At 42.1% G+C, this 144,179-nt stretch overlaps 5 protein-coding genes across 18 annotated transcripts; 2 read left to right on the top strand and 3 right to left on the bottom strand.

Annotated features, from left to right (window-relative positions):
* Positions 1-55,415: 55,415 nt before the first annotated feature.
* On the bottom strand, positions 55,416-62,014 carry LOC309531536 (uncharacterized protein C3orf38 homolog). The gene is made up of 3 exons (XM_082221127.1): positions 61,794-62,014; positions 57,212-57,432; positions 55,416-56,086 (listed from the first exon to the last, which is right to left on the bottom strand). Exons 1-3 carry the CDS (start codon positions 61,930-61,932, stop codon positions 55,493-55,495), a joined length of 954 nt encoding a protein of 317 aa, XP_082077253.1. The 5' UTR covers positions 61,933-62,014; the 3' UTR covers positions 55,416-55,492.
* Positions 62,015-68,238: 6,224 nt separating this feature from the next.
* ZNF654 (zinc finger protein 654) lies at positions 68,239-86,986 on the bottom strand. Of its 3 annotated transcripts, none has more exons than XM_082219711.1 (9): positions 86,790-86,986; positions 79,216-79,361; positions 76,927-77,008; positions 75,922-76,057; positions 74,713-74,915; positions 73,031-73,170; positions 72,552-72,693; positions 69,174-71,470; positions 68,239-68,839 (listed from the first exon to the last, which is right to left on the bottom strand). In XM_082219711.1, the coding sequence occupies exons 1-8, from the start codon at positions 86,919-86,921 to the stop codon at positions 69,182-69,184; spliced, it is 3,270 nt and encodes a 1,089-aa protein (XP_082075837.1). In that variant the 5' UTR covers positions 86,922-86,986; the 3' UTR covers positions 68,239-68,839; positions 69,174-69,181. The 3 variants fall into 3 exon arrangements, with proteins under 3 accessions (XP_082075837.1, XP_082075838.1, XP_082075839.1); XM_082219712.1 differs by having other exon boundaries at positions 68,239-68,861; positions 69,193-71,470; XM_082219713.1 differs by lacking the exon at positions 86,790-86,986 and having other exon boundaries at positions 76,927-77,005; positions 79,212-79,254.
* Positions 86,987-87,562: 576 nt separating this feature from the next.
* Positions 87,563-100,108, top strand: CGGBP1 (CGG triplet repeat binding protein 1). 9 transcript variants are annotated; one of them, XR_014218865.1, is made up of 5 exons: positions 87,569-87,726; positions 93,384-93,443; positions 94,451-94,591; positions 95,365-97,613; positions 97,675-100,108. XR_014218865.1 is itself a non-coding variant. In XM_082219789.1 (4 exons), the coding sequence occupies exons 3-4, from the start codon at positions 94,586-94,588 to the stop codon at positions 95,881-95,883; spliced, it is 525 nt and encodes a 174-aa protein (XP_082075915.1). In that variant the 5' UTR covers positions 87,569-87,726; positions 93,384-93,443; positions 94,451-94,585; the 3' UTR covers positions 95,884-100,108. The 9 variants fall into 9 exon arrangements, 8 of the variants coding, with proteins under 8 accessions (XP_082075922.1, XP_082075919.1, XP_082075920.1 ...); XM_082219789.1 differs by having other exon boundaries at positions 95,365-100,108; XM_082219790.1 differs by having other exon boundaries at positions 87,602-87,653; positions 95,365-100,108.
* Positions 100,109-103,066: 2,958 nt separating this feature from the next.
* On the top strand, positions 103,067-116,126 carry BTLA (B and T lymphocyte associated). Of its 3 annotated transcripts, none has more exons than XM_082219779.1 (5): positions 103,067-103,363; positions 107,261-107,554; positions 111,877-111,999; positions 112,605-112,651; positions 114,154-116,126. In XM_082219779.1, the coding sequence occupies exons 1-5, from the start codon at positions 103,294-103,296 to the stop codon at positions 114,469-114,471; spliced, it is 852 nt and encodes a 283-aa protein (XP_082075905.1). In that variant the 5' UTR covers positions 103,067-103,293; the 3' UTR covers positions 114,472-116,126. The 3 variants fall into 3 exon arrangements, with proteins under 3 accessions (XP_082075905.1, XP_082075904.1, XP_082075903.1); XM_082219778.1 differs by having other exon boundaries at positions 111,856-111,999; XM_082219777.1 differs by having other exon boundaries at positions 111,838-111,999.
* Positions 116,127-128,004: 11,878 nt separating this feature from the next.
* CD200 (CD200 molecule) lies at positions 128,005-143,972 on the bottom strand. 2 transcript variants are annotated; one of them, XM_082219780.1, is made up of 6 exons: positions 143,828-143,972; positions 137,821-137,902; positions 136,487-136,813; positions 134,386-134,649; positions 133,448-133,549; positions 128,005-129,413 (listed from the first exon to the last, which is right to left on the bottom strand). In XM_082219780.1, the coding sequence occupies exons 1-5, from the start codon at positions 143,933-143,935 to the stop codon at positions 133,455-133,457; spliced, it is 876 nt and encodes a 291-aa protein (XP_082075906.1). In that variant the 5' UTR covers positions 143,936-143,972; the 3' UTR covers positions 128,005-129,413; positions 133,448-133,454. The 2 variants fall into 2 exon arrangements, with proteins under 2 accessions (XP_082075906.1, XP_082075907.1); XM_082219781.1 differs by having other exon boundaries at positions 128,005-129,256.
* Between the last annotated feature and the right edge of the window lie 207 nt (positions 143,973-144,179).

Genomic DNA, 144,179 nt, shown 5'->3' with positions numbered 1-144,179 from the left:
ACTACAGGTCCCAGCATTCTTTGGAGGGTGTTGTGTCCTTTAAATGTGCATTGGATATGCTTTTAATATATAGTGCGGATCTGCCTTTGATCTCATAGGGTGCATTAGAATCTTAAATTTTTCCATAAAAGCAGGCTCGCTCCTTTTAAAGAGGCTTCTCTTGTAGAAGGTTCATCTCCTCTGAACTGGAGGGCTGCAGCTCAGTGGTAGAGAATCTGCTGTGCATGCAGAAGAAGTCAGGTTCAATCACCTGTACAGGTATGACTGAACCAGTGGTCTGATTCCATATGGAACAGCTTCCTGTTTTCCTATTGAGAATATGGCCTTAAAAGCACAATGACACCAGCTGGCTGCATATCAAGATGTACTGTCTTTGTATGCCTTTTCTTTTCAAAAATGGAACGCAATTTTATATTGAAACCAGCTATATTTCATCACATAAACTTCAGTTGCATTTAAGAAAGCAATGTTCCATGCTCGGTATTCCAGGGCATGATGGAAACTTTACATGGATCAATGTAGGGTTATTTTATTAGCATGTACTTTAAAGAGCAATGGCCTAGAGAGATGTCTGTCTCAGAATCTGAGTGAGCTGCTGATATCGTATATCACTGAATAACATCATGATAAGTGTATTAACTTAAAATAGCAGAGCTGTTGGGTGGCAGTCCAAGGCAAACTGGAATTATTACAGACAGTTTGTACCAATTAGAAAAGTTCAAGCAGTTACCTAAATACCTGAGGCTGTTTTCTTGCCTTCAAAGCTGGAGGAAAGGTCTACTTCATCTCTGAAGAGTAATTGCCTTCAGTTTGGTGACTGGCAGTTAAGTTGACAAAAAGGTTATAAAAGCCCTATGGGTCAGCCTAGCCAAATATTGAGGTTACAGCGCTGAGATTCCTTAACAATAAAACAGCACATGAGAAAGAAAATGCCAGCCAGTAAACATTCTCCTCAGTGCTTCCAAATAGGAAAGGAGAACATTTGAAGCTGGTTGACCAACAGCTATGGCCAATTCCTATTACAAATGAGACAGAGATTAGATATAGATTATCTCTCATTTCTTGACAAAATAAAGTTTAGATTACACTTCAGTCTATGACAGGAAGCACCACTCGGACTCCATTCAACTTTATTTGAGATATTTAGCTAACACTGTGGTGTCTTCTGCAGCATTTCAGCATTTAAATTCTCAATAAGCATCTTTTCCTTCGGTTCAAGAAAATGTTTTCTTTGTTGAGTCTTTTTACCATATTAAACCTATATTACTGGAAAGTCAGAGGAGACAGTGGGTTGTATCCAACTAAGCTACACTCAGAGTAGTACTACTGAAATCTAATCTAATTTAATTGCATTTATTTCAATGGGTCTGATCTGAGCATGACTTAGGCTACATTTACACCATATATTTAAAGCACTCTGATACTACATTAAACAGACATGGCTTCCCTCAAGTAATCCTGGGAGCTGTAGCTTGTGAAGGGCACTGCAAGTTGTTAGGAGACACTTATCCCACTCTCAGAGTTACAGTTCCTAGAACTCTGGGAATAGATCCAATCCAGTAGTTGTATCCAAACTGCTGTGGTTGTATACACACTCCCATTTAGTCTGCATCCAGTGGTGGAAAGTGGTGCACATATGGTGTTAGCCACAATTCATATCTATCCTGTAATTTCTTCTGAAATATTTTGACGCATTTCCCACAAAACCAACTTCAATCCAAATTGAGAAGGAGAATACCCTAGCTGCATTTTAAGATGGCAATGTGTATTCAGAGAGTGTAATCAGACGGAGGATTTGGGTGATGCCTTCCTAGAGTAGATTACCAAAGATTCAACAAGGAAGATATAGTACTTATGGAGGACATTAACTACCCTGATATCTTTTGGAACTCAAACTCTGCCAAGAAAGTAAGGTCCAAGAAATTCCTATTCAGTCTGGAACTTCTGGCCCACAAGCCTAATTCCAGGCTCCTGCATTTTCACAACCTCTGCCCATGTGTCAATCAGAGGAGATCGTTTTGTGTAATCTGTCAATCTTTTCAACTTACCAAATGGAATCCCCTGAGGATTGGTACTGACACCTGTGCTGTTTAACTTCATCATAAACCCTTTACAGTTAGGGGTGAGCAGTGATATGGCCAAGTTTACTAACGACACCAAATTAATTGTTCAGGGTTGTTAAAACAAAAAGAGATGGTGAAAACTTCCAAAGGGAGAGCTCCATTTCCCCCTCTTTAAACCTCTGAAACTGTGCACCCAGCCACCTACAGCCTGAGCAACGAGTATATACATACATTGAATTAGCAAAAGGTCCACTTGCAGGTGAAGGAGCTTGATGACATTCCATTGCTCCCAGTGGGAATTGTACAGAAGAGCAGGATGGCTGCGCCCATGAAAGACATGCCCAGGTTCCACACATTTCTTGCCATGTTTCCTTGGCCAGCAATGTTACATTTCACTGCTGTGATAGCAGCAAAAATCCACCACATCACTAGCAACTGGTGGTGGATCACCATTAATATCCTTCAAGCAATAACCTGGCCTCACATGTGATTGTCATTGCCAAGAGGATAAAATGTGGATCTTTCCCCCTCCGTCTGGCCACACAAAGAAGAGACACTATTAAGGTGCATCTCCACTTTGTTGTAGAGACAAGATCACCGCTGACAGGAATGCTGATAATACTTGAAAATACCACATCCCTAAACATTTTGAAATCAGGAGATCACATTTTCTCAGCACTCTCAAGGTGAGGAAGAAATTGTGTTGACTCGCCTGCCAGCATTTACCATCAAAACATGATGCATAGATCAGGATAGGTAAATGTCAGGGAACTGACATCGGAGCTAGAGGCGGAGGGAAGGCTCTCAAATGATGCTGGAGAAGGGCCCAGCAGGGAGAGAGGCAGCTCCGCAGATGGGGAAACAAATCAGCGCAACACCAGGGATAAAGGGGGGCAGATGGGGGAATCGGTGAGAGGGCTCCAGGACTCTTCACCGGACACCAGCGGGGAGAGCAGGGGTCCTCCGCTACCCACGCCCTCCCTGCGCAGAAGACGTCCGCGCAGGGAGAGTAGGAGGAGACTTGGCATCAAACAACTTTTATGTTGGAAAAGGTTTAAGAAACGCCCACTGGCGGATTCTGCTAGCGACTGAGGCAGCCACAAAGTGAAGGGCTGTCCAGACAGAAAGGTTTAACCAGGCAACATAGCCAGGAGAGGCGGCCACTTACGGACGAGCAACCCATACTCATTACAGTAAAGGACTAGAATTAATACACTTCTTATGTATGCATGTTTGTGTGCATTTGACCTAATATACAATTTTGTAAGCAATTTCCCCTAATATAAAGCATGTTTATGCATTGTTTTCAGTAATAAACACATCTTATGCTCACTCTTCTCTAATATATGTACGTAACATAATTTATTTTTTCTAATATAATTATTTTTCTATGGAACCTTTGACTGGCAACCACATTGCACAAGTCAAAATAAGTGTGCCTTTTGGAGAAAAGTTGCATTTTTGGTTCATATATTGGTCCAAGAAGCAAAAATGAGGTAGGTTTGCATTAAAATGAAAACTAAACAATTTCCCCCCTAGGAAAATGCATAACCATCATGACTAGTAGATGTGGAGCGACTTATCTTCCATCAATTCAATGGGTCTGTCTAATCTTTTCAAAACATCTAAGCTGGTGATCGTGTCTATTGGTAGCAAATTCCATATGTTCAGAATGCACTGTATCTCCTGTCCAAAAACTCCTCTCTATTCAGGTTCATTAGATGCTGCTGCTATTTCTTGCATTATAGGAGAGGAAGAAATGCTTCTATTTGCTCTCTCTACACTATGTTTAATGTAATGACCTTCATCATGCCCCCAACTCATTTTTTTCATAAACTAGGAAGCCCCCCCCCCATGAACTGTTCTTGTTGTTCTTGTTTTGTATTTGGTTGCTGTATACTTAGTCCCTTATATAGGTAAAGTAAAGGGACCCCTGACCATTAGGTCTAGTCGTGACTGACTTTGGGGTTGCAGCGCTCATCTCGCTTTATTGGCCGAGGGAGCTGGCGTACAGCTTCCGAGTCATGTGGCCAGCATGACTAAGCCACTTCTGGTGAACCAGAGCAGCGCACGAAAACACCGTTTACCTTCCCGCCGGAGCGGTACCTATTTATCTACTTGCACTTTGATGTGCTTTCAAACTGCTAGGTTGGCAGGAGCAGGGACCGAGCAACAGGAGCTCACCCCGTCACGGGGATTCGAACCGCCAACCTTCCGATCGGCAAGTCCTAGGCTCTGTGGTTTAACCCACAATGCCACCCGCGTCCCTTCTAGTCCCTTATATACAATATGGTAATTCAGTTTTATGACACACATAGCAAAGGTTAAATCTTTGCAAATGCTGCATTTATCACTCCCAGAGGTCAATCCTATGCATGTCCTATGCTACTTAAATGTATTCATATGGACCACGATCCAAAGGATTCTGTTCTGAGCTATTGTGCATGTGCATTCAGACTACTGTACATTTTTTGGTTCACCAAATCTAAGGGAAAAGGTTTACTATAGAGCTGGGAAAGGTGCAGAAAGAGGCAGTCAAAGTGATTATGAGGCTAGAATACCTTCCTTGTGGGGAGGAGCTAAAAAGTTTAGGGTTGAATCCAAAGTTAGTCAATCTTAGAGAAGATCTGCCAAATTCAATGAGAGTCAAGTTAATCATGGCTCATTTCTGTGAGTCTCCTCTAAGCATAACTAAGAATGGATCTGAACCATTGGAGCTTTTTAGTTCAAGAAAATCACTGAGAAGAAACATAAGGGTGATTTGTAAAACAATGCATGATGTAGAGAAAGAGAACAAATAGCAGTTTTTCTCCTATCCCATAACACTAGAACTCAGAGTCAACCAATGATATTGATGGTAGGTTCAAGACAGACAAACGGAAACACTACTTTATGGAATGCCTAATTGCCTTATGTAGCTCACTAGCACAAGATATTGTGATGGTCATGGCTCAGTTGGCTTTAAAGGATGATTAGATGGAGCAAGTCAACTATCATGGGCTATTAGTCATGATCACTAAATGGAATCTCCTTGTTCAAGGACAGTTGAGCACGTTGCTTATCCAGTTTGCTTGCATGCTCTGCTTGCTGATATTCTGGAAGTTTTGAGCTGGGACACAGGATGCCAGACTATTATTATTGGTTGGCATCCATCTGTCTTGGGAGATAATGGAAGAGTGTGCCTTCGGGGGTGAAGTCAAGCAGCTGAATTATATTTCTTTATATCTCTAACAGGGACTCAAGGTGGCTTACAGCTAAAGTAAAGAGATAGAGAGAACCTCCTTAAACTGGTCTTTTGTGCATTCCACAATATGTCAAATAATGTACTGTCCCTCTCTTCCATGTGCATATTCACCTTAACTGACCAGTTCTGGGACACGATGGGCTTGAAAGAAGCTTCCTTAAGTTCAGCTGTGGTGTGGTGTGGTAGTGTCAGTGTGTGCATCTACAAGGCAAGCAAATTCTACTTTATGCTTTTCTTACAACAATGTCTTCCAGGGATTCCCAAACTATGTGTTTCATTAGCATTTTTTTACCCCTCAATTTGGGAGCACAAGAGGAACAAGAATGATCACAGAAATAGATGTGCCCCCCCAACTCACTGCTGGATCTGCATTCACTTTTACACATCTACTGCTGGAAATAGCTGTCATTTTTCTGAAGAAGCCCCAGTACATAGATCAGTCTTCATCAACCTGGTGCCCTCTTAGAAACATAGAATCATAGAGTTGGAAGAGACCACAAGGGCCATTGAGTCCAACCCCCTGCCAAGCAGGAAACACCATCAGAGCACTCCTGACATATGGTTGTCAAGCCTCTGCTTAAAGACCTCCAAAGAAGGAGACTCCACCACACTCCTTGGCAGCAAATTCCACTGTCGAACAGCTCTTACTGTCAGGAAGTTCTTCCTAATGTTTAGGTGGAATCTTCTTTCTTGTAGTTTGAATCCATTGCTCCGTGTCCGCTTCTCTGGAGCAGCAGAAAACAACCTTTCTCCCTCCCCTATGTGACATCCTTTTATACAGTGGTGCCCCGCAAAACGAATGCCTCGCAAGACGGAAAACCCACTAGACGAAAGGGTTTTCCGTTTTTGAGCTGCTTCGCAAAGACGAATTTCCCTATGGTCATGCTTCGCAAGACGAAAACGTCTTGCGAGTGTTCCAATTTTTTTTCGCTCCCCCCTTTTTCTAAGCCGCTAAGCCGCTAATAGCCTTTTAGCTGCTAAGCCGCTAAGCCTTTAATAGCCGCTAATCCGCTAATAGCGCTAATCCGCTAAGCCGCTAATAGGGTTGCTTCACAAGACGAAAAAACCGCTAGATGAAGAGACTCGCGGAACGGATTATTTTCGTCTTGTGAGGCACCACTGTATATTTGAACATGGCTATCATATCACCCTTTAACCTCCTCTTCTCCATGCTAAACATGCCCAGCTCCCTTAGCCGTTCCTCATAAGGCATCGTTTCCAGGCCTTTGACCATTTTGGTTGCCCTCCTCTGGACACGTTCCAGGTTGTCAGTGTCCTTCTTGAACTGTGGTGCCCAGAACTGGACACAGTATTCCAGGTGAGGTCTGACCAGAGCAGAATACAGTGGCACTATTACTTCCCTTGATCTAGATGCTATACTCCTATTCATGCAGCCCAGAATTGCATTGGCTTTTTTAGCTGCCACGTCACACTGTTGGCTCATGTCAAGTTTGTGGTCAACCAAGACTCCTAGATCCTTTTCACATGTACTGCTCTCAAGCCAGGTGTCACCCATCTTGTATTTGTGCCTCTCAATTTTTTTGCCCAAGTGCAATACTTTACATTTCTCCCTGTTAAAATTCATCTTGTTTGTTGATGTTATGAATATCAACTGGCTGGGCCTAATGGGAGCTATAGTCCTAAACATCTGGATGGCACCAATTTGGTGAAGGCTGATTTAGATTATTCTTGTTTTTTAATCATTACCATAATTTTAGGGGTTATTTTTTAAGGAAATAAAGCTATTGTATGTGTGTATTTTATCATTCTGCAACAACCTAATCCAGGTGGAAAATATAAGCATTTGGGACTTATAAAAATTAGCCTCCTTTGGTTCTGGAAGCTTAAAGATGAAATCTCTCTTTATAGTATTGTTCATTCAGATGGAAGTTATTAAGTTCACTCTTTGTTTCTTTGCTACAAGTACCCTCAGGGCGTGCAGAAAAAGGGAGGAGTAATTTTTCCTAAACGAAAGATTCTGAAATATTATTAAACCAAACACACGTTTATTCAAAATACAGAATTTTGACAGCCGTATCCAACGCACAAGATTTTGCACAAACTTTATTTTTTGCCATTGCCATTCAAAGTTTTGATAAAGTAACAGTTGCTGCCTTACTCAGCCCAAGACTTGGATTTGCAAATGCTAGCAATTTTTTACCAATTGATTTTTTTTGACTCTGATGCTTTGAAGAGATTTTCTGGTGGGGTGTGTGTTTATGTATTCTTATCAAAAAAATCCACTGACTTTGTGCCTTCACTGAGCAATTTAGTTTACAGCACGCTTGTGAGTTATTTTATGAGCTAAAAGTGTGGGAAATTTGCTGTCAAACCTAACAATACTAGTTAGTATGTAAAGGGGTTAAGGACCACAGAGTTCTAAATTGCTAGTATAGGCTCAATGATGTCACATTACCTCTTGTCCTGGGAGGAAGTAAACCTTGTTTCTCTCTCTTTCTCTCTTTTCACACTGAACACAATGGAGGAAGACATGCCTCAACATATATCTCTATCTCAGACATGTGTCCGAGGCTGCCCTTGCTGTATTTTTCAGCTAAGAACATTTGCCTGCATTTTGTCATTGCTGCTTAGGGCAATGCATGACTGTAAGTAAAGTATATTTTAAACTTACTTCAGTGTGTAGTCTCTTTCTCTGCAGAAGCGCCAACGGAGGCCAGCTGCCTAAAGTAGCTGGAATGTATTAAAAGAAGGTTTATTCCTGTGCTTGACTAAATCTGCCTATGCTCCACTAAATCTGCCTATACTATTGGGGCTTGCCATGTGAAAGCCCTGATTTTTTTTAAAAAAAAAAAACAGGCGCTAGCAATTGTTCTTTTCTTTGCTAACCCCCACACATGGGTCTGTAGAGGATTAAGTATGACTAATATATCCTCTTACCAATACCCACCCAAAAGCCTGTGTAATAAGCTAGTGTGATATACAGTAGTACCTCGGGTTAAGTACTTAATTCGTTCTGGAGGTCCTTTCTTAACCTGAAACTGTTCTTAACCTGAGGTACCACTTTAGCTAATGGGGCCTCCTGCTGCCGCCGTGCCACTGGAGCACGATTTCTGTTCTCATCCTGGAGCAAAGTTCTTAACCTGAAGTGCTATTTCTGGGTTAGCGGAGTCTGTAACCTGAAGCGTATGTAACCCGAGGTACCACTGTAGTGGTTAGGAGTATGTGACCAGGATCTGGGGAACACAGGTTCAAATCCCTACTCGGTCATTAAGCTCATGGAGTGACCCTGGGTAGCTGGGAGGAGAAAATGGGGTACAGGAAAACTATCTGCACCACTTTGAGATCTCAGGAAGAAAGGTGATATATAAATGTGATAACAAATACATAAAGACCAGAATCCATCAAGCTACATTTGTCCAAAGGGGTTTGGGGCTTCTGTTTGTTTACTGATCACTAATTTTCCATAGCATCTGGCAAATCACCATTGTTACTGGGAGGTGTTTCATGAGAAGTTTGAGAAGTGGCACGGTAAGCTTGGAGGTCTGTAGAATTAAACAAACTACTGACCATATGAAACCTGGCTGGAGGTCTGAGCTAGGGCTACAGGTCTGATCAAATCAGAATATGACTAATCTAGCATATCCCAAATCTCAGAGACTATTTTTATTATACTTCATCATGCTGACTGTAAGAATGGGATAATAATGTTCATCACTGATAATAAGGGCAATGATAATTAGGAAATCCAGATAATCGTGCCATAAGTAGCTAAGGACCACAAACATGAGCACCTACAAATGCACAAGTAATTCAATTGCATTCAGCTGGTTTATGCTGCTGAGTAAAATTGCCCACATATATTTGTGTTCTCTAATCGCTTTAGGTTAAGAAAGCTTACAAATGGTTCAAGTAATCAGATACAAAAGAGCTTGAAATAATAATTGAAAGGCTGCAAAGCTGTTGCAAGGAGTACTCCTCGACTTCTGTTGTAATTAAAATGTCATTTTCAATCTGTTGACAGATTTTCAAGTAACTGTTTGCGTGTTGAGTCCCACAAAGCCACCCTCACCAAATAATTCACACTTCACACGTTATTTTTGTTTAAGGTTTTTGGCATGATTTTGGCCACAACTTTATTAAAATACAAATACGTGAGTGGTTGCTTAGGCATTGGTTATGACTATCTGCCCTCGCCCAGGGACAGGGCTGGCCTTCCGGATTCCAGCGGAAGCCAGCGTGGGAAACAAGTATTGGGTGAGAAGGTGAGGCTGGGTAACAGTCCCACACCTCTCACCCTCATGTTCCTGTGGGGCTTGCACGGCCCAAGTCCGACTCCGGGGACAAGGACGAAAGAATGGCAAGCCCCTGGATTCCTTTAACGGAATTCCCTTTTTTGCACCACCATTGGAGGGGTAGGCACTTACCCCTCGACCAACCAATTTTAACCAATGCCTAACCGCCAACCTTACAAGTTGTGACTTATTTGCTACGCAGTAGGCGAAACCCAAATGGCACCAGCCAATCAGCCAAATGGTAAATTCCTACCAGGCCCCCGCACCAAGGCGGACGACCCCATGACAGGCATAGCAAGGTCAAATAACCAGAAAACCCCCCCTTTAAAAGGGAGGGTGGGCGGGTGATCCGATGCAGAGGCCAAGAGGACTCCCAGACGTAAGTGACCTGTATTTATAGCCTCTGCCCTCCTCCAGAAATTGGCAACATGCTAAACTCCCCAGAAACTCAATTAACCCTTTAAGGGTTCTGCCTTTATCCAAAACTGCCTAGTAACAGCAGGGTGGCTTGTATTCTCCCAACCGCAACACGTGCTCTCATTTTGAAGGAGAACACGCTTTATGGAATCAGATTATTTTAGGGGGAAATAGAAGATTTTTCTGTGGAGGTTCCCCCCACTCGCCGAATGCTCTTGCTGATGCTAAGCTGATAACTTGTAAAAAGATAGAATACACACCATATGCTGTATGATGTTATTAACACAAGTTTTGTTTAAAATGGGGGCAGGGTGTAATTAAGAAGCACTGGTCTCAATTCGTCAGAACACTCAGTACTAGCAAATAAATCTAAACTGATAAATGTTTACTATTCCCTGCCCTTTTTCTGAAACTATACAGCAAAAGCTCTAGCCATCCAGATGTAATTTCTCTGCATGATGAGGATGGAGCTGTCAAACCACACACCATTCCCAAGAATGAGGTTGTATAATAGGATTTTAAATACCCTGCTGAAACACGCACGGAAGCTGTACACTGAAAGGCAGGCAAATTCAGTCATACTATAGAGAAGCCAAATAAGTCTTGACAGGTCAAAGTGGATTTTATTCTTTGGGTTGTCGTATCCAAGAATGCAAGTCCCTAATAATAGTCAAAGAATGGTGTTCATTGTCAAATGTTTATAAGTGCTTTAGCAGGATGTTGTGGGCTGCTTCTTTGTCAGCCTGGCTGCAGTGGCATAAATGGGCCCATAGCAAGAGTCGACAAGCTTTATCTCACTATGCAAAGGCCAAGATTATGGGTTTTAACTTAGAAAGCAGAATTTACATGGAATGCCTTCTATTTAAATATTTGAAATCTAGGTACCAGTGCAGAGTGAACCCAAGAGCTTAAAAAGAAAGGCTTACATGTAGTTCAAAAGCATGCAATACTTGTCTGAATATGTATATGTGTGTGTTTAGATCTAGATATACACACATAGCCTGTGTAAACACTCACCTGTTTGTAGTGCAAAAATGTAAACTGGAGATAAGAAAACGATGGCCCTCCAAATGTTATTGCACTCCAACTCCCATCAGTCCCAGCCAGCTTGACCAATGGTCAGGGATGATAAGAGTTGGCATTCAGTGACATCTGGAGGGCTATAGATTTCCCTGTCCTGCTATGGCTGCATGCACTCTAATTCATTTTTAGCTAATAATAATAATACAGTCGTACCTTGGAAGTTGAACGGAATCCGTTCCAGAAGTCCATTCGACTTCCAAAATGTTCACAAACCAAAGAGCAGCTTCTGATTGGCTGCAGGAACCTCCTGTAGCCAATGGGAAGCCACAGAAGCCCCGTCAGACGATCAGCTTCCAAAAGAACGTTCGAAAACCGGAACAGTCACTTCCGGGTTCTAGTCGCTCAGGAGCCAAAACATTTGAGAACTAGGCTGTTTGACTTCCAAGGTACGACTGTAGTAGTAATAATAATAATAATAATAATAATAAACAAATAAATAAATAGTTATTTGGTACTCATTTGAAATCCCTCTTCTTGATTAGGTTGTCTATGCCTTTTCTTCCATGTTCCTTACAAAACATATACTTATGTCACTTAAACAGTGATTGGGAAAGGATCAGGCCCCCGACTTAGCTACTTAAAGCATTTTCTTGCTTTAGAAAATGCCTCTGACAAGCTCAACTTACTTCAGCAAAAAGTACAGATGGATTCCGAAGTGGTACTTTTATCCAGTTAATCTAAACAAGAGGCCCACTGCATCCCATCCTATCTCCAGCGACAATTTTTTTAAATGCAGGTGCTCAGATTCAAGAGATGCTCGCTGCAAAAGCACAGAGGAAATGACACTACTTAAAGCCTCCTTTCTGTATGCCACCCTGGGTTTTCTGATAGGAACTTTGCAATTTTGTGACATTTTGGAATAGCAAATGTGTTTTGAAGATAATGTGGTCTGGTCTGAAGATTTATGTATAGTTATTTAGAAAGGCTTTTATGCCTTAAGACAGAAAAAGCTCAACATATCACACACAAGAGAGGTATGTTATCTGTTCTTAAGCTTGGTGCTGCTATTTCTCTCTCTCTCTCCTCTTTGGACTAGAAACGCTTTTTAAAGCACAGCATTGAAAAGGCCCCATTTTCCCTACTATGAGCCTAATACCATGAAGAACTCTTTTCAGGCTTAGCTGCCTTTAGATTGGGGTGACCCCAGGTAAAAAGTTAGGTAAGGACCCCTGGATGGTTAAGTCTAGTCAAAGGGGGACCCATATGGTACTCTCAATATATAGTTGGATTGTAGCCTCCATTGGATTCATCCAACATGGCCAATGGTAAGGAATCAAGGAAGCTGTAGGACAACAATGTTTGGAAGACATCACATTGGCCACCTGCGCTCTAGGTCATATGGTGCAGCAAATAGGAGGCAGAAAAGCAGCTGAAGGTACATTGAGCCTATTCACAAGGTTGAATTCCACATAGATTTCTATTCAAGAAGACATTGCTGGTGTCCTATAGGCATCTGGTTGGCCACTGTGGGAACAGGATGATGGCTTGATCCAACAGGCTCTTCTTGTGTTCTTCTTGGCTTATCTGTACATTTGGAGGAGGAGAGGAGGAAAAGAGTAGCCAATGAGGCAACCTCCAGATATTGCTGACTACTACTCCCATCATCCCTGACCATGCTGGCTGGGGCTGGTGGGATGCTGAGTCCAACAATATTTTGAGGGATCATATTGGTTACCTCTGATCTATTCTAAGGAACAGGAGCTTCCCCTTATCCCAGTTGATAATCCCGGAGAAAAGCCAGTAGGAAAGGAAGTGGTTCGGGTAGCGATAGTTACCTTTTCTCTCGGTGCTCAGCCTGGGAAGTCACCATAGAAATTCTACTGTACAGTAGAAAAGAAGAACCCAGCAAAGCAGAAGGCTCTGAAACATCTCATGACCCTGGAAATGAGGGCTGAAATCCACCATAGCAAACATATAGACTTTTGTAGAAGGTACCAAGGACTGAATAATAGAATTGTAGAATTGGAAGGGACTCTGAGGGCTGTAAGTGGAATGGACTCCCTTGGAAGGTGGGGGACTCCCCTTCCTTGGAAATTTTAAAGTAGATGTTGGATGGCCTTCTGTCACCGATGCTTTAGTTGAGATTCTTTCATTGCAGGGGGTTGGACTAGATTGGTCTCAGGGTCCCTTCCAACTCTACAATTCTATGATTTTATGAACTCTGATTATGCTACTTGCTCAACTGGATGGAGGATAGAGAGGAGAGTGTGAGAGAATGTGTATAGAAAGTAGTCTACTGTGCAAAGCTACAATTCACATTTGTTGCTCTTCTCACTTTTGCCTCTGGTCCTGCCCAGCAATGGTCCATGGGCCCTGGAGGGTCTCAGCAAAGAGAATGGGCTAAAAAAGGATTCCCTGTCTAACTCTAAAAGTTCTAGTTTTGCTTTCAGAATGAACAGATAGAAGCAATTAGTTGAGGTTTACCTTCCAACACAATTTTACTGACCACAATAAAGTAGATTTAGTACCTGCCTCCAAGCCCATGGTCATTAGTCACGAATGTGTATGCATTAAAGGCCCCCGTCTACATTGCGGACTTTACCTGCTAGTCCTGGGGGAGCTGAAATATATTGCATCTCTCAGGGAGCTCGTAAAGAAAATATTTATTAAAGGTGCAACCAAGCCCCTTAATATTTTAAATATTAATAATCATTTTGAATGGGTGCATGTAGCTGGTGCAGAGCCAACAAACAAATTGCAAACCATTTGTTAAAACCAAACCGCCATTCATTTTCCGCTGGAGCATTCAACAGTGTGAGAGGAAAAGAGCTCAGTTAGAGTGCTCACCATTACTGTTAAGCTTAGATTTATTCTTCTGTTTACAGCACTCTAATCTCATGCTATGAAATGCTAATTAGTTTTCTAACATTAAAAGATAGCAAGGGTAACATTAATTTAAAAACTTTTATGAACCATTTCCTTATGCTCCAACTAAATAACGCGTAAGCAGATCTCGCCAATATTTTCTGCAGTCTTTTTCTTGAAAATCCCCTCTGTCTAAAGCTCTCCGATTGAGCAAGGCCTACCCTCGCAAGGCTGTGTGAACAATATCTAGGGAACTGACCTCTCTCCCCAGTGGAATTGCCACTCTCTTTGCTTTGATGGGCAGAGGATGAGCAATTTCAGGCCAAGCTTTCTCAAACAAAAAGGGATGGTCAGCACGAGAACATCTAGATCAACCCCATGAGGACCATATTACTTTAGAAACATGCATACGAGTTGGCTGGCATGTAATAATCATGGAACACATGGTTATTCATATGTTCCTTTTTACCAGCTGGGATTGGAACCAGGGCCATCTTACCCATAGGCGCTAGGGGTGTGGGGCACCGGGCACTGGGCTCTCAGGGGCGCCAGGCCGAGAGTCCGAGGCCCAAGATTTGAGTGCAGGCAGCTCTGCACTGCGAGTTTGGGGGCAACTGAGCCAGCGAGACGCTGAGGCGGCCGTCCAGCTCCGCCCTCCTGCGCACCTGGGACTGGGCAACCGGGGGGTGCACCGGATGGATCTTTGCACCTGATTGGAACAAATCTGCAGTGTTTGAATGCCTTCCCTTTAAAAATGGTGCAGGTAACAGGATAATACATCAATCTTGCTGTCTTGTGTGTCTCTGTTTGTGCATGCACACATGACAGAGAGAGAGAGAGAGAGAGAGAGAGAGAGAGAGAGAGAGAGAGAGAGACTTTCAGACATTCTTTTGACTGAGTAAACATTGGGCAATGACTATAAGAGAAATTTATGGAATGATGTCATGGGACAAAATAAAGGGATAACTAAATGTGATCAAGAAGACTTAATGAAAGATTCTGATGTTAACTTTTACATGACAGAAAAGTCATCTCAGTTTTTATTTACATTTTTAAAGTATTCACTAAAGCAGATGTTTGTGTTTTGCAAAATACACTAAGAGGTCTAATCTCGGATCTTGCAAGTAATAGTTTGGCAGTGTACGATAGATCTTTCAGAAATTCATATAATGGAAATGTGCCCTGCTAATTTAATAAAAAATGCCTTCTTCAGGTAAGAAAATTCTTAGTCAGATATCTTCAACCTTTTCAGATCCAGGCCCACTTTAAATGCAAACATGCATTTGAGGACCCATTTCTTGGGTGGTAATAATAATAATAATAATAATAATAATAATAATAATAAGGCTGCAACCTACTGGGTACCAACCCACCAATTGAAGACCAGTGCTCTAGGTCACAGGAACAATTAAAAAGTTTCTAGTACACATGGATACAGAATCTCACCTTTTTGAAAAAATCGGAAGTGTTCCTTAAAATATTTAAAAACTAAGGCTGAAACAATAACCAGTTTCCAGAACGATAATTATTCAGCTGTCAATCTCCTCAGTACCCCCCCTTTTCTAGAAAAAAAATCATAAGCATATTACAATGCATTACAATGCATTAAATACAGTGGTACCTTGGTTTAAGAACATCCCTGTTTACGAACAATTTGGTTTACGAACTCCGCAAAACCGGAAGAAGTGTCTTGGTTTGTGAACTTTACCTCAGTCTAAGAACGGAAGCCAAACAGTGGAAGGGCACCAGCAGCAGGAGGCCTCATTAGGGAAAGTGCGCCTTGGTTTAAGAACGGTTTCGGTTTAAGAACGGACTTCTGGAACGAATTAAGTTTGTAAACTGAGGTACCACTGTAATTGAATATTAGATTTAACATACATTGGATATTAAGAAATTTAGGATGGATTACATAAAATAAAATAATAATAATAATAATAATAATAATAATAATAATAATAATAATAATAATAATTATTTATTATTTGTACCCCGCCCATCTGGCTGGGTTTCCCCAGCCACTCTGGGCGGCTTCCACAGAAACCAAAAAACACTAAAATATCATACATTAAAAGCTTCCCTGAATAGGGCCGCCTTAAGATGTCTTCTGAATGTCAGGTAGTTGTCCATCACCTTGACATCCAATGGGAGGGCATTCCACAGGGCGGGCGCCACCACCGAAAAGGCCCTCTGCCTGGTTCCCTGTAGCTTCGCTTCTCGTAATGAGGGAACCGCCAGAAGGCCCTCGGCGCTGGACCTCAGTGTCCGGGCAGAACGATGGGGGTGGAGACGCTCCTTCAGGTATACTGGGCCGAAGCCGTTTAGGGCTTTAAAGGTCAACACCAGCACTTTGAATTGTGCTCGGAAACGTACTGGGAGCCAATGTAGGTCTTTCAAGACCGGTGTTATGTGGTCTCGGCGGCCGCCCCCAGTCACCAGTCTAGCTGCCGCATTCTGGATTAGCTGTAGTTTCCGAGTCACCTTCAAAGGTAGCCCCACGTAGAGCGCATTGCAGTAGTCCAAGCGGGAGATAACTAGAGCATGCACCACTCTGGCCAGACAGTCCGCGGGCAGGTAGGGTCTCAGCCTGCGTACCAGGTGGAGTTGGTAGACAGCTGCCCTGGATACAGAATTGACCTGCGCCTCCATGGACAGCTGTGAGTCCAAAATGACTCCCAGGCTACGCACCTGGTCCTTCAGGGGCACAGTTACCCTATTCAGGACCAGGGAGTCCTCCACACCAGCCCGCCTCCTGTCCCCCAAAAACAGTACTTCTGTCTTGTCAGGATTCAACTTCAATCCATTAGCCGCCATCCATCCTCCAACCGCCTCCAGGCACTCACACAGGACCTTCACCGCCTTCACTGGTTCTGATTTGAAAGAAAGGTAGAGCTGGGTATCATCTGCATATTGATGGACACCCAGTCCAAACCCCCTGATGATCTCTCCCAGCGGCTTCATATAGATGTTAAAAAGCATGGGGGAGAGGACGGAACCCTGAGGCACCCCACAAGTGAGGGCCCAAGGGTCTGAACACTCATCCCCCACCACCACTTTCTGAACACGGCCCAGGAGGAAGGAGCGAAACCACTGTATAACAGTGCCCCCAGCTCCCAACCCCTCTAGACGGTCCAGAAGGATGTTATGGTCGATTGTATCAAAGGCCGCTGAGAGATCCAGCAGAACTAGGAAACAACTCTCACCTTTGTCCCTAGCTCGCCGGAGATCATCAACCAGTGTGACCAAGGCAGTTTCAGTCCCATGATGAGGCCTGAACCCTGATTGGAAGGGATCCAAATGGTCCGCATCCTCCAGGCGTGCCTGGAGTTGTTCAGCAACCACACGCTCAATCACCTTGCCCAAGAATGGAAGATTTGAGACTGGGCGATAGTTGGCCATACTGGCCGGGTCTAAAGATGGTTTTTTAAGAAGCGGTTTAATGACCGCCTCTTTCAGCGGATCTGGGAATGTTCCCTCACAGAGGGAAGCATTCACCACCCCGCAGAGCCCATCGCCCAGCCCTTCCCGGCTTGCTTTTATTAGCCAGGATGGGCAAGGATCAAGGAGACAGGTGGTTGTTTCACGCGTCCAAGCAGCCTGTCCACATCCTCGGGGGTAACGGATTGAAATTGATTCCATGCAACTTGACCAGACAGGGCTCTAGCACTCTCCCGCCCCGGCCCTGCTCCCACGGTGGTGTCTAGCTCCTTCCGAATATGAGTGATTTTATCTGCAAAAAACTTTGCAAAATCGTTGCAGGAGATCTTGGGGTCTTTACAAGGCCCCGGTGGTAAAGGTGGTTCCGTTAAATTGCGGACCACCTGAAAGAGTCTCCTGCTACTATTTTCTGCAGATGCAATAGAGGCGGTGAAGAAAGTCTTCTTCGCCGTCGCTATCGCCACTTGGTAGGCTCGACGTTGAGCTCTAACCTGTGTCCGGTCAGATTCGGAGTGAGTTTTCTGCCACCGACGCTCTAGCCGTCTCAGCGATTGTTTCATCGCCCTCAGCTCCGAAGAAAACCACGGGGCTGTCCGGGCTCCATGCAATCGGAGAGGGCGCTTCGGAGCCAGACAGTCGATAGCCCTGGTTAACTCCGCATTCCAGCGGGCCACCAGGGAATCAGCTGAAAGGCCATCAACATGGGATAAAGCATCCCCTACCACTCTCTGGAAACCATTTGGATCCATTAAGTGGCGGGGGCGGACCATCCGAATTGGTCCCACCTCCCTGCAGAGGGGAAGGGTCGCGGAGAAGTCCAGTTGCACCAGGAAGTGATCTGACCATGGCACTTCTTTGGTTTCACTTTTACTTAGTGTCAGATCACCCACGTCACTAGAGGTGAATACCAGGTCTAAGGCATGTCCATGACTATGAGTTGGGCCCAACTTATTCAGGGACAGCCCCATGGAGGCCATGCTTTCCACGAAGTCCCGAGTGGCCCCTTGTAAGGTCGTGTCGGCGTGGATGTTAAAATCCCCTAGGACAACCAAACTAGGTGTCTCCAGGAGAACATCCGCCACGACCTGAAGCAGCTCGGACAGGGAATAACAAAGGAGATAAGGTTATTAGCCGTCATTTTTCATTTAAGCCCACCTTGATGTATGATTATCTAAAATACAGTCAGTTTATAGATACATACATTTTCTATACCTTTCTCTGAGATTCCTAGTTCATCTCTCTTTACTTATCTCCTCTTTCTGTGGTTTAATCCCAGGCTAGTTATAGCTGAAACAGACATGTTGAAATGTTCCAAAATGACTTTGGGTGGATGTTGTGGTCCATTCGCTTGGGCTTTTTAGTGCGCAGCAAAGAGATTATTTTTCTACATTAAAGTGTTAGGAGGTTGTACGCGTGTTAATGAAAAACATTATCTTACCAAAGAGGGCTTAGTATCCTCATTTCCATTTATATAGAAGATTGATTAATACTTAGCTAATTGGCACATGCAAATAGGGATTAAATGAATTTGCTTTTTCTTCACAACTCAACAAGTATAATTTAGATCCTTACTAAGATTTAAGTCTTATTATTTTTGAAGGTAATCGTCTTCTTGTCGTTAGAAGTAAAATATCAAAGTATCACGCTAATTGTATCTTATTTATTTCTGACAAATTAACTAATTAACAGGACCATAAAGAAAATGGACCACAAGTGCATCTTAAATCTCGGAGGTCATCTTTCTACTTTTGGGAGTCCAATGTGGTCAAATGTAATTAGGAATGTGCAAGCATGACCCCGCAACAAAATGTTGCAGATAGGAGAGCTTCTGTTCAGGGTTCCTGCTTCATTTCATTCCATTCCCTTTACCTTCTCTCTCTCTCTCTCTCTCTCTCTCTCTCTCTCTCCCCCCACCCCCAGTCAATAAGCATTCCATGCCCACTGAGCATGCTCAGTTCCCACTGTGCTGTTTCTGAGGTTATTCCCCCCCCCCCAAATCTGGTGTTTTCAATCCATTTTAAGTTTTAGTATGACTTTGTTTTATGCTCTGTATTGTTTATTTTTATCTACACCATAAATGCTAATGATCAAACTGTAAATAAATGCACATATGCTAGATATAGATACACACACGGTATATAAATAAAAATAAATAAACGCTCAGGTTTGGAGACAAGTGAGGTACATAGAGAATCATAGAACTGTAGAGTTGGAAGCGACCCCAAGGATCATCTAGTCCAGGCATAGGCAAACTTGGCCCTCCAGATGTTTTGGAACTACAACTCCCATCATCCCTGACCACTGGTCCAGTTTGCTAAGGATGATGGGAGTTGTAGTTCCAAAATCTGGAGGGCCGAGTTTGCCTATGCCTGATCTAGTCCAACCCTATACAACGTAGGAATGTCCACTAAAGCACATACTTTTGCCCAGTTCCAGGTACATTGGAATCTCAGGTGTCTCCTTTGATAGCTATAGGCAGGAAATTTTTGGAAGACTGTGTGAGCTAGGAAATGATCTATTCAAGCAATGAAATGTCTTGGTCTAAGTATTTGTATCTATGTTTGTGTTTCTCCCTTCTCCCTTTCAATCCACTAAATTTCACTTCTCCTCATTTTATTCCAGAATCAATTGTTTCTCTTCATAGTCTGCACACAATCTAGATGCATTTCACATCCCCACCCCCACCCCCGGACAGCACTACTTGAGAAACTGATTTCATTGCAGATTGATTCTACATTGCTCCACAGTGTATCCAGTTGAAACAGATAAAAACGGAAGCAGACAATCCTGGCAACGGGGTATATCCACACCTGCGCAACAATGTTCTGAATGGGCATCTATCAAGATAACAATCAACACTTCCTTCTTTCCAGGGCATGAGGAGGGAGGAAAATGCATAGAAAGCCTACTCAAACATAAGGTTTCCAAATGCATTTTGCTGCACACCACCCCCCAGTCTCAGCAATGTGAGATTCCAGAGGTTCCAGGCGATTACCCAGGGATCATGTTCCCTTTCGAATGAGGTACAGAGGAGACTGTGTTTTTTTTAGGATATATGGTTTATTTACACACATATGCAACCAGATCCTATGATGGAGGGTTGCACAAATTAACATGCCAAGAGGGTCTTGCTTCTCCCTTTGCCATAGCCTTGGATTCCGACAGAAATCAGGCATAGCTCTGTCTCCCAGCTGCCCAGCTTGCAACCTGCCAACTTCTACCTTCTAGCTCATGTAACTCAACTCTCCACTCTGGCCTCAACTTTCTAACTAACCAGTGAGATGAGGAAAAGGTGCCCACCCGTTTGCTATCTGGCACAGAGACACTTCCTTTGTTACCTTAATGGCCCCTATTTCGAGGGCAATTACCTCACCAGGAAGCTAGCCTGACTATTCCAGGAATTGAATCCCTTCTGGATCCAAGAATTAGAAGGGGCCCCAGGCATACAACCTACCTCCTCCCCCAAAAAACTCATAACGCTATCAAGTAACCACACCCACCCTTGTGGAAGGCAGGATCTAGAATCTTCACTGAAAGGAGCATGTTGAGGATGAGCACGAACGATTCCTGATTTAGAATAACTGTGTTACAAACAGGTCAGTGTGTTGTTGTTGTTTAGTCGTTTAGTCGTGTCCGACTCTTCGTGACCCCATGGACCAGAGCATGCCAGGCACTTCTGTCTTCTACTGCCTCCTGCAGTTTGGCCAAACTCATGCTGGTAGCTTCGCAAACACTGTCCAACCATCTCGTCCTCTGTCGTCCCCTTCTCCTTGTGCCCTCCATCTTTCCCAACATCAGGCTCTTTTCCAGGGAGTCTTCTCTTCTCATGAGGTGGCCAAAGTATTGGAGCCTCAGCTTCAGGATCTGTCCTTCCAGTGAGCACTCAGGGCTGATTTCCTTCAGAATGGAGAGGTTTGATCTTCTTGCAGTCCATGGGACTCTCAACAGTCCTCTAGCACCATAATTCAAAAGCATCAATTCTTTGGCGATCAGCCACCTTTATGGTCCAGCTTTCACTTCCATACATCACTACTGGGAAAACCATAGCTTTAACTATACGGGCCTTTGTTGGCAAGGTGATGTCTCTGCTTTTTAAGATGCTGTCTAGGTTTGTCATTGCTTTTCTCCCAAGAAGCAGGAGTCTTTTAATTTTGTGGCTGCTGTCACCATCTGCAGTGATCATGGAGCCCAAGAAAGTAAAATCTCTCACTGGTCAGTGTGTAAAGGTAAAGGTAAAGGTACCCCTGCCCGAACGGGCCAGTCTTGACAGACTCTGGGGTTTGTGCGCCCATCTCACATCTATTGGCCGGGGGCCAGCGCTGTCCGCAGACACTTCCGGGTCACGTGGCCAGCGTGACAACGCTGCTCTGGCGAGCCAGAGCCGCACACGGAACGCCGTTTACCTTCCCGCTGGTAAGCGGTACCTATTTATCTACTTGCACCCGGGGGTGCTTTCGAACTGCTAGGTGGGCAGGCGCTGGGACCGAGCAGCGGGAGCGCACCCCGCCGCGGGGATTCGAACCGCCGACCTTTCGATCGGCAAGCCCTAGGCGCTGAGGCTTTAGCCCACAGCGCCACCCTCAGCCTCAAATCAGTATTATGCTTCCCTTAGCATCTGGCTGGCTTCTGTGGTTTGATTCGGCAAGGATCTCCAGATGTTCTTAAAAGATTTTCATGATTGTCCTGACAAGAATCAGGAACTCCAGTTTGGTAAGTATTTAGCTGCTACTGAGTGGTGCCACCAGATAGTCTTCCTTGCTGCAAGCCGTAAGAGCTGGAAAGCGAGGAGCTTTTGAAGTAGCCTCCAACCAGGGACAAGTGGCGGAACGCTGTGTCACAAGCACCATTCATAAATGTGTGGGCCAGACACCAATTCCCCAGAGAAAACTGAGAAGATTGTCCGATAAGTCATGCCCCTTTAAACCTGCCCACAATTTATGTCTATTTTTTTCTAGGACTGTGAATCCCATGGCTGTGTTTTAGCTCTCATTAATTGCACAATAAATTAGAATGAATAAATGGTTAGTTAAATAACTTGCTAGGAACCATTGAGGTCATTAACCAGATGGCAAGGTTCATAACCTTTTCCCCCTGCCGCCGAGATCACATTAAATATAATATTTTTATTATCTTGCACTAAAGAGATGTTTAAAACCTGAAGATTCTGACAAGCAAGCTAAAGGGTGGACATTTTACACATTTCCATGCAAGCATGCTATTATAACCAGCCTTGATTTAAATATATCATAAATTCAATTGACTTTTCCATTTTAAGCTTCCAAGGTCTACCTTCTAATGAGCAATTTAATGCTTATTTATTAACAGAAAATGTGGTACAAATGAGCCTACTGTCAAGGGAAAGACGTTGCCCATTTTGTTTTCCTGCTATAAAGCAAAGACAATAAAAGTTGACATTTTATATCCAGTTCAAGAAAAGACATTACCTTTAACACATATGCCCTGTGCACATGATTCAACTGAAGTCACATTCAATGAGCTCCTTTTACTTCAGTGGAAGAGAGTTAAGCAGAAAGACTGTCCTTTGTACTCCAGATGGACAAAATTAAAAAGAACAGCACATTTAAAATCAGGGAATAAACCCATCGCTGAACCAGACTCTATTTAGTTATTTTCAGATGTTGTAACCTGTCCTTTATCACTGTGAGTGTAAGGAAGAAAAATCATTCTGGGGGTTCAGTATGGAGGCTCCAACCAGATTCGCAATTAGTCAGACTTTCATTTAGTAATGCATTGCAGGTCCAAAGAGTCTGCGAGAGCCTTCCTTTAAGATACATGCTTTATAGGAAAAAATGCTTCATCTGGGCTGTTTCGCCTTCTCTCCAACCAACTTCTGCCCCTGATTGCCCCACCATCTCTCATCCAACCACAGTCCTTCGCACAGTCACCCAGCTCAAATTTTTCTCCATACTTGCAGAGCATCTTTTCTGGAGCTGTTTTTCACTCTAGCAGTCTGCTAGGCTCTTCCGCAACAGGCTCCTCCTAGTTTTGTGGCCAGGCTGTCCCCATGTGTACGTAAAGTTGGCCTTACCGGTAATGGATTTCTACCTCAAGCAATACAAGGGTGGGCTACATTAATGTGCTGTAAATTAACAGCTGTCCTTGCTCGCCAACCTGGCCTACAGGTAGCAATTTTGGCTAAAAGGACTTGCCATGTCCATGATATGAAATATTCACAATGACGGCACAAAGAAGGTCAACAGGGCCTCATAAACTTGCCACATGTCTTGAAGATACAGTGGTACCTCGGGTTAAGTACTTAATTCGTTCCAGAGGTCCGTGCTTAACCTGAAACTGTTCTTAACCTGAAGCACCACTTTAACTAATGGGGCCTCCTGCTGCTGCCGCGCCACCGGAACACGATTTCTGTTCTCATCCTGAAGCAAAGTTCTTAACCTGAAGCACTATTTCTGGGTTAGCGGAGTCTGTAACCTGAAGCGTATGTAACCTAAAGCGTATGTAACCCAAAGTACCACTGTATGTCCAGGGCTTTCCACCATGGATTTGGACATTTGTCTATGAATGGAACCGCTTCCCTGTGCATGGTCATAAACCACAGGGTTGGATACATGTCTGTAAGCTTACTTGATTCTGAATAAATGGATGGGAAATCAGTTTTTAATATGCTACAGAATTTCTCATTTCAAGAAAGTATATGTTGTTAAAGCACATTCCCTACATTATGAAGACATGGCAACAGCATGAGGCCAGCTTAACTTCTTGTTCCATCTGGTTAGTAGATGGAACATGCACTTTATCTCAACATTTTTGTCTGATTAAAGTCTCAAACATTTTTTTGGATAATAAGGATTTATTCTTTCACACTTCAATCGCCTGTGAAAGAGGTAGCCTGAAGCTAAGAGAGTTGTCATCGCACAGAAGAGCAAATGATCCAGAACCGTCTTAGACAAACATCTTGTTAATATTAATGGTGAACAAAAAATGTTTTCGTTGAGCTCTTTTCTTGTTAAAACTGTCCACCCCCTTTTTTAAAAAGCTGTTCGCAATTGTTGAGGATTTCCCTTTTAAATCTTGAATAATTGTTTGAGAAGTACATCAGTTGGTGGAGCATTTGCCATTGCGTCTCCAGATAGGGCAGAAAAAGACTTTTGTCTAAAACCCTGGAAAACCATTGATTTCAATGGGTCTACCCTAAGCCAGGTTCCAGTCCAGTGTGTGAGTAATGTCATATCTAGTTTGGCCCTTTTTGCTAGAGCTGTGAGTGGCAAATATGGATTTGCCACTAGACACTGCCTCACCGACAAAAAGAGAACCAGGGTATTGGCTTTTTAATAAGGAAGAAGCACATTTATGTACATATGGATTTTTCCCCTTTTGTGTGCTCTAGAATATGAATTGGCTTGCACAAGTCTACCAATTCTTTGTTTTTAAATTAATGTGCAATTCCTATCTAGCATCCTTTTTGCTTACCCATAAAATGAATTATATATGCTTATATATTCATGTTTAATAAATCAACGTCAGCTTAAAATATACTGCACGAAACATCTACTTAAAATAAATAATCTGCATTCAAATTTATTTAAACTTGTCTTCTTAACTGCTCTTTTCCTTCCCCATATTCTAGGCTAAGCATCCCCCACCCCTTGGCTAATGCTTTTAGCATATTTTACATAAGCACAGTGGAGATCATGTAAAATATATGGAAGATAAACTGTGGTCACAACTTCCTGCCACTGAAATCTACTAAACTGTGAAATAGTCTCTCAAGGGAAGCAGTGTTCCTTCCTCTGAGGCAGTTCCTAAAACATCCAGAAACACAGAAGTATCAGTGTGGTCAATTCCTTGAAACTTCTGTTTTCCTTATAGTTACTCCAAAAGTAAGGATAACTTAACAAAAACCAGTCAAACTAAACCACAAAAAGCACATGAGTTTATTTTCATGGTTTCCATGGTCCTTAATGGGTTTTTGTAACCCATGAAACAGATGTCCTTGTTTTCTGGAACGGTGGTTTTCAACATTGTTGGTGAGGGAAAGCGCATTGGTGCTGCTTGGAGCCCAAATCTGTGCTTAGCTGTGTAGATTTTCTGGACTTTGTGGACCAGAGAGCTCTCTTGCTCTCGCTCTGTGTGTGGCATGGCGGCAGATCTTCCAATGCAAAGATGGAGGGACACCTTGGGAAGTATCTGTGTCTGTCTGTGCTGCTGCCCCCAGCCTGATCTTTGTGCTTGGTGTGGATATGCTGAGAGGTTTATTGCTTGGTTGCTGATCCCTTGGCATGGCCATGGATCATGTGGGCTACAAATGCCTGAAGGGATTGCCCACTCTCTGGAAAGGTGGTTTTTCATAGAATCATAGAATTGTAGAGTTGGAAGGGACCCCAAGGGTAATCTAGTCCAACCTCCTGAAATGCAGGAATATGCAGCTGTCACATGCAGGGATTGAACCTGCAACTTTGGTGTTATCAGGGCCACACTCTAACCAACTGAGCTATCCAATCTGATAATTGAAACCATAATAATAATAATAATAATAATAATAATAATAATAATAATAATAATATATTTATACCCCGCCCATCTGGCTGGGTTTCCCCAGCCAGTCTGGGTGGCTTCCAACAAAATATTAAAAATATAATAAAGCATCAGTCATTAAAAACTTCCCTAAACAGGGCTGCCTTCAGATGTCTTCTAAAAGTCAGATAGTTTAGTTTATTTCCTTGACATCTGATGGGAGGGCATTCCACAGGGCAGGCGCCACTATCGAGAAGGCCCTCTCTCTGGTTCCCTGTAACTTCACTTCACCTGCCTCATTGTACTTGTGTAATGGGAGCCAGCTAGGTCTTGCAAACACACAAGAGGATCCTGTTCACAAACCTGGGGGAGGGGGTTCAGGTGACCTTCCCATGCTTTCACAGCGGTTCTCAACCTGTGGGTCCCCAGATGTTGTTGGACTACAATTCCCATCATCCCTGAGCTCTGGCCTTGCTAGCTAGAGGTGATGGGAGTTGTAGTTCAACAACATCTGGGGACCCACAGGTTGAGAAAGGCTGCTTTAAGAGCACATAAAGGTCAGTCACCACAGCTGTACTTGCCTACCAATGCATTACCTTCCAACTGGACAATTCTATGACTGTGAAACTTTGAGAAGGCTTCTTACTTGTGTACCAATGTACATGTACATGCAAAGGGGAACTCTTGATTGGCCGAGCCCCCCCCCCTTTTATGTGGTTTGCACATTCCTTGCTGAATAGGTAGCTGGCAGTGAGATTGGCTGCCATGCACAGAGGTGGCAGAGAGATAGGGCTACGCCGCATGACACTTCAGACATATTAACCCCCTCACACACACACTGCTACCCCTCCCTCACCAAGAAGAAGAAGAAGAAGAAGAAGAAGAAGAAGAAGAAGAAGAAGAAGCCACATATCTGCCTCAGTCCCATTCTGATACAGTTAGCAGAGCTGAAGGAGTACTTCTGTATTCTCATAGCTATGTGGCCTAAATTTATTGCGCTCACATGATATGGGGACACTGATATAATAATAATAATAAATTTTATTTATATCGCGCCCTCCCCAGCCGAAGTCGGGCACCAATGGAGCACTGAGGCACATTCCTAGCAATTTTGTGATAGCATGGTTATGGGGAAATGTCTTGAAAAAGAAACAGAGTGCAGCTCAGCACTAGGTTTTTTAAATGCATGACTTACCACAAGGAGCAGAGAACCACTTAATTTTCTTCTTCTTTTTTTCCCTCGGTCCAGATGCCAAAAAGTCATTGGCTGTGGCACCATTGAAATAAATAGTGTGTTTCATAGTGGTTAGAGTCTTTGGGCCCCTTCACAGAGTAGCCTTCTATTGTGAATGTATTCTGCAACATGTCCTTGACCCAATCTTAATGACTTAGTGGTGGGTTTATTCTGTTTTAGTTTGTTCCGCAATGCTTCACCAGTGTTAACAGAGGGACTATAATGCAGCAAAAGCTGGACAAAACAAAACCAGAACGTTTGTGGTATAAAGAGTTGTCAGATCTCCACAGGAAGTTACGAGATATGCACTGATTGGAAAGGAAGCAGTGCGACCACCCCAAAAACCTTTGCGGGTCCAAACAGTATTGAAAGTGAGATCACATTTGACTGCCCCGATAGCATCATGAGCACAAATTGTGAATGTGCAATGAAAAGCATGTCTGGAGGGGTTCTTAGACTAGGACCTGGGAGACCAGATTTCAAATCCTTACTCATCCTTGATGCTCATAGGGTGGTCTTGGGACAGTCACTGTCTCTCAGGCTAACCTACCACGTGGAGATGTTGTGGGGATAAAATGGGAAGGAGAGCCATGCAAAGATGGAACATGAATGTGAATTCATGCAGGACCATCTTCAGATCTGAGGGGACCCCTCAGCCTATGACCTTCTAGAGGCAACCTCCAACAGGAAGCTCCAGTGAGCCTTTGGGACCAGTGGAACCTGACATACGAGGTAGGAAGTTAAAATGTTGGCCAGCTGAAAGAAGAAGAAGAAGAAGAAGAAGAAGAAGAAGAAGAAGAAGAAGAGGAGGAGGAGGAGGAGGAGGAGGAGGAGTTTGGATTTGAAATCCCGCTTTATCACTACCTGAAGAAGTCTCAAAGCAGCTAACATTCTCCTTTCCCTTCCTCCCCCACAACAAACACTCTGTGAGGTGAGTGGGGCTGAGAGACTTCAGAGAAGCGAACCCAGTTCACCAGATTACGAGTCCACCGCTCTTAACCACTACACCAAATTTAAATGGAGGCCAAGGGAGAGCATCTGCAGTGGACCCTGCTTGGGGTATTTGATCCCCAGCAGCAGGCTGTGGAAACTGCCTGGTAGTACTGGGCCAGCTGCCCAGCAGCAGACATTTCAGAAGAAGGTCCACACAGAAGGAAATCTTGTTGGGCCAGGCTGCTTGTTGACGAAGAAGAAAAAACTGACCACGGAACCAAGCTAGGAACCGCTGATGTAGGGCACAATTTACTTCCCATTAATCAGATCAAATGCATCAATATTGACTTAGGTTTGCTACTTTTATTACTCTAAAATGCCCTGGAGGCGAAAGGTATTGCATGAGTATAACCCACTGGTCTTCCAATATCCATCCACATATTAAAGAGCACAATAAACTTAAACAAAAGCCTGATTCCTCGTCACCATTCCAAATCAATTCTATGTAAAGCCAATAAACCTTATCAAGAAAAGCTAATCATTAAATACTTTATAGGGGCTTTCCAGCTAGCTCCCATAGATCATAAAATACTGGAAGCTTTTAATCCAAGTGCTTCATTATCATATTACCATGTATCACTTTTTTTTCCTCGAGAATGACATTTATATAGCTGTAACCTTAAACTTTTCAGTCACATATCTTACAGTGTTAAAATAATATTACAGCAACAGATATTGCAGGGGGGTAAGTTAGCCTTTCAGGAAAGGTACCTAAGCATCTTAAATCATAATAATGGCTGGCAGGGGGACTTTACTTGGGTACTCCCAGAAATTTTGAGCAGGGTTAATTATTTTAACCTTCCCTTTTCCTTTCTTTTTGTCATTTTACTTGAGTAACTCAGTTGCTCCCTCAGTAAAACCACATGCTGCTGTCTATTGGAGGCTTTCTATGGTATGTTTACAATATCATATTCTTTTATTACATACTGCAAATTTTGGGATTTTCTGGATATATATATTTATTTATTTATTACATTTATACCTCACCTTTCCTCCAGGAAGCTCAAAGTTGCATACATGGTTCTCCCCTTCCCAATTTTATCCTCACAACAATCCTGTGAGGTCAGTCAGGTGGAGACACCTAGTGACCTTCATGGCTACATGAGGATGTAAAAAGGTAAAGGATCCCTGGTTGCGACACTCATCTCGCTTTCAGGCCGAGGGAGCCAGCATTTGTCCACAGACAGCTTTCTGGGTCATGGGGCCAGCATGACTAAACCGCTTCTGGTGCAATGGAACACCGTGATGGACACCAGAGCACACAAAAACATTGTTTACCATCCTGCTGCAGTGGTACCTATTTATCTACTTGCACTGGTGTGCTTTCGGACTGCTAGGTTGGCAGGAGCTGGGACAGAGCAACAGGAGCTCACCCTATCATGGGGATTCGAACCGCCAACCTTCTGATCTGCAAGCCCAAGAGGCTCAGTGGTTTAGACCACAGCGCCACCCACGTCCTGCTGCCCTGTCCCAGCCTCCCTGCCTGCTGTCTTCCTTACCTACATTTCTAACACCCAAAGAAGACTTGTGTATAGGTATCAACTGTGGATATAATTTAATTTAAAATTCAAATATAAAAATGCAAAAAAGTGAGAAGAATTGCTAGTAGCATGTAATATTGCTCAATCAAGGATGTATGTATATGTATATGTATACACAGACACAAACACATCTCTAACATAGATGTATGTGGCTGCTATCTGCCTGTTGAGCAGCAGCTAAATAGTTAACAGGCAATAATTTCTTCCCGATAGCCTTAATCAGCCCATTTATTGTAAGAGCTTCTTAATATTGTGCTGCCAAAATGGATCTCTGGGAACCTCCCTGAATTCAGAAGACATTTATTAACAAATTTGGATTATTTGGAGCTGTAATTATCTGAATATTGTACTGTACTCAAATTCATCACCAGGAGAGTTAGCACCACAGACCTGAAATATTAGATGAAAGGTCAGCTTGCCAATTACACCGTGCCTTTATTTTGCACTTAACGTTGCTTTACATTTCCATTATTCATATCTGCTCAGGCTTCTTTCCCCCTTTCTCATTGGCAAGCATGTAACTATTAATAGCTCCACACAGGATACTCCCAATTATCAAATCACGGAAAGGTTTGATTGTGCAATGCAGGTCAGCAGACATTTCACTAAAAATGCATTTATCCTATTTAGCTAGCTAATTGAAGCATCTTCCTTTCTGCTGTGTTCTCTCCTGGCAATTACAGATTAAGGGCTCAATTTAGGTGGAGGATGAGGAAACATCATACATTTAAGTTCATCCCAGAGCTTTAGCACCCTTTCCCAACCATTTTGAACAGCAGGCCTCCATACACCATACTTCCAGACACTCCGTTTCAGTAGGAGTTTGTAATCTGGTGGGGTTAAGACACATAAACTCAAGGTTTCCTTTGCTGCATGGAAATAGCTCAGTTGATAGAACATGAGACTCTTGATCTCACAATCAGGGTTCCAGCCCCATGTTGGGCAAAAGATCCCTGCATTGCAGGGGGCTGGACTAGATGACTCTCATGGTTCCTCCCAATTCTACCATTCTGTGATTCTGTGTGTCTTAAAATTACCTCTACTCTGCTTTGGATCTAAGTCTTTCTTTCTACCCAGACTGTTGCAGTTAGCATTTTTGACCCAAAGTCCCTAGACTTACAATGGCGTCATTGCAAAGGCTGCTGTGAATTACAGTGGTATCTTGGGTTACAGACGCTTCAGGTTACAGACGCTTCAGGTTACAGACTCCGCTAACCCAGAAATATTACCTCGGGTTAATAACTTTGCTTCAGGATGAGAACAGAAATCGTGCTCCGGCGGTGCAGTGGCAGCAGGAGATCCCATTAGCTAAAGTGGTGCTTCAGGTTAAGAACAGTTTCAGGTTAAGAACGGACCTCCAGAACGAATTAAGTTCTTGACCCGAGGTACCACTGTACAGGAAATGAGCTGTTTTCAGCTTACCTGCGTATTGTTACATCCCTGTGCGTCTTCCAGATACAGTTCCTATAGTGTTTATGCTCCGGTTTCCTGACTTAGTCATTCTTGGGATTCATCACTCCATCACTATGGTGCAAAACGTTTCCATACTGCTTAGTTTTGACTGCATCAGGCTTTTGCAGGGAAGTTGAATACTCTACTTCCCAGCAATCCTGATGTTCAAAAGATTGCCGTCCCCCATGTGGATATTAGCGGCACAGAGAGGGCTCTCTCGATTTCATCAGGTTCATTAGCAAGTAGAGGTTTTAATCTGACTCCTCTCAGCAATCTTGATGCAGTCCAAATCACTGTTCCTGTACTGGGGATTGTGTTTCAGGGGGGAAGAGGGAGTGTTGAATATGTGTGTGTGTTCACATTGTGCATTCACAGCTTTGCACAGCACGAGCCGCTGGCATACAACCCCAGGGCGCCCATGCACCACTATCTATGACCCCCCAATGACAAAATAGGTTGCTTATCATAGAATTGTAGTGCTGTAAGGGACTCCAAGGGCCATCTAGCCCTACCTGCTGCAACACAGGAATCCTGCCCACATACATCCCTGCATGGGCTTGAACCACCGACCTTCTGGTTAACAGCCAGATGCACTGAGCCATTGTGCCATCTGAGACCAGTTTGCTATTTACGGATCAACAACTGAAAATTGAAAGAAGTTCTGCAAAACTCTTGGACATGCAAAAGCCAGCCTTCTTCACATCGCCTCACAGCTCAGTAGTAGAGCACATGCTCTGATGGCAGAAAGCTTCAACCCCTGGCATTCAATCCTCGTGTCTCCACCAAAGACTGTCCGAAAGGCTGGGAAACCGCTGCCAATCGCTGTAGCCAATGCAGAGCTAGAAAGGCAAGCAGCTTCCCAAGCTCCTATGCTATTTACAGCGTTTCCAGGCTCCCCATCTCAAAAAAGGTTATCAAGGAATCAGGCCAGTGGCTCATCCAATCCACCATTCTCTTTTGCAGTAGCTAACCAGTTGCCTATGGAAAGCCCACAAGCAGGATCTGAGTGCAACAACACTCTCTTTTCCTGTAGTTTCCAGCAACTGTTATTCAAAAAAGATTCCACCAAGGGGAACAACAAAGCAATCAAGTCATTGATACATCTTCCCTATGAAGAAACACTCAAGTAGCCAACATCCTATTCCCTTTTAAAATGTGTGGTTTTGTGGGGGGGGGGGTGTTATTGCGTTGTTGTTTTTATTTTTATTATGTATTTTGTGGTTTTAAATCTTGATTTTATTGTATGAACTGCCCTGAAACCCCCAGGTATAGGGTGGTAAGGTACCTCAGGTTAGGAACTTAATTCGTTCTGGAGGTCTGTTCTTAACCTGAAACTGTTCTTAACCTGAAGCACCACTTTAGCTAATGGGGCCTACCACTGCCGCCGCACAATTTCTGTTCTCATCCTGAAGCAAAGTTCTTAACCTGAGGTACTATTTCTGGGTTAGTGGAGTCTGTAACTTGAAGCGTCTGTAACCTGAGGTACCACTGTATATAAATTCAATAAACAACAACAAAACAACAACAACAACAACATGGTGACTCCCAGATGGTTTGGTCTCCGACTCCCCACAGCATGCTCAATGGTCCAGGATAATGGGAGTTTCCTTGGATTGAAACATTTGGGACTTTTGTTTTGCTTTAAAGCACAGACGATTGGGGGGAGCATTATAGGAGTTAGCAAAGTTATGAATGTCATGGAAACAATGGTCAGGGACAGCAGTTAACACACCTCCCTACAATACCAGCCTCCATGGTCACTCAGTGAAACTGACAGTAAAATTAGAGGTCACAGGGCTGCCAGAGGATGATAACGGTGGCCTTTTAGATGGCTTTAAAGAAGGTTTGCAAATGGATGGATCATGGATTCATCAACAGCTATTAGACATTAGAGGTTACTAGAACCTCCATGAATAAGGGTAGCGTATCTCTGACTGCTGTATGCAGAAGGAACAGAAGGCATGTTGTTTCCATGCCCTGTTGTGAGCATCTATAGGCATCGAACTCACTGCTTGAAACAGTGGCCTTAGCCTGGCCCAGCAAGGCAGATACACTTTTAAATAAAATAAGCTTGAAGTTTATTATTTTTTCAGTTTCCCCCATGATCACAGAACCACTTTGTAGCAGTAGTGGGTGGATTTTCAACACACGATGCCAATAAAAAAGCAGCACACCATTCTGCAATAAACTGTTGTTGCTTTAGATGGCTATTTAATACGGAAGCCATAAACTAAGCTGCACAAGGGGGAAATGACCCTCTTTGTTAAAGTGATATATTTTTCAAGCACATTGGCTTTCTTTTGAAGGAAGAAAACGGCATTGGAGACCAAAAGGCTGTCTATTGTTATTTTTAAAGTGATGTGAAATGTGACATGCTTTACAATCAGAAGAAATGAGTGCAAACTTCCCTCGTTCATAGATGCTGCTCCCCAGGAAGGTTAATATAGTTATACCAAGCCCATTACTTTTGAGGATAGTAATGGGAAATGTCCTATTTAATAAAGTGGGCATCAACAACCTGAAGAGGTTCCACAGCTATCTGTCTTCTATCTTTAATTTTAATTAACAAAACAAATGGACAGTAAACTCAAAGCAAAGAATCAACATTAATCTCTAAATCAAAAGGATTTACATTGAGATTACAATTAATCACATGCATGAAATATCTTATTTAATAGGGTGATGCCCTCGGTTACTTTGTTTAATCACTAAAACAATTCAATTTCCAAAATTAGAATTTGGATCCTTTCCAAACATATCCCATTAAGATGATCAATTCAGCAAGAACAGTGACAGAAACCCTTTGAAAAGAAAACTGCAAAACTTTTTTCTCCTCCGCTGGTGGCATTCATGGAAGTACGTATCCACAGCCACTCACCGTGGTGAACTGAAGGTGGATCTCAGAGGTTACATGCTAGCTACATACAAAGGGTTGTTGTTTTTTTAAGCTACTGAAGAAAATAATATTGCTGCTTAAATCAGGGATGGAAATCTGGACTCCAACTCCCATAATCCCTAACCACTGGCAAGGCTAGCTGTAGCTGATGGAGTCCAAAAGCATCTGAAAAGCCATAGGTTCCTCACCCCTGACTTAAATCTATTTTCTCTAAGCACTTTCCATCTATAGACTACGTACACACAACATTTTATTCCAGTATCGCTGGAGACTGAGTCCTTCTCCACCCCACCCCCTACAAAATCCACCCACAATCCATATTGGAAGATGTGGATGATCTGAATCCATTACAGTCTGTTTTTGGCACAGAACCTGCCTTGTACACCCTAACGAATGCTCTATGCTAGGAGCAAACCCTGCTGATTGACCATAGTATCCTAAAATGATAGGCTATCAATATCATTTTTACACTGGTCTGTAAAAAGCATTCAGAAATGTATTACATTGATGAAAATTGTTTGCAAAAATGTGTGTTATAGGCAAAATGCATACAAAAACGTGTGTCTCAGGATACATTTATATTAAAATGCAAACCAATATTCATGAGTACTTTTTCCATTTTTCTTCACAAAACAAATTGCAAACTAATGCAGAAATGTGGACAAGTGAACTTAAGACTGGGGAAGGGGAGAGAAACAGAGAGAAGCCATTATTGACAGATTTATCCAGCTCTACTCAAAACACAGGCAAGAGTAGGGAAGTTTTACACGATGTGAAGTTAAAGTTGTCATGTTTAAATTGCTGTGCGACACAAGATATGCATGCTATATTAGCTAAAATATACACTTAACACTTCTGTGCATTTATTTATTTTTTTACATTAACATTACACAATATGGCACAAATAGAGACTCAAATGTACTATTTGGTGGTGCCATGTGGAAGAACAGCCTCAGAGCAAAGGAAGCTTGTGGCTTAATCTTTTGAGGCCTCAAACGGCCTCAGCAATTGTCTTTCTCTTTTAATGGCTGCCTACCCAATTCAGCAGTGAGCAGCGATTGCAGCCTGCCATGGCGCCCTCGGAGCCTAGCCCTGTTTTTGTGGCCGTGGCCACTCATCTGCAGCTGCCACAGAGCATTGTGCGCACTGCCAGGCCCTCAGTTCAAATTCAGCTAATCCGCGGCGGCCTGGGGATGGTGCTTGGGGAGCGAATCTGGTGTTGCAATCTTCACTCAGGTCCGCTCCCCAGGCATAAACAGCAGGCTGGCACCATTTGCATAAACCTGTGTTTTGCGATGGTCCCTTCTTCCACAATTAGACCCTCTCATGCCAGGGGACTGAGAGGGATACACGCCCAATGCCTATGCCAAAGTTTACCTACACCTGAAATCAGTAAAGCTGTGGCCTTTTAAATCCCAGCCACTTGTCGTGTCCATTCATTCATCTCTCTAGTTAGCCAGACTCCCAGGGGGCGGGGAATCTGCGGCTGGGCATGCAATTCCTTTTCACCTGGCTAGCTAAGGAAAACAATCCAGTAACTTAGAAGGGACAGTTCATCTCTTTCCCACAGCAACATCCTGGTGCTGAAAGATAGTTGAAAAATATACCAAGTGTGGGTGCTAAAATTCAAGCACTTCCTCAGCAAACCAAGCAAGGGGGATGATCTGTCCCTCACAAAGGGCTGACGCATGGTGCTGATAGCTGTCAACTGATTCTGTCAACGTTTATTAGTTAAAGTTAAAAATCACAACTCTTCTTTAAAGATGGGGGACCCCAGGTGCTTGCAATTAATATTTCTCTTCCCCACTAGAGAAATGTAACTTAATTCTAATGTCTATACATTAAAGACTTCTTTAAAAATAAAAATAAATAAATCAGAAATTGTGCCATTAGAAACAGCACTGCGAAGGAGAGGCTCAGGATAATGTATTTTTGTTAGGTAAAGGTAAAGGTAAAGGTACCCCTGCCCAAACGGGCCAGTCTTGCCAGACTCTGGGGTTTGTGCGCCCATCTCACATCTATTGGCCGGGGGCCAGCGCTGTCCGGAGACACTTCCGGGTCACGTGGCCAGCGTGACAAAGCTGCATCTGGCGAGCCAGCGCAGCACACGGAACGCCGTTTACCTTCCCGCTGGTAAGCGGTACCTATTTATCTACTTGCCCCGGGGGTGCTTTCGAACTGCTAGGTTGGCAGGCGCTGGGACCGAGCAGCGGGAGCGCACCCCGCCGCGGGGATTCGAACCGCCGACCTTTCGATCGGCAAGCCCTAGGCGCTGAGGCTTTAGCCCACAGCGCCACCCGCGTCCCGTATTTTTGTTAGCTGAGGCTAATTGGAGCCAAATGAGTAAAAACAATGCAGCGAGGGCAAACAGGAAAATCCCAGGCCTTTAAGGAACTGAAATAAATTAGGCCAATCAGTGGTGTATGGAGAATACAGTGCATTCAATTAATATAAATAGGATAGCAGTCAACGGCAAAACTCCACTGAGGCACAGATGAGAACTTGGGGGGGTGGCTGGTGGCAGATGTCTTTTTGAGTTGCATAAACGCAAACAGCCTGGTAGAGTAAACCAGGTCAACTAAGAAAGGGTGGGAGAGATGACAGAATTTAGCAGTCCAAGCCATGAGGTATCATGGGAAGTTGACCAGTCACTCCCATGGTGGGATATGGGACGCTTCAGAACTTAGGAGCCATCCACACTTTCATTTGGCCTGCCACTTTCCCCCAAACAACAATTGAGTTTTCCAGGGAAAAGAGACAAAACAATTGAGTTTTCCAAGGCAAAACCACTTGAACAAGTGGAAGTGAAGGTGAGCCCTTACCTACCAGTGTTCACATCCTTCATCTGGAAAGACTTTGGCGGATGATATTTGTCAACTGCATTTTGCAGCAGTTTACAGAAATAATTTATGTTGGCACATCTTTCAGCATTTGGCATTGTTCACTTCACCTGAACACCAATTTCTGAATAACTTAACCAGCAGCATGCTCTGAATTTCTGGGCCCCACAAGGGTCCTGGCCTGAACTGCCCTGGACATTCAGCAGCAGCTGGTGAGTTGGGGGTTGTGAGGATGGTGATCCTCAAATCCACCTGTAGGAGTGTCCTCTGATCAGACACAAACTGCACTAGAGACATGAAGCACAACTTGTCAGTAGGGAAGCCATAACTGCACGTAGAGAAACCCAGGTTCAATCTCTGGCATCTCCAGGTAGGGCTGAGGGAGACTTGGATCTGAAATTCTGAACAGTCTCTGTGTCATGAACTGGCAGGACAGCTGGGAAGAGGAAGGGGATCCTGGTGAGGGATGTAGCCAGGACTGGGGCAAGCTGGGGATGGGGAAGGAGAGGTTGGTGTGGGAAGTACTCTCAGGGTGACAGAGGATGACCAGGAGATAGCAGTCAGTGCACAGGAACCAGAGCAGCAGGGCCCCCTGTTTCCATGAACACAGCAGGCTTTGAGGCATAGGGAGCAGTGGGAGTGGTGCTCCAGGAGGCTGAGGAAGGCAAAGGCCCACAGCCCAGCTCACTAGCTGGCCAGCTGAGGCTTGCTAGCTCTGGGAGGAGGTGTGTGATTCCTCAGCTGGAGCAGGTGAAGGTCACATGCCTCCTCAGGCTCAGATGCAAGCCAATCAGCATGCAACATATAAAAGGTCAACAGAGCTGAGGGGCTGCCTCTGCTCAACTTCCCACATTGCCCGGACCATGGCTTGGATGTTCCAGGGAGCTCTTTGGGTCTGAGCTTGTGCTGGACTGACCTCTAGGTGCCCTGACCCTTGGATCGGCTGCAGAGGCTTTGGTCCACTGCACTTTGGAGCTGTGAGTCTGCCAGACTATGTGCTAGCACAGGCATCCCTAACCTTCGGCCCTCCAGATGTTTTGGACTACAATTCTCATCATCCCTGACCACTGGTCCTGTTAGCTAGGGATCATGGGGGTTGTAGGCCAAAACATCTGGAGGGCTGCAGGTTGGGGATGCCTGTGCTAGCATCTGCAGTGGAATCGTGTACACCAGTGGGACTTGCCTCCAGGTACCCTCTCTGCTAGTCACTGTAAACTATACTGAGACCCATGGTCCAATGGCCTCAGTAAGTATAAGGCAGCTATGAATGTAGGACTGTACCAGCTACATCTTCTGCATCACTGCTTCCAGCACCTATCATGGCTTTGGCTTCCACGATCCATTGTCTCCCATTTCCTATTTGACCTGGTTTAGTCAGCTAATCTGTTTGTGTTTCCTTAACTTTAGAAAAAGACATCTGCCTCCCCACCCAAACTCCTCTGTGTCTCACTGGAGCTTTGTAGCTGAGCTCCATTATCTTCTGCTGGCAGGAGGGATGGCTCAAAACTGCCACCTGCCCATGCAGACATTCTGTGGGGGTGGGTGATCTGTCCCACCCTCTCTGCTCCCTCTTTTCATCATGTCAGCTTAATTGTTACACTAACTGCTGCACTGAGTTGATTCCCCCATTTAAGCTTTCATGCCTTTTCTAAAGTATGCAGAAACATCCTTGTCTCTCCACTTCAATCCTTCCCTCATTATATGATCAAGGCTGCTATGATGAGCCTGTTCCACAAGCACTGCCTCCCCTTTGGAAAAGGTACACATGAGGAGGAATGCCTTGCCCATCCATCTGATAAAGAGCATCACTTCCGTATTTCTCCAAAGCAAAATCATACATAGTGTTAGATGCTGGGAAGCATAAACTGAGGAAATTTTTGGTTGCACTGCTTTGTGCAAGAACACACATTTTAGGGTGTCTGCAGACCAACTATTTTGTGTAAGGGATTCAAGCACATAGTTGAAATTAATGTTTGTGCAATTTTAGTGAATTAAAGAACCCTGTTGCCATCGTGCAACAAATCCACATTTAAAACACACACACACACACACACACACAAATGTTTGCAATTGGGAAATTGATGGGGATATGAAAAGTGTGGGGTGAATGATTAATGAGGAGACATGTCGACACCCCACAGAGCAAAGAGGATGAATGCTCATTGTCATATAACCACCCCATAAACAAATAAAAACAAATACTTAATAAAGACATTAGATAGTCTATCTACACAAGAAGCTTTTTGCAAGCAAATCAAGATGAATGCTGATAAACAGAACATTGAAGCTCAAGGAATCCTTACTTTCCTTTTCCATGATTAAGGCCTTGGGTGGACAATTTAAAATAGTTTTTCAGTAAGAATTTGGGCATACCTACATTTTTCTCTGACTGGTACCTCTAGAATTCTGCAGTAAAAAGATCTGAGCTTCCTTTTACAGTCATCTGACCTGTGCAGTTTACAGTTTCAGACATCTGTGAACCCGTGTATGTGTCTGGCAGCGTGATGCTTTGACATTTGCAATTAGGAGATTTTCACAAACACCTTTTAATCTGAAATGGATCAGTTGTGAATATGTTTGATGTAGAATAGAAAATGGCAGCAAGCCCATTTTAAGCCAAATATACATTTTAGAGGTACAAATGAATGCTGGGAAATACAAAACAAACCCAAGTTATTTATCCTGCACTCCTGGCACATTTACTTGGAAATAAGCCATTTGAACTCACTAGAACTTACTTCTGTGTAAAGAGGCTCTATTAACAATCGTTTGAGAAAATGGCTGCCAAATGAGCTGTGCCCCAGTGGGATGGAAAGCTTGAAAATGTGAGACACTGTGTTGTGTGCCACATTGGCTCTCAACTATCCAAGCTGACATATTAAAATGCATGTGAATGACGCTGTGTTGCCTATAAATTGTCTCCTAACCCAGTTAGTGAGGTTAGTGAGGATTTTTAAAAATCTGGTCTGTTTCTTGTACAATTGTGGTGGTGGCCCCAGAGCGTTTGGGAGGGCTCCCTGAGCCTTCAAGAAGGCTTTATGGTGGGGCACAGGTGATTGTCCCTGTAAACAAGCGAATGAAAAACACACATTAAAAACAGAAGTAGGGAAGAATCAGGTAACATGAGGTAAAACCTTGACACAAACCTGTGAATTAAAACTGCACAGAAAAGAATCAGAATGCCTTTCGCACGGCCAAAGTCTATATATGGCTCTCTGAAATGGAAATTAAGAATTCCATTTCCTGCTCATTTTCTTTTGAGTGCAAAGCTGAAAAATCTACCTGCCCATTTTTTGTCCCTGCTCATCTTCCCTCCCCACTAGATAGAGAAGGAAAGAGTGGAATTTAGTCAGTGGGGCAATAGATATCCCTGCTGTTAAGGCCTTTAAGCGGATGCTAGACAAAATCTATTAACTGTTTAACAATCCCCATATTGCATCTGCTCTGTTTCTGTGGTGCATAATTTCTGCTGTCTTTCAATCATAATCCAAAGATCTACTTCTGTTTTTAAATGGCCTCATAGCTATGCATTGTAAGAGGTACTAATAAATAAAATTATTCACCTATCTGGGGCTTCATTGGCACCACTAAGAAAATTCAGAGGGGCAGCAATATTAGTCTGTTACAGCAACAACAAGAAGGAGCCTTGTGGCTCCTTAAAGACAAATACATTTGTTATGGCCTAAGTTTATATGGGACTGCAGTCCACTTCATCAGATGCATGAAGCTTTATCATGAATTGCAGTCATATACATATGGTGGTATATGTGTGCATTTTCAAACTGTGAGGCCAGAGGGAAATACTTGTGATATTGCATCTGACCTCATTTTATTACAATTCTGCTTACCCCTAAACCTCTACGTGTAGGCTAAGTGAGGTGGCCACCTCAGACAAGCAGGAGGACTGGAGAAGTGGTAAGTGGTTGGACAACAGTTATGTTCCCCACATGGCCTGTTATACATTCCCGAAGCTAGTCTGATGCTCCCTAATGTGGTAGAGCATACTGTCTCATCTCCTATGTTGAAGTAAGATTCAACTACCTGTCCAGTCAGCTTCTGGGCATTGGATGGGGACCATCTTGCCCTTTCCAACAGGCATCACATTGTTTAGGGCCTGCTGTGATGTGTGTAAAGGTAAAGGTGATGTGTGTGTATATACCTGTAGCTCAGAATAACACTTCATGCAACTGATGAGGCAGACTTTAGTTCACAGAAGCTTATGCCATGATATATGTGTCCTTAAGGTGCCACAAGACTCCATATTGTTTTTCCTAAAAATAGTGCTATCCCTTTTTTGAGCCAATACAATGCCTATCTCTGCCACTGGGGTTACTCCCCAATGCTAGACACAAAGACTCATATGCCACCCCTCACAAGAGCCATGGGGCAAAGTGGGTTGAGTGATTCCTCCCCAACTGTATGACTTTCCCACCTACCAGAGGGACTTTCCCCATATAGGAGCCCCATCTGGCCCTCCTCCGTTGTTTTGAAACTGGACAGACATAATGGCAATGGCAGACCTACATTTTGGGGGCCCTAAAGCTTGAATTGTTAAGGGGGGCCCTTCAGAACCAGCAAAGAGGTCTGGGTAGCTACTGTTACGTTCTTCAGTGGAGTTGTTCCACAACAGACCAGCACACCTTTACAACATCTGTGCTACTGACTCTCAAAACCTTGTGATTGTTGAACTATATACAACCAAAAATTAATCAATCTGAGTTGTGCGACTCCATTTGGGTCTACCAGACCCCAAAAATTTTAAGTGGACTCAAGTCTTTTATGGGAATCCTCTGGGATTAGGAGCCCTGAAGCTTAAACTTCATTAGTTTCATAGTATATCTGCCCCTGCATGATGGGCCTTGTAGCCTGTGGTGAGTGTAGCCAGGCTCAAAGTTTGTGGTGGTAATCCTATGCACTTTACCAGTGAGTAGGCCCCACTGAACTCAGTGGGGTTTGTTTCTGAAGGCATATGCATAGGTTTATACTGTGACACAGTCACTGCAGCCTTAACTAATCTTAGATGACTTGAGAGGATCTAATGAATCAAAAGCATGGCCATTTCATTTTTATTTATAGAAAAATGCAGCCTGTCCCTTTTAGATAAAATATATTGGTGTGTGAACTCATTTTATTTATGCTAAGTGGTAGCTTGGCATAGCTGTCTCCTTAAAAAAAGAAACCATCATGGCTGCAATGACTGCCCAGGCCATTTTAGATAGGTATCCAACCTTCCCATTTCTGGGGAGTCAATGGAATGCTTGCTAGCAGAGCAATTTAAACCATTTGCGGATGGGACATCTTTCTTGTGATGCTTTTAAGTTCAGCTCAGTTATTAGACGGAGGCGGTGTTAAATAATCGACAACTGAAAGTTGAGAAGGGGAAACACCTTGCTGCTGGTTCTATTAGAGCAATATGACACGGTCCAGATGTTGTGGTCAAAAACTCCCCAAATCCCTGAACATTGGCCATGTTGGCTGTGGCTGGTGGGAGTTGTAGTCCAATAACACCTGGAGAGGGTCATGTAGGCTTCTCCTGTATTAGAGTTCTTCGTTACTTTTTGGTGCTGTAAATTGTATCTTTTCTTTTAGCCTTGCTTGGAAATCTTAGCAGATCAGCAGTGGTTTAACTGCAATTGCTACTTTCTAATCTTTCCAGCATCACTCTTATTGCTAACAGCACACGAGCAATTAAAGCTTTAATTCTCATGCTGCAAGACCTCTTTGTTTGGGGTTCCTTTTGGTGACAAAAGGGACGCGGGTGGCGCTGTGGGTTAAACCACAGAGCCTAGGACTTGCCGATCAGATGGTCGGCGGTTCGAATCCCTGCGACGGGGTGAGCTCCCGTTGCTTGGTCCCTGCTCCTACCAACCTAGCACTTCGAAAGCACGTCAAAGTGCAAGTAGATAAATAGGTACCGCTCCAGCGGAAAGGTAAACGGTGTTTCCGTGCGCTGCTCTGGTTCGCCAGAGGTATAACACCAAACATACTATGTTGGATACAACCCAGGACCATCTCCTTCTCTTTCCATCTAAATCCAAGGGAGCTGTTCAAGTTCTGAATTAAGCTCCAGCTATGGAGTTATGTGGCGCTGTGGGTTAAACCACAGAGCCTAGGGTTTGCCGATCAGAAGGTCGGCAGTTCAAATCCCCGCGACGGGGTGAGCTCCCGTTGCTCGGTCCCTGCTCCTGCCAACCTAGCAGTTTGAAAGCACATCAAAGTGCAAGTAGATAAATAGGTATCACTCCGGCAGGAAGGTAAACGGCGTTTCCGTGCGCTGCTCTGGTTCGCCAGAAGTGGCTTAGTCATGCTGGCCACATGACCCGGAAGCTGTATGCCGGCTCCCTTGGCCAATAAAGCGAGATGAGCGCCGCAACCCCAGAGTCGGTCACAACTGGACCTAATGGTCAGGGGTCCCTTTACATTTTTTGGAGACAAAGGTGGGTGGTGTTGTTGTTGTTCTTGCTTTCTTCTTTTTCGGCTTCTGAAATCCCTGTTTTCTTGCATTTTAATTACAGCAATTGCCACAAAAATTCTTTCAGCAAAGATTATTGTTACATCTTAAAAGATGAGCAAATCTTTTACTGTGTATCCTTTTGTGGACTACAGTCCACTTCAGAGAGTACAAGGAAAGGCTGCCCTTTATCTGTTGAGTGGTGCCTAGTAATGATGGAGGAAATGCGTTTATAATTAGAATAGTAACAATATTTTAAATTAACCTCTATATAGATGGCATTGCTAATTTTATGACCCATCCAACAAGATCAAGAAATGGTTGGTTGGTGTTGTTTTTAATCATTTTAGAAAGCATTTGGTGGGATTTCAGCAGGATACATAATTAATTACAAGAAATCGGGATGGCTTGTCGGAACTTGAATATACAAGAGAACAATAAACTAACAGAAATAATGAGAAACCTACAGATTGTAATGGGGTGGGGAGTGGGGGTTTTGCGGGAGAAAAAAAGGGGGGGGGAGTTCTGTTGCATAAGCAGAAGTCCACTCGCACAACCTCAGGTGCCATCCTGTATATACAGGAAAAGGTTTGTTTAGATAGATGTACGTAAATTGGAAGGCTATAATCATCTTTGGTTTCAGTGCTATCAGATACAACACAATACTGTACTAATATTGCCATTAATATTAGCTAGGTGCTTTCACTGTATTGTTTGTGGCTCCTAAGAACTTTTGTGCAGACAAGTCTCCCCCGACATGGAATTTTAAGATGGAATTTTATGTTATGTATGTGTGTTTTAAAATGGCTGATTTCATTTATTCATTGTTAATAATAGCACTTGATTTTACTGATATTGTCTATATTCTATTTTATTGGTATATGTTCTGTTGTTTTATGCAAGCCATTTAGAGGTTTGGGTTGATTAAGTGATATCTATGTCTATGTCTATGTCTATGTCTGTCTTAGCATATTTATTTATGGACAAGTATATGGCACTTGCTGTCCCATGGACTGCAAGAAGATCAAACCTATCCATACTTAAGGAAATCAGTCCTGAGTGTTCACTGGAAGGACAGATCTTGAAGCTGAGGCTCCGGTGCTTTGGCCACCTCATGAGAAGAGAAGACTCCCTGGAAAAGACCCTGATGTTGGGAAAGATGGAGGGCACAAGGAGAAGGGGATGACAGGGGACAAGATGGTTGGACAGTGTTCTTGAAGCTCCCAACATGAGTTTGACCAAACTGCGGGAGGCAGTGGAAAACAGGAATGCCTGGCGTACTCTGGTCCATAGGGTCACGAAGAGTCAGACATGACTAAATGACGAAACAACAACAACAATAGCTGGGACCAGCAGCACCCTCTTCTTTCTGGCTGAAAAGCCAGGATGCTTCTATTGCCTATCTGAGTCCTATGTGCCTCAACCCCAACACTTGGAGGCGAGCCCCCCAAGTTCCCATATCCCTGAAGAAGTATGAGGGCTTGCCAAAGTCCAGGAAAACTACTGAGTGGAACTAGCAGCAGTGGCAAGGAAACAATACAGTCATATCTTGGTAGTCAAAAGCCTTAGTTGTCAAACAAATTGGCTTCCGAACATTGCAAACTTGGAAGTGAGTGTTCTGGTTTGTGAACATTTTTTGGAAGCCGAACGTCCTGCAGCCAATTGAAAGCCACACCTTGGTTTTCAAACTGTTTCGGGAGTCAAATGGACTCCCAGAACGGATTAAATTCAAGAACCAAGGTACGACTGTAATAAATAAATAAATAATGCCTTTTTTGCAGAGCAGGACTCATGGCAACTTACACAAATTAAAAATCACACAGCTAAAATACAGAGTATGTTTCATAAAAACCTATGAAAGATAACAGTTAAGAAGTAATAAAACTATAATAGAATGAACACAATATAAAAAAATCTGTTAATATATAGCATAATTCAAAAGCCTTTTCCTAAAAAACAACAACAGCCAGTTCATAAAATCCTGTCAAAATAAAACTATCTTCAGCTGCTGGTGGAAGGACAGCCAGGAGGAGACCAGTCTAGCTTCTCTAGGGAGGGATTTCCAAAGAGCTGGCTGAGGAAGAGGGGAGGAAAGCAGAGGGTTTACCCCTGCTCTTTGCCACCCTCTGTATATCAGTATCCCAATAATATTTGTGAAGGGTCTGCTTGTTCTCACCTTTGTTACATTTTGTTTTATTTGTTGTTGTGTCATGACCGTAATGCTGCTTTCTTCCTGGATAGATAGTAAGATCTATCACTTGAACCGCTGCTCTGGATTCTGAACGCAACCTCCACTTACTTGTGCCAGGGAAAAAGCAAAGCAAATAACACTTTGCCTTGATTATAATCAAGAAGGTAAATCCACAACTGATACAGATATCTGAGTGTCCACTTGATAGAAAAACAGGGTTGAAATGCATATATGGTAATACTTGCAATCTACCATCACACTTTATAAAAATAAAAATGATCAATTCCTCTAGGGGTGTGTGAAAAATATGACACCCCATTTACAAAACTGATAAATACAGACAGCACCTCAACTTGCAAATCGCTATAAATGTAATCCTATGCATGTTTACATGGAGGCAAGTTCCCCTGGGTTCAGTGCTTACTCCCAGGTAAATGCACCTAACATTGCAGGCCACACACTGTTTGTAAGAAATTCTGTATCACCAGATATATTGGTTCAATAGGAAGATGCAGGCAGAGCTTTTCAGAATATGATACGATGGAATTGGCAGGAAAAGCACTTTGGACAATGACAATTCAACTGAGCCTTGAGCCGTCTGCAATATTCACAGTCTGGATGGGATTATGACACAACATCTCCACACAGTGGCAACTGTGGGAATACCACGAAAATCCCCAGGACCGGGAAATGTTTCCGTCTCAAGGAAGAGGCAATGATTTTGTATTTAAGTTCACAGGAGTGGCTGGTCAGAAAAGGTTCTGAATGTAACAGGGTAGACAGACAAATAATATGACCACCGGGCATTAGGCAGTTTCTACATTTGCAACGTAGTTTCATTTTTTACACTTTCACATGAACCATTCATATATACTTGTGGATAATCAAGTGTGTGTGTGTGTGTGTGTGTGTGTGTGTGTGTGTGTGTGTGTGTGTATGTAAGGGGCTGACCTGTTTGTATGCTTTTAATAAAGGTCTGATATACAGAAATCAGCAAGTGACTCTTTTCATGACAGAAACAAACATTTATCACCTCCAAACTGCTGATTTAACAGCTGGAGATGGACCATAAGGTTCCCAAGTGGTCTTCCATCCAGGCAGCTTAAAGGACCATAGCTGCTTAGCTTAGGACTGCCTAATCAAGTGCCCACAGCCCATTTACTCAATATAGGTAGCCAAAGGTGCTTTTAGCCCAGAACTGAGGCCAGTGCTAATATTAGAGATGCAATTTAATATCAGCTAACCTAGCCGAGTCACTAACAAGCAATCTAACGTACTGAAATGCAGTGGGCAAGTCTCCCACCATGGTGGCGGGGAAACGGTAACCATTTTTGAGCATGTGACATAGAACTATGACTGCATATCTATCAGCTTCTGTACTGACCGTCCACACATCCGATACAAGCCTCAAGGCTGGGGAAAATCTCAGTAGCTGCAGAACTCTCTTCTCCTTCACTCTCCAATCCTGCAGCTCCTCCTGCCTCCGACTCTTGTCTTCCAGCTGTTACAGGCTCCCCCAGTTCACTTGTCCCTTATTCCAATTCAGTCTCCAACCCCACCTTCTCCCGGTGCCCCCTCCTCAGTATCCAGCCAGTCCCTGTCAGTAGACAATACTGGCTAGAGGGACCACTGATCTCAGTGCAAGACAATTTCCTACCCACGTGAAGCCTGTGCACTACCCCACTATGCAGTTTTCAGTCCCATGGATGGGGAAGCATGTTCTTTCTCTCAGTGGTGTCAATGGAATTTCAACATGATTAGCTTTAATGGGTTTGTGTGTTTGACTTTCACCTGAATTAATTTGCCATCTCCCTGTGTAGCATTTCCTTCTTTCCTATCCTGTGGTTGCTCCCCTTCTTCCCCAGCTCCTATTGATTGTCTGGCATCAACAACTGTTAAGATGCGATGAGCAACTGGGTGCCCTGCTGCCCTGTCTCTCTTTTGCCCTCTGCTTTAGAGAACGCCTTCCTTCATCTTCATTTCCACCCGAGATGGTAAGGCTGCAGAGGAAATGTTACTAGGGCAGCTAGCATTCATTTAAATAAATACATTTAAAATTATTACTGCATAAAAAACCCATAAGATACAGAGCCATTGTTTGTATTCATAGCGCATATTGATGGTTGCATTTGTTTTCCCTTAATGCAAATCACTTTTTACACTGTTTTAATTAGCTTTAAATGGAAATTCACCATTGTGATCTAATTGTTTTATTGCTATTGAACTGTTTAATTGCCAGACTGCATTGAGTGTGTGGTTAACCTGGGGTGGTTGTTGTTGTTGTTTTTCTTCACCAGCTATAAACAAATAGTGCATTCAGCTGAAATAATTGCCCTCTCATTAGCAGCTTTCCTGTATCTTCCCTTGAAAGAGTGGGAACAAACAGATCATCGGGTGATTATATTTGGAGTTTTAGATGACAGCGACCAACCTCTTTGCATACATCTAAATGGATTCACTATCCTGAACTCAGGGTGAGGGTACATGCCTTCAGCCTTTGCCAACCTGGTGCCCTTCAACTATTTTGGACAACAACTATCAGCCCCAGTCAGCATGGCCATATTGTCTATACCAGTGTAGCTGCGCTTGCTGGGATTAATGGGAGCTGTAGTCAAAGCAGCCGGAGAGCACCAGGTTACATTAACTGAAAGCATGGATGCTTAAGCAGGCTGAGGGTTGTGTTATAATCAATAGCACACATTACCCCACCATGTGGGAATCCCTTGCAGAGACAATCAGGCCAGGTATCCACAGCAGCAACTAGAGGAGGAATGACTGCTATGAGGAGCGCAGAGAGAAATGCCATGGTGCAACCACATCAGAACAACTGCACTCCTTCACCTGCCCAGCTGCAACAAAACATAGACTCACAGAATTGTAGAGTTGGAAGGGACCTCAAGGCTCATCTAGTCCGACCCCCTGAAATGCAGGAATCTCAACTAAAGCATCCATGACAGGTGGCCATCCAACCTCTGCTTTAAACTTCCAAGAAAGGAGAGTCCACAACCTCCCGAGGAGGACTGTTCCACTGTCAAGCAGCTCTTACTGTCAGAAAGTTCTTCCTGGTGTTTCATCAGAATTTGCTTTCTTGTAACTTGAATCGTGTCTCTCCCATACTGGAGCTCACGGCCTAAGCAGGTGCTGTAACTCTCCAGTAGTTTGACTTCAGCCCTGAAGGTGCACCCTTCCATGGTCTCCCGAGACAAACAGATGCCAACCAACACACTGCCTGATGCAAACTATTCCCTAGCTGAATCCCCAGCACACTACAGTGGTACTTCTGGTTAAGAATTTACGTAATTCGTTCTGGAGGTACGTTCTTAACCTGAAACTGTTCTTAACCTGAGGTACTTTAGCTAATGGGGCCTCCTGTTGCCACCGCCACACAATTTCTGTTCTCATCCTGAAGCAAAGTTCTTAACCTGAGGTACTATTTCTGGGTTAGCGGAGTCTGTAACCTGAAGTGTCTATAACCCGAGGTACTACTGTACTAGATTTGGAAAAGGCCTTTTATTTGAATATTTTTTATTAAGTTTTCAGTTTAAACTGTAAACTGAAACTGGAAAAGGCCTTGTCCCCTAGAGGTCACTGGGGTTCTCATTTTCTCTCAGGTTCTCATTTTCTGATCTTCAGTTCTCTACATTTTCACATCAGCTTGTGATTAAAAATAAATTCTCATAAAAATATATCAGCATTTCAGTGTGAACTTCCAATATGTACATTTGTAAGCAATCTTCCTTAAGGTTTGCATTTTGCAGTTTCCCATAATCTAAAGCATATTTATATGCCATGTTCACTAATATGTGCATTATGATGCACATCTTATCTCAGTATATGCATTTTTGGACACAATACTTGGCTAGAGAACTACACTGAAAGATTTGGAGGAATCTGAATGTTGAAGGATGGCTGTGTTTCAGTTTTCTTATTGTTTGGACAGTGTGATTTTAGGCAGCTTCTCCTTTCAATGTGAACTGAATCAAATTTCTTCCCCACCCCTATTCAGGAACCCCTATCCAGGGGATCTCAGTTCAGTGATCAGAATCTCATATCAATGATGGCAGAACAGTGAATGCTGCTCACAAGATCAGACTTAAAGAGGCAGAATGGTTCTACTCATATCAGCTACAGACTCGTTATTGTTCTCTATATTTTAATTTAGCAACTATTGGAGAAACCTGATAGCAATTCACCTTTGGAATTACAGGACTACAGAGACACATGTCAGATAAGTGCCAGACATTATGCTATGACTTGAATATGACCTAAGTCCAAAAATCGCTTTCTGTGCTGAAGCATTATGAAAACATGAGGAAAAATCAAATGTATTAGAGATCTTAAAGTTCACAGCAATACATCAGTGTTAACCACCGGGACAGGATTTTGTCATCATTCATTTCCACGCGACATCTGAGGCATCACGTAGCTATTATGCCAGACCCCATAATTGCTACAAATGATGTCACGTAGGAGCAAGCCATTTCAATAAATAATGCAAATTGCTAAAAGAATGAATACTCTACTAGAAATCTGGACAAGTAATAAATAAGGTTGCTGAACTACAAGGAGAGAACAACTTAAAGAAGAAAGTGACACGTATGTTTCACCGTTGTGGTTGACAAGTATGTTGCTTAAAATGATATTATTGAGGAGAAGCACCATGGGGAAATGAAAAAGAAGGGAATGGGTTTGTTCTTCAAACAAACGAAGGGCTCTGGTCTTTCCAGGAGCCACTTTCTGGCTGTTGGCCTTCACACTACCAGGCAGGTGAGGCAGAGGGCTCAACCATTTGCCCTCTGGCACAAAGCTTCTTTCTTTCTTACACTATTTAGGGACCATTATGGGCCTTGCCTGGTTAATTCAACAGTGGGATTCCCCATTAGATGTTAGCCCTTGCTGTATCCAGGAATTAGGAGCTCAGGCATCATGCAGCCTAAACCCTCACCAAACTTGCAATAACCCCTTTGTTCATGGCTCTGGCTCCATCTACCACAAGCATGTGGCCCCTCAACAGAAAAAATATTGCCTCTAAAGCAGTGTTTTTCAACCACTGATCCGCGGCACACTAGTGTGCTGCGAGATGTTGCCTGGTGTGCCGTGGGGGAAATTGAAAAATGCGAATTTTTTTTTTGAAAAAAATATATTCACATTTTCGCCCACTAGGCGGGTGCCGGACTGTGTCCTGGGTATGGGGGGGGGTTTGACCCCACCCTCGGCCAGCAGGGGCGCCGATTGGCGCTCCTCAGGGGGACACCTCCACTTTCCTGATACCCAGGCTGTGATTGGTCCAGACTCCAGCCTGGACCTATCACAGTAGGACATCATCTTCCGACTTCCTTCCCGCCCGAGCACAGTGTGCGCAGCAGCAGAGAGAAGACGTCGCGACTTGAGTCACCAGGAGGACCGGAGAAGTTGTCATTTTATTTCTCTTCAGTCTCCACTGAATGCCTTGACTGGGATAGGGACCCTTATAGCTCAGCATCAGTTGGTGGAAAGGACATGACTTTACAGGAGCAGGAGGAACTAACTGAACTGAGACAAAATCGTGGTTTCAAGCTAAGATTTACTGATCTACCTTTGGACAGTTTTTGGTTGGATACTGCCAAGGAGTTCCCCCTTCTGGCAAACAAAGCTATTTTGACATTGCTCCCATTTTCCACTACATATCTGTGTGAGATGAGTTTTTCAAGCATGATTGCTATAAAAACTAAATACAGAGAGAGACTGAGAGCTGTTGACGAAGAGCTACATGTGTGTCTTTCTTCGATTCCAGCCAGAATATCAGCTTTGTGTTCAGCCAAACAGGCCCAGGTTGCACACTGAATAAAGTATTTTATAATTTTTCATATTTCTGTTTACTTACTATTTCATAATAAAGTAATTATAAAATACTTTCTTTGTGTTTATTTGATTCCTATTCAAGAGAATTACTTTATAGTCAATATAGGCACAGAGTTAAATTTTTTAACATTTTCTAATGGTGGTGTGCCTCGTGTTTTTTTTTCATGAAACAAGTGTGCCTTTGCCCAAAAAAGGTTGAAAAACACTGCCCTAAAGTATCAGGTTTGCAGTATGGAGGGGCTCATGGATCTTTGCTATAACTTGAAGCCAAACTGACATCTATGGCACACACTACTTTTTATCAGTTAAGACGGGTGTCTCAAGTCACAATGTTTAGAATAATGATTCGGAGCAGACTTTTCAGTACAGCAGCCCCAAGTCTGTGAAACAGTGCTCCTGTTGAGATACTACAGGTGCTCACTATCTACTTTCGGGGGGGGGGGGACGGGGGACTAAGACATTTTTGGATGTAGCCATCCCAACCAATTCTCCCTGCTGCACTTTCTACAATGAAGACACATACAAAGAAATGTATGCTGCTTCTGTGCAACCCACCTTTAGAAGTTCTGTCACTCCTTTGGTAGCAACTGACATTCCAGCCATCTTCCCGTTGGGTTCCCTGCTTCTGATGTACTTAATGAGCAATCACTTATTAACATGGTGGTGATGGATAAACATTTTTCAGCAGAGGTAATTCACACATTTGGCCAAATGTCAAGTAATCTGATGATCAAGGGATGTATGTGTATGTGTGAACCTGTTCCAAGTCTGGCGGTAGACGAAATTGAATTACTCTTCAGGAAATATTTCCTGCTCCCTTAATGAAATTGATTTGTTACGATTATTGCATCATTCTTTAAGTAGCAGAATAAATAACTTACTTGGAGATGATGTAAAGGCAGAGAGACAGGTGCTGAAAGCAAGCAATTCCTCTTTCAATCTCACTCTCAACATGATTGTTAAGATTTGCAGTCAGGTGAAGAGAGAGCTATTCTTTTGCCAGAACAGTGCTCTATATTCCTTCCTGAGCTCCTAAGCCTACAGGGATCCTGACTCTCAGAAATGTGTTTGTTAACAAGTCAGTTGAAATTCTGTTGCCAGCCAGCCAACTCTCTCTCTCTTCCTGACAGCTGTCATGGATAACATTTTCCTGCATGACCCCAGCAACAATACAGGTTTTATTTTCTCCCTTAAAAAAATAAATCACAGCTTGACATTATTGACCAGCTTGAGAGAGGGGCAGATCTTGAAAAAAGCAAGGACAGGTTCAGATCTTTATCAATGGCAGGTTGATCGTCTCCAACTGCTCTGATAGAGGTAATTCAGCCACAGGAAATATCCAGCCTTTGCGTTACTGATGAGGCATCAAGGAAGTGTGCAGTGGTGAAATTCTGCTTAATCCAGCAATCCCCAGCATATAGCCCATGGGCTAGATCCAACCTCTAGCCATTTTTATCTGGACCTGGCCACCTCTACCAAATTTTAACCATGGTACAATGGTTGCCCACCCCCGTGTCAATGAAAAAAGAAATCTCTTTAAATAACAAAAAGGAGAGATGTTCAAATCCAACACACACACACTTCCAGATGGCACTAAACTCATGATGTCTTGAGCATGCAGGAGAGCAAAGTTATATACAATCGGCCCTCACTTCTCACAAGGATTTTGCTTTCTGTTCTGTAAGTGAATTATGCACTGGATTTCACTCTATACTGGCTGGTCTGCAACTCTTTGCACCAACTGGAGGGTGTCTTATGTGCCTTGCTGGCAAAACAGGAATTTCAAAATTCTGCAGAAATTTCTAGTGTCAGCTGAGAAAAGCTTGTAGGTATATTGGCGATTATAGCCGTGTGGTTCTTTGTTTTCACTTTATTTATTGTTTATTTATACAAATATTTATATACTGCTGTATCATTAAAAATATATTACAGCAGTTTTTAACAGTATAAAAATGTAAAGCTTATCACTTTACAAGTTACAAACAAAAGCAAAAATAAATTAAAAATAAACATCAATAGACAATTGTGGTGAATGCACTCTTAATTGTTTGCATAGGTCTGTCCCAAAAGTTTTCAGCATGTGTTTAAAAGTTGGCACAGAATATGCCCGGCTGAATCTCTATTGGCAGGATGTTGCATAGGCCTGGGCTGATGGCCCTGAAGGCTTGGTTTCTTGTTGATATCAAATGAGCCTCACCAACTCAGGAAATGACCAAAGATGCTCGTGCAGATGATCTTAGTGATCAAGCTGGATTATAAAGGGTTAAGGCAATCCCTGAGATATATCCTGGACCCAAGTTATTCTGGGCTTTGTAAATCAATACAATAAACTTTAACCTGGATCAGTAGCAGCAAGGATGACTGGAAAACATGGCGGCCAATGTGACTACCTGCTAACACGACCTGTTGTTAAAGGCAAAGAAGAAGCAACAGCCCATAGAACAGGTGTGGGCAACGTTTGGTTCTTCAGGTGTTGCTGAATTATAGCTCCCAACATCCTTGGCCAATGGGCATTCTGGCTAGGGCTGACTGGAGTAGCACTTCAGGAGCATCTGGAGGGACAAAAGTTCCCCACACCTACAGTAAAACATTAATGGAAGCTGACTGCATTGTACTGATATCAAGACAAGACTGCATATTGAATGACCTTACAAAACATTTTCACAAAATGAAACGTCTGTCCTTTTTAGCAAGCATTTTGTTTTTGTTTTTTATAGTTGTACATACAGGTGGCATTCTGTTTCCAGGATAGCTGTCAGGTTTTTTGGTTGCTTGTTTTGCTTGGAAAGGAGCTCCTCCACCTTTTTGCCAAAGGCAAAGTAATACAAAAAAGTCTTTGATGTGTAATTTCAAAAATAGTCTTGAAGATTTCAAGAACTTTAGGATTTTCAAATGCTGCCATTCACTCGTTTTTATATAAAAATGGTACATTTTAACAAGAATACAAGTATTAAAGGTGCATTGCAAACTTGAAACTCAGAATTGTAACCCCCAATAATTTTCCGTAAAAATTTCAACTAATCTCAGACATACTCAGAGCAGAACCACTTAAGTCCACTGATTTAAATGGGTCTGTTCTACATATGGCTAATGTTGGATATCCTCCAGTTAAGTTTCAGAACTGGAGCCTGTACTGGATTAAAATAAATAAATAATGAGATAAAAAGTAGTTTGATATAATTGACCCAGATCAGAACCACATTTTCTGAATTTTATAACTGCTCATCCTTAGTATCTATAATGCCATACAAAGAATCAGACACAATGAACTGTGTAGTGGGATAGATTTAAAATATTTCACAATTATAGAAAAGTGAAATTAGTCTGTTTTTAAGGCTTATCAATGGAAATTTCTTAAACACTGTAGCTATAATTTTAGATGTAAGACTAAGTATAGTTGTACTATACAGCTCCTAAATTGTGTTTAGCTTAATCAAGTCATAAATGTCTGCAAATTAAAAAATTAAATACATTGCGCTATACAACCCTGAGATTCGTGAAATTCTTATAAACATTTCTTTAATTAACCTTTTTTTATATACCTAGTAAATAGTAATTGCATTGAGATCAACAGCAGCTTTAATTCTAACATTGTTTCTTTTACACAAAAAATATTAAGTGACAAGTGCAAATTACAAAAAGAACCCAAGAGAAATGTAATTTTCCAACTAACAGTAGCACACTAATGTTGGCTCCATCATTATTAGGGCTTCTTTAATGTGAAAGAACTACTCTAAGAGAAGACACCTTCACAGATCCAGTGACTGTTAAGTAATCTTTGGCAATATGGTGGTCTTGATCCACACATATCCCTTACCCCCCCCCCCCACTACTACCCCAAGGAGAAGGTGACGAAGCCACAGGCAGGCAAGATGATGATGATGCGTCTTTCCCCGTTTTGCATCCTTCTCATTTGTGCTTGCTTCTTTCTGCTTGCTTTCCCGTGTCTCACAGTGGGGGAAAGCAAGGGCAGGAGAGAGAACAGTAGCAGAAGGGAGAGAAGGTAAGCATCTGCTCACCATTCCTCCTTTCTCTTCAGGGTGCCAGACTGTAACTTTAGGGAACCTGAGTCAGCCCAACCAGCACTAGGTGTCAACCCAATTAGCACTAGTTGTTTAGGCGGTACTTTGGCTTGTCATCCAACCAGAAAGTCTAACTCAAGAAACAGAAGCAAACAACTTACTTGAATGCTCAAGTATGCTCATGTGTTGTATTTTCTGGGCCCACAAACTGTTCTACTTCATTCTGCACACAGAATGCTCAGGACTTTTGAGACTCAACCAAGGAAAGATCATTGGAAACATAGAATTCCTGGAGTTCTTCCTGCTCATATTTTATGCAAGGTCTTTCTAAGTGGGTCCCAGGTTCCAGGGCATTCTGACCAACAATCTTTAGGTTCACAAACTTGATTTTCCACGTATTCTCCCTAAAGGGGCATCGGATGAGTCCAAAGATTTGTTCAAAGATGCCCAAGCAAGAAGTATTTCTATGAACTGTGCCTGCTACTGCCACCACAACTAACCCATGTCGTGAAACTGTCCACTTCAGCCCACCAGCGTCCAAGTTCGGGTTCAGGAAGAGGTATTCTTCTTTCACCAATGACAGTAAACGAAGGCTAACCAATTCTGCACCCAAGTACTCTTCCATGTTTTGTTCTGAAGTGTTATAGCAAAACTTTAGGATTACATCATCCCAAAAATGTTGTGGTCCCCATTCATCATGTGGTTCTCCAACCAACGGGTTCTGAGAGTTCAAAATTCCAAAGAACCACTGGCAAAATTCCTCTCCCAGGCTGTGGCAGTCTTTGCTGTGATCTTGCTTGTCTCCTCCTTCCTTCCCTCCCTCTTCAGGTTTCTGAAAAACAAAGTAGGGACTTTTACTTTTAAGCAGTAACAAAATGTATTGATTCCTTTCCACGTGGTACTGTTCAGAAAAGCTGAAATGGCCCCTACGACTACAACTAACATAGAATGCAACAATTAATGCAGCCATAATTTCTGCTTTGAAAATGTTCAGAACTATGCATACCAAATGAAGGGGCTGTCTAAAGATGTGTGGAATAGACAGCTTACTTAGATCCACTTTATTAGGCAGAAAAAACCTCTGTAGATTTCTGTTTTGTGGAAACAGGAACCATTCATTACTCATGGGTTCTATGAAATGCTGAAGTGGATTTCACACAATAGGACTTCTACTTCCTCTCCTCCCCCATGTTCAAGGCAGTAAAAGAAGTAGGGGCAAATCAGATGTACACATAGTACTCTCGAAACTGAGTGAATGAGCAGGAAAATGGCAAATGCAAATCAATATAAACAAGTGAAAACGGATGCATCTTAATTTCACATATACACTCATGGGGCCTGAACTGGCAGTGACTACCCTGGAACAAAACCTGGGAGTAGTTCTGGGTAGTTCAATGAAGATGCTGACCCAGTGTGCGGCAGCTGTGAGAAAGGTAAATTCTTATCAAATTCCATGCTAAGGATCATTAGGAAGGAACTGAAAATAAAACTGCTGATATAATAATGCCATGATGCAAATCTATGGCATGAGTGCATTTGGAATACTGTTTATGGTTCTGGTTGCCTCACCTCAAAAATGTGTAGGAGCTTGCAGAGATAGAAAGGGGTTTGACTCAAACATCTAGATGGTCAGAGGTTCCCCATCTCTGCTCTAAAGAACAGTTGTGCTGAATATGGCTTCCAAAATTGGCCTGCTTTCTGTAGGAATCACTCACAGAACCCTCTCTCATTTAGACACCTGTTTTTCTACTATCTTCAAAGCATGTGAGGAACAGACAGGAAGGTCCGATGCTTATGTTGCACAAAAACGCTGTCACATGACACACTTCTAACAGAAAGAATATGCCCCCTGCTCCTCCATAGAAGACAAATGTGAACAACTTATTAAAGCGTGAACAAGCAACTAATTTCCAAAAAGAATGCTTTGAATTTATAAAACATGTACAATAAACCTCACCTGTACATCAGGCTTAGTATAGATTTCTTCTGAGCCATTATCTTTTAGCTGTTCACACCAGTACTCCTTTGCACGATCAACAAGTTGGTGCTTTTCAGAAGAAGGCGGTACTACGACTCCTTTTGCTGCCAAATACTTGAAGATTACCTCTCGAAATACCTTCTTTCTCTTCAGCAGCTCTTCAGCACTTTGACTGTACAATACGATGGCATTTATGGCTTCTGAAAATAAAATCAGAAACAGGGGTGTTCCTTGAATCCAATTATCATTCTGCAAAAGAAAGCTGGAACTTGAGTGTTGGTCTTAATCACTTGAGAACCGTTAAAAGGTCCTTTTGAGCTATTACGTCTCTCAAAAACACCAAATTTTGCCACTGGTGTTCCTTCCCTCGTACCCTTCTCCCAAGCCAAAGAAACTTTACTCTGATGGGTAAAAGGCAGCAAGGTTCTTGCTGAAGACAGAGGCCTAAATATTGTTGAGCCTGTCTTCATTGGCAACTGCTATTCAGAACATATTTTTCCACACAGGTTCATGGTCCAATGTAATTAAGTCACATGTTGGTTGGCAAGAAAACAAGTTCCATGTGCCATAGGAAGCTAGTTGCCTTATATTGGGTCAGATCATTCCTCCATCTTACTCAGTATTATTTACACTGACTAGCAGCAGCTCTCCAGGGTTTCAGACTGGGTCTTTCCCTATCCCACCTGGAGACGCTGGGGCCTGAACCTGGGATCATCTGCATGCAAAGCAGCTGCTCTGCTACATAGCGACAACCCTTCAGCTTGCCATTGACAGCCAATAAGAGATCCATTGGAAATGCATGTTTCAATCAAGAATTATTCACCAATCAAAGCAGAATAATCCTTATCGTAATTAAGTCTGCCTAAAGATGTTCAACTACAAGGATCAATATATGCAACAAGTTATTTCCCCCCATATTTACTAGGAATATGCATCAGCTCTCTGTATACCTCAAATAATGATGCATATTGGGGTGATTCAGGAAGACTTTGATGTTTCCAACTTGGACTGCCTGTTTAAGAAAGTGTATCAAGGGCAAACAGGGAATCACCAAACTTGTAAGTCTGTTGCCTGTGTTTTACCATAAAATTAAACACACATCCCTCACTTTTCTTTTGAGATACAAATCAAAGCTGAGTGGGGAAATGCCCAGAATTTAAAAGGGTGTTTATGCGCAAAGGAGAGGGGAGGGGAGGTGGAATAATATTTCATTTTGACTGACAGGACTAGCATTTAATCACAGTAGATAATTTTCTCAGTGTGCTCCAGGCATGTCCAAAGTCCATTTCGGGGGCCTAATCCAGCTCGCCGGTCAATTTAATCCAGCCCCCATGGCAGTATATGTTCTGGGGTAAAATCTTTTTTTAAAAACTCATCAATTTCAATCCTAAACAAAGTTCAACCATTGTAGGGTAAACTTGTAAAAAAAGCTTTGGTTGGCCCTCATGCATGTTCACTTCATCAAATCCCGCCCACTTTGAAAAAAGTTTGGACACCCCTGGTGTACTCCAATCACAGTGATTTGAGAGAGGAATTGTTTTCTTTACTTAGGTCATCATTCTGGATGTGAAAGCAGGGCATAAGCGATGGAGTTAGACTTATTTCCCAACCATTCTTTTCCTAACAATAAAAAATCATAGTGTTCTCTCTTATTTCACAGAGTGTACTTCTAGGAAGGAGGTGGTGGAGGGGTGAGAAAAAATGCATTTGCCAGTATAACAAAGATAAAATAAATCACCTAGCAGGAAAGCTCTCCTTCTCCCAAAGTCATTGGGTCACCAAAAAACTAGAGAAGGAAATGAGTGGATCCAAAACAGTTTTGAGTTGCTTCCAAATGCTACAAATATAAGGTGCAACTTGTGCTCACAGCAAACCTCTACCATTTACACTTCAAATATTTAATTTATTTAAAGTCTTATAACTTTATTTAGTTTGGCTTCTTAATTTTTAAATTGAATCAGAGCACCTTCCAAAGGCTATATTTTAAGTACTAAAAAGCCAGCTATGTACTCCCCAAATACCTTCTCAGATAAGCACATAAATGTTCTTATTTTAATTCCCACCTCCCACTTGGAGCTATAACTTTACTTCACTGTGTTCCAAAGCAGAGTAGCCCTTCCCCTAGGCACTGATGGAAGATGGGAAGAGATGAAAGTTGGACAATCTAGCCAAATGCTCAGTATAGTAGAATACTGACAAGTTCGTGTAGGATTTCTTTTTCCCCAGAAACATAACACATCCCACAATTAAAACACAACATAGGATTCTAGTGTTCTACAAGCATTCTAGTTTATAGGCAGAACAAAGTGCTAAACTTAAATGAACACCTTCATTGGTATAATCTTTCTGTAGGTTCAGTTCTTTATTATAAATTATTGCTGCAATCACATGTATTTGATCACCGCTGAGTAAGCAAAGAATCCAGTGTTGTGGAAGCTAGCTTCTGTTCACACAATGGGACTTCATAATTGGTCTTCAGAGGGCCTAACCCGCCAGAGCAATTTAAAAGAACATTCAGGAAGCTTAAAAAAATTAAGTTCTGTTACATAAGCAGAAGTCCACTGGATACAACACTAAGAATTACAGAGGTTTTAAATGTTCCCTGGTAAGAGTGAGTCTTAGAACCATTTCTTCACCAGGTAAAAAAATCATCACTAGATCACTGTATTTTAAATTATGTATGCACACACAGCTGCAATTCCTTTTTATAGTTCTGTGACTGCACATGCACATGGTATGGTATTAGTTGGGGCATTTGTGTTATGTGGTAGATGTGCAGCTGTATGAAAATATTGGTTATGTAACAATAGGCAGCAACACAAAGAAGTCCCTACGCCAAGAATCCACATACATACAAACTAAATTCAGACAGGGATGGGAGAGGCAAGGGCAGATCAGTTGAACACACTTTCTTTTAGTTGCAAACAATGGGTTGTATCCTACCAATTCTTACTCAGGGTTGACCCACTGAAATTAATGTCCAATAACTTCAATGGATCTACTGCGAGTAGGACTAGTGTTCAATACCACTTGAGGATTGGAGAGGAAGAGCTGCCACTGTCCTGGCGGTCAGAAGAGAGCCAAGCAGAATGGAAGCTGCCTCTTGACCCCGACACTGAGTCACTAATGCCTCCTTCTCAATGGCAAGAACAGACTTCGAAAACTTTAGAAGCTCCCCTACTTTTTTCCAGTGTCCCACCTGTGGGGCTGCATGAAGCCATGAACACTACTAACTCCACACAGTAACCACATACTTCAACTTCTATCTACCTACAAATAAGCATTACCTTTTATCATATGACACTACTACTCACGCAGCTGTATGAAATCATCAGCCAAGTAACAATAGGAAACAACACAAAGCGATTTTCTCATAATGGCTCCCTTATATCTGGACACCGTTAAAATAATAGTAAAAGACCCAAACTGCAAGCTATTTTTAAAGGTATATTAGCAATATAAAGTACTTCTTTATTTTGGTCTCATCAAAGACACATGAATTTAATATGCCAGTATCATATTTAATTGGCAAGTAGTCTTTAACAAACATACGCTGTCAGAAGATCATAAAAATCCCTATTTTACAAAATAAAGCAAAAAATTATAGCTAACATGACAGCATGCATTTTTGTCTGGACATATTTTCTGGTCAAACAAATTTATTTCTAACACCCACTAAATGTTAGTGAAAAAGGCTCCTGGAATGGCTTACAAATATAAACCTCTTCAATCAGATCTGGAAGCCGGACGGGTGACAAACTCTGGGCCAAGAGAGCAGACAGGGCTGTTCCTGGCAGCTAGAATCTTCAGATGGATTTGTTAAGGATTAAAAAAGAATACGTTAATGAAGTTTAAGGACCCCCCCCCTTCCAAATACATTCTTTTGCAACTGTACCCCCTTAAAACAGTGCACAACGACAACACAGCTCCTGAAGTCCAAAGACTTGCTAAGTGAACTCTGCCTGCTGTTTTCTCTGCAGTTCTATGAGCCAAAGAGTCAAGTCACACTTGGAGCAGAATATCAGTTTTGTTCCTACAACCCGAAGAGCTACTGCGGCAAAACAGCATACAAATATCTGCACTTGTTTTCAAATCGCTGGCGGTGTGTTGTTTTTTTTAAAAAACACTGACAGGAGGATGTGTGTGTGGAGAGAAATGAAGTAGCTTAAAAACAAACTCCAAAATACTAACCCCACCTTTCATTGTTGTCCTCATCCTCCCCCCGCCCCCGTCTCTTAGAAATACCAAAATCATGCAGTATTATTATTTTTCCATTCGGTTCGAACATTTCCCATCGAGGCTCTCTATAGGCGCTTATGTTCGAAAAAGCGATTATTGTTCTTGTTTGTTTACTTAAACCCCGCCTTTCCCCCTGACAGGGTCTCCGCCCCGCTTTCGCCCATCTCTGGCCAGAGTCTCTGCATTTGCTAAGCTAAAAGACGAGAGTCCGCTCCGGAGTGAGACCCACAAGGCTCCACTTCTACTCCCACCCTCACTCCTTAATTCCGAAGGCCCCTTCCGCGTACTTCCCCTCACTCACCCCCGCCCCCCCACCAAATACCTCGGCGGTCTTCCGGCTGCACGAGGCGGTTAGTCACCGTGTCCGTCAGCGACAGCAGGTCGTCAGTGTGGAGAAGATCCAGGAGCTCCCGGCAGCCGTCCCGCTCGCGCTCAGTCAACCCCGCCCAGGCCGAAGCCATGGTGGTGGTGGCGGCCGGCGGCGGCGTCGCCTCTTGGTAGCGCGAGGTGAGGAGCGCAGGCAGAGGCCTCCCCCCCCCCCAGAAGCCGCCAGTGCCCCCCTCTTCTCCCCCTCCCCCCACAGGAAACCTTGGCAACCGACAGGCTCAAGGGACAACGTGCTTCCGCCGCTCGGGTGTTGCTGCGAACAGCCTCCGGTCCCACCCCCTCGACGCGAGCGCGGCCTGAACGGGTTCGGCTTGGAACGCGGAGGGGGCTGCATTGGTTCCGTGGTCTTCTGAGGCCTCATCTAATAAGGAGGATCTCCCCAAGCATCCCTCTTAGCCAAGTTTTGGCCGTTGGAAGAAAGTGGCTGTCGCCTGTCTGCTGTGATACTCAAGGAAAGGGCGCTGAGGAAAAAGGCTGCTCTCTAGGCCCAGTACCTAGTGGGGCCAGCGAAATAATAATAATAATAATAATAATAATAATAATAATAATAATAATAATAATTTCCCCAACCACTCTAGGCGGCTCCCAACGGAATATTAAAAACATCAAACGTAAAAAAACTTCTCTAAACATAAAATCCTCCAAAACAACTCAATATGTGGCAGCATTTAGGGTTCCAGCCATGCCTTTTTCTAGGATCCTTAATTAATCCCCTCCCCCCCGTAACTTACTGAGGCTTCACTGGGTTTTTTGGTGGGGTGGGGTGGGGGGAGTTTTCCCAAGAGTATCCTGTACTTCTTAAAAGGTTGGGCTCCTCCAAAACTACGAAAACCTCTCCCTCTTGTGCCTAGATGGTGCCACTTCGGTAGTACAATGCGGGGGTTGACAGGCTTTTGGATTGCTGGATCTACTTTACTAGAACCCCAAAATCTCCCACCCAGAGCAAGGTGGAAAATGCAGATAACAATCATAATAGAATGTATCTGAGGCAGTTGTCTTTACTTGAACTGAAGTCCACACACTGTTAACCGTCTTCATTTTAGCTACTGTTGTTAAATATTTGGGAGTCAGAAACCTTAGCTGATCTGCAAAGATGTTGGTAGTGGCAGAAAAGCAGCCATCACAAACATGGGTGGCTCTGTGGGTAAATATTTAAATAGGAATTGTAGAATATAAAAAGGTTAACTATTTGCATGCCCTGTCACTTTAATATTTCCCCATGCTTTTGAGTCTATTGCCAAAGGAGTTTTCAAACCTGGCTAAACCCTGATCAACTAAGAAAAGCCAGCTTAACTCTGCAATGTTTCAACCTTGTCACTGTGTTCCATTGCTACTTGGCATATTAGACCATATTTACTTTAGCAATATCATTTGCTTGATGGCCTTGATCATTTGCTTTGTATGGCTGCTATACAAAATGCAATGTTGTGTAGTCTAGAAGTTGTAAAGCAATGATGTATCTACTAGTCAAATATTTCCTAGGTAGAATCCCAGACACCATAAAAATCATCTTTAATAACAGACAATATTTTATTGAACAGTTCTATTTACAATACAAAAAGTTTAAAATGGAAACACTACTGTTGATTTATTGCAGTTTGATGGCTCAGTTTTAATTTGTATTCATATAAAATGCAAAATAAAATAATTTAACATTCAAGAAGGAAGCACAAATTTCCTTTCTTGGTGGATCTGTAATAGCTTTTACAAAGTAAGAGTCTCAAAATGCACACACTGCATTTAATCAAAGTGTTATACAGTACAAAATAAATAAAAAAACACCCCTTTTAAGTGTTTCATCTTACCCCTTGGTGTTAAACAAAGAGTATCGCCGAACCTTCTTGTTATACATGATCCGAACTATACAATTTATAGATGTTTAACGAATATGGCTAAATAACCAAAGTACCAGTGACCTTTCCCACAGATATCCTATTTCCAACTTTTTCTAGAAAACTGGTTGTAGAGGAAGGTTACCCAGAAAATAATACAATTAGATTTTTATATATCCTTTAAAATGAACCAAATTTATATAGTAACAAACCTGTGAACATCCTTTGTGAAAATCCTAAAGAAACTGATCTGGAAAACACAGCCAACAGTTGGGTAGTTTAGGACCCTTTTAGGCACTAAGGGTTATTCTAAAAAATAAAGAACAACTGATAATCAGATATGTAACTGAGGGTCAGAATAAACAGAAATGCTTGAAAATAATAGAGTTTTCCCATATGATAGCATAGTTAGATACTGGGCATTCAATTAGAAAACATGGTCAGCCATGAAATCTGTATTTGTCACCCTAATTGGGGCAAGCGGAGATTGCCAATATTGCCACCAGCTGGTGAAACATAGAACACACGGCACTGTGTTGTTTTCTAGCCTTTAAATCTTAAGAAGATAGTCATGAGTTCAGTAACACTTCCATGGCTGTGGGCATTCTTTTTCTCTTGACATTAGGGTAAGGAAGAGTTGGAAAGGGACTAACACCTGTCACAGCACATTTCTCTGGGTAAACCCTTCACAACAACTATCTATTGTGCTGTCCCTTTTGGAGGTGGGGGGCATAAACAGCTGGAGAAATACAGTCCTGCGGACAGACAGACAGATGGAACACCATCCATTAATAATTGTTCAATGGTTTTTCTTATTTCAGTTACTTAGAATGTAGACTACCCATATATAACAGCTTTAAGCACACAAAGTTCAAATATTTGCCCCTAGGTATTTTCATCTCAATAACTACATCACTGTGTTATCTGAATTAGCAAATCTCCACTATCCAACAAACCTTGGGCCAAAAATCTGAAACAAGGAAGACTGAACAGGATCACGGGGGATCCTCCCCCCCCCCCATGGTCCCGGCAGCTTCAGTCTTTGTACATCTAAAGCTGCTTCTATATTAACAAGAAAAGGGATCCCAATTATTTCCCAGAACAATCAAGAAGTTACACCAGGGGCATGCAGGTGGTTGGTTGGTTGAAGTTTCCCATTCCCTGTATTGAGTTTAACAGTGGCAGCCTATAAACAGCCAAAACCTAAGATTGGGTTTTGTAACCTGAGCCCTTAATCAGAAAGTTATCCTGAGCTCTCTTGCTCTCTCAGCATTTTGCAGTTAGTGGGTTTGCTAGATTCTGGCCACTGTTTACGGTAAACTTATTCTTTAAAAGCCACACAGATTGGGTTTGCAATCTTGCTTTTTAAGCATTCCTGTTTTAAAAGGTAAAGGTACCCCTGCCCGTACGGGCCAGTCTTGACAGACTCTAGGGTTGTGCGCCCATCTCACTCAAGAGGCCGGGGGACAGTGCTGTCCGGAGACACTTTCAGGTCACGTGGCCAGTGTGACATCGCTGCTCTGGCGAGCCAGAGCCGCACACGGAACGCCGTTTGCCTTCCCGCTAGTAAGCTGTCCCTATTTATCTACTTGCACCCGGGGGTGCTTTCGAACTGCTAGGTTGACAGGCGCTGGGACCGAACAACGGGAGCGCACCCCGCCGCGGGGATTCGAACCGCGACCTTTCGATCGGCAAGCACTAGGCTCTGAGGCTTTTACCCACAGCACCACCCGCGTCCGATTCCTGTTTTAAGGTGCCTGAAATCCCAAATATTCAGATACCTGCCAACAGACCCATCCTTTTTGCAATACAATGGCATGCTGTCCTAGTACAGTACTAAAACATATCCAAAGCATTTGTGTGGTGGCATAGCAAAGAGATCAGATAATAACTGAAAAGTACTGGGGTATTCATTTAAAAATTTTCTTTAAAAAATTGTTTGATACAACAGGCAAAGTAAACTGAAAAGTAAACATTTAAGAGAAGGGTAGTTTTTCTTTTTTACAAAATGTTTCCTACAGCTATTTTGACTGATTTTCTACACTTTAGAAAATAATTCATCAACTTCAAAAAGGAAATCATTCCTGAGGAAGCCAAATTTTGAATACCCAATATATGGTGATATACAGAAAATAAACACAATTTCAAACTAAAGAGGTGTCCAAGATTGTTGTCCATATCCAAAAAACAAAACAGCAGAGCAGATAAAGTATCACAGCTACAATATTCACATAAACTGGAGAGGGAAAGCACTGCAAAACCCAGTTGTCTTTTAAAGCAACTTGATTATATAGTGCATAATTATTATTATTTTAAGATACTCAGTGTGATGCCACTGAAGCAGGTTTTTGAACAGCACTAATACTCTTCCATTCAAATATAGCAATGTAACTAGAAATTAAAAAAAAGCCAATACACACAAGTCCAGGACTACCTGAATATGAATACTATTGAAAACTGAAAGTGTTATGGCCACTAGTCATGATGGCTATATACCATGTCCAGAATCAAAGGCAACATGCTTCTGAATTACCAGCTGTTGAAAAACAACCTATTGTGGACTCTTCCTACGTTCCTTGGTCATTATCTTCATTTTGACAGAAATCCACTGAATTAAATGCCATTTATGAGAATTTCCACTTTTAATATTCCAATGATAAGAAAAAATATTTACTAATCTAGTAATGGTATCAAGCAGATTCCAGCTAAATCAGTTAAATTCCAAAATTTGTTAATGACTCCCATTTAATGTAAACTACTAAACACTTACAGGTGCCAGGGTACACAGAAATTAAAAAAAAAATTGTTATATTGGATCTCAAGTGGTAAAAAGCAGAGAACCCAGGTATGGCATTTGTGTAATGTGCTATGAGAGTTATTTCCATGCAAAGTAATATTTTATAATTTATACATAACAGAAATCTGCTATTATAATCTGGATTATATTGGGATTGAATTTTGCTATTTTAGTATAGTCTAGAGCAGCTTTGACAGTGGGCAGAATACAAACTAGGCCTTCTGCAAAACGGTTCCTTCAAAGACTTCTGATCCATTGTTCCCACTGGCAGAAGGAAAAGTAGCCAATTGCTGCCAAGTTCAAGGTGTTGGTATTGACATACAAGTCCCTATACAGCTCAGGACCAGGCTACTTAAGAAACTGCCTTATTTTACATACAGCCAGTAGATCAGAGTTCCTCCTACAAGTTCAAGGATTTCAGAAGCCTGCTCCACATTAACTCAGAGCAGAGCTCTTGATGTGGCTGCCTGTTCTGTGAAATAGCATTCCTGTTGAGATATGACAGGTGGCCACTATCTGCACTTACCAGAAATGGCTGAAGCCATTTTTGTTCCAGCAGGCTCTCCCAGCTGGGGCTTTGCCAAGAGGGTCCACTTGTTAGGGTTTTAGTATTGTCTTAACTGTATTTTATGTTTTTAACTGCTTTAAATTATTCTGTGTAAACCGCTGAGATTGGTTTAGAAGGCAATTAATAAGTGCAGATTAAGTAATACCTATGGCTGAACAAAAATCTGGATCCAAGTCAATAACCTCAAATGCATGCAAAGGTGTCCAATACACTAAATGATAGTTTTAGTGTACAAGCATGTTTGTGTGAGATCATAATTCCATCCTTTCCCCGCCGTTTGGCTAGATTTGATTATGGAGGTTTTGTTTTTAACACTGAAATATGCTTGTTTTATGGATGAGAAGAGATAACTACGTGAACCTGATCAACAAGTTGAAATGCCTAAAATTGTGTTGATAACTCACACACCATCATTCAATGCTTTGAAACATACTACTCCACCCATATAAATGTCTCCAAAATATCTGTGGTTAACGAAGTCTCTTGACATGTGACCTTTCATGAAATGAAAATTTGCATATTGATTTATTCAAGAAAATATTTGTTTGGATCTTATTTTGAATCTGAATGCTCTGTCTTTACATATACTATGTTATGAATGAGGTTGGTTAAAGCTTCACCTCTCAAGGCACAGTGCGAATTGTCCTTACAGGCATTCAGTTAGCTAAAGAAACAGTGAGTCCTAAAATTTTTACCACAAATTTTGTAAAGAAATACATTTCAATAATCTTTCAGAAAAAGCAACTGTTTCATAAAGATAATTATATCTTCCTATACTGATTACAATATGGGTATATTCATTTAATTCCCTGCTATTTCACCAAGAATGAAGTTATTTTGCCAAGTGCTTTTATTCCTAGGATTGACAATCTACTTTGAATCTTGTGGGACTCTAGAAAAGTTGGAAATGTATCTTTTTAAAAAATAACAACCAAGTAGCTCATTTTATAGAGGAAACTGGTCTTTCAAGATATCAACCGTACCAACATAATAACTATACTTTGAATAAAAAAATCATTTTATATTCCAGGTCAAGTTCAGATGCCTTTAATATTATATGCATTTACTTTTAAGCCTCAAACTGCATGTATCCAACACTGTACTTAAATAATTTTCACTTCGCCTGCATTCTTTATAGATGTCATCTATGGGTCAGGTATTGGGGGGCGGGGAGGAAAGTTGGTGCATGTGAAAGAAGTTTAATTACTTGTGTTTTGAAATATTAGATTGAGACATGCTTCCATGTTTTGTATGCCTTAACATTTTTACCAGGATATGGCCATGTTCTGATCTTCTGTTACATTCACGAGTTCTCTTTCCAAAGTACAGTACAATATAAGCCAAATGCCAATGCTAAGAATAATCAACCTCTACAAACAGATGAATTTTTAATTGACTGGGTTTTATGCATACGGACATTTAATAGAATGACTCAAAATAGTTGTTATAATATAGACAGGCTTCCTTTGACTGTGCACATCTGAAAGAGGCATGTTTCTCCCTAGTTCCCACTCAGTATGTTACTGCACTTTGAACTTACTTACACTGGAACTTCATATAGGACCTTGTGGCTTCTAGATTACTGGTACTTTGGGGGCTTTAACACAGTTTTTCTGGACTCAAATTCTGCAGTTCCTACAGTCACTTAGATCTGACCCAAGTGAGCAAGATCATGATTTTCTTTAGTAACTTCAGACTTCTTTATAATTAAGGCCAACAAGGGAAAGACAACTGATGCAGAATATTGTAGTGCTCCACCACATCACTCTTCACTGAGAAATCTTCTCACAACATTTGATCAGGCACCTGTGAACAAATATTACATAATTATGTTTACAGTATACACAATATAGTATTCTCTATTCTTGTTTTATACTGGAATTTTATACTGGAATTCAGTATACGGAATACTGTCTTCAAAAAATCACTCATACTAACTTGCTTGCCTATATTATATTCTAAATCTGACAGCTTATATTCAATTGTTTCTTGCATCTATCTACCCTAACATTTTGGATTCATTTCTCCTTAAATGTACTGCACTCATTTTCAATATTTATCTGGCACTTGCTTGTTTCCACTGTATCTTGTCTAATGCTTTTACAACTATACATGGACCTAGTATTTCAAAACTTACTTTCATCATCTGAATCGAATCCAAAGAGTGTCCGACATTTCTTTTGTGCAAGGTGAAGCTCAAGTGCTTCTGAGTTACAGTAGGTGGTCAGGCATTTGCTGCATCTTAACCTTTCCAATTTGCTACTAGTTTTATCTTGTTCTGAATGGGTATCTACTTTCTCAGTCAAAGTTTTTCTGCGTTTTGGCATGCTAATGTATCGCTCATCCAGGTAACTTGGTGGCAATGGTCTAACAAAAGGCTTTGTTAAAATTAAGCCATATGAAGTATTTTCTGTTATCAGATTTGGTTTGGAAGGCAACTGAGCAACACTGTTTGGTGGTGTATCAGGAGAGTTCTGTAAAACAGGCAGAACAGATCCATTTTCTGTCCTTGTTTTATCAATCACACTTTCTGAATCAGTATCTAGGGATGCTGAAGAAGTCTGTTCCAGTTCACCATACCCATTGACTAGTTGGTCAGTAACATTACAGTTCTCTGAATTTGGCTCTACCGCAGGTATCTTTTGGTCTATCAAGTTCACCACTGTAGCAGTACCTTCACATGCATTTTCATTCCCATTCGGAATTACACTATTAATTTTCTTCTCACTCTGAATGTAAGTCTTTGGTTCTGTAGAATCTTTCCTCGCTTTCCATGTTGGAACTGGCAAGTCTATTACAGTCTCCTTTTTACTATTACTACTTTCTTTTTCCTGGATGCTACACTGGGATTCCAAAGTAGTATCTGAAAAAATGTTTTCATCAGCTTCTTCCGAAGGACCAGTTTTGTTGGAATAATGCTGAGCTTCATGCTCATACAGCAACGAAAGATCTTCATAAAGTTTACCGCACTGTGCAAAGTTACACTGAGCTTTAAACTCACTGTGGCTTTTTATATGCTCTGCAAGTTCTGTGGATAGCTTAAATCTCTGATTACAGTTAAAGTGTAAACAAAAATAAACATTTGGATAAACATGCTGCTTTAGATGATCAATAAAATGTTGAGAATCAAAAAACTGTCTCTGACAGAAGCGACATTTTCCTTTATTAGACTTCATTATGTGTTCTTGCACCTTCAGATCAGAGGGGTGAGCTTTCCGGGCATGTTTATTCAGAAATCTTATCTTTTTAAAGACTCTAATACAGCCATTAGCAGGACACTTGAAGTTACCTGCTTGGTCCATAATGTCAAAGTCATTCTGAGGGCATAACACCCCATTTACTTTATGAAGTACAGGCAACTCTTTATTTAGGTTGCTATCACTTTCTGGAAATCCTCCCATGGTTTCTGGTTCAGGAGTATTATTTGAACAGTTATCACAACTACCATTTTCGATAATGGTACCCTGGCAACTATCATGATTTTCAGTTATATCAAATAGGAGTTCAGAATTCTGCATCTCCTGATTTGTATCCGGTATGATGACAACCTCTACTTTGCTGTCTTTGCAGCTTTCCGACTTCCCATTTTCAGTTGTGACACCTGTATCGGCACAGTTTATTTCATTTACGTTAGGGGTTTCCTGATCATGACAAGTAACAGCAAGGTGACGCCTGGTCATTTTCTTGATGTGATTCTTTAAGTGCTTGAGCATTACTCCTTTTTGCCTGAATCTCCTGCGACACATTACACAGGAAAAGCTGCCTTTTTTCTGATGAGCTTGTGCATGCCTCACAATGTGACCACCAAGAAATTCCCTGTTACATAACACACAACGGTGCCTTGGTACATTGTGATCGACTTTAGATGAACTGAGAGTTATATGGTTTTTCTTGGAATTATCATGTGCTGCAGAAGGGCTATCATGCTCTAGTTCTGTATTGTTTACATCAGCTATACAGGCTTGATCACCACGCAATCCTCGACGTGTCTTTGAAACATGTGCGGAAGAATGCCCTGGCGTACTTTTATTCAAATCAACTGATGCTTTCTCTTTTAGCAGTGCTAAACAGTTCTGCTTGATCATCAAGAAATTCCAGAACTCGGGATCAAAGAACAACCCCTTTTTCAAAATTGGTAGCAGCTCAAATCGCACACGATTCTGAACAGAACTGGTTTGATCGTTGTACTCTTCATCCGCACATTTATACAGATGTTCAACTGTGCTATATGATTCCAAGGTGCGCTCAAGGAAAAAGACAGAAAGAGCACATATTCTGACAATCTCCAAGTCATTTGGCAAAAAGTGAGCAATGGTTTTATATATCAGACACTTCATTTTGGGATCATCACGGAGATCCAACTGGAGAGCACTTCCACATATCTCAACACAAATCTGCAGGCCTTCTTTGCCAACCTATGAAAAAGAAATGAGACAATATAACTTACCAATGTTTTCAAAACCCAGAACACAAAGACAATCCAATTTACTGGGATCCTTCTACATCTCATAATATTCTACAGCTATTTACAGATTATAATATACTGAATGGAGCAGGCATGAACATCCCTACCAAATATGTTGTTTAAAAAAAGTTTCTGTTTAGCCCCAAAGTATTATTTTTGCCATGTTACGTTCTTAATGAACAGTTATTGTTTTCTATTACACCATGACTATTATACCAAGCCTTCAATTGGAGTATTACATCAGGGGAAGGGCCAATGAAGTTGTCTTCCTTGATATGAGCTAGACTGATGGCCTGAGGCTACAGCAGCCTCCTATATACTAGCACAACTGTTACAGATTTATAAAGGAGACCTCTGAAAGCACCAAGTTGCACCTCTGGATGTTAGAAGGAAGTCATACTTCTGGTTGTACTTTCATGGTGATGTAAAAGTGAGGAAAAGACATATTTCCCTTATGGTGCAACACACAATCTTCAGATGCACATATAATGTATGAATCTTACTGAAGTATGTCTACATTATAGTGCAATGAAATGAGTAATAAAGTTATTGAATTAATACTTGATGGCATAAGTAACAATGGCAATATAGACAAGTAATACTGGGAAGATTATTATTTTTAAAATGCATTTTTCTCGAATAAATTTACAGAATGCAAAAAACTAACAAACTGATGCAATAAAATCAATCTCCAAAGTTTCCGTTTAAACACCACTTGATCTTATGTCCCTATACAGACAAAGAACTGCAAGTTTCACTAGTGGCACTGTGTACATTTCTGCTGCAAACTAAACCATGATTTCACAGTATGTTTTGGATCTTAACCAGGATTAAAATAGTGGTTAGCATTAATTATGATTAAGAGTTATGTCTGCAATGCTCCTATCTCAGCATCTATAAACAATTTCCTGACATTTAAACTAAAAGTTCTATTATGCAACTGTACTCTGTGTACAATAATTATTCATAGCAGTGGTGGAATCTAGTATTTTTTTTAAAAAAGAAGAAGTTTGCAAGAAACAATAACTTACTTCATCCCTAATAACTTTCATGAAAGGGAATATAACTCTTATGTTTGTAGCTATCCTTAGGAGGTGGTAGCATTGCTCTACAAATACTTGTTTTGATGGATTAGATTTAAGCTGCAGTTTACTCCAAATGAAGATCAGCTCCCTATAAAACAGAAAGTGGTTTGTTAGCATGAAGCTCAAACAGCAATTCTGTAAGTGAAATATTTATAGAAGAGTAATCATGCTACTAAGAACACAGTAATTTACATATAACTAAGGATTATAAACACACACACACACACACACACACACACACACACAGAGAGAGAGAGAGAGAGAGAGAGAGAGAGAGAGAGAGAGAATATGCAGTATATCCCATGCTGTAAGGGTATCTTCAATAGCAATTCAGAAAAGTGAAACCTTGACTATGTATTAGCTACAACTATAAGTTATACTTCTACTAGCCTTTAGTAGAATATTATGAGAGATAAAGTATTTACCATATGCAATACATCTCTCCCTTTTTGAGCTGTGGAATAAGGAATGATTCACAAAGGTACAAGGCTAAGGCAGTCTTCCCTTCCTTTGCAATGTTGCAGATGATTTCAGTGCCATTCTTGCAATCAGTCCTCAGCAAGTGCTATACAATCAAAATGAGATCCATTTGAGTAAGTCTAGTAACATTAATGCTCACCATTTAACAGTAATTGGAATCCTCAAACTGCTGCTACTAGAGCAATTGCTGTCAAATATGAATGCCAATTTTATTTTGGGTTAGGATTGGGAGTGTTGCCTAGATTTTTATTTTAGAATGGAAGTATATTGACAGTTTCTATGCAACATATATTTGACCCTTGTAAGCAGCTAGTTTGGCAATTTGATTCCAGTAAAATGCATCCCAAAAACACTCAGTAACAATGTTAAAAGGGATAAAAAAATAAGTTCATAATATTAACACATACAGAAACTTGTGATGGAAGTTTAGCAGTAAACTATAACTTGCTGTAAATTGATGTATTTTTATTCAACTCTGTGTAAAACTATTGATTGTAACACAGTAAAAATTGCTACTTTATTAGTTTTGTAGCAGAGTGATTGAGAAAGATAGTATCAAGTATTATTTTAATTCCAGGAAAAAATGACTAATGTATGCATGCCATCTGTGTATAAGATGACTATTTAGAGAATTGGAGACCATGTTTTAGAGTCATCACTGCCTGTGCCATACATTTTTTTCTGCATCAACACTGTTTTTGAACAAGGTCTAAACCACTGGGACTCTTGGGATTGCCAATCGGAAGGTTGGCGGTTTGAATCCATGCGAGGGGTGAACTCCTGTTGTTCTGTCCCAGCTTCTGCCAACCTAGCAGTTCAAAAACATAGCAGTACGAGTAGATAGATAGGTACTACTGTGGTGGGAAGGTAAATGGAATTTCCATGCACTCTGGCACTTGTCATGGTGTCCTGTTGCACCAGAAGCAGTTTAGTCATGCTGGCCACATAACCCGGAAAGTCTGCAGACAAACGCTGGCTTCCTCAGCCCGAAATGAGATGAGGGCTGCACCCCATAGTTGCATTTGACTGGACTTAACCATCCAGGGGTCCTTTACCTTTAACCTTACATACAGCATTTCAATAACTCACAAGCAAAAGAAGACATTAGCTTTCAGCAGCATGGTTGCCAGTGTTGCAGGAAATTTAGTGCCACTGCTATGGGATTCTACTGAGAAGACTAACAATTAATACTGTTCCAGCCTAAAATGTTTTTAAAAAGTTTTATGTTTTAAATAACATTAATTAACACTATAAACCATTAAAATGCAATGCATTTTCTCTCACTCCCCCCCCCCACGCCACGAGAAAACATGGATCTCATCAGGAACTGCTTGCAATTTGGTCCCATCAATTTCACCTCTCCATTTACTTCTATATGGCCCCCATCACACCAACTATGGACATCCAGTTCTGGAGTAGGGGTAGTGCAATGCTAGCATTAGGATGGAAACAGCTTCTATTGCTCTTCAGAAATTATCTTCTGTGCAAAGTTTGATATTTAGTGCAGGAATTTGATTTTAAAACATCCTTGTTTTACCATTTGTCTACTTTGCTGTAATAGGAATTTTACAATTATCATCAAAACATTAAGCTATATTGTTAAGCACAAAAATGTGTTGAACAGTACCTCCTGAAAAAGCTGGTCTTCCAGTGGTGACATATAAAGACACATGAAAAATGCTTGATGGAAGTAAAGGTCTTTACTCATATCTGGATGATTCATGCAAGATTTGATTAGAGCCATTGCCTCTGGGATGCGTTCGCAGGCAATAAGGTATCTGGCACGCAATTCAAAGAACAGTGGGTTTTCAGAGCTTAGATATTTGTTAACTGGTAAAAACAAATAAAAAAAAACAGTTAGATTACAAAAATCTTAAATTGCAACATAGGTTAAACAAAAAGTTCTATTTTACAAAGATGTAAGGTAAGAGCGTCTGTTAAAGTTAACAAATTATGCTAGGTCAACCTCCCAACAAATTGCTTTGGGTACTTCTGAATTGCATATGCTGTTGTGTAAATCTGGTTATATTATACTGTATTTTTCCCTGTACTTTATGTTCTAAGTATGCTGGAGGCCTTTTTCCCCGTAACAAACTAACAAATTTAATTTAAAAAAAATTGGTAAAATATCTAGATTAATAATAGAATGAGGTCAGTTAGGTGTCAGTTACTTTAGAAATCAGTATAAAAATTCTTACATTAACAGGAAATAGCATATCACCTCCACTGCCACATGCCTCTTTTATATTAACTCAGCCCCAGTGACTGTTTAATGACAACTGTAAGCCTTTTACTGCAATATTCTTCATTACAATTGCATTTCAAACTCCTATACAAGCAAATGTTTCACAATTGACTGAGGGGAAGATTTGTATAGACAATTGGGGAAAATGCATGGAGTTGTTCTTTGAACTCTTTGCTTATCAGGAGCAATACACAGAAATTGAAAGCTCCACATGTATAAGCGGCCAAAAGGGCAAGACTAGTGTGCTCATATTAAGAATAACACAGGCCATTTATTCCACCCGTGTCTTTTAATTTCCATGGCAATTCATTTTATTCTGTTATGGGATTTTATGGGGTGTTCTTTTTTCTTTCTTTTCCATAACTGTCAGCTGTCCTGGGAATAATGATACAGCAGTGAGAAAGAGAAATTCCGTTTTGGGGAAAAAAATAATGAAATTATAAATGTCAATTCTACCCCGCTATCCCCAGTATAAAATGAGTGACAGACAACCTGCAAATGAAGTTACATAGAATTATAAGCAGCTATCATGATTTAGGACATTTCTCTGTGGTACTATTTTGGTCTATTTATGGAAAAAAAGCTTAGTACCCAACTCCTGAGAAACTGGCTTTGCTTTAAGGACAGCTTGTAATATAGGATCTTCCCAAGGCCCTCCATCTCTGATAATTCGAGTCACCAACTCCAAATTAACGCTTCCGTATCTGCTCAAGAGGTTCTGACATTCCTAAAATGGATACAAATATTTCTTTAATACGTCAAGTGGACTGAGCTTTGTTTGTCTTTTCATAAATAAATTGCATAATTTAATATAATTACATATACACACAGGGTAAAATACATTTAAAGCATTAATTCTCGTTTAGCTTATGTCACGAGTTAAGGGCAACCTTTCCTGTTGTTTACATTTGTATTTTCAAAGTTTAAAATAAAATTTTAAAAAATGAAGATAACAGCGATATCTTGACTAGGTGGGAGGGAAGTCAGAGTGCTGGCCAGTAATGCGTTCAGGTTACCCTTCTCAATGCACCTTGACTAGCTCTTTCAAGCTTTCCTTCCCCAACACCCCCAGCAGCACACAAATATATCACAGAGACTTCTGCAACATTCTCTCAATGCGTCACAGGGTGAAGGCTGAGATGGCAGTGGCAATGCTGGGAGGCAAGCCCAAAGTGCTCAGTGTTCTTGGTGAGTGAAAAGGCTACAAGAAAGACATCAGACAATGGTATTGGCCTGGCAAAAAGCTGTGTGACTCTCAGGCTTATTTCCAATTGACAGCTCCCTGTAAGCACCTTGTCATTTAGCACTAAAAAACTGTTTTCTACTGTACTTTCCCAGTGTGCATGTGAGGACACGACACTGTAACTGTGGGATCCAAAGTCACAGGCTGAAAAAAGTTGGCCATCCTTGTCCTAGGGAAATTTAGCATAAAAAGCTAATCTTACTGATCATAGCATAAAATATTTACCAGTGATCTCATTTCTCAATTTTAAGATTTTTCAAAGCAGGAGGCTACTTTTTGCTTACTGAGTCTCTGTCACATACTCTGAAAACTGTAATAATAGCCTTTCCTCAAACATATGAACAATAAATTACCTGGATTGAGCCCAGCATATCTTTTAAAGGATCTTCATAGAATTCATCCTTTCCAAAGAACAGCAGCAATTCAAAAAAACTCCTAAAAATCAAAGCAATTAGGAATCAAAAACGAGGCAAAAAATGAAGACATATTTAGTTCACAAGTTTTAAGCGCAGAATTTTAAACTAAGCACCAATGTGACACTAGCCCCTGTGGGCTTTATATCAACTAGCACCCTGAATTGCATCAGAACACATAAGGAAGCCACTGAATATACTAGAGCACTAGCATATGTTCTCACTTATGTATCATGAAGATGAAACTTGTGTGACTGAGATAGGAAGGGACTGGGAACCTGTGGCTGTCCAGAAGCTCCTGAATTCCAACTCCTGCCAGCAAACATGTTCAATGGTTGGGGATGACAATAATTGTAGTTCAGCAGCATCTGGACGGCCACAGAATCCCCATTTCTGCTATGAAGTCAGCATTAATTCTGACTATCCCTTCCCTCGTATTGCACATGGCTTGCCAGTCAGTATTAATTCAGTCCTATCAGTATTCAACTTCATAATGGCTACGCAGTGGGCAATCCTCAAGACTGCGGAACCTAAGAGGAGAGAGAGCCAGTCAACTCCAGCTTCCTGGATAATCTAACCTAATGATCCCAAATGCATGTGGTATTATAAGAAGCAACCCTTATAGGAATTTGCAAGGGAAGTTCCAAACATGTTTCACTATCCATTCTGGCCTTCCTGCCAAAAATACAAGTAACTTCTTGAACAATTTTACAAGCCTCTGCTAAGGCATTCGTGACACCAAAAATAACTCAAACAAAAGTGCAGATTATTTTAGTCCACAGGCAAAATTTAAAGGCATAAATGAACACATCTGGAAGCCAAAATTCTTCCTCAAAACCAGGCACAGGCAAACTCAGCCCTCCAGATGTTTTGGAACTATAACTCCCATCATCCCTAGCTAACAGGACCAGTGGTCAAGGATGATGGGAATTGTAGTCCCAAAACATCTGGAGGGCCGAGTTTGCCTATGCCTGCTCAAAACCTTCAAGCTGGAGATTTCCGTTTAAATGCCAGGGTTATCTCCACCCCTATACTGCTTCAAAATTGGGAGGAAGGCTGGCAGCTTGCTACATTCTTCAGAGAGCAGTGTCATACTTGCTGTGGTGAACAAAAGTACTGAAGCACCACTGTAAAAATACGGAAATCTAGCTAAGGTATAGAACACTTAGAGAACCTACATCAATATTGACCAACTACAGATTTGAGCTTTTTAATGTGCAGTGCCTAAGGAAGAGATAGGTGATTCCAGCCAGCAACTAGCCAAGTGTCTACTAGTCTTCACCAGCCAAGGAAAACCCCTCCCAGACCCAGTATATACTCTGCACTGGCAGTTGATACTGGCTGATATGTATCAAAAAGAGACAAGATTGAGCTTTCAGTATTTCAAAACAGAGACTGTACGGGAACTTGTGACTCACAAGTCAAACTGAACACAACTATTATTTACAGAGGTGGCAGACGTGAGGAGACAGGGGATTAAAAATAAAAAGTATTTCAATCTGATCACAGATCATTTTGATCATCATTTTAAAAAAATGCTCAAAGCAGGTTTATCAAGCGCTTGAGCTGGTTTCCATAAGCGCTTGAGCTGGTTTAAAAATAAGCAAACATCCTAATATGGCATATTAACAATTAAGTTTCTTTTAAAAATAGTAATAACACCATCCCATCTAAAACTAGCTTTTCTATGAAATGTTCAGCTCTGTTTCACGTCTTAAATTCACAAGAGTAAATCCCCCCCAAAAAAATCTATCATAGAGCTAGATTAATTAACATGTGGAAAGTGAGAACTATCATCAAACAATATATATAGGCCAATCCCAGCCTTACATGTGAACACACAGGAGGATATTGTTAGTTACAAACTGAAACTTGTGAAATGGTTATGACAGCAACCATTGATTTTTGCATGGGGGGGGGGAATGAGAGATTAATTTTCTTCACAACACTTAACTCAGAAAATACAGAGTTGTCATTGACTCTGCGTTTCTCAAGTGATGAATTATCCAGAAAATTAGGACAGAAATAGGAGAAACAAATATTTTGCTTTGACATGTTCTGCTGAAGTTGTTCTGTTTCTATTTTCCCAGGCATTTTTATTAACCAGTTGTACAGGTTTGCAGAGGCCTCAAACTATTCTTTATAGTTTCATTCAGATATAGTTTAGCACTTTTACTTGTTCACAACATTGGAATCTTACAGGATGAAGAGTGAAATAATAATACTTACAAGGCTAAGCTACTCAGCACATACTGCACGTGCTCACAATCAGTTGGGAATGATACACAAGCAGATGTGAAACAACAGAGCGCTGTCTGAAGCACTTGAAGCTGTGGCAGAGGAACCTGCCATCTTCCAGCATAGTCTTCCACGACCTATTGGCAGGGGGAAAGGGAAAAAAAGAGTACAAATTAAATATGGTCAAAATTAGAACAAAGAGGAATCCTAACAAGTTGCAAAGCCATGGGGATCTCTTTTGTAATACAGTGGTACCTCAGGTTACATATGCTTCAGGTTACATACGCTTCAGGTTACAGACTCCGCTAACCCAGAAATAGTACCTCAGGTTAAGAACTTTGCTTCAAGATGAGAACAGAAATCGGGTTCCGGCGGCGCGGCGGCAGTGGGAGGCCCCATTAGCTAAAGTGGTGCTTCAGGTTAAGAACAGTTTGAGGTTAAGAACAGACCTCCAGAACGAATTAAGTACGTAACCAGAGGTACCACTGTATTTGGCAAATGGGCAGTCCACTGTCAGGGTCAATAAAATTGCTACCAAAAATTACAACAATTTGAGACAGGACAGGAACTCTGATAAACAAGAACTAGATCTGGATGAAACTGAGGACTGCTAACACAGGCACAATATAAACAAGTGTGCCTACATACACAGAAAAACTACTGGGGCTAGGGGCCCAACAACTATTTGCCCTGACTTTTTTTTTACTTTTGGAATGTTTCATTACCCACTCAGTGATGGGCTGGAATTCTTTCACCAAATAGAATTACTGTATTTATTGTTTAAATATGTATTTGATATATACACACCACCTCATTGCATCCATCCTCTCCATAACATTCAGAAAGAGCTAACAAGCAAGATATAGCAAAGAAATAGAAAATAAAGGGTAGTCTGAAGAGAAAACAAAGCAAAAGAAGGAAAAAAGAGTGAGAGGTAGACCACCACCAACCTAATGGATATGCGTGGGCTTCAATGCTGATCAAATATCATATTAACAAATTATCTTTCGAAAAACTGCACTTAGAAATCTCATTTTACCTGTCGGCACCAATAAGGCCAAGTCTTAGGAAGGAATGCTTATTTGGGGCTCTTTGTTTTGAGCAAGCTGATGTGTGCTCTTGCCAGGGAGAGGGAACAAAGGTGCTTGCAGGCATTTAGTAACAAGCAGTTCTTCCACACATCCTCCAACAAGACGGATGGACTAATAAAGACAGGAGGGGTGGTTGGAGGGGGGATGAGAATGAATACTTGAAGGGAGGGCAGTGGGGTGGCCTGCTAGAGATCATCAACATGAAGTGACCATTGCATTAGGCAATTCCTCCCATTCAGTTTTTACCGCTTTGAATATTTTGCTACCAAGTCTTGTAATGAGGAGGGTATTCAGCATCAAGTATGTATTGCAGAAGCTGCACAACTTGTTCAAATAATATTTAAAGCAGTATTTAAATGAATATGTTGAGTGTGCCTTGCATTTGTAAACACAATGGAATATGCAACATATTAACTACAGAGGGGACAGAATCTGTGTTTGCATGTAGATTATGAGGTTGAATCAACTGTGTTCATTCATTTATTTTAATAAAAACATTAAATATGCTTGGCGGCATAGAAAAGTTCAGCAGACATTTAAAGATTAAAGTCTGCTGAAACTTTACTGGCATTGCTTTCCATAGGACAGGGCCAATAACATTAAAGGCTTGTTTTCTCGTTGCTGTCAAATGAGCCTTGCCAATCCTGGGGACAACCAATGAAGCTTCACACAGTGAAGAGGTTGATTTATATCCCATTTCCATTGTTTCCCATAGGCTTTTTTGCTGGATAGGATTAAATTGATCCAAATCTGTTAGTAAAACTTAAGCATATATGTTTTTAACATAAATAGATGTCAAGCATGAGATGCATTTTCTCCAGAAACAACAATACTTGCAGTAATTCATAGCTATACTAGCTGCAGCAGCTGTAATCCTACTACGTTTCCGAGCACAATTCAAAGTGGTGGTGGTGCTGACCTTTAAAGCCCTAAATGGCATCGGGCCCAGTATACCTGAAGGAGTGTCTCCACCCCCATCATTCAGGCCAGACACTGAGGTCCAACACCGAGGGCCTTCTGGTGGTTCCCTCACTGCAAGAAGCGAAGTTACAGGGAACCAGACAGAGGGCCTTCTCAGTAGTGGCGGCTGTCCTGTGGAACATCCTCCCATCAGATGTCAAAGAAATTAACAACTACAGTCATACCTCATGTTGCGTCTGCTTCAGGTTACATGTTTTCGTGTTGCGTCCTGTGGCAACCAGGAAGTACCAGAATGGGTTACTTCCGGGTTTCGCTGCTCGCACATGCAAAGAAGCACTAAATAGCGCTATGCGCGGGCACAGACGCAGCACTTTGGCTTGCGTCAGTTCCGTGTCACGGATGGGCCTCTGAAACTGATCCCGTCCGTAACACGAGGTTCCACTGTATCCGAGGATTAGAAGACATCTGAAGGCAGCCCTGTTTAGGGAAGTTTTTAATGACTGATGTTTTAAAGTACTTTTAATCTTTTGTTGGAAGCCGCCCAGAGTGGCTGGGGAAACCCAGCCAGATGGGCGGGATATAAATAATAGATCATCATTATCATCATCATCATCATCATCAATGGGAATGGTTGAAATGACACTTGTTACCCCCACCAATATCACTTAGGAATTCGGATAGAAGACAGATGATTTCATGATAACAGGTAGCAAACTACCAGGTACAGTGGTACGTCTGGTTACAAACTTAATCCGTTCTGGAGGTCCGTTTGCAACCCAAAACCGTTCTTAACATGAGACACACTTTCACTAATGGCACCTCCTGCTGCTGCTGCGCTGCCAGCGTGAGACTTCCGCTTGCATCCTGGGGCAAAGTTCACAACCAGGAGCATCTACTTCCGGGTTAGCGGAAGCATTCATAAGGAGGGTGATACGTAACACAAGGTTCCACTGTATAAGTCAGCTGGCATCAGATACATATATACATAATTTTATTTGTTTGCTGCCTTTCCATAGTTAAAACCATGCTCACGGCGTCTTACAACATAAAAAAAATAAAAAGTACACAATCAGATTAAACCATTTCCACATAAATCATAATATGATCTAAAATAAGGTACAAAAAATATATTAAAAACTGCAGCAACCCCACCCCCAACAAAACCCCTAAACCAGGCATGGCTAAACTTGGCCCTCCAGATGTTTTGGGACAACTCCCATCATCCCTAGCTAACAGGACCAGTAGTCAGGGATGATGAGGACTGTAGTCCCAAAACATCTGGAGGGCCAAGTTTGGCCATGCCTGCCCTAAATAACACCCCAACCCAAGAGTCTGCTTAGTAGCTTCAGGGCCCTGCCCTCCCAGGCTAGGTGGGAAAAGGCCTGCAAGGCAGAGAGCAAGTCTTCTAGGGCTCACAGCCAAGAAGGTCTAGCTGTTAAAGAACTAGCTGTTTTACTTGTAGCACATTATCTAAATATCAGCACCCAAAACCAGCTTACACTTCAACTGCACATCTTGAAGTAGTCCTTTGGTCACAGTGGTTTACCTGCCTGTAAAGAGCTGAAGGCTACCCTGTGACATTTCTAGCATAGTATACTATTTTGAAAAAGCTTAATGTTTTCTCTTTTATATTTCCTCACTCAGTCTAGAATAGGCTAGATTTACTCTGAGATAAAATTTGCAATTCAAAGTTACTCTATTGCATATACACATAATTATGTGCTATGGAGAAAATGTAAAAAATACAAGGTATTTTGAACCAACAACTATAAGCAAGAGCAAAGATATTAAAGTTATGCTCTTACAGATTATCAGCCAGTTAAACAATGTATGAAGAAGTAGGAGAAATGTTTACAGCCAAGATGGGGAACGTGTGGGCTTCCAGATGTGGCTGGAATCCAAATCCTACAAACCCGAGCTAGAATGGCCAATAGGGATGGTAGGATCGGTAGTCCAGCAACATCTGCAGAACTACTTCTTTTATGATTTACAAGTTTAACAATCATGAATGCATCTTTCACTGTGAAAGCAAAGAACACATTGTATCACTATTTAAAAGTCAAGGAACACAGGAAGAAGCCAGTAGCCTGGTCCCATGATAGCTGCAGAGCAGGGGAATCCCCTTCATCTATGATCAGCATGGGAACACAAGATACTAACTAGCTTTTTATCAGTTATGCTAGTGAAAGACTTTATTTTTCTCCTCAGACAGCATGGAAACCAAATAAGACTGGCTGAGGGGAAACAAAACTACATGCACACCTTCCTGGTGAGTTATTAAACACAAGGCTATTTAAAATGCCCTTTTAACTCTTGGTCTTCAGAAGTTATGTAAAAGACTCAGCATCTACTGAGAAATGAGACAAACAGTGCAATTCTACCAAATCCCACTGTGTTCAGTAGGACTTGTTTGTTGATAAGTATGCACAGGATTGCAGCCAGAATCTTGTATATGAAAACAGGATAGTATTGCTAAGATGCTGCAAAAATATAGTCAAAGGGAGTAGTTGATGAAAATAAGAAATCTTGTAAGTAGCAGCTAAGTTCGCTATTCCTATAAAGGCCTACCTCAAATTTCAGAACTCAGAGCTTGCAAGGTAAATGGGCACCTGCCATAAAGTACTTACCATCAAGGAAATAATTTAGTAGAATAATATTAATCAGATTATGTTCATGTAAACTGAAATGCCCAAAGACTAAAAATCAGCTCCAAACTTGGATCCCGACATGTGTTATGCATATCCTCTACCTACAAACATTACTAACTGAACAGGTGTGTTGCTCAACATCAAATTGCAAAATCAATGTCAAAGTTAGGAACACCCGTTGCTTATGCATAAGCTAGTTATGACAACTAAATCCTCCAGTCCCATATGATAAGGAATAAGAATTGTAGCCATGAAAAAGCACAGCTTCCTTTAGCTCTGCTTCACTATTGCTTTCTTGTAATAACACTGTCTCCTTCTTCCATTTTAAGGCATCAATTTTGTTAAGCTGTTTTTTTTAATATAAAAAAATTGACTGCAAGGTACTGCTTGTCAATACACATATATGACAGTCAGACTCACGCAAATGAATAGCCACACACTTTTCCATATCAAGCACACAGCAATGAATGTGTTATTGGAATTTATTAAAATTGTCTTGTATACCACTACTTTACCCTGAGCATCCAATTGTGGAAATTTATTGTAATAATTCAGTAACTTTGTATATCGTTTTAAAACTACTCTACACCAGTCAGGAACATATTCACAGGGTTGTACACAATGAGTGCACAAGTGAGTTTGCAACACTGCCTGGCCGAAGCAGCTAGCAAGGCCTTCCATACCTAAGCCTCCTCACACCAGAGACAGAGAAAAATGCAGCTTACAAGACAAGACAGATCCTGTATGAGAAAAGAGCCAAGGAAACAGTGACAGTGGAAAGGCACAACACTGCCTGGTTTAAACAGAAAATGGAGGGTATGAAGCCAATAAAAAATAGAAAGGCAGGTTAAGTAGACTTCCATTCCAGCCCTAAACACACTGATTTGGAAGTCTAAATGTTTATCAATGAAGACTGTTTAAAACTGCAAGTTTTACCATGCCAACCAGATTTTTCACCAACTGACACAGCACTGTAAGTGTGGAATAGATGAACTGTCAGTGCATAGAATCTATGTGTTTGAGAGAATGGGGAATGAGAGAGAAACAAAGACTGGGCCTCTCACAGGCCTATTAAATCTAGTTTTTAAAAATCAAAAGCTACGAAGAAAGGATTACAGAAAGGATTCTTTAAAGGGTATCAGCACACAAGATGTAGCTAGCTAGATATTTGCAAGTTAGTTTCTATCAGCAGTCTTCCTCCAAAGCATAGCATTTTATACACTGGCATTTTTTTCTGTCTGCATGCTATTAGGGAAGGGGAGAGAGAAGCACCTGGCATATAGTCACAGTTGGGAGCTTCTGCCTGTTCTTGTCACTACACCACAATCAAAAGTGCCTAACACAGGTTACAAAGCTATGGTGTTTACAATAATCTACTAGTCAAGCATTTGATATACTATTTATATAAAATGCATGGCCAACGTGAAATCAAAGCTATCTTCTGATTACCTTTGCATTAACAACCCAATATGAACATGTCTAGTCAGAACTAAAACTCAATGAGTTCACTTACTTCCAGGTAAGTGGGTAACAGGAGTCCATCCCAAATAATTAAAATACAAAATAAGGATAGCAAAAATGGTATTTTATTTGGCCACCAAGTCAATACATTGTCATCCAGTCAATTTTGAATTGCTGTTGCCTTATATACAAGCAACCTACAAAAATGCAAACAATGTAGCAATGACATTTAGCTGTCATTTATCAGCTTTAGGCTCTTGAAACTGCTTTAAAAATGTTCCAAACCTGGTAAATAGTTGAACAGCAAATGTTTCAAAATTAAGCAAATAATTCATTAGAACAACTGACTCCAGGAGGGGAAAAAAAACCCTGATTGATTCCAATGAGCATACACACCTGCAAGTAAGTTTCGCTAAATAGAGTGAACTTCACCTCAAGCACGCATTGCACAGGACTGTTAGTGTCATAAGATACCTTGTAGAAATAGCAGCCGAGCGATGTTTCAAATAATACGAACCAAGTAGCTGATTAATAAAACAAGACCACTCAACCAACCATGGTCCTCCTCTTCCTCCTCTTCTTCCCCAGGGAACAAAAGCCTCCAGGGACAGCTACCCCTCCTAACAAACAGCACCAGCAACTCAAACTAGTTTGCCACCAGCCATTTTCCTCGGAGCGCATTTTTTTCCCCGTGGCAAGGAAGGCTTATTATTATTATTATTATTATTATTATTATTATTAAAAGATAGGAAGGACGGGCCAGGAAAGACTTTCCCCGGAGGAGAACAAACCTATCTTTCTCCTCCTGCTCCTTTTTGCCTCACCACTTGCAAACAACTCGCACCCCCTCCGCCAAGCCCTGACCTCACGGGGACCCTGGCAACTAACTAACTGCCCGACCGGCGGGCGGAGAGGGCGGGGAGAGAAGCTCCCTCCCTCCCTCCCTCCTCCCCAGCACCCCCACCGCGACAGCGCCAGGAAGGGAAGGGAAGGGGGGGGGAATGAAAAGGTCAGGCCGAGCTCCAATGTTGACACCCCACACAAATCACTGTTCCCTCTCACAATAAAAGGAGGGAGGGCCAACCACGAGCTCGTGAACCTCGCTATTCCCGAGGGGAGAAACTGACCTGAGGTGAGACTAGAGGAATGGGAGAGAAAATGAAGGAGCTTCCTCCGCGACCGGTCGTCGCCCGTGAGGGGGGGGGGAGAAGCGAAGAGGGGGCCCGGAGAACGGCGCCTCGCTTTGGCCGAGAAAGGGGCCCTCAGCGTCGCCCCCTCCGGCGGTTGGTCCGCCCCCGCGAAGCGCCTCCAAAAGAACCACCCGCAGGGGACCCGACGCCGAGCAGCTTTTCCTGCCCGGCCGCCCCTGTCCTTCTGTCCGCCTCCCCAGCCCACCCCCACCCCGCAAGGTGTCAGCCTCCAGGGGGCGGGGCCAGCGCCTCACCTGGCAGAAGCGGTAGCAATAATACTGGCTGCTCAAGGCCGGGGACAAGCCGGTGGGAAGCCGCGGCCCGGCAATGGCCTCGAGTTCCTCGCCGAGCCTCTCTGACTCCTGGTCGCTCTCGTCTTCCGCCATGCTGCTCCGGCCGCCCTGCGCGTACCGAGCTCCTCCGGCTCCCCTCCCCTCTGCTCCCGATCCGCCGGATGGCCCGCCCCCTGTCGCGGCGTTCCTCAATTCCGGCACCACCCCCCAAGGACCGTCCTTACTGGCGAGCTCGCTTGTCAATCAGACGCCACGGGCCCCCGCAACCTCCGACCCTCCGGCCGTTTAATTTCGGCACAGCTCCGGCTCTCCGGCTCCTGATTGGGAAACGCGCCTCCCTATCCGCGGCTGAACTTTCAGACCCACATTCTGATTGGCGGGAGACTCTATCGATCAACCCCCTCCCCCTCCTAAGCTCCTCCTATGCCCTCGGCGATTGGGCCCAAATTTCATCCTTCAAAGTAAACAATCTCCGCCTCCTCCCTTGTGAGTGGGCCGCGGCATCCCACCCCGACTTCCGCCTCCTCTCCTCAGCGACTGGCGCGAGCCCCTGCCACTCTCCTCGTCGCGAGGCGCAGAGAACGCCGTTCGCTCCTCCCTCCTCTCGCATGGGCTTTCTCCCTTTTCCCGACGCCGTGATTGGCGGCGGTGTTGCTAGGGGGGGTAAGTCCCGCCCCGCTTGGGCTGGGCTGGAGAGAGGAAGCAACTCTGTCCAACCGCCCTCACCGCCCCCCTCCCTCCCTCCCGCCCTCCTTCTCCGGTCTGTCTATCTGTCTGGTAGGCGGCTCCGCCAAGTCTGCTCCGCGCTGTCGCGGGACCTGGAAGGTGAGCGCGGAGCAGCAGGTCGAAGCTGAGCCCCGGATCCCCCCGGGGACAGAACAGGCGGCTGTCAAGAGCTGTAAGAAGGAGGTTGGGCGGCGGGGGGCGGGCGGGAGGAAAATGGTCCCCCCTCCCCACCAGGGTGGGGAGACATAGCATTGGGTTGCATGGAGAAAGGGGTGGCTAAGATGGGGGGTGTTGGGAAATGGCGGGTCAGGGGGCGCAGGAAATTCTGCCGAGGTTGAAAGAACCCCTGAGATTTGGAAGCGCGAGTAGACTACTAAGGGGGGGGGGCTAGGAAGGAGGTGTGTTGGGGGGCACACGTTGGGGCTCCTCATTACGACGAAGCCATTGTGGAGCATAAATGTTGTATCTGATGAAGAAAAATCTGCACAGGGAAATGTGGGAACCTCTAAAGAGCCGCTGAGAAAGAGTTTGGCACTGTAGTAGCGTAAAATTCACCGAAGAACAAAAAAACATGTTCCTGGTGAGGTATCATAATGGAGCATTTATTGGTGGGTCCAGTTCTGGAAACGTTTGCATGAGGTCCTTGCCCACTGACTGGTTTGATGATTCAGGTGCTAGGGTCCTATGCGTATAGTACTAATGCATGGAGTAAGCCCTGTTGAGCGTAGTTGAATTACTTCAAAGTAAACAGTAACATGCCTAAATTTGAACTGTAAAGCTGTAATCCAATATACACTTCTCTGGGAGTTAAGGTGTGGGGAACTTCTGCACTATGTATACAGTGGTACCTCGGGTTACATACGCTTCAGGTTACATATGCTTCAGGTTACAGACTCCACTAACCCAGAAATAGTGCTTCAGGTTAAGAAATTTGCTTCAGGTTGAGAACAGAAATCGTGCTCTGGCGGCGCGGCGGCAGCAGGAGGCCCCATTAGCTAAAGTGGTGCTTCAGGTTAAGAACAGATTCAGGTTAACCTGAGGTACTACTGTACTATATTTTGCCTCCTGAGAGCTCAGGGTAGTATTTGTTCTTGCACAGTCTCTGTGAGATACGTTAGTCTGGATTATAGTTTTTTCCCCAGGGCAGCTTTCAGTTTTATTGATGTCCACTTAGTTTTGTCTTATCTTGGAGACTTCAGTACTATTATAGTTCCAGGCTTTTCACAGTCGTTAAGGCATTGTCTGGCCTAGATTCTGTGCATTTTGTTTTAATCTAGTTCCAATAACAATATTGATAATAGGAAAATATGTGAATTGTATTTTACCTGAAAAGCTGATTCTTTCACTAACCCTTTCATAGTATTTACCAGCTGGTGCGAAGAGGACCATAATCTTTTAAATTTCAAAATTATGGCTATTATTACAGACGAACACTCTAATGAATCTGGTGACAGCTCACATTTTGACCCAAGATTATGCCATGAAATAATATCTCCAGCCCCTCATGCTTTAGAAATAGAAATCTCACATATGGATTCTCATGAATCCGTACTATTTTTACAGCTGGATCTGTAAAACCCACCATTTATTATAGTTCACTCCAATAAAGAAACCCTCTCTCTCACATGCACACATGAAAATCTAGCATTTTATGACAAAGCTATGGCACAAAAATGCAGGTCCAGGGCATGGTTGCACGTCTGAGACAAGATTGCTCTTTGGCTTAAATTCAGACTCTCTTCACACCTGCACTGTCCCATCCATCATCAAGGCATAACTGAGAGTACAGCATAAGAAATAGTTCACCTAATGCTCTACATTACAGCAGCATCATTCTGGAAAAGGCAGTTTAAGACATAGATCCAAGTGATTTCTACTAGAATAACAAAAATACACTGCCTCATCATAGCTCGCAGATTACAATGGTAAAAAAAGCATAAATTCAATATATTGTGGCATTCCGATGGTGCAAAACAAAAAACCAACAACAATAATAAGGAATGGATAAGAGATTCTCAGTTTTTATAGGTACTTATCCTATAACTGCTGCCCAGTTGCAACTCATATCAGTATCCACCATCAAAAAACAAATACCTTTATACCCAACTTTGTGGTATCATTATAGCACAAACACCTTGATCACACATGGTTCAGCCACAGAATGTGTGGACAGTTTGCCCTTGCTGTTAAGTAACCACAAGCTCCCTCAAATATCCATGAGTTGGGACAGGGCTTTCAAATCAGAAAATATGGCTTCCAGGCACACATGAGGAGGAACTGTTCCACAAATGTGCACTTGCTAAATCTGGGAATGGATGTCTCAGTTAAGAATAATGAGGACATTCTATGACATTTGCTTTAACCCAGCAACCAGTGACTAGACTGTAGTCCCTCATTAGATAAAGTTCTCCTACCATTTGCAGCTTTTTCTTTTTTCAGTTCACCATTCTTATTACATCTGGGCTATTATGTCTGCAGAAAATGGCACCCACCAGATTAATTCATATAGAGTAATTTCCCAGTTTTGTACTCACACAGATTAAAATTCTCACTCCACTCATAAGCAGACATTGAAAGAGGTGAAATAATTTTAGGTAGCCACTGTAATTATGACAACATGATGTAGATGCATTGTTAATCTGTGTTAAGTGACCTTGAGTGACCACATTTAGGGCATGCACAGGCAACTGATGAAGTGATCTACTGAGTACTTCTTCTGAGCTCTTTTGGCAAATGAGCAAGAGAGATTGAAAAAGCTCATGTGCGGCAGAGGATAGGGCATGATGCTAGGATAATTCCTTCTGACTTGGGGCAGGTTGCCATTGCTCTTCATAAATTTCTTTTACTCAACCGCAAAACCATGCATGTGTTGCCAGCATCAGTTGGAAATTGTCCATCTGTTGTGATTTTAAGTTTAGCCATAAAGGTAAGCAGCAGTGCTTCTCTTCTTACATGGTGAAGCTGTGGGCATCACTCTCCCCGCCCCCATGTTGTTCAATTCACATATGAAGTTGCTGTTCTATATTGATGGGTGTACACATGTGCTTCTTCTGGGGGAGAGAGAATTTGTGTCCATTGGGATTCATGCAACTAGGTATTGGTGTGGAACATCCACTTCATAAGGGAAGTATCTGTCCATGGTAGCTAAGGGGCACCATACTGAATGAATTAGAGCAATGTGCTGAAAGTCGTGAGTGTATACCAGATATTACCCTACAAGTGGCAAGGCAAGGGCCCGAGATTATTAATATTGGGGAAAGCACTCCTTTAGGTACTTGAGTCCCAACCCACATCTGCCTTGGTATGCTATTACTAACACCTTGGATTGGTGGTATATGGTGCCATTGAACTGACCAACCTGGCAGCCAAATTCTGCACTAGCTTCAGCCTCCAGCATCCCATATTACAGCAATGCATTGCAGTAGTCCAGACATGAGGGCCCCAAAGCATAGGCAACTGAGACCAGGCTATCTTGGGCCAGGGATAGCTTGAGCTTTCAAACTGGCCTAAGCTGGTCTTAAACGCTCTTAGCCACAGACAGATTCGAGTGACAGATTCGAATCCAGGAGTACTGTATTTCCAGACTACAAATCTACAAATTTCTTCAAGGGGAATGCGACACCGCCCAGAGCCAGGTTTCCAGACACAGGAACTGCTCACCTACAGCACCTCTCAGTTTTGTGACTTCCACCTAGCCCATCACTTCTTTCAGATACCAGTTCAGCACCTTCGTAGTCTTCCCTGATTCAGATGAAATGGAGAGATGGAACTGTATGTCACCAACATAATGTCTCTGGATAACAGCTCCTAGCAGTTTCATATGTTGAATAATGAGACATAATGGACTCTTGGCTTAAAAGCTATATTGCTGAGAAAGTTATTTACGATTACTTGCTTTCTAGTAAGGACCCTACAGGTAAGAGCAGGACCATCCCATTACAGTGCCTCCCTCGAGTTTCTCTAGGACACCATGATCAATGATGTCAAAAGCTACAAAGATATCAGAGCTAAGTATTCCAGGAATTGTAGAGTGGAATCTTTTCAGTGTGCAAGAAATTGAGTTAAGTGATAGAAATACTCTATTGAGGTGATTTCAGGATTTACAAATTTTGCAAGGTAAATCATGCATAAGAAGGATAGTAGAAGATTATCATTGTGCAAGCACTGTGCTGGCTACCAGTGAACCACTGGCATCCAGGGTGTTAGTATTAGCATGCAGAGCATATAAATGGGACCCAAGTTCCTAAGAGAGCACCTTCCCTAATATCAACCATCTAGGTCCCTAGAATTGGCTGGTGAGGTCTTGGTGGTAATGCTCTCACCAGGAGCTGCCCAGTTGAGGTTAACCGGTGATAGGGCCTTTTCAGTGGTGGTTCCCTGTTTAAGGTAAAGGTAAAGGACCCCTGGACGGTTAAATCCAGTCAAAGGGTTACGGCGCTCATCTTGCTTTCAGGCCAAGGGAGCTGGTGTTTGTCTACAGACAGCTTTCCGGGTCATGTGGCCAGCATGACTAAACCGCTTCTGGTGCAACCAAACACTGTGACGGAAACCAGAGCGCACGGAAATGCCATTTACCTTCCCGCCACAGTGGTACTTATTTGTCTACTTGCACTGGCGTGCTTTCGAACTGCTAGGTTGGCAGGAGGTTCCCTGTTTGTGGAATGCCCTCTCTAGTGAGGTGCATCTGTCTCCATTACTTTTAACTTTCAGAAGGAATTTTAAACCATCCCTCTTTACCCAGGCATTTAGTGACTAAAGAGTACTGGATGAAATACTGTTTTTAATTGAAATTTGCTTTTAGATGTTTTCAGTTGTAATAGTTTTTGGAATGTTTTGACAGTGTTGTTTTTGAATTGTGGATGTGTTTGCCACCCTGGGCTCCTTCTGGAGAAAAGCTGGGATAGAAATTAATTAATTAATTAATTAATCGGTAATTTGGCAATAGGATGGTGAGAGACAGCTTTATGAAATTTTTTAGGATGTGAGAAGGAGTGAATTATGTATCTACAAATGTAAGATTGGGGCAGGAGCAGATCCTAGAGTATATCTTAAATTTGTAGTTGCCTTGTGAATCTCATGATGTCCTTATATACATAAGATAATCCTAGATTTGAGAACCTGAGATAGGGAAGCCTCCCCCTCCCCATTAGCTGAATGCAAGTGACTGTAAAAAGTGCATTTGGAATTTGTTAAAATAGATCGTCTGCATAAGTTTTGGAAAAATTTATTAGTAAGTGGTTTCTTTCAAAGACAGGGTAAGTAAGTAGTGCTGTTGAGCAGAGGTTGGAACAGACATTCCATTTCAGCTTGAATCCACTTTTATTCTTCTAAGAAAAATCATTATCGAAACAACAACTGAATATTCCGATTTGCTCCTTCTGTGTAGCAAGTAGAATTTCCCCAGCTACCACTGCCGGACTTCACAATGGCCTCTTCTTATAATAGGGAACGTGATAGAATTCAACCACTAGGTGTCACCCTTTACCATACAAAGTGGGATACAGCTTCTTTGCCTGATAAGCTTGTGATTTGTCAGTTCATTTTGCTTGTTAGTTTGTTACCAATGAGCAATATCAGTTCATCCCATCTGCTCAAAATAATATATTGCTACCTCAGTTCAAGAAAATAAGTGATTTTTAAAAAATAAATATAAAAAATTGTGACAATTCCACCCCCATTTTCTGGCTCATTCAACATTTAATCTTATTAAACATTTTCTGGTTGTGGGGATGGGGCGTGGAATAGCAAGAGAACCAAGACTGGGAGACTACTCTAAGGTAGCTTACCTTACTTTTCCATAGTTAACGGGAGGACAATTTTTACTTTCAGATCAATCCTTCTTTACTCAGTAAAGTAAGACCTATTGCATCCATTGGAGCTTATTTCCAGGTAAGTGTATGTAGGGTTGCAGCTGAGTAACTAGGATTTCCTTCTGCATATACCTGCATCAAATTGTACTGACTGTGATAACATAAATCCAAAATGCAAGTTGTATAATTGATCATAATTGGGAATTTTGCACTATTCATTTAGTAATTGTTCATACTGGAGAAATGTGTTTCTGCTTAGCAGCAATACTGCTTTTCTGAAATCATAGCAAAAATCAGGTTGGGTTTTCAGAGCACTGTAGGAATGTCCCTAAATACTGAAAATGTCTGCCTAGTTTATGGTGCTGTGAGTTGAATTCTAATCCATCTGAATGGGCTGGATGTTATACTTTGATTCTGCCCACTATCACCATGCTTTAAGGCATTTCTGCATTTCTTTCCCTTAAGACTCAAAACCAAAATAAAAATGGGGAGAGATAGTGAATGCAGGAATAAACCACAAAGAAAAGCGCCAAAAATATTCCACTGTTGTCTGAGGTGTTTTGGAAACAAGAAGTTCAATCATCAGGGCAATCTACAAATGTATAAAAACATATATCTAAGTAATATTTTGAAACTAAATCTATTTAGTTTTATCTGAATAAATCTTTTTCCACTCAGTTTTGCACTGGAACAAGCAGTGAGGCTTTATACTTCACTGTTAATATTACCTTAATATATCTCACATTTACCTGTATAAAATCAAGCACTATTTGTATTATGTACAAACCATTTATCATAAAAATAATAAGATCTGGTTGAAGTGCACATGTTTGCCATAAAGGTGGTTATTGTTGGTATTCCACATTTCAGCTGGGAAGATTCTTAGGATGGTATATTCAAATATACAAATCAATGCAACAACCATAAGGCCAGCAATGTAAAAAAATAAAAAATAAAATTGAACTGCGACCATAAGTGTTAGAGTTATCTAAAAGTGTCATGCTGGTGGAAGTAAAATGCTATGCAAGCCATTTCATTCAAATGTTTTAAAGTACTGTGACGTGCCCTTTTCTTTCTCAACTGCAGATGGAAGCAGGAGTTGGATTTAAGCTTCTTCAGTTAGTTTAGGTTCCCAGTTATAATTCTGTGAAAGTTAGCCTCTCCGTAACAAACCTGAGCCGTGTGTGGAACTGGAGCACCTGATAGAGCAGTGATAACACCATGGAAGTACGTTTTTCACTGGGAATTGCAGCTGATGTTCATAACTTTAGCTACAAATAATGGAAGTATGCATCATATTCATGGACAAGATAGCTGCAAATTACTGTACATTGCAGTAATGTTTGTTCCAAAAAAATATAATTTATATGCTTTTAATTTATATGCTACATCTCCCAAGCCTATTTTTAAAAAATCACGAAAACTCTATTTTAACAAGAATCTTGGGCCAGTCATCAGTGCCAGGGGCCAACATGTGACTTACACATGTCTGTCTCTAACATAAACATAGGGCAGTATCCAGCTAAATAGGCCCTTTAGTGCAAGACTTCTGGCTGTGCAATGTAATTTCTCTGCCCTCTCCTCTTCCTGTTCACCCTATAATTCTGTTCCGGAGGGTTGGAAAACCTGAAACAGATTTAGGTGGAGCACAGGGAGAGGAGACTGTGGGAAGTTCTGTTGTGTAGCTAAAAGTCGGTGCGCTAGTGGAACTATTTAGATGCATACAGCCCATTTTCTTTAAAACAACCTTCCCATAATAATTTTGCTGTTGTTCACAAATGTCACAGCATGGTATAATCATTTTGTACAGAGTACAACATTTTTGCCTGCAGTCAACTAGTAGAGAAATCGGCATTTGTATCTCTTGGTGTAGGAACGTTTTGGTGACTGAACATTCTGGTATTCAGCTATACCCAAGTAAACAAATCCCGCTGTTTACTGGAGACTGCACAGAGTGAACATAAATGTAATACTCTTTCTTGGTTTTTTTTGGTTTTAAGATCAGTTTACTGAAGACTGCAATGGAACGATTTGACGTGAAGCCACCTCCCTCCCGGAGCCGTTCTAAAACCGCTTTGTATGTGACGCCTCAGGATCGCGTTACTGAATTTGGCAGTGAACTGTATGAAGACGGGGGGAAACTGTACTGCACGTTCTGCAATGTGGTCCTGAATCATGTTCGCAAGTCGGCCATCAATGACCATCTCAAATCCAAAACGCACACCAAACGCAAGGGGGAGTTTGAGGAGCAAACTGTCAGGAAGAAACCGCGAACTCTGACTGCCTCTTTGCAGTGCAACAGCGCAGCCCCGACAGAGAAGCCCGGTGTCGTCCAGGACTTTGTAAAAATGTTTCTGGAAGCTAGCATTCCCCTTGAGAAGGCTGATCACCCAGCTGTGCGAGCTTTCCTCTCTCGCCACGTGAAGAATGGGAACTCCATACCCAAGGCAGACCAGCTAAGAAAAACCTACTTGCCTGATGGGTATTCACACCAGCTTCTCAAGTCTGAAGACCACTGAGTGGAGGAGGCCACTTGGTTCTAAGTGTGGAGTATTAACAGTTGCATAGCAGTGACGTGGTTTATTTTTATATTCATGCACATGCAATGTTACGTAATGGTTTTTGTATTGTAAAATGACAATCTATTGCAAAACGCAACGGTGTGCAACAAATTGTTGGTGACTCTAGTATTACAAGAGTTTGTATCTAAAATGTTGTTGAGCTCCTTGAGAAAGGGGGTGGGAATGGGGGGAAATGGCAGAAAGGTGCCATGTTGCTGAGTTTGTACAGTCCAGTGCTAAATCATTATTGTAGAAAAATTCCTTTGCTCGCTTTTCATCCTCCTGCATTACCTGATAATTGCAAATGATCAAATTAGGCATGGTCAAACTCAATAGTCTAATTTCTGGCTTTAACATGTATTCATATATGCCCAATATGTGTGCCCCGTATTTTCAGCATAAATTTATCTCCAGCATAGCTATACTTAGGGATGCCAAAGCAATCCTGCAGGCTTGATTTCCAATGCTACTGTTTCCATTTTTCTGCTTTGCGCTATTATCCTGAACCCACTTTCTGTCTCATTTTATGTGATTTACATTCTGTTGGCTGGAGAAGTTTTAACTGGTGGCTGGATGTGCAAACTCTTGCATAGCTGTTGAGGGTTGAAAGGATGTAGATGTGCATCCCATTGAAAGCCAAGGGTAGCATCTACTGTTGGATGCTCATTCTGCTGAGCATCCCTTTTGTGTACACAGTCCTAAAAGCAAGAGTATATGACATACTCCACAGAATTAAAGGAGCAATTTTCCCACATCCCTAATTATACTACAGATCAGAGGAAAGCTGCAGGACTGTAAGAGTAAAGTTACGCAGTTAGCTGCCTACAGATGGCAGTGTTTTGCAAATAATGGTTATAAAGAGAAGTTGTCTAATGTGCATTTCCATTGCTCCCTGTTTAATTTCAAAGCTGGCTCAAATAGGTGGTTGGGTGTGTGTTTTTTAATCTACGTTAATATCTCATGTTTTTGAACTTTGCACAGTTTAGGTCTATGTAATACGAATTCCTAGAGTTACTGATACCTTTTGCTTCACTGTCTGTTGTCTTTTTCTTTATGAAATGTTTTCCAAGGAGCAAAGCATTATTAGGAATTTGTAATTCATGACTAAAATATTTCTTCATGCATTAGCTAACAGCAATTCCTGATCCTACCACAGTTAAGCACTTTCGGTTCCCGTTGATTAGAATGGGAGAGTTTACCATAACTGTCTTTTCCATTGATTGAGTTTTTAAATGCATAACTTTTAAAAGCATCATGCCCCAGACATTTTACTTTTTCTTGGTGGAATTGCAAAGGAAGCAAAGTAGCTTCTTATTACTGGCCTGTGTTTTTTTTTTAAATTATCATTATTAATTAACATCCAAAGCCCAAATCAAATAGAAAAGAATGGGAAACTTCACCATAGACATCTGGTTGGAGTCAGATGATGGGTCCATTTCTTTCCCCACACTTTCCCCTCTTTTCTTGGACTAAAACAGATAAGAGAGCAGAAAAAGCAGTTTAAGGAACATGCAGATTCACTGGAAGGTTTTGACGCAGTCACAGAGGCAATATTGCATTGAAAAGTTGCATAGAGTTTGAGGAAGCAGGTGATCATCAAGGTAGACCCATTGAAATCAATGGACCCAAGTTACTCTAGTAGGTATATACTCTTTATGTTGGAGATTATCCAAAATCTGTAATGCCACGTTGAGCTTGACATTGGTGAACGTAGCCCAGGATCTGGACAGCTTGGCTTACGAAAAACAGTATATTTCATATTTAATCCATTTTTTTTTGCTCTCATATTTGTATGAAATTGCATAGGTGGCATCTGTTACAGGTTTCCATATATTTGGGGAGGAGCTTCTGTGTGTCCCCCACCCCACCTTCCTTTTCCCTTTTCTGTTTTTTTCCTGCCACTGCAGTTGTTGCCAAAGTACTCTGATTTTTTGTTTAAAAAATCCAATAAACCCCATGTATTGCTCCTAATGTTACATCTGTAGCATGGAGGAAAATATTGGGGTTTTCTTTCTTGGGCTGAACCTAATCAGCCCTAAGCTTAATTAACTCGTAGCTGAACAAAGGATCACAGCCTTAATATTCAGTTCCAGAATGAAAAACAGTTACTGGCACACAGAATGTGTGTTCCAGTATAGACTTCCTGCACAATAGTTCTCAAGTGCAGAGATGCAGTACTCCAGTGCAGCATTAAAAAGAAATGTGTTACTCTATTGGACTGGGTGACACTGGTGCATCAGTTTCATAGGCAGGCCATTGTCAAGTTTTAAGATTAGGTCAGCTTTCTTGCCTATGAAGAAAGCTCATAATAATGAATTGGGAGTAGAAAAATGCCCTGTTTGGGTCCATAGCAGATATTCTGTGGAAAATTTATCTCATTTAGTTTCAGATACCTTATATTTTTTAAAAAATAAACATTAAACAGTAATCTACCTTTGTCAGAGAGGAATGCTGGAGCAAGTGGGTAGTTCCCTACAAAAAAAACCAACCTGTTTTTATTTTATTTTATTTTGCTTATCTACTAATTCTAGTGAATTGGAATGCTGTGGCATCAATATATGTGTACTTCCCTGTCATCTTCAACTACAAGCTTCCTTTATATGATGTCACAAAGGGAGTAGGTGCCCATTGCGCATGGCAGTGGGAAATGCATATGTTGTACTCCTGGGATATTTGTATTGCTTTGGTTCTTCTATTTGTAGGGCAGCCTCATCACTCACAAGGAAATGTCAGCAAAGAGCGGGGGAGGCGGTATGTGTGCATTTGCACACTTTCTTTTCACCCTTTCAATTAATGTGCAGAGTGGTGATCCATGAATTGCCTTGTGCTTCTGAAACTTACACATCTCACCACAAAATACATTAACTACCCCTGTCCTAACTTGGTTCCCTCAAGATGTTGTTGGGTTCCAACTCCCACCAACCCTCAAGGGTTTAAGGTTCAGAGATTATAGGAGTTGTAGTCCACCAACATTTGGTTGGCTGCTGTTCAGTTAAACAGTTCTTGTTTGGCCCATTATGTTTTAAATGAAAAGGCCGTACATAAGTGTGCTATGTAGAAGAATGGAAGCTGCACCATGATGCCATTAACTCAGATAACTGGTACAAATCATGGAAACAAGTAACATTAGATTCCTTTTCTTTAGGATATTAAATCACTATTTTGACCATACCAATGAGAAGAATTGTTGAAAGCCAGACTTCTGTAAGCATAAAATGGGTAGTTTACCTTTGCGCACATTATTTTCGTGTCATTTGTGCATGTAAAAATTAGAACTGAAATAAGTAACTAGTAGCAACCTAGCCAAAGGAATATAACAATGTTTTACAGATTGGTCTGAGTAGTTGCCTAAACATGATTTGGCTTTTGAATAGCTATTGAAAGCCACAGTCCTGTACATGCGTACTTCAACATAAGTCATGTTGAATTCATGGGACTTGCTTCCAAGTATAGGATTTGGCTGCTCATATGTTCTCAATTGACATAGAGCAGAAACTTCAAATACATCAATTTTTGTTGTTCTAGACTCCATTGAACACAAGACTTCTACTTTTGTGAGACAGAAATGTTTCAAACTTTCTTAATTCTAAAATGAGTATCTGGTTGAGAAAGAGCGTACATTTACTGAAGCATCCTTCACAATCAGATGTTAATGTTGTACAAACCATCCAGATTGGGTTGGGGATGAAGGACGCTGCTAATAATGGGTTGGATCCAAGCTGAAAGCTCAAACCTATGCATGTCTACTCAGAAGTGAGTCCCATTGGGCTTACTTTCAAGTAAGTGTGCATTAGAGAACAACCTAAATTAGTTGCATTTAGTTCCTGTTGAGGTTAATGGAACTTAAGTCATGATTAACTTTTCACACTTAACTCAGTGGAGCAATATATTGAGTAGAAATGCATTGGACTGCCCTGTAAGTTTGAATACAAGCCAAGGTGTTACTGTTCTTCATATAGTTGTCAAGACATACCTAATTGTCTTTTGAAAACTGGCTCCCACCAAATTTTCAAACCTGCATTTTTACGAAGTTAAAAGTTCAGGTTTTTATATTGATTCTTATAATGGATTGAGAAAACTTTTGAACTAACCTGTCCAGTTTACAAGAATGGCAAAAATAGTTTCTGCCAACTAGGATATGTTCTTATGCTACTCAAAAATCCCTAACTCCCTAAGGGTTTTTTTTAAAAATAAATAAAAAAATAGTCTATTACAACCATGCAAAGATAGGTAGTGACGTAGTTAAACTGATTTTGTGTCTCCATTATAACTTTTTTTTCTTGAGTGAAATAAGGAACAAAATAACAGTGTGCTAACCATTACCATTTATTTATAGATATATATTGTATGGATAATCTTGCTATCCCTTTTTACTGTTCCATCTTTGAATTTGCTGCTAGGATATTTTTTGTTTGCTTATGCATGTTGAATATTCATTGTCTTTATGTTTTTAAAGTTCTGTGTTAACTTTACAAAATAAAGAGTTTTAAAACAATGGCAGCAAGGTCATATTTGAACAGCAAAAGATACATAGCAGAACTGCCAGATAGAGAGGTGGCACTGACTACTTTTCGTTTCCCCCTTTCTGTTATTTCTTTTGGCAAAATAGAGCAAACCAGGCCGCCATGCTACATGGGGTTTGGGTGCAGCTGAGATGTCCCTCTTCCCAGCCCTTCCTAGCTCTGCTAGCCTCTACTGACAGGGGACCCCCAACATGCCCACCCAAACAACAGGCAGATGTTACCACTAACATCCCACTCGCAGAAAGCCTTGACATGTTTTGGGGAAGCAGGCCTGGCCTGGCCTAGCATCCACTAGATTCTCCTGAGATCTTGCCACCCTCATGTCATGACATTGGAGAGAATCTAATCCTCTTTGCTGCGCCAGCCTGGCTGTTAGCAGAGCAAAGGGGTGTTTTTGCTTGCCACTCCACATTCCACCCAGGTTGATGTGAGCACTGGGAGTGTCGAGTTGGCAGTCCATGATGCCCTGCTTAGAGTTTAGGATTGCACCTAAAAATGTGTCTGTGTGTTATATTGTAGCATAATCGTTATCTAAAATAAAGGCTTTGGTTCCTTATTTGAAAAGAATCATTTCAGTCAGTGATAATGAGCCTATGGGACTTCAAATGTTGGATTCCAGTTCGCACCCTCCTCGATTGTTGGCCGTATTGGCTAGGACTGATGGGAGTTAAGAAACCAACAATATCTGGAGGGCTCCACATTGCGGAAAGCCTGTTTTATCCAAATACCCAGGAGAAGAAAACACCTGGATAAAAAGCAGGGCTCGGCTTTCTCATTCCTGGCGGTTCCAGAATATTTTATTTCTTGTACAGCGCAGTGGACTAATGTAAAGGTGTAGCTATTTTGACGACGTTATGACAGCACTGCTGGCCTATGAAATAATTTTATCCTTTTGACAACACAAAAATTCTGGAATGTCACCTTTAACTGAAAGCAAGTGGATGTGTCTGGAGACAAACACAATTAGAAATAAGAGCAGCAGATAAAATCACAACAGTCTCAATAGCAGCAAGAAGGACCAAAACCAGTCCAAGGTAATTAAGCTCTCATAAAAGCCTGCTGAAATAGGAGAGTTTTCAAATGGCACCAAAGATTCATCAGAGCTGGTGCCAATTGTATGCCAAGGGGGAGGGCATTTCATAGTTGGGATACCTTTGCAGAATAAGCCCACGGGTTATCGGATGTCTCTTGCATGTGAGACAACGATAAGCTAAGTGAGCAAACTTCTAAAATAACAAATAGAAAAGATTTTCCAACCTGATTAAAGGACCCCTCTTGCCCCCAAAACGTCCTATTTAAGAAATCAGGAGCAGGCTGTGGACGTAGAAATTTCCTCCTGCAGCCTTTTCCTTATAGTCTCAAGCATTGCTGAAGGACATCATCTGCATTAGCCCTAAATATTAATTTGGCTTGGCAAAATTAGAGGAAACCTCACTGGCATTAACAGTGGTGAGAGAAACAATCTCTTAACTCCCTCTGTGTTAACAAAAATGCAAAAGTATATCATTATCTATCTATCATTAATAGGGACGCGGGTGGCGCTGTGGGCTAAAGCCTCAGCGCCTAGGGCTTGCCGATCGAAAGGTCGGCGGTTCGAATCCCCGCGGCGGGGTGCGCTCCCGCTGCTCGGTCCCAGCGCCTGCCCACCTAGCAGTTCGAAAGCACCCCCGGGGGCAAGTAGATAAATAGGTACCGCTTACCAGCGGGAAGGTAAACGGCGTTCCGTGTGCGGCTCTGGCTCGCCAGAGCAGCGTTGTCACGCTGGCCACGTGACCCGGAAGTGTCTTCGGACAGCGCTGGCCCCCGGCCAATAGATGTGAGATGGGCGCACAAACCCCAGAGTCTGTCAAGACTGGCCCGTTCGGGCAGGGGTACCTTTACCTTTTTATCTATCATTAATATCCATAAGCTATCTGTGTTATGAAATTCTGTTCAGTCATGTTGTTATGTGTACAAGTGGCAGAGGCAACAAAACGTTGCAGCATATTCTTACTTCCTAACACAGGTATTCCTGCTCAGAGTGCCAGCCTGGCCCTCCTTCATCAAGCCATTCTGCAACTGCTTGCCACCATTCCATGGCTACTGAGCATGTGCAGTCCTCATAGGGTTGACCCAGTGGTGTGAGTATTTTTATTTGTTGCCCCTCTGCAAAACTCAGGATTCCCACTGAGCATGCTGATACTTCTCTACAGGGCTTTTTGTTCAGCCGGAACTCAGTTCTGGCACCTCTCAGGTGGGCGCCATGGCCATTATAAGAGAACAAGGGAGGTATTTGTGGGGAGTTCCACAAAAATAGCACTGCTCTCCCATTTTGGTTACAACTTTGTTGGCACTCAGCACATGAGTTCGCTCTTAGAAGGAGTGACGTGAATTTCCAAAAGAAGACATCCAAATGAGGTGCTGCAACAATTCTTTATTTTTTCAAAAAAAAACTTTACTTTTTCAAATGCTTTTTAAAAAATTGAAGCTGCTGTTTGAAAAATGTTCTGCTGATTTCATTTTGTTTCCATCCACCAGTTCCTTTTTCAAGATGCAAAAAAAACCAAACAAACAAAACCCATTTCATTCTGTCTGGTTTTGGAGACAAGAGGGTTTGGAAACCAGCTGCGGCTGCAGGAAGTTCTACGGTGAGCAAATTTGATTTGTTGTGAGCGTGGCAGAGCTCTTTCACATCCCCTCACGCCTCCAGTCTGGCTCACTTTCTTGAGGTAACTGAAGTGTTTCTACAGGAGCCACCGCAAGCCGAATTAAGAAGCTGCTGAAACTGCACCAGAAAAACAGTTTCATCCCGACGGATCAGCTTTCTTTTCCACGATGGCTATGAAGTGAAGCTACATTCCAGGCCATGTACGCAGGTAGCTTTGCAATGCGCTCCCTCTTTCTGATGCTGACGCTGGAGCATACGTGGGCACATGGTAAGATATGGCTGTATCTATCTGAATGCCAGTGAAACGTGTGTGAAACCTTTATTTTAAATGTTTTCAGGTGGCTAGACACAACTGTTAAGTTCAGGCTACAGCTCAAATTGGGTTAAATAGTACAACAACGGGCCTTATTCTCAGCCTTGGAATATTTCACACCAGGCTTCAGTCCCAACAGAAAAGCCACTATTAATCTATATTCGAACACTATATATCTATGTTGGGGCTGAAGTTTCTCTTCTTCACTGAATAATTACAGCCACCCTTCATATGTGAATTGGTGTCTTCCATATAATAATGGGTGCAGTATCAGAGAAGAGCAAGCAGAGTGTTAGCAGGATGGAGACATTATATAATGAAAACAGGCTGAAATGACTAATCCTGTTCATTCCAGTTTAAAAAACAGGAGAATGAGTGGCAATATGACAATACAGTGCAAAGGGCAAATTAATATGGCTGATTGTTGAGGAGATTGGAGGCCGAACAATGCTGGAAGGTTGCAGGTACCCACACTATAAAACTACCCAAGAATAAGAGTTTAGGTCAGAGAGAAAGCTTCTAACTATTAATCAGAGCATAATATTTTGAAATCCTCTCTCTGCAGCTGTCTGATAAAGTGACTGATAAATGCATCAGTATTTTATTGCTTTCAATCAGTCTGGAACTCAAGGTAAAGAAGCAAAACAACTAATGTTTTACAGGAAATGATTTGACTGTGGCAGCCATTGTACCATGCAGAGGAGAGACAAATGTTTGGAAACATCTCATAGATACCTTCACCTTACCTCCATATGTTTTTATGGCCACTGTGAGCAGACAAATGGGAGCTTGTCTTTCCTGGAACATTACTTATTTATTTTAAACATTTTATAGAGCACTTTATCTTCAATGAATAATAAAACGTTAGAACGTGTGAAATGGCTCTCTATCAGCAAAGGCTGTTCTGTGGTGTAGGTGGGTATAGTGTTGGACTAGGATCAGGGAGACCTAGATTCAAATCCTCCCACTGGTGTTGCCCGCTGGGTGTCAGTGATCATGGGAGAGCCAGTCACTATCTCTCAAGCTAACCCTACATGAAAGCGTCATTGAGAAGGAAAAATGGAGACAGGGAAAATCATGCATGCTTCCTTGAGCAACTTGGAGGAAAGGTAGGACACAAATACAGCAAATAAATAAAGTAATGCCAGGTTGATTAACACTTTCATTTGTATTCAGCAGTGCATATTCAAGTATGAAACTACACGTTAAACCAGCAAATGTGTGTTTCTCAAAGTACCAAAGAGAAGTGTGCCCTAGTTCTTCAGTTCCCAAGATTTAAAAGAAATGTTTTTGCATCATTCTCTCTCTCTCTCTCTCTCTCTCTCTCTCTCTCTCTCTCCCTCTGTGTGTGTGTGTGTGTGTGTGCACATGCTTGTGTGCCTTTCAAATTTGCAAGTGGTCTCATACCATATAATCTACATCTGAAGGATTTAGACTACTGGGTGTTGAAGAGTCTCTGAATTTTAGGAAACCAGTGGCACTCACCTTCGGGCAGCAATCGACCTCATCACGAATTTTGTGTTTTGGAGGCTAAGTCTGTTGATGGCTACCAGCCATGATGGCTATGCTCTGCCTTCAAGGTCAGAGACAGCAATTCCACCATTTGCTGGAAACCATAGGAGGGGAGAGTGCTTGGGTCTTGATTGTAGATTCTTCTGTTCAGATGTGGGGAGGGGAACAAGACTTACATGTGGATATTGTTGTGGCTTTTAAAACACCTGAACTTCGTAAATCAGATCAACTGATTGAACCACACCGTGTCATTCCGTTTATGCCTACTTGACCCAGGCAACCAAACAGCACTCTCTTCTACCACTTTTTGTGGCAAACTGGCTGCAGCCTGCTACTTCGTCTTTCCTCCTAAAACCACAGATTTACATAAGCCCCACACAAGTCCTTGTTCTCAAATTTCAGCTACACACCTAGTTCCATTTCCACCTTCTGTAGCTGAAGTTGCCTTGTGGTCACTGGTCAGAATGGGGTAGGTGAATCAGTTTCCTCATTTTTCCAATCTGAAATTTAGCATACTGCATTAGTTCATGATATGGTGTGTTTTTTTAAGTCGCCATATAAATCCATCAGCATTTTAGTGCAAATTTCTCATAATATGCCCACTTTTGCCTGTGCCTAATGTACACATTTCTGCAAAGTAAATTTCCCCGAATAGAACATGTTTCCTTGTGTTATTTTCACTGATGTATACATTCTTATGCACACTTTGCCCTGGTACAGTGGTACCTCGGGTTAAGTACTTAATTCGTTCCGGAGGTCCGTACTTAACCTGAAACTGTTCTTAACCTGAATCATCACTTTGGCTAATGGGGCCTCCCGCTGCTGCCGCGCCGCCGGAGCACGATTTCTGTTCTCATCCTGAAGCACAGTTCTTAACCTGAAATACTATTTCTGGGTTAGCGGAGTCTGTAACCTGAAGTGTATGTAACCTGAAGCGTATGTAACCCGAGATACCACTCTATATGCAATTTTGCTCACATTATTTGACTGGAGAACTGTGCTGCAAAATTTGGAGAAATTTGAATTTAGGATGTTGGCTGTTTCAGTTTGCATGGTGTGCAAATTAGGTAGGTTCACCTTTAAATGCAAACGGAATCAGATCCCCTCCCCCATGCCTACTGCCCCATTGACCACAGTAGGCATTGAAGAAGGGCTACCACTGGTAAGCAAGCTGAAGCTGCTGGGTTTGAAGGGTGCAGGAAGTGTCCTGGTAGGCTGTGAATTCCTGGGGTTGACGGAAGTTCGCTGCACCAGCCCAAAACATTCAACATGATTTTGAAATATATACGATAGATAGATAGATAGATAGATAGATAGATAGATAGATAGAACCCCGCCCATCTGGCAGGGTTTCCCACTCTGGGCCACTCCCAACAGAATATTAAAAACACTATAAAACATCAAACATGAAAAACTTCCCTAAACAGGGCTGCCTTCAGATGTCTTCTAATAGTCAGATAGTTGTTTATTTCCTTGACATCTGATGGGAGGGCTTTCCACAGGGCGGGCGTCACTACCTAGAATGCCCTCTGTCTGGTTCCCTGTAATGTCCCTTCTCGCAATCAGGGAACCTCCAGAAGGCCCTCGGAGCTGGACCTCAGTGTCCAGGAAGAATAATAGGGCTTAGCAAGAAGTAACTGTTTGACCACCCAGACTTCTGATAACAGACTTCTGATGCCAAGGTCCAGGTTTCTGAAATACCACATTCCCTGATACAAACCTGTCCAGGCTCTGAACTCTCTTGGTCCTACCACCCACTTGGACAGGGCCTTCATGGTGTCTGCTCCCAGACTTTGGAACTCCCTCCTTAAAGAAGTTAGATTGGCTGTGTCATTGCTGTCCTTCTGCTGGCAGGTGAAGACTTGTTCCAACAGGCCTTTGGGAACTGACTGTTCTTTTTTTTAGGAAAGGGGTGTTGTTGGGGAGTGTAGTTATTGTTTATGTTTTTAATGGTTCTTTTTGTAGCACTTTGATTCTGTTAGTGTTTAACTACCTTTTAAATAATTGTCTTTTCTTTGTTTTTAAGCTTGTTCTGGTTTATCTGTAAGCCGCCATGAGTTCCAGTCTGGGGAAAAGGGATAGAAATAAATATACTAAAAACAATAATAATAATAATTTATAAATATCTTGGCTGTGATTAAACCAATAACAGATGACTGATGTCAATATTTTATGTCATATTAGCTTGCCAATCAGCTCTTCTCATCTAAAGCATTGCCTGTAGAAAGGTATTGCATGGATGGGAAAACCAACAAGACGCCAATGAAATGATTATTGCTAACAATACAAAAATATCTGAGGTGTGTCAGGCATAATTTCCACCCCACTTTTTTCTTCCAGGGAATGAAAACTGCACTATTTCTGTCCGAAGGGGAACCAACTACACGACAAATGCTGGCGTTTCATTCAGTATAAAGTGCCCAGTGATGGATTGCCAAGAGAATCTTACGATAAATTGGTACAGGAACAGTGAAATTCTGCCTCAAGGACAAAGACACAATATTCTTTGGCAAGGCCATGATTTTGTTTTGCAATTTTTGCCTATTTCTAAGAATGACAGTGGACGCTATCAGTGTCGAGCTACTATGGGGGAAAGCATACTCTCAGGTCATGAAATACAAGTCATTGTACAAGGTAAGTATCATAAGCAATTCCAAGAATGAGGGCCTTTTTCCAATTCCTTGTTTTCAGCAACAAGCCTATGGGCAATTCAGTCAGCCTCCTGGTCAGTTGCCTGGTGCTTATAGCCCTGCGGTCATTTGTTTATGTTCTTGCTCCGCTCAAGAAATGCACATCAACACAATCAACTGTACATTGATTTTATTTCCTCTTCTCTAAGCACCTCTGGGATGCTGCAGGCTAACCCTTTCCTCTTATCTGTGTGCAGCACTCTTTAGTACAGTATAGAAGGCCAACTGTCAAAAGGCCCAGCCATGTTGCACGCTCTGCCTCTCTTACAATGCTGGATCTACAAATTTTGCAATAGGCAACAATGGTCTGCACTGCTGCCCCGCTTCTCCATCTCAGCATGTTTAGCCCAGTGGCAGCAGTTGAGAAGGATGAAGAGAGTGATTTGAAATTGGAGATTGAAAGGATCAGCAGCAGGTGAGCTCTCCAAGGCATAAGGGAGGCTTGGAAATCCAGCTGAGCTTCAAAGGAGTTGGGGGGTACTTGTAAAGTGATCCTTTTAACATGGTTTCCTGAGCCTCCCTGAATCCATCTTTTCAAGTTCTGGTTCAGGTGGAGCCTGAATGGAGAGCATGGGAGGCTTAGAAAGGCCACCCCACACTGATACTTTGAATTTCTCCTCCTTTGGAGCAAGGCAAAGTTGGATAGGGGCACATACACAGGGATATGCTCAGGAGAAAGCCTGTAATTTGTCACCACTCCAAAACTGCCACAAGGGCATCTGCCCCCTTCTGCGCAAACTCCCCCAATCCAGCACTTCTCTCTTGGTCATAGAATCATAGAACTGTAGAGCTGGAACAGACAACAAGCTGAACTCTTCTGATGACACTGTGAGCCCAGGGAGGCAGCATAATCTATAGTGAAGTGTGTGACTGCTATTAGAAAAGGGACTTGTTTACAACTGAGTTATACTCGGAGTAAACCCACTGAAATGAATAGACCTAAGTTTGTCATGTGCATGAAACTGTTTCTAATGATGTGTATTAAATTGTTGCAACCTGCCGTGGAACTTAGTTATGAAGGGTGCATCATCATCACCTCAAGGACCGCCTCTCCCCATATAAAGCGATGCAGACCCTGTGACCATCATCTGAGGCCCTTCTTCATGTACCTCCTATGTGAGAGGTCCAGAGGGCAGCAACACAAGAACGTGCCTTTTCTGTGGTGGCCCCTCGTTTGTGGAATGCTCTCCTCAAGAAGGCTCACCTGGCGCCTTCATTACATATCTTTAGGCGCCAGGGAAAAACGTTTCTCTATAAAGCAGGCCTTTGGCTGATTAACATTCTATGTCCTTTAAAACATGTTTGGGAGAGGGGGGGTTATTGCTTTGCTTTTGTTTTAGTATGTATTTTGTGTTTTTCTTTTTATGTTGTGAACCACCCTGTGATCTTCAGATGATGGGAAGTATACAAATTTAATAAATAATAGCAGTATACATAAATGTTTTACTTGTAAGATGTCTTGAAGGCCGTGCATGGAGAAAGGTATATCCAGTGCTTTTTTTCTTAAAAAACGTTTAGGGGTAGATTCACAAAACGTTTAGGGGTATGCGTCCCCCTGCATCCCCCCAGAAAAAAGCACTGGGTATATCTCCCAGAATTCTTTTTTGGGGGAAGTCCTGTTTGTTTAAAGTGGTATCATAGTGATTTAAATATATGGTGTGAACGTTGGCTAAGAGTTGCTCATTTGTTCCTTGCTTTGCGGTATTTCAGTTTTCCAAATCTTGATGGGGTTCATTGCAGAAAACAGTTAAACCCAAGTGCTGCAATTACAAAATGTTCATCACACATCAAAGACATCACGGCTCCCTTATTTGCAAACAATGTGTAGAGCGGTAGCCTTATCAGCCATCTCACAAAAAATAGGCTGTCTAGTAGTGCAAAGAAATGAAACCTGTACAGAGTGCCAAACAGCCCATGTTGTAACATCTAAATGACTCAAATTGGTATTTGGACTTTCTGTGTATGTAAATTCATCAAGAGGGTCACATTGCCCAGAACTTACATTTGAGCTTAATAAATGGCCTGTATAAAATTGAAATGCTGAAACCTTTACAAAATAAAAATCCCACAAGAGGTTGAAATACGAAACAAGCACACCTAAGGCTGTGCAACTCTTACTATAGTGCATGGGTAGGCAAACTAAGGCCCGGGGGCCAGATCTGGACCAATCACCTTCTAAATCGGCCTGTGGACGGTCCAGGAATCAGCATGTTTTTACATGAGTAGAATGTGTCCTTTTATTTAAAATGCATCTCTGGGTTATTTGTGGGGCATAGGAATTCATTTTTTTTCTTCCTTCAAAATATAGTCCGGCCCCTGCACAAGGTCTGAGGGACAGTGGACAGGCCTCCTGCTGAAAAAGTTTGCTGACCCTGGCTATAGCTGATCACAAATTGACTTACCTTAGTTTCAGTTCTCTAAGGGTGGAGCTAAATGTGACTTTTGACACACATAGTTGGGATACAGTACTTCTCTCTTTAAAAAACGCACAAAAACCTAAAAATAGTCACAAGCCCCATCCCAACAACATCTGCATCAAAACTGAAGAAAGGGTTAGGGTTTATCCAACTTCTCCCCCATGATGTTTTCCTACTGAAAATTATCTCTCTCCCAAACTGTTAATTCACCCCAATGTTGCTATCTGATGCAAAGAGCAATTTCAGGGAGGCAATGGAAGGATGGCACAGGTAATGCCATTGTGTGGCACGTCAGGAGAGGTCAATACTCTCCTACCCTGCCACTTTTCCAGCCATAATTAACACCTTCTCCCTCACCCCACCCTTATGACTGCTATTAGTTTGTTTTATGCAAGAAAGAAAAAAGAGAATCTCAAGCAAAGAATTCACAGATAAGTTTAATATCAGGTTTACTTTGAGGCTGAGTTTCAAGTCTCTACTTGTACTCTATAAAACTGCTTCCCTCCATGCACCCAAACACTTGGACGTGTGTGTGGGGGGGGGTGTTTCACATGATCCTCCTCCCAAGTATTGAAAGTGAATGGGGGCTGAGTGAGCTAGCCCATCCCCTGCTGCTGTTGTGCCCAGTGGAAATGAGCCAGTGTGGTATAGTGGTTAAGAGCAGTGGACTTGTAATCTGGTGAACCAGGGTTGCATCTCCGCTCCTCCACATGCAGCTGCTGGGTGACCTTGGGCTAGTCACACTTCTTTGAAGTCTCTCAGCCTTACTCAACAGTGTGTATGTTGTGGGGGAGGAAGGGAACGGAGATTGTTAGCCAATAGAGCGGAATATCTAATCTAAACTCTTCTTCTTCTTCCTGTCACCCATCCTTTTGAAATGTGTCTCTGAGTAAGAGAGAACCCTGACTAGGTCATGGCTTCCCTCCTCATGGAGTTCTACGCATGTACTGTATATTGGTCTGCTTGTAGAGACTCTTCTGACATGCTCCAAACGCAGAGATGGTGTGTCGGCGGCTACCCAGCATGCAGTTCCATGACACACCCATCCTTTCAACGGGGGGCTCAGGGCAACTAGGGCTCTAATAACAGGTTGAAGGAGCTATTTTGGTAATGAAAACAGTATGGGGAGAAAGCGTGAAATGTTTTCCCCTCCAGGGATCCTCCTCCTTGCTGAGTTCAACAATTGAGACTGAGGAGGAAGATAATGGGCTGTGCCACCCCGGAGTGAATGTTAGTAAGAAGGCAGGCAGGCATGAACTGGAGGAGAGCAAACTCAGATTATTGGGGCAGTGCCTTATTTGCCCTTATTTGCCTCATTTCAGCATCTTCTGCCCTCCTCTACAAAAACACTGATGAATTCTGGATCCTCCTGCCTACGCTGTAGTTTGACCCTCATTGTAGCCTCTCTGGCTTTCTAGATTGCATTAAGAACATTTAGAGATCATAATGTATTGTCAGTGACCCTTGTGAAACCATTCTGGATCAAGCAGATTACTTCTGTTAGGAAGCATGCTATTTTTATTTTTATTGACTTTTGAATGCTCTTTCTCTTTCTGAGAATGCTTACTTTTAAACAGTGTTTAACTTTTACCATATTGGTTATTTCACCCCTGTTAAGTTAACTGATGGTGAATTCTGCTTTGGTAGGGGGCTGAGGGGAGATTTTAACTGCTCAGCTCATTGTATTTGCTTAATGATTAATAATTGCATTACTATATTGAAATATAACATTATGTTGCTTTGGCATTAGGACAATAGCAAATGTAAATAGTAATTATAGCAACAACAACAACAACAATAATAATAACAGATCACAATAAAATAACAGAATCTGAAAATGCTACTGCAGAAGATAATGAAGCAGCTGGAAAGGACATGAAGCTGATTATTTATTTCCTGTCATTCCTGGGACCACTGTGCCTCTTCATTTTGAGTTGCTTGGGCCTGCTGTGCTGCATAAGGAAGCATCAAGGTGAATTCGCTCAAGATCTCTCTAGTTTCCCCCTCTTTTCCCTGGGCTGTCTCACTTCTGCTACTCAAATATCTTTTCATTTCTCATATTCCCAGGGCTGAACCTACCCACAGGCAGAGTGAGGCAGTTGAGTTTGAGTGTTACAGAACTGCAGCAAATGGCTACTTCTATATTTATTATGATCATATTTTATTCTTGGGGCGAGGTGTTTGTGGGGGGTTTCTGCCTTATGGGTCAAAATAAGTTGACCAATCTCGGGAACCACTATGTGCCTTGACCGGGGTGGGGGGAAGTGGCGCCACCCCCATTTCTGTTCTACCTGAGGATTTAAAAAAAAAAAGTGTCTTGGGACCACTTCCGTGACTATCTTCCAAAACTCATAGTCTTGGATAAAAGCTACTTATTTTAAATATTTATTGCCTGACTTTCATTATAACAGCATAGCAATTTTGGCCTATCCATAAAATTTGGTAAGGATTTCCTTGATCCCCTTTTTATGAGACAGGGCATTTTCACAAGCTGCGTTCTTGTTTTTGTACAATGAATGTGATGAACTATCCAAATGTTGTTCCATCAATAGCTGGTGTTTTTCTTTTCCTTTCCAGTGAACAGCAATAAGGGCCCATCAGTCTCGCAAAGTGAAATGAATGTGGTAGGTTTCTTCACTGATGAGCCTGGTATTGAATTTCCAAGTATGGTACTTAAATGCCCATAAGCCCCTTTCAGGCATTCCGTCCCTCTGTGCAGTAATCACATGAGCTGAGGCCATGAAGAAGTGTGTGCTAGCTTTCCCCTACCTCCCTAATCATCGCCCACCTCCCTCCATGAGTTGCAGGGTGACTGTGTCAAGCCTCCTGGACCCATGGAAAATATTGGTTCCAAAATGCACGGAGAGCCCCACAAGTACAGGAGGCTCCCTGATTCACATGGATACCACCATGAGGTGAGAATAATGAGAAGGGGTGAAGCTAGGGTGCTCGTCCCTACAATCCCCATGAGTCAAACCATTGGTCCACTGAGCTCAGTATTGTCTGCACTGAGTGGCAATAGCTCTCCAGGATTTTGGGCAGGATTCTTCCCAAGTCCTACCTGGAGATGTCAAGAATTGAAGCTGGAATCTTCTATGGGCAAAGCAGATGTTCTACCATGGAGCTACAGCTCGAATTCCTGGAGAGGGCTAACGTGCTATGTTCCAACCCCTTCAAGATACATATAAAAACCTTCACCTCATGGACTTTGCCACTTAAAGGAAGCAATTTCCATTGATGAACACAGGAAGAAAGCTCAGCCTTCAACTTAAGTGGTGTTTAGTTGTGTTTTAAATGCCAGCCATCAGTGACATTGCACCTTACTGAACTACATGGACAAATTCTGCCTCCCAAGTTGCTAATAACCTTAACCAGATAGTGTGAAACAACAGAGGGAAGAAGGGAGGGAGAAATATGGGCAAATGTTCTTAGTTTTGTGCAAAGCTGGGGTTTTTGCTCCAAAGTTCAGCTTTTTCTAGACTCAGAAGAGGTCCAAATGAGGCATCATGACTTTAGCCTTTGCATGGCTGATCTTTCTTTTGGGAGCACAAACTCCCAATTCGAGTTTTCCTGCCATTGCATTGGGAACGGGACTATGTTTAGGACAAAGGACTAACACTCCTCTTCTACATGCAATCCCAATCTAGTTCACCCTGATCACTACCACACTATTTTTTAAAAAATCAACCATTTGATTTTTTAGCAAGTACTGAAGACATGAATAGTGCCACATCCCATTTGTGTCTAACGTCACATCAAAACAATACATAATCTGATGAGTGTCAACTGCACTTCTTTTAATCCAGGTGCCTTCGATGTTATCCTGGGTATTAAAATTTAAAATGGCTTCTCCAACCTGCTACCCTGCTAATGTTGTTGGACTCCAACTCCCATCAGCCCCAGCAGACATGGCCAATGCTCAGGGATGATGGGAGTTGCAGCCCAACAAGGTCTGGAGGGTCAGGGATGGGAGAAACCTGTGATTTTAATGAAGGCTTGAAAAGCGACGTCTTCCCTGATGTTTGAGCTGTCCACGTCTGACATGGTTGTCGTCTTTGCTAGCTAGATATGTGATTAAGATACTGCACTCTTTCCTGAATCTATTGTACTCTTGTTTCCCCCACAGCTTAATAGCAATGCAGATGCCCAGTGCAGCAATGTCTCCCATACGAAATCTGCACTTCATCAAGCTGCTGAGCCTTATGTGCTGCAATTTCCAGATGATGATCCCATCTACAGCAATCAATGCAATTGCTGGAATGCCACCAGGGCACCACCCAAGCCTACTTGTGATGAATGTGTCTCCAATACCCAGCAACTCTTACCTCAAAAGAAGGAAGCCCTTATTTATGCAACACTGAGCTATGGGGAACCTGTTCAGAGACATGAGCATTCTGCTGAGACGGAATTTACAGAATATGCTGCCATTGGACTGAATCACTAAATGTGGACAACCGCTCATTGTTTAGCATCATATAGCTTCTTCCACTGTGTCTCTGCAAGCTTTCTCACCAGCTTCACTCTGATAATTGCTTAGTGCATGGGTATCGCACCATCTATTTCCACTAGGAGCATGTGTTCATTCATTGATGCTATTTATTATTTTGGGGTTGTTAAAATGACTCTCATGCTGATGTTATCTATTCTGTTTTCATAAGCTGCTCTGCAAGTCCTAGTTTCCAGAAACCTTGATCTAATCAAACCACATTACAGTTGGTTGCATAAGCAGCCTAGCTGTTTATTACTAAATCCCTTCAGCAAAGAGAGACAAATCCTGTAAGTAAATCCCCATCACTACCTAGCTTTCCATAGAACTGGATGGTGAAAGCTTAGGAATATTACAACAAAAAGAAAAGAAAAAATATTCTGAGAAACTGTCAACTTTTGTTTGCACTTCCAGTTTACTAAAAGACTGCAGGAGATAAGGGGCCCATCCAGACTTGCATTTCCCCCGCTGCTTTCCGCCACTAGAACCCAATCTTTACCACTGAATCGAAGCAATAAGGTTTTCTCTGGATTGATGTTTGTTCTGAATTAGGGCTAAAGAGCAGTTTTTCCAGGGGAAAGTGGCAGAACAAAGACAAAACTGCTTGGACTCGTGCCAGGAGAAGCTTTCTAGGCATGGGGCAGGCAGAAGTGTGGACATGCCCTCTCAAAGCACTTCAAAATAGTTGCTATTTTCGGGTGGGATTCAACCACATGCCAAAAAATTCAGGTCACACAGTTAAAATGATTTGGAGCTTCTGCATAACAAACTCCCTTCCCCCAAAGACTGGACTTTTTGCAATAAGGGAAGTGACAGGGAAATTCATTGGAAAGTGTCCACAACATCATCAAACTTCATTGCAAATGAGAATAAATGCTCATTCAATAGCCAGTGTCATCTAATCTCCCTGCCAACAAGTTGGGACGAATGCTCAATAATCTGGTCATCTGGAAGTGTGCTCAGTGAGTAGAATGAATGTATACGTTTTCTATTGACTGAAAGCCAAATTAGCAGAACTTTAATCATGTATTTCATTGATCTCATCCTCAACTAGGGATATCCCAAGTCAGAATATTAAGCAAAAGAATTTTGAGGCTAAATGAACCAATTACTGTATAGATTATAGTAATTATATCCACTAGGAATGAACTGGAAAAGAACTAGATGTGTACAAGAAATTATGGTTGATAGATAAATGATTGCTGCTCACTGTCGCTGCAGATGCTGAAATGGCTGCCAGCATAGTCCACAATGCAGGATGCAGGTGGCGCTGTGGGTTAAACCACAGAGCCTAGGACTTGCCGATCAGAAGGTCGGCGGTTCGAATCCCTGTGACAGGGTGAGCTCCCGTTGTTCAGTCCCAGCTCCTGCCCACCTAGCAGTTTGAAAGCACGTCAAAGTGCAAGTAGATAAATAGGTACCGCTCCAGCGGGAAGGTAAACGGCGTTTCCGTGCGCTGCTCTGGTTCGCCAGAAGTGGCTTAGTCATGCTGGCCACATGACCCGGAAGCTGTCTGCAGACAAACGCCGGCTCCCTCGGCCAATAAAGTGAGATGAGAGCCGTAACCCCAGAGTCGGTCACAACTGGACCTAATGGTCAGGGGTCCCTTTACCTTTATAGTCTACAAACTGGCTTAAAAGGTGGTGGGGTGAGGAAATTCATGGAGGTTAGGGCTATCACATGTTCACAGTGGCTATATGTGTTCCTTTCATGCTCAGTTCATAAGTATTTGCATACAAGCTGCTGAGGAACAAAAGCAGGATAGCACTCATATATCAAGCTTGTAGACATCTCCAGAGACATCTTATTGGCTACTGTGGAAACTAGGATTCTAGACTTGGCCTTTGATCTGAACCAGCAGGAACCTTCTTATCTTCTCTTTGTTTATTTAATAATAAGAAAGCTGAATGAGATAAAATCAAGAAGTGGGATCATAAAACCAGCAGCAAAAGTCAAGTAGGAGAAAATAAAAGGGTGCTTAGCTGGAGCACAAAGGGGGACTCTGGGAAGGACATTCCCCTTGAAAAGATCCAGTACCCAGTTGCCACCTGCCTAATCTCTGGCAGATTACTGAAGCAGAAGGATGCCAGTACCTGAAACTCTGCTTTGACATACTGTCAATAGAGGGATGAAAAAGGAAAACTCAAGAAATCATTTCAGAACTCTTTCAGCTAAAAGTGCCCACAGTGTCTCTCAGAAAGTAGAAGAACCCAAGGATTGAAAGTATTGGCTTAATGAACACGTTGCTCCCCTTTTGATATGAAAGACACAATATGTGAGAAAAACAGGAAGCGCTTTAGCATCTCGCCACCAAGCACACTGACTGCAGAGGAAAGAGTGCTGTGTATAGATAAGAGTGGGTTCATGACGTTGATGAAAGGATGTGAAAGTGCATGCAGCTCAGATCAGATATAATTTTGGGTGGAAAAAAATGAAAAATGATAAGGCAATGTATGATTGTGATGGTGGCTTCCTCCTGGGGGAAGAATGTGTGTGTGTGTGTGTGTGTGTGTGTGTGTGTGTGTGTGCGCGCGCGCCATTCATATTCAGTGACATCTAAAAGGTCAGCCATGCCCCACCAGTTAGTCACTGGCTGCCAGCATTGGAACTTGGAGTCACCTCAAAGGCATAGGTGCTAAGAGGTGCATGTGAACCGGACTTCAGGGCAATGGATGAGTTGACAGGTAAACATCAGATAGAATGACAAAATATCAGTGAGTCCCCTTTAAAAAAAAACACAGTGATGGTTATTGTGTTTTACCAATCCAAAATTGAAGGTCTGGGGTAGATTAAGAATAATGACTGACTGAAGTTTTGCATTTGATTAAAAAGACACAACAATTATCCAACTGTACTCTTTTTTTTTTAAAGCAATTTAAGTTCTTAATGAGGCTTGGCATGAGAAACCAATTGTAGATATTAAGGAAGGAGGGGAGAAAACATACCAAACACCTCCGCAATCCACACACCATGATGAGAATCTCCTTGAAGTCCAAGCTCATACATCAGAGACTGTACAATTCTGCAGGGTTTTTTTCCAGCTTTTTCGATCCAGACCATGTCTGTTTTTCAAATCTATTTATTTTCCCAAACAGATATTCCCGGCTACAGGAGTGGCATCGTAGAGTGCCAGCCGCGACTGTGCTCTTTTTGACCCAGTGTGCTGCTGGCTGCACTTTAATGCATGCCAGCAATCTCGGACAATCTGCCAGTCTTCGAGACAGTCCTCCCATACCCTGGGGGTCCAGTCTTGTGGGAGTCAGCCATTTCCCACCGCCTGAAACAGGGAGCTCCATATCTATGCTTAAGAAAACAACAGTTGGTTAGATTTGGTGATTCCGGTCCAACTTTTTAAATGATGCTTCCTGGCTGTCAGTAGGTAATAAACTGTTGCTTCCAAATGTTAAGTGCATAGGATTGAGCTAAATATTTATTTATTTACCCATTTACTGACTAATTGCATTTCTGTATCTTTCTCCAAGGAGATCAGGAGGTAGGTTCAGTTGAGGGATAATGACTGACCCCAGGTCACCCACTGAGCTCATGGTTTCCTAGCTGTGTAGCCTTGCTCTCTGGTGTTGACACAAAGCCATGTACAGATGTAGACTCTTAGAAGTCCTCCATGCAAGGGTGGATTCTGATTGGCCCAGCATCCCCTGTACATGAAGGAGTTGTACACAGAACATTGGCATGTCAGTAAGTAGCCTTCAGAAAGCTCCTAAATTCACAGTCTATGTGGGATGTGGACAATGCATGCTAGTAATTGGGGAAGGGCTTGCAGTGCAACCCACCCATGAATTTTTGCAACACATGAGGGTGTTTGAATGACACCACACCTCTCTTGTTCTTTCTTCACAAACTTAACTGTAGGTGTATTATTTCAATTCATGATTTATGTGCCACAGGTGAGGCATAAGCCCCACCCACCCCCACAAGCCCAAGTGTTGTAATAATGATTTTAGATGTTTTTAAGGAGCTTGGAATCTTGCCTGGCTTTGGTTTAGAACATCTACATTTTCTGTTTCCATTGTATTTTTTATTCTAGTTTCGTATTTTGTTTTACTTTTAATTTATTGATGAATTGCTACTTCTTGAAATTGAAAAAAACAAGATACATATTTATGTATGTGAACATGAATTGCTTATTTTTAATTGCTACCCCCAAAAATATATATATATTGATGACTCGTTACCATTTAGGATTAAAGAGTGGGATGAAGATGTAGGTATTAAATGCATGGAATTTTACTCAGTTCATCTAAATTTGCATGTGTGCATGGAGTTGTAGTCTATTAATTAAATTTGCGGCCATCAGTTATGTGGGTCAAGACAATATTTCTGGAGCATCGAAAAGGATTCTTTGTTTTGAAATGTTGATGCATGCATGTGGTGTTGCAGGCCAAATCATTTTAGAAAAAGAGGAATTCCTTGTCTGTGTCAAGAAAGGGTAACTGCCTCTTTTAATGAGCTTCCAATGTGTCCTTTTTATAGGCACTTGTATTTTAAAAATGTACATATCTGCTATTCAGTTAATCAGAGGCACCTGCATATTTCATTTAAAAAATTCCCCTGAATCTGGCAAATTAAACAATGATTGCAGTCCTGAAAGAAACAAATCCCTTTAACACAGTGGTGTCCAAACTTTTTTCCAAACAGGGCCAGATTTGATGTGGTGAAGGCCCGTGAGGGCCGACCAAAGTTGTTAAGCTTTCTTTTAGGATTGAACTTGTTGAGGTTTCTTTAGGATTTTACCTCAGGGGCTGGATTAAATCGACCAGCGTGCCGGATTAGGCCCCCAAAACAGACTTTGGACATGCCTGCTGTCAGGGAACTGCCATCGGAGGAACAGGTGGGGAAAGGGCTCACGGAGGCTGGGAGGGACTCAACAGCTGAAGCAGGGACCAGCAGGGGGAGAGGTGGGTCTCTGGAGGAAAGTCTCACGGAGGCTGAGAGAGACGCAGCAGCTAAAGCAGAAACTAGCAGGGTGAGAGGAGGATCTCTGAGGGAAAGCGAGCAAGAGGGAGGGCTCAGGGACACGTCCAGCGAGAACAGTGGGGAGGTGTCTGAAGCTCCCATAGGGAGACCCATTCCTCGCCGGAAGCTGTCACGCCGCGAGTCCCGAAGACATGTTTCCGTTAAGGAGCTTTTATGCTGGAAGCGCTTCCGAAAACAACCACTGTCGGAATCTGCAAGTGACTAGAGCAGACATGTCTGAGGAGCTCTGTCACAGACAGAGGTTTGTGGAGTTGCACAAACTCTGAGGGACTACGATTTTACGCACAAGCAGCTCATCATCCCATCACACCTGCTTTAACATTTATAGATAGAAAGATGATAGATAGATAGATGCACACACTTTGCTAAGTTGACCTAATAAATCTTTCCTTACTGAGATTAACTTTCAGAATCTTCCTGAGTTAAAAAAAAAAAAAGGTCACACAAACTGTGGTATCTTCTGAAACCAAAAGGTGGCTTGAATGAATCTTTGCAAACCACCTGTGAGTAAGCAGGCTGAATGTTATAGACGATTTCAAACCCCAAGGAACATATTACTGGTGTTTTGGTGGTGCTTTTGAAGCAGAGAATTTTTATCTTGATGATGGTGGTGAAGGTTTTCATGTGTGGCTTTTGTCTCCTTTCCTTCTTGTACACTGCTAGTAGCATTACTTAGCAGCAGCAGCCATGGAATAGTTAAGGAAAAATCCTGCCAGTTTCCGAAAATTCCACTGTTTTGCCTTTAGGACCAGCCTGAAGTATTAGTAATGCACCCATCATTTGTTAGGTGGGGAATCTCCAGATAAATAGTTTTCCACTGCAACATAAGGTGATTAAATTAGGTTCTTTAATGAAAAGGCTTTTTTCGGGTGGGGTGGGAGACTACCCCAAAAGTTATTTTTTTTGGGTGGGACTGTGGCAGGCTACCAGAAGCAGCTCCCCCCATTTCATTTAAAACATTGGTTTGCTAGCGCTGCAGCAAAAATATAGTGTTCGTGACAGCAGAGTCCGCACCATCAGCTTCTCCCCACCCCACAATGCACCCTGGAATTATATTATGTTGTGACATAATACTTTCCAATAGAGCATGGGGGGGGGTAGCAAACACCAGGAGTGGCTGCCAATTAGGGATGCAAGGAGGCATCGTTTTCCATTCTGTGCATTTGCTGCAGGCAGAGCTCCTTTTGTACCACTGCAGTTCGTATTCTGCAAACAAACAAACAAACTCAACCCTACATTATTGGTCTTGCTATCTGTGGTGGTGGTGAAGAAGAAGAAGAAGAAGAGGAGGAGGAGGAGGAGTTTGGATTTGATATCCCGCTTTATCACTACCCAAAGGAGTCTCAAAGTGGCTAACATTCTCCTTTCCCTTCCTCCCCCACAACAAACACTCTGTGAGGTGAGTGGGGCTGAGAGACTTCAAAGAAGTGTGACTGGCCCAAGGTCACCCAGCAGCTGCATGTGGAGGAGCGGAGACACGAACCTGGTTCCCCAGATTATGAGACTACCGCTCTTAACCGCTACACCACACTGCATAATTTATGTAACGTACATACAGGTGGCAAACATTTTGTGCAGGGGTTCCATTCCTGGGCCGTGTGTGCATAAGACTTACTTTTGTCCCCACTGAAATTCATTTTATTTTATTAATTTTTTATTAGTTTTTACACATATTTTCCAGCATAACATCCTTTTAAACATCATTTCAAAACTTTTGGCTATCACAGCCTGAGTCTTCCTTTAGCCTCGACTGATGGTTTTCTAAAGTCTTTCTAATTATGCATTTTGTTACTATGGTTATTGCTATAAACTCAAATTTCCAGTACATCTATTCTTAATTCTCTTCACAATAATTTATAAATTACTCCTTACAAAACTTCTTTTAACTCTACAAGTGATGTCAGTTGAATTGTCCCTACTGAAATTCATTTTGTTAGCTTTGGCCCAGTTCTCCAATCCATTCAGGTCATCTTGAATCCCGATTCTGTCTTCTGCAGCATGAGCTACCCCTTCCAGTTTGGGGTCATCTACAAATTTCAAGTTTTTCACTGTGCCAAATTGTTTGTTTCTTGGAGGTGTTGTTAATACTGGGGACCACTACATGGCTGTAGATTAGGCAGGAGCACTGATCTGGTTAGAAGAAATCTATGACAAACTTCTTTTTAAAAAACACACACACACCAAAAAAGACACTGTTCAATTCACCAACCACCCTGTTCCTCTGTGTGTGTTGCTGTGTTTTAGCATGTCAGTTGTTGCTCCATTTCAGCTAATTGCCTACCCTGCTCTCAGCTTTTGAGATGCCACCAATTGCCCATACAGTGGTACCTCGGGTTACATATGATTCTGGTTACATATGCTTCAGGTTACAGACTCTGCTAACCCAGAAATAGTGCTTCAGGTTAAGAACTTTGCTTCAGGATGAGAACGGAAATCGTGCTCTGGCAGCGCAGCAGCAGCAGGAGGCCCCGTTAGCTAAAGTGGTGCTTCAGGTTAAGAACAGTTTCAGGTTAAGAACAGACCTCCGGAACGAATTAAGTACTTAACCCGAGGTACCACTGTAATTACTAGATCTGCTTTCTGAAGCACATATTAAGAGTACCAGAAGGCAGAATCCTGCACACATTGCCACTTTATTTTTATTGCATTAATATTTCTTTGTATGACGCTTAATAACTTCCAAGGACTTCAGTGTGACCCACATGATCCTCCCCTCCTCTTAGCCACATACCTTATTAGCCTGAATATAAGCCTCACTTTCCCCCCAAAATTCCTACCATGAAAAGTTAAAGTGCAGCTTATATTCTCAACCTTATGGTATGCAGCCAGGAGCGCTGGGCAAACAGCGCCAGGAGCGTGGCAAAGCGCCGCCCGCCCCGTGCGTAGTCCCCCATCCTCTCCCCCAAGGCCATGAAGGGAGAGAGCGAGGAAGGGGAAAGGCCGCCGGCAACACAGTGTGGCTCCCGCCCCCCTGCCCAGTATGCAGCCAGGAGCAGCGAGGAATGGAGTGGCTTATATTCTGGTATTTTTTCTTTTTCTCTCCCCCCCCCCCCCAATTTTAAAGGTGTGGGTTATATTCGGGCCTATACAGTAATAACCTTGCAAGGTTAGATGGAGGTTCAGATGCCCCCCTCCATACTCTGAAGCAATGCCTGAGGTGGAACCACATGGATCTTTCACCGCCTTCAGTACCAATCTGCGCAGGGGTCATGCCACCACACTCGTGTGTAGCCTTACAAAATCATAAAATTGGAAGGGACCCTGGGAGTTATTTAGTGCAACCTCCTGCAATGCAGGAATCTTGCCCACAGCCATCCCTGGGTGGTCTCGAACCACCAACCTTCTGGTTAACAGCCAGACACACTGATCCATTACACTACAGCATTTGAAGGGAGACTCTATGCCTGTACTTAAGGCTCCATTCCCTGCTGGAGAACTGAAGCACTAGTCACTGTCTTCACTGCTATTCCTCCATTTTAATCCCACTCCCAGACCAATGCAGAGGTCCTTGGTTGGACAGGAGAAGTGAGAGGTGGCAGTAGATGTGGTTGTTGGCTTGATATTGTGGCATTTTGTGGAAGTTTGCGTGAAGTGCATCAGGGTGGGAACCTTTTCAGCCAATGTTCCTCATCTCCTCTAGCCAATGTTCCAGGGTTCACATCCAATGGCAGGTGAGGCCAGAGGCAAAAGGGCTGATAAACAAATGTGAATTTTACCCTCATGCAGTGGACAAGTTTCTACTCACTCACAAACCCTTCTTTGTCTTCCATCCAGACATGGAGGGAGCATTACCCGAATTCACAGACAGCCCAAAACACTGAAGGAGGGTGCAAAGGAGGGTGATGGATGTGGCTCAGGATGGTGTGTGCCTTGAGAAGAATCTAGAAGGCCATTTAGAGAGGCCTGAGGTTCTCTCTCTGTGGTCTACATCCAGCCCTGCCTGGTAATCAAATGTGGTTGCTAACAGAGGAACCAAAGAAGGTGGTTGGATTTGGTTACTGCCCTTCCAGTCAAGGAATCCATAATAGCAGAGATGAGAGCACCCAGTGTCATGGAAGTGGGAAAGTTTTGCCTCAGCCGCAAGTGTCCTCAAATAAAGCTACATACTCAGGAGCACTATTAGGTAAGGGGCCAAACCCACCCAAGAAGGATGGGCATGATGCTGCTAGAGCATAGCTGGAGAACCTGTGGCCCTCCAGATGTTGGTGGACTCCAAGTCCCACCAACTCCAACCAGGAAGGGCCATTGATCAGGAAAGTTGGGAGCTGTAGTCTAGCAACATCTGGAGGGCCAAATGTTCCCCAGTCCCACGCTGGAGCTGGACAAAATGTTTCCCTCTTCTAAACTAGCTATTATGTGTTCACAATTAGATTTGAGGCAATAAGGGTCTGTTTGTTTGTTCAATGGACTTGCTGAATCTACATTTCCCACATTCATTGCCAACATAATCCAAAAAGCTCTCAATATTTCCATGACAGATAACCAAAAAAAGTTCAACCAAGCATATAAAAAATAAAAATACAAAGCTAAAATTCCCAGAGATTTTAACTTTATAAGGACCTGCACTTTTAATGCCCAGCCCCACACAATTACTCATCAGTGTTTCCTTTGACACTTATCAAATATTTTCCACATTTAAAAGCAATAATGAACTTAGAAATCCAAGAAGGTTTTCCCCCCAGAAAAGCCAATGAGAGCTTGCTTTATATTGAACTTGAATGTGTTGTTAATAAATTTAACAATACTGTTATGTACTGAGAACAATAGGATCCAAATTGCAGCAGTCTGATTAGTCCTAGAACAATAGGATTCAGAATGCAGCAGTCTGATTGGTCCTAGAACAATGCAGCAGTATGATTGGTTGGCAGGAACCACCCAATCCTGCTCCAGATTGAAGTGAATCCACAACCTGATTGGCTTACAGTAGAATTCCGGAATTAGCCAATCATGTACAGCCCATTGTGTAAATAATGTATATAAAGCAGATACTGTGAGGGGACTTTCAATCATTCCTCCTCACCACTATGAGCTGAATAAAGAGCATGAAATCACTTTGCGACTCTGAGTATATTTCAAATTCTCACAGTTTTATTCTTCATACTTCTACACAGGCAAAGCACACACAAATGCATACTTCTTCTTCTTTGGTGATCACTTGTAGTTGAGTAAGATTGTTTTCCAAAACATGGTTTTAGCAGTGACAGTGTAAGTGACTGTGGAAGCCAACTCTGGATCCACACATCCTTCCACAGTGGTGACATAGGTTTCTGGGCAGGAGTTGATCACGGTGAGGGTTTGCCAAGCATGCCTTCCTCTTAGCACGTTACTCCCTTTTGTCCTGAGTTTGAGCGTCTTCAAAGCCCACAACACCTTTGGTATTTCTGTGAGTTAGGCCACAATCCTCATCTGGGAGTAATCCCCACTGAACTTAATGGGCATGCCTTCTGAATAGACATGTACAGGATTGTATTGTGGAGTGTGCAAAACAACTGTTTAAAAAGTCAGCCATGAAAAGACAGCTGTAACTTTAAACTGCTGTGCACAAACTGGAGGGCATCCTTCTGAAATCTGATATATTGATTCATTCCATTGCTGGAAGGGGGAGGATTTTTCCCATGACTTCCTAGCCTTCTAAAAATGGAAATGGCAATGCTTGCGAAGATAAATCCAAAAGATTGGAAACACCCGTTTTAGGGTTTTGAAAATAACTCTTCTATTACCGATTTATAGTTTGATCTCCTAATTCGAAATAATAAGCCCATTGTTATTTTTCTCAAATCCATGCCCTATGCAGACTTATTTAGTTGGAGCAAGTCTTATCAACTTTAGTGGTAATTGCTTTTGAATAAACATGTGAAGGAGTGAGCTACACAGCAACTTCTGAAAAGGAGCCAAAACGAGAGCAAATCTCCCATGAACTTTCACAGCTGGAGTCACTCTGAAAAACTTTGGGGAAAACTCTGCATTCTCAGTTGGAAGAAAGCAATCTGGAGGGTGTAAACTTGAAGTACATGTGGGAACAAAAGGTTTATTAAGAGTGTTGGTGTTTCATTGTTAAAGTTTGTACAACCAGTGGATGACCTCACAAAAGAGGCACAACAGTTATGTCAAAAGGGTAGCGTTTAAGAACAATTTTTAATAGGTGTAAACAGTGATTTTTCTGGGGAGATGCCGGGGGATGCATACCCCTAAACATTTTGTGAATCTAACAGGAGAAGATACTGAAAAATTATTTTAAAAAATAGCTTCTTCTCTAGCACAGTGAATCGTCAGTTCCACTGCTACCCCCGATGTACATTTACTGTATTTATTCTTCCTGATTTGAGCTATAAAATGAGAGTACACATGCATTTTTTAAAGGAAAAAAAGCACTGGGTGTAAATAAATAGGGAAGAAGCAATTCTGTGATGCAGTTGTTCTTTGTGCTATGACAGAACTGTGTGACAGGAGAATGAATGAATGAATGAATGAATGAATAATATAAATCCAAGGCTTACATGAGCCCAAAGGACCATCTACATGGCTCCCTAGTTATCTAGAATCTTTGGATAGCTTCAGTGTAGAGCCAAGTTAAAGTCTCTTAGTGGTACACTTGTTCTGCTGGCAAAAGGTTTTGTTATTAGAAACTTCTGTTTGGGAATGTGGCCCAGGAAGGACAAGTGGGAAACTGCAATAGTGTAGAGTTTTACTGCTCAGGATTCCAAACAACCAACCTGCTCTCTTCCTGAGCAGTCCATTTTCCTCCCCCTCCAACAAGTGTCAGTCAGCTAGCATTGTGTGTTTGCTAAGCACACTCAGTGTTCACTGGGCCATTCCACCCCTTAGTGATTTACCCCTGAATATTTATTTTTAGTGCCCCTAAGCCTGCTGATACCCACTTGTTGTGAGTAGTTTGTGGTGTTTCAGATAATGAATTCACCATGATTGTGATCATCCACCTGTGGAAAGCCTAAACTACTACCCTATTGCTAAACCAGACATAGTTAGCAAAACGGAAAGTTGCTGAAAGATTTAGAGGGGGCTGGGAGCTTCTTTCTGCAAGAAATTATGCAAAGCAAGTGGCAGGGAGACAAGGAAAAACAAAGAAGGGGGGGGAGTACAGAAATTGGCTGGATGTTGTAGTCATAAGGACAAGATTCTCTTACAAAATGGATATTTCAAACTGAATAAGTCTCTACTAGGTGTTCCCAGTATGTGGTTACACAGCTAGTATTCTGGGATAGTGGTCACCCCCTGTTTTTGAAAACACAAAGGCTGGATGTTAACCAGACCTAGCTTGCTACTATTTTGTGACATTTTGGTTGGTCCTCCTAGTAAAGATATTGTGCAACTGCTGGTGACGATATTATCCAGTGAGTGACAGCCATCATCAAAACATTAGTAATGTTTTAGTGCATATGGACAGTTCTTGCAGAATGTCAACGGTGCCAACAGCCTGATGAGCCAACACCTCCCAGAATCCTCTGCGACATGCTGGGCTCCTAGGCCTAGAGCAGGTGGGTGAGTGGCAGGTTGCCCTGTGTTTGAAAAGTTCATCACCAGACCTCTGAAACTGCAAGCGTGCAAATCTAGGTGCAAAATATTTATCCGTCTGCGATGAATCATTTACGCTCCTTGTCAAAGTCACCCATCTAATTTGCAAACAATTATCTTCAGATCTAGGCAAGGAAATGGAAAGTTGATTTCAGCAAAGTTCTCATCTTTCTGCCTTCATCATATTGATTCATTTAGCAGAATAGCTGAAGTAAGTGGTTGGAAAAAGACTACCAGCTGACTGCTTTAGTAGTTGTGCTGAGTTTTGTCATTCTTAATCTGACTAGCTGAACATCCCAACACTGCAATGGGGCACGTACAGTCTCAAAAAAGGTTTGAAAACAAATGTGACAGGGAGGTTGCAGTGCTTTAGCACAGATTTCTTGATTTATCCATATAATATCCCACCTTTCTACAAAACTTTGAGGTGGCTTACATAATTAGAAATTATGTAATCAGGAAAAATGTATTTATTTGCTTGTTTACCATTCTCCATCAATGCACTAGAAAAGAAATTGCATTAAAAATAATCAAATTATTAAAAATTACCAAAGCAGAGAGAATTTTTCAGTGAAATTCTTATGGGTGAAGGGCACTTCCCTTACTTTAGAGGTGTCAAAGTTTTTCGTCTTTGGTTTGATTCTACAAATCCTCTCTCTGGTGGTCCACATTCCTCAGCCTTCCCGAGGGCCCCTGTAATAAGCTCAGGTGGGCTTTCTTGTAACCACAAGAAACTGCAGGAAGCCAGAGAAACTGTCTACTAGTTCTGATAGAGCTTCATTGCTATTTTTTAAATGTCATTTTTTGTTTTTAAAGAAATCAGTGCAGAAAGATTTTTAAAGGTAAAAAGGACTATTAGACTATCATCACATCAAATCTACATCCAATTGTAGCACTATTTTAATCTGAGGTCCCATTTTGACAAAAAAAAAAAAGCCAAAGACATCGACAATAAGGAGCATATTATCACTTTTCTTTGAAATTACTTTATTTGGTTTCTACATAAAATGCAGTAGGTCTTTCCAGACATTCAGTGCAATGATTTATTTTAAGAGAGGTAGCCACAGAAGAGGTAACATTGAATGTACAAGAAATTGCCATAAAGCACAGTTAGGATAACTAACACCAGGAACTAATTAATGCCCATAAATATTTACTTAGGTTCCTTTTATATGAGCCATTTAATTTGAAATTGACATCCCTTTATTCTCTCAGGTTTTACAAAATCCAGTGACATGATTACCTGCTGCGTTCCGTTTTTTCCTTGTTTCTAATTTTTTTTACCTGATTGGTAGGTTCTAATTATTACTTTCTTAAAATGAAATCGATTTCAGCACTAGCCTGTTCAATGTGGTTTGGTAAACACTGCTAAGGTCTTTTGGGCTACTGTGCCTTTAAACAATAACTTCCTCTTTTCCTTAATTCTTTTTTAAGCCCAATTAATTGTTTCCTGTTTAATCCCCATAGTTGCAGAATTATTGAATAGCTCTTATTCATCAAACCTGTGCCCTTCCTCTTCAGTAGATTGCTGGAAAACATTGTCCCTTTGCATTTTCCTTTTAAGCTTCCCTTTAAAATCAGCTAACAATAGTGTGTTTAAAGAAGGAAAGCCAAAATTATATTAACAGAAGCAGATCTGTGTTTATTTTGCATTGTGCTTTTTTCTTTTGGGAGCAAAGGAATACTTCATGGTGAAAACTGGCCCAAAACCCTGCACATGCATTTCTTGGTTTTAACAATTCTAAGCCTTTTACTAGATTATAATCCTGCTGTTTACCACCTTCTTTTCTCATTCTATTTTCATTTAAGAATTAATAATTCATTTTCTTTGGGTTGGATCCAGTGACAAACAAGCAGGACACTGCTCAGACAATGGTGCTTTCCCACCACTGGGAAAAACATGGGATGTAGCAAGAGAGGGTGCAAATAGAGGGGAGAATCGACAGAATCTAGGAGAATCTCTGTACCCACAGAGATGCCTTCTGCTTGTACAAGAGAACCTCTGGATCCCAGCTGATATTGTATTTGCCACTGAAAATGCATGTGGCCTGTTACTTCTGTTGACACCTGATCCGGCCACAGTTCACAAATCTGGCATCTATATTGGTGGAATGACTATCTAGAAGGTAGGCCTGCCAAGGTACATGTTATTTTCCTGTTGGAGACCAGCCATTGTTTGCTGTAGGCACAGTTTTAAGCTTCAGCCATAGAGATCCTTTCAGTGGAAAAAGAGGAAAAGCTGGCAATGATGAATCACAAATTTGGTACAGATTCTCCTTTAAATTCATGACATTCTAGTTATATAGACACAGTTGCTAGAATGTTTTTTCCCTGGAACAAAATTCAGAATGTTGGTTTAATCCCTTAGATTCCTAAAAGAGAACAGATAGATAGAGTAGTTTTAATTATTTTATTTTATCAATATTATATATATATTTGTTGCCCTAATACAAAGTAACTTAACAACTTAATATATAGTGAAGTAAAATCTACAATTATGAGCCAAATTAGAAAAAGATGTACAATACAAAATTCTTAAACTGCTCATCCAGCAAGTCCCCCCCCCAACTAAAAGTTGAGCATCACTGTACCTGGGTAAATGGGTAAAAAATGACAATGTCAGGCGTGTTTCAACTGTCAGGGAGCCATTTCATAGTTTTCCCCCATTGTGTATGATGAATGTAGTCTATTCTCCCTTTTCTTCCTGAATCTTCATATATATAGTGTATGAGGAAAGAATGAGCTGACTGCTCCAAGTGTTTCGAAAATTTCACAGCAAATGGGTATGGCAATGGGCTCTACATAGTCATGGCAGAAACAGTATTAAACTTGCATTTTCTGTAACAAGCCCTATTTAAATAGGACCCAGGTTGCTGAAGAAAGGGGGAGGGGGAATACAGGAATAGATTGCACATGAGTGTTTGAGGAATACTTATTTCTTGAGAGAAACGTTGCTTTTTTTCTCAGAACTACTCCTGCTCCACAACCACAAACCCACATTGCAGGAGGAAGTGTGTGGTGTGCAGCCCTCACTTGTGCGACAATCAAAAATGTTTCAGAATAAAAAGCCACTCCATAGCTGCAAGAGAAAATATGGAACTATGAAGGTGAAGGGAAAGGTCAGGGTTCTTGTGCAATATATCCTGTTCGGGGCTTGGCTGCTACTGTTTGGAAGGGATCCAGTCTATATAGGAAACAGGAATTTTGAGAGCTGAAAGGGCAGGTTTGGGTGTTGCTGTTGCTCCGCACTTGTCTGAATGTTAAGATGTTTCAAGAAATCCTTTGACAAGTCAATTTCCTTACAAGAAGAAAGTACTAGATATACAAGAGCAGATTTCTTTATGAAGATATAGCTAGCTACCCCTGCTGTGAGTTTCAGACGTTGAACTTATTAGTATCATTACTATTGTTTATTAATGTATGAATCACCTCTGACACACATCATCTTATATGCCTTCAGCAGGAAGCACTGCTGAGTTCAATAGAGCTTATGTCCAGATACAGTGGTACCTCGGGTTACATACGGTTCAGGTTACATACGCTTCAGGTTACGGACACTGCTACCCCAGAAATAGTGCTTTAGGTTAAGAACTTTGCTTCAGGATGAGAACAGAAATTTGCTCCGGTGGCGCAGCAGCAGCAGGAGGCCCCATTAGCTAAAGTGGTGCTTTAGGTTAAGAACAGTTTCAGGTTAAGTACGAACCTCCGGAACAAATTAAGTACTTAACCTGAGGTACCACTGTAATTATGCAGATGTTTCAGCCAGGCTGATCCCTAATAAGCTGGATATTATGCTTTCGTGTGCATGCGTGTGTGATTGCATGTTTACACACATACACAATGGAGCAACACAACTGCCTTCATTTTTGGACACTCCATGGGCTCTGGCTGCCATGATGATCTCCTAAAAATATTGCCACAGCCTAAAGCCCCAGCAAGAGAAGAATATGTTCTCACGTCAAGAACAACATGCCCTTAATTTGTAGTTTCGTTCCTATTTCCTCAGTGCTGTAAAGACCTTGTTAGGCTACCCTACGAAAACATCTCTGAATATTAGATAAGAATTTATAAGTGTCCATTTCTTTTGTTTAGCACAGGAAACAAAACCCCTCCTTATGATACTTGGCTTTAAGTTATGGTAGACACTCCTTATGACTGTCCTTATCTGTCTTAATCTGATGTTTCCAGGAATTTCAAGCAGGATATGGTTCCAGACAAGAGACTGGGCAGTGGAGGTATGGCACAACATTGTTGGCTCATAAGAAAGCTGAGGGGGAAATTTGAAAGTAGAGAGCTTGTCAAGATATAGAATTTGGGATAGGTCAGCTGAAATTTTTTACTCCTGCCCAACATTTTTAAAGTTGATTTTGTATGTTGATGAACATTTAATTTTCCAGTTAGAACTTTCTTTTTCAAAAATAAATTCATTTCCAATAAAGTGGTACCTCGGGTTAAGTACTTAATTCGTTCTGGAGGTCCATTCTTAACATGAAACTGTTCTTAACCTGAAGCACCAGGTTCAAGCACCAGGGGCCTCCTGCTGCCACCGCGCCACCGGAGCACGATTTCTGTTCTCATCCTGAAGCAAAGTTCTTAACCTGAAGCACTATTTCTGGGTTAGCAGAGTCTGTAACCTGAAGCGTATGTAACCTGAAGTGCATGTAACCTGAGGTACCACTGTACATATACATTTTTTCATAGAATTTTCATTTAAAGCTGGGGGGGCATTCAAAATCCTAATAGAATAATATGCATTTTTACAAAAGTCTAATTTTAAATCACCACAGTTAATTTGCCTTGATTTGTAAGGGAAGCGATTCCACCTCTGAAAAGTCTCTTTCAGCTGGTGGCCCAGTTTCTGCTTGTATGTGCGTGCGTGCCTGTTTGCGTGCAGGAAAAAGAAAGTTCCAGAGAGAGGAAGTGAAAGTTCTAGAAGCCTCTATCTTCAGCTTCATATGGGGTTGTGGCTGACATCAATCCAAAACTCTCACTAAGCTTAACTGCCTCATCGCTAAAATGTTATGGGTAGCTCACTTTGTTTAAACGTTGTGAATGACTTAAGCAGGAATAAAGCTGTTTCGAATGAAGCTGCCTGGAGAAAGTTAAACGCTGAATGTAATTTCTTTGTTCACAAGCCTTGCCAATTCATGGAGCATATTTTAAACATGAAGGAATTTAGGCTGTAGACCAATGAAAACTCCATCTCCCAGTACTGGGAAGTCATATTATCATCAGTGTTGCCTATGATGCATAGTTCAAGTCTATAAACATCTCTGGGCCAAGCTAGATGGGGCACGGGAAGCCCCTGAACCAGATTGGGAATACAGAGCTGTGAATGACATTTAAGCCTTTCCTTCCCAGTGGCGTAGCGTGGGGGGTGCAGGGGGGGCCGGCCGCACCGGGCGCAACATCTGGGGGTTAGGGTTAGGGGGCGCAAATCCACAGGTTAGGGGGCGCAAATCCATGGGTTAGGGGGCGCAAATTACTTGCCTTGCCCCGGGTGCTGACAACCCACGCTACGCCACTGTTCCTTCCATGACATTTTCCCTGTCAAAATATTTCTCCCATCCACACAAAATGCATTTTGCCCTGTGGGGGAAAGCACACGCATACTGATATGGTAGTTTTGGTAATGCTTCAGAACTTTTGCAAAGCCTCTTTATGAGATAACACTTGAGATGTTCACATAATACGTTCATCGTGTGTTCCATCTTGGTCCCCGTGTACACAACAGATGAGCTGCACAACCCTGCTGCTATTCCTGTGTAATGTTCAATGAGTGTACAGTCTGTGTACACAGTGACTGGGACGTACAACAAGTGTATACTTCCATGCAAACACGTGCACATGTGTAGAGATCATGTGTACAGGTGTCCGGAGTATTGTTATGAAACAATATGAAAACTGAAACACAGCCAACCTTTGAAATTCGTAATTTCTAAATTGTGATGGTGTTCTCCAGTCAATAAATTTGTGCTAAAATAACCGCTCTCCCCATAAAATGGAGGGCACCCTTTGCGTGCCCATGCACAGCACCCCTGATCCTCCGTGACTCCCGGCAGAGTGCTCCTGATCCACCTCTTCAGGTCACAGACCTTGAGGTTCCCGCCAAACCTCAGTTCAAACGAACCAATCGTGACTGGGGAGGCGGAGCCATGGGAGCTGACCGAGTAGAAGTAGTCTTCACTCTGGTCTGCTCTTCAAGCACAAAAGGGGGCGGAGCCTACCTGGGAGCTCTCAGAAAACTGAGAATTCAGGACAAACCAAAATTGACATATCTCTCCATTCCTGAGCACAAGCCCTATCATTCAGCTGCTATCCAGCATTTTTATGTGCATCGGCTACCAATCAAGTAGTCTGCATAGCAACAACGTATACTTATCTTCTTTTGGTTTAAATAACTTACTTCTGCATTATTTTTGGTGTCGTTTCCAGCAGCACACCGCAATAATAACCACAGTCAGAGAAATTAGGACAAGTACAGTTACCACCACAGCATATGGATAGCCTATATGGAGGAAATAAAATAATTGCTGACAGTATGGAGAGGAGTCTATGTAATATAAATATAAATGCAATTATATAATATAACATAACATTATAATAATATAATATAATATAATATAATATAATATAATAATGATTTATATTATAATATAATATGATATAATAATGTAATATAACATAGAATAAAATCACAATTCTACATTGAAAGTGAGGTCCTTAATTTGCTGTAGTGGGTGAGATGACTAGAGGTTGAAATAACTTCTAAGAATATGTTCAAAATGCATTCGCTGAAAACCAGTGAGTGTGTTTCAGTTTATGAAAGAGGTAAGAGTAAAGAATTTCAGAGGGAGACTAAAAGCACATGCCCAAATCCATCTTGAAGGAGGGAAAAATAAGGAAGAATGTATGCATGTAACAATAGAATAAAATGATAATTATTACTTGATAAGGGGAAGTGTGAAATATACAGTATTAAAGGATCCAGGGGTGGACAGGTGGGTAGCCCCACTCAACTGCCAAAATTGGCCACCTGGAACCTGTTCCACATCCCTGCACTAAAGCCTCTCTTTAGTCTGAATTTTGTTTTTGTTTTTTCCTTTTACATCAGGCATGGCAAACTTGTGACACTCCAGAGGTTGTTATACTCCTGTTCTCAGCGCCCCCCGGTATCATGGACAATGATCACGGATGGTGGAAAACTGTAGGTCAGTAACATATGGAGGGTTGCAGGTTCGCCATCTCTTGTAGAATGGAAGAAAAGAAAATACAAGATTTTTAAGATGAAAGTTTTGCTACCTTTTAGGAAGATGACAGGCACCGAGTGCTTTGCTCACTTACCTTTTCTTGGTACCTTGAGATCCATCTCTTTCCCCCTGTGTGTAACCTTGCAGATCATTTCTTGTCCAGAATGGCTATCTGAGGCATTTACAAGGATATTGCTTATAACCGATACTGTTCCATTGGGATTTGTGATCTCATGTTCCTCCTTCAGGCCTCTTGGCGCAACCCATGTGATGTTGGGACGTGGGAAGCCCGTTGCTGAGCAGGTGGCATTCAAGCGCCCATCAGAGATGCTGTAGTGTAAAAATGTGTTGAGGCGGCCTGTGACATAAATGACGGCACAAAATGCTTCACCATAAGGACCGCAGGTGGGCAATAAAAGGAAGATGAAAAGATGCTACTGTATCAGTGAGGGACTCAGCAGGGCAAACTGCAAACTGTTGAATTAGAGGCAGACTATATGGTAGGAATGCGGGTGGCGCTGTGGGTTAAACCACAGAGGCTAGGACTTGCCGATCAGAAGGTCAGTGGTTCGAATCCCCGCAATGGGGTGAACTCCCGTTGCTCAGTCCCTGCTCCTGACAACCTAGCAGTTCGAAAGCACAAAGTGCAAGTAGATAAATAAGTACGGCGTTTCCGTGCGCTGCTCTGGTTCACCAGAAGCGGCTTAGTCATGCTGGCCACATGACCCGGAAGCTGTACGCCGGCTCCCTCGGCCAATAAAGCGAGATGAGTGCCGCAACCCCAGAGTCGGTCACGACTGGACCTAATGGTCAGGGGTCCCTTTACCTTTACCTTATATGGTAGGAGAAGGGACATGGGTGGTGCTGTGGGTTAAACCACAGAGCCTAGGACTTGCTAATCAGAAGGTTGGCGGTTCGAATCCCCACAATGGGGTGAACTTCCGTTGCTCGGTCCCTGCTCCTGCCAACCTAGCAGTTTGAAAGCACATCAAAGTGCAAGTAGATAAATAGGTACCGCTCTGGCGGGAAGGTGAATGGCGTTTCCGTGCACTGCTCTGGTTTCCCAGAAGTGGCTTAGTCATGCTGGCCACATGACCCGGAAGTTGTACGCCGGCTCCCTTAGCCAATAAAGAGAGATGAGCACCGCAACCCCAGAGTCGGCCATGACTGGACCTAATGGTCAGGGGTCCCTTTACTACTACTTTCCTCCTATATGGTAGGAAACTTATGTTAACTTTGAGCAATCATCCTTCAACTGTAGTGTACTATAGTGTGTTATTCAACACACCATACATGTGGAAAAGCCCAATGTCCCACACTGCAATATTCTGGCTGAAAACCAAAACATATGTTGTAACATTATTACACAGTGGGCTGATTTCTAATCAGTTTTACAAAGGGGTTTTCGTTAGTGGCATAACAGGCCAGAACCTTGGACTTGTTAATTGTTCAGGAATATGTTCCCATAGCAACAAATTGCTTAGCCCATTGCTAACAAAAGATTTGGGAATGTCCTGAATCGGAAGAATTATGAGAGAAGGGGACAGATCCTTCTGCACAGTTAACAAATGTTGTGATCCAGGTCTCTGTATATACAGGGAAACGAAAGGAGAAGCCTGCAGTTTTGAGGCAGGTGGAGATCAGACACCAAGCTGAGCTTTTGGTCCCCGGAGCTTCTTAGTATTCTGTTCCACTCCCCATATCAGCATAGAAGAATATAAGAACCTAATGGATCAATGACCTATCAAGTTCAGCATTCTGCTCTCACAGTAGCCAATCAGGTGCCCACAGGAAGTCCACAGGCAGGACCTGGGCAACTGGAAATATACTGCCTCCGATCTGCTGTGGATATTGTAATCTTAGACTATCAGGTTTTGCTTTCATAATCTGCAGCTAGTGTGCTCATGGATCGTAGGTGTTGTAGTCCAACATCAACCGAAGGACCACAGGTTCACCACCTGTGGTTTAAGCTGTAGTTCCAATTATACTCAATCGGTAGTTATATTGGATGAAACCAAGTATTAGGAAATGCTGTAGGGCTCTTGTAACACCCTTCCTAAGGAAACCAAACTTGGGCAAGTCCTGCGCCCCTGGAACGCGGGTGAGATAATGGTGTGTGTTGTATTGCTTCATTATCAAAGGAGCATATTTGAAGAAATGCCCTGCTCTAGCTATTTTAATATGAAATGACTCACCGTAAACAGAAAGACAAGTTTTTTTGCTAGTGGATCCTGGAGGAAAGTTGTTAAATATGCATCGGTAACAACCATTTTCTTGGGTGCTAACATTCCAGAAGCTGATGGCAGTGTCATTGAGTTCTAAAATTGTTAAATTGACTCGACCTTTGTATTGGTCATTAATATTTGGAATTTGTTTGTTGTCATATGCTGCCAAATTTACAAAGTTTTTATTAACCTCTTGCTGCCATGTAACTTGAATAGTTGGAAGAGATTCTGTTAGGGTACATCTCAAAGTAGCGTTGCCGCCCAGCTCCACGTCTCTGTCACTTGTCAATATGGCACCTGCGGCAAGACAAAATAATTAATAATCACCTCTCGTATCTTATGCTTACAAATCCCTTGGTCTAGATCCAAGGAAAATATTTATTTATGCAAAAATTCCTGTTCTGCACTTCTAGCAACCATGAACAGATTAGAACTGGGCTGCTAATTCCAAAATATTTTTCTTTCATTTTTTAAAAACCTTTCACTGGATAGGTGGAGGGAAAAGGAAGCCTTTCTGAAATTCATGGTAGGAACAATTTGGGGAAGAGGGTTGCTGCATACCTTACTTAACCTCACAAGGCAGCTCTGTGTGTGTCTGTGCAGTGACCAGAAGATGAAAGGCTACTGGGAGGAGCACAGAGAAAAGAAACACTATGGTTCATTTGTAGCAGCACAACCAGATGCCTTCATCTGCCTGACCTGCAACAAAACATATCTCTCCTGCATTGGTCTCTATAGCCACAGCAGGTACGGCAACCTTCCAACAGTTTGACTTCATCCCACAAAGCATGCTCCTCCATTGTCTCCTGAGACAGACAGATGCCAAGAAAATACATTTCTTTGACTCAAAATAGAAGCCCATCCTGCTCACAGCAACACAAGACTCTCCATAGCCCTCTGCCAGCCACATTTGCTGGTCTACTGGCTCATAGTCACAGGTCTGGCTCTACCATTAGGTAGAATGAGGTGACTGGTGCAGGGGCCATAAGATGGGAGGTGGTGGCAGTCCTTAGCTCTTCCTCTTGATATTCCTGTCCATACTGTTGGAGATGAGAGCTGTGGGGCTCCAGCCTTACAACTATGGTGTTGACCTCCCTCCAGGACAGTGCAGTGCCCCATTGCTAGTACTGAATTAGGATTCAGCAGTCAGTCCAGCTGGCTACTTGATACCAAGAGTGTGTGTGTGTGTGTGTGTGTGTGTGTGTGTGTACCATGTTGTCCATTGCCTCAGGTGGCAAAATGTCTTGAGCCACCCTTGCCTAGTCATTACACTTTCCCCAATGCACTAATCATGTTAGACTTACCCTTTATCCTACAGAGAACAATACATATGATGCACAGAGTCAGGCCCTGGAAAGTCCATGGGGAACAGAGACCTTCATTTAACTAGGAATAGAAAAAAGAGATGTGTTACAGATACACAATAGCCTTTTTTGCCACTGCAATGCTCTACTATTTGGATTTTGGGTATAGCCCAGGTGCATAATGAAGATAGAGGCTGTTGTTCCACTGCAACCATATCAGGGGATTTTCAAAATGTTGCCATAGCAGACAAAACTCCCCAAAACAAGCAGTGAAGCTTTTCCATGTCTAGCTAAGAACTAACAAATGGCAGGTCATTGGCCTGAAGGCTACTTCACATTGTACCTACCGTACTTTACCCATTTCTTTAAATAGTGGGGAAGTTGAAATCCACCTATGGACTGTCACTAATGAGACTTGACCTCATTGGTGTTTTGCAGCATGTACAACCTGGGAAGCTATGACAGGCTTTAGTTTCCCAGTGCGTGTATATTTCTGTGCCGTGATGTACAAACATTCAAAATGATTACATGTGATCCTCATTGGTTTCATGGGATTTCCTAGCAGAAGTGTTTTCTGTTTATGAAATGAAGACTGTAAAATCTGAGAATGCCCCATCAACAGATAAAGAGGAAACAGGGCCGTGTTGTTGTTTTTCTTATTAAACTTCTTCTCCTTGCATAGAGTAGAAATTTGGTAGAGGAGCTTATCATGCAGTACAGGAGCTGGCAATGTGGTGCTACCCAAATGTTGTTGGACTTCCAACTCCCATCATCCTCAGTAAGCACGGCCAGTGGTCGGGGATGAAGGGAGTTGTAGTCCTACAACATCTGTAGGGCACAACATTGGTTATCCCTAATGTAGTGGGTCTTGATTCTTAAATTTCAGGAGGACCAGTGGCAGTCCAGCCTGCTAACCTTGTGTGGAAGCTTTCTAAACCACTGTTTTTAGAACACACCACAGAGAGCCATGATTTAGCTAAGTGATTGGGACTATGCTGCATTCATACCATGCATTTAATATGCATCGGAAGCATATCAATTTCCACAAAGAATCCCGGGAATTGTAGCATGTTCAGGGTGCTGGGAGTTATAGCTCTCTGGTGTAAACTACAGTTCCCATGGTTCTTTGGGGAAAGTCATGTGCTTTGAAGTCATGTGCCTCAAGGACAGCCTCTCCCCATATGAATCAACTTGGACTCTGCAATAATCATCTGAGGACCTCCTTCATGATTGGCCTGGAGGATGGCAACGCAAGAACAAGCCTTTCTGCAGGTCTCCCTGTTTGTGGAATGCTCTCCCTAGGGAATCTTGTCTGGTGCCTTCATTACATATCTTTAGGCACCAGGCGGAAACATTTCTCCAGAACCAGGCCTTTGGCTGATTAGCATTCTAAGGGTTATTGGTTTGCTTTTGTTCTCATTGTTATTATGTATTTTGAATTTTGTGTTCTCATTTTGTATTTTTTATGTTGTGAACTGCCCTCTTATCTTTGGATGAAGGTGGCATACAAATTTAATAAATAATAATAATAATAATAATAATAACAACAACAACAACAACAACAACAACAACAACAACAACAACAACAACAACAATGTGCTTTAAATGTATGATGTTTATTCAGCCTAAGTCAGAAGATGGAGTTGGTAGATATATGAACTGAGTCAGCAGATTGAGATTGTAAATTTTGGGATTGAGTCGGCAGTTGGAGATTGTCAATTTTATCAGGGAGTCCCTTACCTCTCACCACCGCCAATAATCTATTGGAACTAGTCACATTGCTTAGATGCCTATCACAAACCCCTGGTGCATGGGCTCTGGTTGTTGTTTTTCAGAAGCTCATGGAAAGTATTTTTTCACATTGTTACTTCTCATTTTCAACTCCAGGCCCTAGCATTGGAATAAGTTGTTCTGGTGATGAGACTCAGAAAGCCCCTGGGCTCCAATTAAGCCCTGTATTCTAAATCACAAAACACTGCACAAAATGTGTAGCGCTTTCATACATTCCGAGCTCTTTGTGTTCATGTTCTAGTTGTAGTCCTTACAGCAGCTATCTATGGTAAACCAGTATTAAAATTCCCCCACAATACTACAGGCTGGTTTAAGATCACCAAGTGAGCACATGGCAGTAGTGAAACTTGGTGTATTTCAATCTGTAATTCAGTCTCTTAATCATTATGTTATGCCAGCTACCGACAAGGATTAAATATGATTAAGGAACAGACTTATTATCAAAAGGAAATGAGATAATTGTTAAGCAAAGGATGTGTTGTGGGTGGACACTTAAAGGAAGATAGGCATTTCAGCTACAGAATCAAGGAAGGAAGTATCTGGGAGAAGAATAACAAGGAACAATGGGGCAAGCAAACTACTTCTCAAAAGAAAAACAAAATGAGCAGTGGGTAGTTAATGCCTTTAAGGTCAATGGAAACTAAATCTCGTCAGTATCTCAGTGGCAAGACGTTCCCTCAAGAGAGCTGGCACAGTAAAGGGAGAGGGATTAACAGGATGTCAGAAGTGAGAAAGAAAAGCAAGCAATGTGATTTGTGTTATTGCTAAATGTATTTCTAGAATCTCAAAACCCTAACACATTTTGTTCTCCTTCATATGACAAGCATCGCACACACACACACACACAGAGTGCTTGACACATTGACTATCTTTTGCACCAAGCGGTGATGCGCATGTGTGAATGAGCACTAATAGATTAATCCCCACCTACAGAACTTTTGGATTGGCTCAGTGTCAAAACATGATCAATCCCTTTCTCCAAGCAGTGCAAAACTCCTGGCTGCAACACCCAGGTTAGGTTCCCCACAGAAGAAAATTTTTAGATCTTTACATCTGTGCTTATTTACACATATTAAGGTTGAACAAAGGACACCGGAAGCTGCCTGCTAATGCAGTGGTGATCCAGTGTTGTCAGCTCTCCAGGCTTTGAGGCTGGGATCTCTTGTCAGGTCAGCCCATCTTGGAGATCCCAGAGATTGAATCTGGGACTGCACTGCAACCTTTCCCCTTCAGCATAGATGAAGGCACAGATTAAGCACCACAACTGACCCTCCAACAGATTTATTTGGAGAGAGGGTTGTAAAATGCATCATGCTAAGCAGTTTCTTTCCATTCATTGGCTTGTCCCACTAAAATGCGTTTACAATCACCACTGATTCCAGAGGGATTTATTGCCCTGTGATTGCAGACAATGACTTGTTAATGACAGTGGAACTTAAAGCACATCTGCAGCATGGTTCTAATGATGTTTATTGGTAGGACCAGTCAAAAAATATATATTAAAGTATAACACATCGAAAGTGTTGTAAACTCGAACCCTCTACACCGCCTTCTAGGAACGAAGCCCACCTTCTCATACTGAACAAGCTGCAAGTAAATAACCTACACTGATTTAAATAAAATTAACTTACATACAGTATTTAAAATGCATTGCCAAGGAAAAAATGAAAACCAAATAATACCATTATTTCCTTTTGCCCATGTTTTCCAAAACTTTTTAAACATTGTAAGAAAGTGAACCATACACATTACGGTCAAATGTGCAATGCAAATAATTTAGGAGAGCATTGTTGCACGCCAACCCAATCTCTAAGTAGGTATGCTGCAGCAAAGAAACAAAACAAAACAAAAAGCAAAACAAAATACCCTTGGGACATCTTAAAGATTGCCAAATTTATTATGGCATGAGCTTTTGTGGATCAGAGTCCACAAATAGATGCAAATACATCCTATGAAGTGGTTCCTGGTGTTTGGAAGTGTACCGGAGATAAATGGATGTATCTTTTAGGTGCTACAAGACACTTCGGTGTTTATATTATAAATGTCCAGCCATTTCCTCACTTAAAGATAGTTTCATTTGACTTCCCAACATCAGCTTTTGAACCTAGATTTGGAGAGAGTGTCTGTTTCTGTGAGTCCTCTAAGCTTTTAAAACTTTCCTCTGTAGGTGCACATTTGAAACCATACCTGCATGCAGATTACTTACCAGATAACACACTTTAATCACATTATTTTTTTGTCATAATTGGGCCAGTTAAATAGTAGATAAAAACAGCAATTTATTTACACAGCTTGCAGTTCATGTATTTTTAAAATAAAATGTATGTGCTGCTTAATTTTCAAAGAAACCCAATGTGACTAACAAATTGAAATGTCACAACAATAAAAAATATAGAACCATCTCACTCCAAACCCAATCATAAAGTCAAGAATTTACATAAAAAGCAATTGAAACCACAATAATAGATCAGAATTAAAACCATGGAGTGCATATTAATGAATGGGATAAGAATTTCAGACCACAGCAGTGATTTTGAGTGCAGACCCAGGAGATTTATATGTGAAATCTCCTGCCAGTAACTAGGTTAGTGACGTTATGGAAATAGCACCCAGAATAATACAGTAATGATATAACCCTTGGAAATGATGAGAAGTTGGGGTTGATGGATTTTAGTACCATAAACAGTCATGCTTGAAATCTAAACTGCACAGAGCCTGTTCAACATAGGAAACCACTACATGAGTCACGCAGACTTACTAATATTACAACATCATCCCCAAGGGTATAACCTGTCTAAAATTTGTGGTCTTCATTAGTTTCTACCCCACATTAACAGTATTCACACATACACACAGATAGCACCAAAAGGATTCAAAAACAAAAAAGTTGCAACTCTGTTGCACATTTATCTGTGAGCTAGCCCCATTGAACACAGTAGGATTTGCTTCTGCATAAGAAAGAATAGGATCAGGCTCCATGGAACTCAAATCCTGTTCTGCATTTCTCATGTTCATGCTTCAAATATTCCTATTACATTCACTAGAAGACAAGGGTGATGGCTTTTCTTTTCTTGCCAAAGTGTGAAAATAATCCTATACATAAAGATGATCTTACTTATAAGCAAGAGTGTGGGATTGGCGATTCTCATGTGTGCCATTGTTTTTGCTGCAACCACACAACATCTTTGTCATATTCCCCTCTCCCCATATCTGCCCCTCAGTTTTAATCCATACTCAGTCTTTTTGGGGGGTGGGGGTGGGAAACCCAGTAGTCAAATTCCTGTTTGCACTACTAGGTCCCCACCTAGAAGCACCCTGAATCTCACGCAGTTCAGTAAGATTTCCCTTTCAGTTAAGCATGTGGAACATTGCTGTCATAAAAGCACCTTTGTGCTTCTCCTCTGCAGTGCCAAATTTATGTATAAGCTAAACAAACTATAGCTTAGGCCCCCACTCTCTTGGGCCCCCCCAAAAAAAATTAAAGGAAAAAAAATGTGTAAATTGTGTTTCTAAAGGAACTTTTGTTATTGCCAAATGACAATGTGTTTGCATTGTTAAGTTTGTTATGAATAAAAAATCATTTTAAGTTAGAGCTTAGTAACTATTTCACTATTAATATACTTCTTAATTGTATTTTAGTTCAACAATTACTTTGATAAAATACCTATTTCGTTATGTGCAAATGGCTTTAGATATCTATTAGGTCCATCAATTACCATATAGCATATATTCAACACAAAAAACCAGCGACAATTTATTGTTGACAAAGGACAGCTGGACATATAAAGGGCCCCATTACCTTCAGTAGCTTAGGGCCTCATCAAACCTTAATCTGGCCCTGCTCCTGAGCAACGGCATCACCAGGGCAGGGCTGGGACCCACTCCAGGCAGCTGAGCAGAAGGGCTTCCAAATGCAGCAATCTTGGATTACCACATTTTGAAGTGAGCACACCACGCATGACTATCTAAAGTGAGATGTGCCCCTCGTAAGCCTATTTGAATCCAGAGGCTAAAACTAATTGCGCCACTACTCTTGAGCTAATTGAATGCCGGAGGCAAATTGAATTCAGGCAGTACGGCTTTGGACCAATTTAAGCAAACACCAATTTCAGCCTCATTTGAGAACATGCAGGCACTTTCTCTTTACTTTCTCCCTATGTTCGGAGACAAATCCCCAAGCTTGTGCCTTGGACTGGCATCACAGCAAGCATCTTACCTTGGGACGCATGCTCCGGTATGAAGAAGAGTGCACACGAGGGCAGTTGCTGCCTCCAGTGAAGGCTGGAAAAGCCACAGTGTGGAAAAGGAAAGCAGGAAAATGCATTGGGAATGTCTAATCTCCCGTCTCCTCCCTCCCTAATGGTTGGGGGTGGGGGTGGGCAGTGAACTCTGAGAGACAGAAGTCTAAAGCATGCTCTTAGAGCTAAACAGAGATTATAAAGCAGTAACTGAGAGCACCAATTGGCCATTGTCTTATTAGTGTCTGTTTTGAAAAATGATGCTTATGCTAGATGTGTGCATATGGCAGGGAGCATATACTTAAAGAAAGGAAAGGATATTTGTATAAA

The sequence above is a fragment of the Podarcis vaucheri genome, assembly GCF_965113315.1.
Source record: "Podarcis vaucheri genome assembly, chromosome: 4".
Lineage (NCBI taxonomy): Eukaryota > Metazoa > Chordata > Lepidosauria > Squamata > Lacertidae > Podarcis > Podarcis vaucheri.
This window is presented reverse-complemented; position numbering and strand designations above follow the sequence as displayed.

Bases quoted from the DNA above. Each gene is read 5' to 3' on its own strand.
- LOC309531536 (XM_082221127.1), bottom strand. From the start codon at position 61,932: ATGGCTTCGGCCTGGGCGGGGTTGACTGAGCGCGAGCGGGACGGCTGC. The intron at 57,433-61,793 runs GTATTTGGTGGG...TTTTATTTTCAG, and splicing joins GCAGCCGGAAGACCGCCGAG to AAGCCATAAATGCCATCGTA. The intron at 56,087-57,211 runs GTGAGGTTTATT...TTTGTTTTTCAG, and splicing joins ATACTAAGCCTGATGTACAG to AAACCTGAAGAGGGAGGGAA.
- ZNF654 (XM_082219711.1), bottom strand. From the start codon at position 86,921: ATGGCGGAAGACGAGAGCGACCAGGAGTCAGAGAGGCTCGGCGAGGAA. The intron at 77,009-79,215 runs GTAAGTATTATT...TTTGATTTTTAG, and splicing joins GTGCTGAGTAGCTTAGCCTT to GAGTTTTTTTGAATTGCTGC. The intron at 72,694-73,030 runs GTAAATACTTTA...TCTGTTTTATAG, and splicing joins GGAGAGATGTATTGCATATG to GGAGCTGATCTTCATTTGGA.
- BTLA (XM_082219777.1), top strand. From the start codon at position 103,294: ATGTACGCAGGTAGCTTTGCAATGCGCTCCCTCTTTCTGATGCTGACG. The intron at 112,000-112,604 runs GTGAATTCGCTC...TTTCCTTTCCAG, and splicing joins CTGCATAAGGAAGCATCAAG to TGAACAGCAATAAGGGCCCA. The intron at 112,652-114,153 runs GTAGGTTTCTTC...TTTCCCCCACAG, and splicing joins CGCAAAGTGAAATGAATGTG to CTTAATAGCAATGCAGATGC.
- CD200 (XM_082219780.1), bottom strand. From the start codon at position 143,935: ATGCATTTTCCTGCTTTCCTTTTCCACACTGTGGCTTTTCCAGCCTTC. The intron at 136,814-137,820 runs GTAAGTCTAACA...GTCTTGCCGCAG, and splicing joins TGTTCTCTGTAGGATAAAGG to GTGCCATATTGACAAGTGAC. The intron at 133,550-134,385 runs GTAAGTGAGCAA...TCCTCCATATAG, and splicing joins TCTCAAGGTACCAAGAAAAG to GCTATCCATATGCTGTGGTG.